The sequence below is a fragment of the Mytilus trossulus genome, chromosome 8, assembly GCF_036588685.1.
Source record: "Mytilus trossulus isolate FHL-02 chromosome 8, PNRI_Mtr1.1.1.hap1, whole genome shotgun sequence".
NCBI classification, from domain to species: Eukaryota; Metazoa; Mollusca; class Bivalvia; order Mytilida; family Mytilidae; genus Mytilus; species Mytilus trossulus.
This window is the reverse complement of record NC_086380.1, coordinates 11,958,327-12,082,865: the sequence shown is the minus strand read 5'-3', so window position 1 is coordinate 12,082,865 and position 124,539 is coordinate 11,958,327. Positions and strand designations below refer to the sequence as shown.

General features: G+C 32.3%; 4 protein-coding genes across 8 annotated transcripts; 1 reads left to right on the top strand and 3 right to left on the bottom strand.

Annotated features, from left to right (window-relative positions):
* Positions 1–10,209: 10,209 nt before the first annotated feature.
* LOC134681652 (cytochrome P450 2J2-like) lies at positions 10,210–15,568 on the bottom strand. Its single transcript, XM_063541305.1, has 4 exons — positions 15,233–15,568; positions 12,970–13,479; positions 11,450–11,887; positions 10,210–10,426 (listed from the first exon to the last, which is right to left on the bottom strand). Exons 1-4 carry the CDS (start codon positions 15,564–15,566, stop codon positions 10,242–10,244), a joined length of 1,467 nt encoding a protein of 488 aa, XP_063397375.1. The 5' UTR covers positions 15,567–15,568; the 3' UTR covers positions 10,210–10,241.
* An 8,592-nt stretch (positions 15,569–24,160) lies between these two features.
* On the bottom strand, positions 24,161–34,703 carry LOC134728299 (serine/threonine-protein phosphatase alpha-2 isoform). The gene is made up of 7 exons (XM_063592865.1): positions 34,405–34,703; positions 29,083–29,214; positions 28,363–28,593; positions 27,541–27,645; positions 26,295–26,518; positions 25,442–25,576; positions 24,161–24,887 (listed from the first exon to the last, which is right to left on the bottom strand). The coding sequence occupies exons 1-7, from the start codon at positions 34,457–34,459 to the stop codon at positions 24,783–24,785; spliced, it is 987 nt and encodes a 328-aa protein (XP_063448935.1). The 5' UTR covers positions 34,460–34,703; the 3' UTR covers positions 24,161–24,782.
* Positions 34,701–62,832, top strand: LOC134728294 (uncharacterized). Of its 2 annotated transcripts, XM_063592850.1 has the most exons (16): positions 34,701–34,992; positions 36,735–37,103; positions 37,596–37,724; positions 38,324–38,478; positions 43,675–43,893; positions 44,570–44,645; positions 46,010–46,153; positions 49,527–49,732; positions 50,466–50,753; positions 51,762–52,386; positions 52,912–53,087; positions 54,359–54,839; positions 55,634–55,949; positions 56,414–56,699; positions 58,510–58,526; positions 60,742–60,947. In XM_063592850.1, exons 1-16 carry the CDS (start codon positions 34,974–34,976, stop codon positions 60,761–60,763), a joined length of 3,528 nt encoding a protein of 1,175 aa, XP_063448920.1. In that variant the 5' UTR covers positions 34,701–34,973; the 3' UTR covers positions 60,764–60,947. The 2 variants fall into 2 exon arrangements, with proteins under 2 accessions (XP_063448920.1, XP_063448919.1); XM_063592849.1 differs by lacking the exon at positions 58,510–58,526 and having other exon boundaries at positions 34,702–34,992; positions 60,742–62,832.
* Positions 62,833–66,937: 4,105 nt separating this feature from the next.
* LOC134728296 (P2X purinoceptor 4-like) lies at positions 66,938–103,582 on the bottom strand. 4 transcript variants are annotated; one of them, XM_063592856.1, is made up of 12 exons: positions 103,421–103,582; positions 102,039–102,195; positions 87,501–87,572; positions 86,566–86,641; positions 85,642–85,726; positions 85,024–85,110; positions 83,871–84,009; positions 82,278–82,408; positions 79,179–79,335; positions 78,615–78,716; positions 77,111–77,230; positions 66,938–69,893 (listed from the first exon to the last, which is right to left on the bottom strand). In XM_063592856.1, exons 1-11 carry the CDS (start codon positions 103,552–103,554, stop codon positions 77,111–77,113), a joined length of 1,260 nt encoding a protein of 419 aa, XP_063448926.1. In that variant the 5' UTR covers positions 103,555–103,582; the 3' UTR covers positions 66,938–69,893. The 4 variants fall into 4 exon arrangements, with proteins under 4 accessions (XP_063448926.1, XP_063448925.1, XP_063448927.1 ...); XM_063592855.1 differs by lacking the exon at positions 83,871–84,009 and adding an exon at positions 83,148–83,295; XM_063592857.1 differs by lacking the exon at positions 83,871–84,009 and adding an exon at positions 83,148–83,295 and having other exon boundaries at positions 77,158–77,230.
* Positions 103,583–124,539: the final 20,957 nt, after the last annotated feature.

Below are 124,539 nucleotides of genomic sequence, written 5' to 3'. Positions count from 1 at the left end.
CATTATAGGACAAACGGATGCTCGGATCACACCGAACAGCAAGTTATAAAGGACTTCAAACAAGGACTAGCGAAAACCAATTTAAACAGGAAAATCAACGGCCTTTTGCAATTTTAGGTATGAAGGTCCACCCAGATGCATTTATTTTATTAGCTAGGTTCGTCACATCCTCTCTTGGATTCATGTTTTCGACGCTTTCCAATTCCGTTTTTAATAAGGTTTTCCAATTGAGTTGAACCGATCCCCTAATGAGTAGTATGTTGGTGGTCAAGTTGATTAAACAGTTCACCTCAAATAATTTCAACAAAAATATGGTGAGCCATGAGAAGCTAGCATTTACCTTTAATTACCGTTAAAACAAAGTAAGAAGATTAGGTATGATTGCTAACGATATTAACTATCTACCTAAAGTTAGAGGAAGGAGGTGTAAACAATTGTGGGCCAGTGTTTGGTCTCAACATTGAGAAAAATTATATTATATAGCGGCTATAACAATCAGTCAAAGAAAAACATTTTTCTTTTTATAGGGCCAAAACAGCTGCCTAAAACTGTGGCTTGTAATAGTCTCATCAAATTATATCCAATTGTGTCCTTTGTATGCTTAATTTTGTGAACTTTGAATAGACTAATTTACTGATGTCTATGTACTATTAAAATTAATTTATTTAGAAGCTAAATTTACCTTTGGTTATTATAGTTTGTCCTCACTGGGAATAGAAACTCTCCATAAAGTCTATTATATGTGACTGACATCAACATATCGACGAAAACTCTCGGCTACAAATGCGTTGCAATTTAGATTAAATTGAGGATGGAAATGGGGACTGTGCAAAGGAGACCAAAGAGCAAACAACAGTCGAATGACACCAATGGGTCTTCAATACAGTGAGAAACTCCCGCCCTTAAAGGTGTTCCTCAGCTGGCCCCCAAACAAAGTGTATACCAGTCCAGTGACAATGGACCTCATAATAAACTTCGACATATACACAATAAACTAAAATTTAAAATCATACAAGACTTACAAAGGCCAGAGGCTCCTCACCTGGAACAGGCGCAACAATGCGGCGGGGTTAAACATGTTTTTTGAGATCTCAACCCCCCCCCCCCCCATAGATGCTTGTTTATATATCTTTATTAATGACCATATATAATATACCGGTAATACAACGGAATCACGGGATTTGTATTTACATACTAGATAATCTTATTGTACAAATTAGTAGTTGCAAGGGTGAGATAGTTGTAGAGTCAAGTTAGAAGTATTGATTGGAATCTTTGTTTTTTTTTTCTTTGATGCTTAGTTTTCTCATTTTATGTTTTATTGTGAATATTTTGTAACAATTGTATTTTTACAAAAGGGGCAAAAGATACCAGAGGACAGTCAAACTCATAGATCGCAAATACCTGACAACGCCATGGCTAAAAAAATTGACAAACAAACAAATAAAAGTACACAAGACACAACACAGAAAACTAACGACTAAGCCACACAACACCACCGAAACCTGATGGGCGATCTCGGGTGCTCCGGAAGGATAAGCAAATCCTGCTCAGTCGTGTGCCTCATGTTATTACAAACCCTGTAAATAGTATAATCCGGTAGGTCAAATTCGTAAAATGGGAACCATTATCTATTGCATATATCATACACATTTTATTGTCAACATAATACATGACAGTACTATCGGACACAAGTTATACAACTAATAATTCCACAATACACAAATATCATTACTTTTTAAAACCCAAAACAATCGGAGTGTTATAAATATATGAATAAGCAAAGAAGGCAAACTTCGACATGTAGATTTTGTTTGTATATGGTCGCACTGCCCACACTAGTAAACAGATGCATCAGTAAACAGGATTGACCGCTATAAGTCGTTATCACCAATGGGATCAAACTTGTAAAGGTCATCAGTCAAAAGTATCTATACGTTTACGAAAGTATGATAATTGTTCTTTGTTCTTTAATGACCTGGTAACATTATATACCAAAAAAAATATATGTGAAATAATTTAATTATGTCAGCTTGCTTTTTAAAATATTAAAGTTATCAATAGTTCTGTATATACTGAATCAAATTGAAACAAATTAAAACACAGTTGTTGCAGTACTAGAGCTACCATACTCTTTTATGTATATCTAAACCAATTCAAAAGATTTTATTTGAATAGGTTTACACTAGTCATTGTGTGGGGTCCTTTATATGTATGGTATGACCCAAGGATCCGTTTTATGACCTATAGATGGAGATTTTGTTCAAGATCTAGAAAATCGCTATAGTGCAGCAGGTTGGTATGTGCTTACCTCTTCTTTTTTTGATTCAGAATTATTCTCCTTATTTTACACTTTGTCGGAGTATCATGATTCATGTATCTTACTATATGACACATCAGCCCATCTGTATGTTGATATGCATTTTTATTTGATTTTCACTATCCTTTTTATTTAAATGTCGTTAAATGTGACAGTTCAGTTTAAAAGAATTATGTAATTGTTCTGAAGAGATTCAGATTAGGGGTACAAAAATATTCTACGAAGGGAAGTAGATCCTTATTCAATATTGCGACTGTGATACGATCATTTTGCTAGAGGAATATGCGCTGTAACCCAATGAATCTCCTTAAGATCTAGTAAATAAGGGTCATGGCATTGTTTCACTGTTCTTTGTTGTTGTTGCACTTCTGTGTTCTGTTATTTAGTTGTTTTCTTCTTACAGTTGATGTGTTTCCATCAGTTTTATTTTGTATCCCGGATTCGTGTCTCTCAATCGATTCATGACTTTTGAACAGCGATATACTGTTGTTGCCTTTATTAGATCTATATGTGGATATTTGCAATTGTACAAATACAAATACTTTTATTCACTAATCACAGTTCCCGTACTAGGGCAGAATAATTACAAATTTCACACAATAATAGAAATATAATAAAGGGGGCAAGCTCTTTAGTCAATTGTTCAATAAAAGTATATCTCATTGTTTTACCCGTTGTTTCAAAAGTTTATTTTTTATATTCATGATGTCTATATCTTCGTTGCTTAACATACAAACAAATTTGTTGCAATAGTGATTGTGATCTAACGTGACACTTATAAGTTATTGTACAGTGAAAGTACAAGGTGTGTACTTGCTGGTGTTGCAAGTCGTGATATTGTGGAAGGGTAAAATCTTCCTTGCAGTGTATTAGTAAAAGTGCACTGTGTTTAACCTTACCAGAATATTCATTGCATGTGATCTCATAGCAGCCTAGTTAATTTAACTAAAAGATCAATGTACCTATAGCTAATTGATATACAGTACTTTCCCGTGCAAATTAGAATATAGACTTGTACAAACAACATGTTTAAAATCCACTCTGATATTTTTGAGGAAAAGATTAATTTTGGGTGAAATATTTGTTTTTTAGAGAAAAAAAATCCTACAAACTGAACAAAAGAAAACTTGTTATTTATGGTTACATTTTCATACAGTAGTTATCAAAGGTACAAGGCTTATAATTCAATACGCCAGACGTGCGTTTCGTCTACATAAGACTCATCAGTGACGCTCAGATCAAAAGAGCTATAAAGCCAAACAAGTACAAAGTTGAAAGCATTGAGAACACAAAATTTCAAAAGGTTGTGCCAACAAATGCTAATGTAATCTGAATTTGTGATAAGAAAATCCTTAGTATTTCAAAAAATTCATACTTTTATAAACAGGAAATTTATAAAGTTGACCATATAATTGATATTCATGTCAACACCAAAGTGCTGACTACTGGGCTGGTGATACCCTCGGGGACGAAACTTCAACCACCAGTGGCATCGACCAAGTGGTGTAAATATTTATCAAAGGTACCAGGCTCTCAATTTAAAACGCACGATATAAATCATGATCTGATGAAAAAAATAAACAAAAGAGGTGTTGCATTTTTAAATCCACGTATTGTTAATGACACTATGCGAGTAAACAGTTTCACAGTATTTCTGAAGACCCATTATCGCTACGGCTAGAATTGTGTGTCAAACTAATGGACAATTATTTAGTCGAAAATATAGATGCACCAGCAATGTACCTTTTTGTGTACGGAATTTTGTGAAGCTTGGGTATCCAATACAAACAATGTAAGTCATCCAATTAGCTTTTAGCTGTTTAATGTCATGTTCATTGGAGCCATGAAGGACTTGTGATTCACCGAACTCACACCCTTATCAATTGATATGTTTTTGTATGTGGGATTATCCGGGTGCTCAAACAGACGAATAATAGTACACAAGACAATACATAGAAAACTAAAGACTAAGCAACACGAACCCCACACAAAACTTGGGGGGGGAGGGGGAGGGAGGGTGGTCTTAGGTGATCCGGAAGGGTAAACATGTGATAACCGTCGTTTTGCTAATGTTATTACAAATCCGGTAAAAAGACTAATTCGGTTGTCACAATAGAGAAAAGGGGAAAATTGTAGTTACGACATAAGGAACATATTCAATATCATCTGTGAAACATCATGATAGGAAAGTCCGGGAATATCGTATCAATTGGGAGATGTATACTCCGTATGCAGGCGCTGCTGGAATGTAGCTACATAGAATTGGAAACTTCACAATTGAGAAGCTGAAATCATCTCTTTTGTCGAAAAGTTTTGTTTTCAGCCGACCCTCATTGTCAATTTCTAGATGTAAGTCAAGATATGAGGCAGTCTTGCCAGGCAATATCGTATCAATTTGGAGATATATACTCCGTATGAAGGCGCTGCTGGAATGTTGCTACATAGTAATGGAAAGTTCACAACTAGGAAGCTGAAATCATCTCTTTTGTCGTAAAGTTTTTTTTCAACCGACCTTCATTGTCAATTTCTAGATGCAAGTCAAGATTTGAGGCAGACTTAACTGTATCTGTAGTATCCTTTATCTCTAGTTCGATGGGATAGAGTCGTTCAATATAGTCACCAAATTTTGTATTATTTAGTGAGAGAACATCATCTATATAGCGGAACGTAAAGTTGAAGGATGGTGCTTACTTCTTATCTTTCTTCCTAAGAAGTTCCTGTATATATGATATTGGATGATAAAAGTTATTGTGTCTTCTCTGTGATATTCACTTAATAATATATCTGCGTATTCCGTTTTCCAAATACAAATGTATAATATTTGTTTTTCTCCATTAACAGTGCGTAATAAAAATAGGATTTTTTTATATATAGATCTTCTTTCTTCTAAATAAAAAATTGTAAACAATTTAGTTTTAAAAGTCAATATCATACTATATTAAAATTATAAAAGTGAGAGGTTTAACGCTATAAAACCAGGTTCAATCCACTATTTTCTACATTTGAAAATGCCTGTACCAAGTCAGGAATATGACAGTTGTTGTCCATTCGTTTGGTGTGTTTTGTTATTTGATTTTGCCATGTGATTAGGGACTTTCCGATTGAATTTTCCTCGGAGTTCAGTATTTTGTGATTTTACTTTTTATGTATATCTGTACAAAACGTATGCCAAATCTTATTTATCAAAAACAAATCTAACGTACTAAACGTGTTTAAACGCAGTTACAGCCTATAATATAAGAAGATGGGATGAGACTAGTGCCAACGAGACAACTCTCCATCCATGTCACAATTTGTAAAAAGTAAACAATTAATATCGGTCAAAGTACGGCCTTCAACACGAAGCCTTTGCCCACACTGACCAGCAAGCTATAACGGGTCCAAAAATAACGAGTGTAAAACCATTCAAACATGGAAACCTTATACATATGAGACAATATCTGAAAAAGTCTAATTTTTGGCAATAAGAAAAAAATCAAAACAAAGTCTTTAGACCTAGTATTTTAATAGCACAAATCGAAGAACACACATTGGGGATCTAGGAACTGTTGTCTGTAATTCAAACAATTGTGAAATGTGGTAACAATTGCAATTTCAAAAATGGTACAAAATAATTCCAGGTTTTTTCTGTTACCAAAATGAATCAATTTTTATAAGTTTCTAATGAGAATAAGGAATAAGTTTAGGACACTATTTGTGGTTTACTAGTATATCCTGCAATAGTTTAGTAAACGCCAATTATTGATTTTAGCATTTGTAATACAAAAGGTTTAGAAATATACTAAAACATAGTCAGAGATGTCGGTAACATGAAAAAATCTTGAGTAACAGGACAACGGTAACAGGACAGAGTTGGTAATAGAAAGGATTTTTTTCTCAAAAAAATGCTTTATTTTATAGTTTAGGAAAAATACATCATTTCCGATTGGTCACAATTGGAAGATAACAGCAAACAATGTCATTTATCCTTTGAAACTGTATTTGCCAGATGAAAAATCTGCCTAGGTAATGAAAAATTCTAAAATAAATTCTGTTACTATCTACTATACTAGAATTGCACAATGTTCTCTGCTGTTATCAAAAGCAAAAAACCTATTTTTTCATTCAATATACTGTATATTACTTTGAAATTTATTTAATATGGTAATGATAACTTATATTAAATGAAATGGTTGACATATAGTAGATTAACTTTTTGATTTATCAGTGGAATTGTCTTGAACATCCTTCCTGTTACTGATTATGGTTATGCAGTTACTTTTTATCAGGTAACATGACAGAACGTAACAGAAAGGAATTACGCAGAATTTTTTGTTCATTTACTCGAATTGTGTAGAAGTTTACTTTCATCTACATATCAATTTGATAAGATACTATAAAAACACATGTACTGTTATAGTGCTGACAATGAAATATTTTCAGAAGGTACACAAAAAGGCTGTAACAGGAGAGAACAATAAAATTATTTTTCTCAAAATTCTGATCTTTGGGGAGTTCAGTTTTTTTAAACTGGCTGCTATTCACCTAAACAAATGGATTCATACATTAAAGAAATGATGCTCTTCACATTACATTACAAAAAATAAATTTTTGGTCTTTCAAACGTGTCCACAGGTGGAAAAAACCAAGCAGTAACAGGAGGGAAAGTACCCCTGGGGACAACATTCAGAAGACCCTTAAAAATGCTAAATTTTCTTACCTGCTTTTTATATGCTCGAGTTAATACTGAAACTTAAAATTTTCCAAAAAGATGCCTGAATAAAAACATAATTGCTGGTGAAAGGCGGGACATGGAAATTAGACTTTTTTCAGATATTGTCTCATATATATATATATAAAAAAAGAGAAAAACACTTACGAGAAACATCAACAAATGACAACAACTGAACAACTTGTTTTGTCGACATGCGGTATTTTTTCTGGGAAAACTAAAGAAACAAACATTATAATTAAGAATTCTCACTAACCATGCGAATTTAGTGAAAGAGAAAATACTTATATGTGTTGAAATTTGGTGACATGTCTTTTTTGGAAATGTTATACCATCCGACCAGCACGCTCAAATTCACCTTCGGTGCATTTATATATTTATCATACGGTATGCAGTACCACTTAAAATCGTTATTAATAGACATATACTGCTCAAACCGATAAAAGGAATAATTCTTAATCATGCAGTGAGGTGAAAATTTGTTTCCGAATTAATGTGTCTACAGGAGAAAAACATCGCTGTTCATTTGCTTTGCATGTTTTTTTTGCTGTGCACATGCTGAGTTTGCGACATAGATGGATAGTCAATATCATTTATGTTCTAGTATATTCTGGTGATATGCTCGCTAAAACATTGTGGAAAAGTAATCAAAGATTTGGTAAACCATAATTTTGTTAATTGAAATTAAGAAAATATGAGTTGTAAAAAACGACTTTTGACTTATATTTGATATAAAAAAAGATGTAGTATTATTGCCAATGAGACTACTATCTATAAGAAACAAAATGACATAGAAATTATCAACAATGGGTTACCGTACGGCCTTCAACAATGAGCAGAGTACATACCGCATAGTCAGCTATAAAAGGCCCGAAATGAAAAGTCTGTTTCTCAGACTTTGTGTAAAGTCAATAGTGTCTGAGCAGATAGTAGATGAACCAGGGAAATGTCAAGGAACGTTTCGTCCATTTTCTAAACAAGTTCATCGGAAGGTACCAAGACATTGTTAGTAAATATTCCGTATCAACTTTACATATAAAACAGGATGGTCTTGACGTATAGATAATGGGTACTGACGTTGTTTATAAACTTAATAACGTGTTATAGTATTCTTTTATTTGTCTTTATGAATATTACTTTTACTGTTTAATCTGTTTTTGGTCATATCAATTAGACGTGACTCTGAACTTATACATCCCGTCATTGTGTTGTTGTACTATGATAATTTGTGTATGCTTGTGCCTCATTTTTGCTAATGTACCTTTTTGTGTTTCATTGATACATATGACGTGGCTCTGTACTTATGCATCCCGTCAATGTGTTATTGTTCTATGATAATTTTTGTATTCTTGTCTTTCATTTTTGCTAATGTCCTTTGTCTATATACCTCGTTTGTTTATACACATGACATAGCTCTGTACTTATACATCTCGGCATTGTGTAATTGTGCTTTTGTAAAACTGTGTATTCTTGACTGTCAGTTATGCTGGTGTGCTTTCTTTGTATACCTTGTTGTGCTTCTTTGTTACATATACTGACGAAATTTTAAAACACAACACCTATTGTTTTTTTTGTTTTTTTTTCATCTAACCTTGGACGTTGAAGAAATTTCATGCGTTAATATGTGTATTTCAAAATGAAAATCTACAAGAATAATCGAGTGTTGCGTTTATGAGGTCTGTCAGTATATGTGTGTGTTTTTATAGTGATTGAGATTATACACATTGTTTACTGCTGTGCCCTATATCTGATATTTTTACCTATTATGTCTAAGTTTGTTTTTTTTGTTCACACGACGTTGTAAATATAATAGTCCAGTCAATCTAGCATAAATTTGACCCTTACCTTGAAGTAATTGCAACAGAAAAATTGTAAGTTTTTAATCGTCATCCTTATACCCCAAATATACACAGAAAAACAGTCCAAAAAAATCTAACTTGAGGAAAACTAACAATCATGATTTTAAAATTCCTATGGAGATTTGCATTGAAATGGGAGATAACTCTGCAAAAAGGCAAAATTATCAATAAAAATTGAATGTATTGATTCTTGATGTTTTAGCCGTCTTTAGAGTATAACAAACAACTCTTAGGTTGTTTTCATATTTTTTATGAAGCTTTGACCTAGATTTCATAATTCACTTGTTGACTATTTATTAGATTTTTCAGTATGTCAAGGTAAAGAATCTCAAATTTACTAAAACTAATTAAGCATATATTCTTCTTTTTGTGGTATAAAGTTTCTTTAAATAAGGTAGATGCTGAACAAATATCATTTACAGATATAACTAATACCAAATATTCACATAATGTTTTCGAAATAGTGAGAAAGCCATAAATTTGCAATTTCTTGAATGAAAAATGTGGAGTCAAAAATTCAAATACCCATTACCCTTCGGTTTGTACATTTCATGAGCAGTAGATTATAAAATATAGTCAAATACGAACCAAAGTATCATACTTTACATGAATTTTAAGAAAATCAACCAAAAACTGACCAAAAAAACCTCATTTTTGCTGATTTTGAGTTTTCCTGAATTAAAATCTCATAGGACTTGTTTCTGTATTTGGGGCTTAATGCTTTAGATTAGAACTAAAACATTTATGTTGCAATTAGTTTGAGGTTCAAACTTAGTTAGACTGGACTATAACGAATTGATGCGACTGTTATACAAGTGAAAGGTTTATCTAGCTATATCAAACTAAGTTTAATCCACCATTTGCTACATAGCAAATTCTTGTATCAAGTCAGGAATATGACAGTTGCTATTCATTCGTTTGGTGGCTTTTAGCTTTTGATTTCGTAATTTGATTAGCGACTTTCCATTTAGAATTTTCCTCGGAGTTCAGTATTTTTGTGATTTTATGTTTACCTCAAAACGAGAAATACATGAATAAAAATATATATATTATATTTAAAAAAAGACAGCATAGCATAACAAATGTTAGAAATATCTCTATTGGTAAACTATAGATAGACATTTTTTCTGGTCTTCCTTTTTCCAATTCAGAGTGTCTGAACATTATGAATTGTTTAATAATATGCTTTTTTAATATGTAACATTTTATTGTACTAGCAGCATGTCTGTTAAATATATCTATATATGCAATAGGTCTTTAACATTTATTGGTTTTTTTTTAAATTTTTTGCCAATAAATTATTTGTAATGCATTGCACTTCGTAACTGTCGTATAAATATTTCATTCAAAATTAGTCTCTATATTTTACAAATCTAACTTTATAGGGAAGAGGTCCATAGGTCACACCAAGTTTACCTACAACCGGTGGAGGTGGTTGACCGTCTGGAGGTAAGATCTTAAAATTCCAAACTAAAGAGGTAAAGAACAGGAACAGTTCATTCCGTGCTAAGGCTTCACCTGGACATACTCTCTTACCTATAAACAAAAAAACAAGATGATATGATTTTATTCAACCAACACGACTATCAACAAACTCATCATAGATACCAGGATTTACAGTATGTACACCAAACATCCCTCAATTTAGCATTCACAGGTGTTTTCTTTTATGAACATTCAGAGCTTTTGGGTTCATATCTCTTCTTCTTTTTAATAAGCTTAGGATTTTCAAATAGTTTGTCCTCAAGCATCCCTGAAGAGACATTGATTGTAGAAATGTGCATCTTGTGCTTAAAAAATTGCTACTGTTCATGTTATAAATGCTTAGGTTTTTAACAGAACAATCAGGATTAATCTTATTAGTTTATCTGAGCCTATTACATTCTATACGCTAAAATGCAGAATTGGTCTGATGAATTTTACAAAAGACACGAGGTTTATCCCTGGCTTATCTATTGTATTACCTTTCGCAAGGACACTTTAGCATGCTTGCGCTTTACTTAATACGCCGGATGGTTGTTACATATGTACATAACATGGCATAGTATGTTACTTTCAAAATCTAATTTGTAAGGAAAATTAAAATGATGATCATTTAAAATGTTATACGTTATTGAGTATAATATAATTGATAATCGTGCTTCGCAAAAAAAGACTTCTCATAGACACCAGGAGTAAAATTTTGATTTTGCGGCAGACGCGCGATTCGTCCAGAAAAAAGCTTATCAGCGACGCTCGAACCAAAAACAACTTGAAAGGTAAAAAAAAATACGAAGTTGAAGAGAATTGAAACCAATGAAATATGAGCAGGGAATGTACAAGACTGACAGAGAATATTAGATTATATTACAGGTGAAGTTCCAGAATAGCATTCTCGTATTAAAATATAACTAAATTCGGCTGGATGTGAAAAAAACGGTAACCATGATTACCCATCAGAAAATCAAAAAATGTAGGGTTTGTCATGAAAACATTGTAGCCGAATTTAGTTATATTTTAATACGTTTCCGTTGCATATTTGTTAGTTTGAAGTTAAAACACCGAATGTGCGTAACTTACCTAATGAAAACGGCAAAAACTTTTCTGGCGCATGGAACTTTCCGTTACTGTCTAGAAATCTCCTAGGATCAAACTTGTGTGAATCAGGAAATACTTTCTCATCATGCATTACAGAATATAAATTCGGAACAACAATAGCTCCCTTAGGAATCCGATAACCATTGACGACGGTATCTTCTGATGTAGTATGGGATATAGACATCGGTAAAATTGGTTCCATTCTCATAACTTCATGGATTACTGCCTCACAGTAAGGAAGAGTATTTCTATCAGATAGAGTAGGAGGTCCGCTGGATACGTTTTTCAGCATTTCAGCTCGAATCTTTTCTTGAATTTCAAGGTGGTTCACAAGACACAAGACCGCCCATCCAATAGTCGACGAAGTAGTTTCAGTTCCGCCGCTAAACAAATCGAGTATTACATATTTAAGGTTTTCCTCTGAAATTATATTAGATATAATAGGCAATATTTATTGATTCCTTCTTTTTTGGCAGACTTTTCATCGGGTTTGTTCTTATATGAACAAGTCTAGGAGCAGGACATGCTTAACCATGTTAACCTTGAAGAGCAACTAAGATTGTCCCGCTGTTTGATGTGTTTCCTATTGTTCAGTCTTTAGTGTTCTATGTTTGTGTTTTATGTACGAGTTATAGTTTCTCTCTTTTTCGTTTTAAGCGTTGTCAGTTTATATTCGACTTAAAGTTTGAATTTCCATTTGGTTTCTTTCGCCTCTTTTTCAAGCCTTATATTTTTAACTATACATCTATCTTTAGGGTGAATTCTATTTCTGTAAATAAGAAAAATTTACACTGGCGCGATACATACTACTTTTATCTAAAGTATGATTTAGAAAAAGATGAGAGGGATTTTTTTTGTTGCTGTTGTTGTTGTTTGGGGTTGGGTTTTTTAAACTTTTTTTAATCAAATAATTATAATCACTTCTGATGTCATGGCCTACTTTTTTTTTACAAATTCTGTCAAATTGGTGAGGAAATTTAGTCTAATCGGTGTAGAGTACACTTAAATACCCTAAGTCTTGGTTAAAGTTTGAACATTTAACAAGAGTGTGTCCATAGTAAACGGATGCCCCACTCGCACTATCATTTTCCATGTTCAGTGGACCTTGAAATTTGGCTTTAAAATTAGAAAGATCATATCGAAGGGAACTTGGGTACTAAGTTTTAAGTGAATGTGACTTATCCCTTCCTCTTCATCAAAAACTACTTTGACCAAAAACTTTAACCAAAACTTTAACCTGACTTCGCACTATCATTTTCTACGTTCAGTGGATCGTGAAATTGGGGTCAAAACTTTTATTTGAAATCAGAAAGAACATGTGTACTTAGTTTCAATTTAATTGGACTTCAACTTCATCAAAAACTTTAACCTGAACCCGGATGGACGGACGGTTGAACGAACAGACGGAGGCACAGACCAGAAAACATAATGCCCCTCTACTATTGTAGGTTGGGCATAAAAACAGCTTACACCTATCCATGTAACCCCTACAAAAAACGAACCTGTAAATTGAGTGTCTGACTCTCTCTTCATCTTCTTAATCTGAACCAAGTAAGCATCAATAAAATCTCTCCAGTGGTCCTCTTTAAGCGTTTCTTTGTGTTCATCTATTTGTTTTTGAAACCATGCTCTAATCAAATTATTTTGTTCAATACAATGATCACATCTGCTTTTCACTTTCGGTATATGAAGTAGTACCGGCAATATGTTAACCTTCGGAGTGTATTCATTAACTACTGTTTCGGTTATTACTTTGACGAATTTATCAAATTCTTTGTCATCGTAACTAAACCGTTTTCCTAAAACAATGGAACAAATAACGTTAGAGACAGCTTTATTAATAACTCCGCTGATCGCAAATTCTTTCCCTTGAGTTTCTGCTAACAGTTCAGTAAACTTTTCACATTCCTCTGTTATAATGGATTCCATTGACCTGGTTCCAAATCCAAATCCTCGTAAGAGATTCAGGGTGAAAGCTCTCTGTTCTTTCCATGGATATCCTGCAGCAAGACCTGTTAATACAAAACAAATCTATAGTAGACTTTAACATCTTTGACTTAAAAATAACCAAACCGATTATATTGCTAACGGTATATTTTACAGTGCTCTTAATCATTTCCGTAGCTGATTTTTAATAAGACTTTTTCTTTCAGGTCAGGAAAAGCTATAGTTATATGATAGTTCGTTTCTGTGTGTGTAACATTTTAATGTTGGATTTCTGTTGTATCGTAGTTAGTTTAAACATATTTTATTTGCGTAAATGTACAAAAGGGATGAGACACAAGTTAATCAAACTTATAAAGTCTTCTCCCAGAATCGTAGTTCTCCTCTTATACTAGTATTTGATGTGTTTCCCTCAGTTTTAGTTTGTAACCTGGATTCGTTTTTTTCTCAATCGATTCATGAATTTCGAACAGCAGTTCACTACTGTCGCTTGTATTTAATCTTAAACTTTAAATACAAAACAAGTCGGTTTTTTTTCTCAATCGATTCATGAATTTTGAACAGCAGTATACTACTGTTGCTTTTATTTAATCTTAAACTTTAAATACAAAACAAATACATACTTTAAATCTTTTGATTCAAAACAACCAAACCGATTTAGTAACTAGTGTGATACATGTTTTTGATACATAGTGCTCTAATTAATGTCCGTAGCTGAATTCTATATAATAGGTACCAGGCTTAGGATGGGGTATTTAACAGACTGTCGGCATTCCAACGGGTACAAATTGTTACCCTCTTCTTGCCGACTTGTTTTGTTATTATTACAAGGCTGACTTCATACATGAATTTCTTAGGAAAAAGACAAGAAGTCAGCAATATCCTTTTAACTCTACTTTCCGCTATATAGATTAAGTCGGCCTCATATCTTGACTTCCATCTAGAAATTGACAATAAGGGTCGGTTGAAAACAAAATTTGAAACAAAAGAGACTATTTCAGCTTTCCAATTGTGCACTTCCATTTCTTAGTAGCAACATTCCAGCAGCATCTGCGTACGGGGTATATATCTCCCAATTGATGCGATATACCCATACTTGCATTTCCTATCATGACACCGAAGTGTTGACTTCTGGTCTGGTGATACCCTCGGAGACGAAACGTATAATAAAGTATAGCTTGCATCAATTATTTTTTTGAATAATTGTTAAGTGTCTACCTTGTAATAATGTAATAATTGTTTAGTGTCTATAAAAATAATAATCATTAGAGATATCGGACTTATGAGTTTGCATGACAGACGCGTGTTACGTCCACAAAAGACTGGTCAGTGGTGCCCCCCCCCCCCCCCTCCATAAAATGGGGTATTTTTTGCAATAAAAAGTTTTAAAAAATATTTAAAAAGTAAATTTAAGATGGCAAGGTTATTGCCACTTATATATTATTGCTCATTTGCTTGATCATTATCGACCCTCTGGAGAGTATCTCACTTAAACAAAACAAAAATTGGGGTAGGTGGGTCCACATTTTTCTGCGTATCAGTTTGAGGCTAACTGTCACTCTGATGTTTTTCATTTAGCCATGGTGTTGTGTGGTTGTTTTTTTTTTTTTTTTTTTTTTTTTATGATTAATATGAATGCCCAATAGGAATTCTACATATGTTTTATACATAAACACATGACGAATATATATGCGGATTTCTTTTCTCGGATAAATGCAGGTTTTAAAAATAACTTTCAAAGTTCTTACAGCAATAAAATTATATGGGACCATTACTCTACTACTATGTCTAAAACTGATCATGAACTAATATACACCTTACCTTTCTTCTTCTTCACTTCTCTTAGGTACCAGACATCCGGTCTATCTGAAAATGTGTTCCCATGTTTGACAAAAACTTCTCTCAGTGCATCGTATCTGTTTATAAACACCATCCAATATGGTCCGATAGACAGGCTAAATATATCACCATACTTCTTTTGTAATGCTGCTGCAACATCTAGTAAACTTTTGCCCCAAATTAATTTGAGGTTACCCAACACGGGAAGTGGTGTGGGTCCGGGTGGCAGATCAGAAGGTCTTCTACATCGCATTAACAAATACGTCACCAGAAATACTATCAATGCCACCAAAATAGTACCGACACCTACTACCATCATTTATGCAAGATTTGTCTAAATTTAGAAAATAAACGGAAATAATATCTATATGACATACTTTATTTACCTGGGGTCATTTTTAGTTTATCATATCTAGACATGGTCAAGTTCAATGTCAATGTGAAGCTTAATGCATGCTCTTGTACTTGAGGGTTTAGTTTATAGTTCAATGTCATTTAATTGTAATTGTAACATAAATTAGATTTTTTCCTTTGATGTTTTTATGAAATAATTTGCTTAAAAAGTGTGGTGAGGGAAAACCATGGTATATTATATGCAAATTAATGTTGTACCATACTTTGCTAATTAAATATGCAACTCAACTAGAATTCAAAGGAAAAAAGGCGGAGCTTCAGCCATGGTATAACATATTCATGTTCATGTTATTCCATGGCTGAAGCTCCACCTTTTTATTTTAAATGTATCCGCCTCTCAAATTTAGGAAACTGTTAAACGTACTAAAAGGTCAAGATCTTCATTTGTTTTCATTTCATAACAAAAAGCAATAAATTATGTGTACCCAAATCTTAAGAAACCTTTTTCAAACTATATAGGATTGTTACGAATTCCCCTAATTTTGGAAACAATTACTAAATGTTTCTTCTTTAAGTTGTGAAAAAAATGAAATGTGAAACTATCATTTCCTTTGCGAAGATCCAATTCAATTTCGATTTAAAAAAGGGGGTACCTATAGAAAAAGGAATAAATATCGGCTACAAATATCTGTGAAAAAACATGATTTTTTTTTTGCGATCAATTAGGGGAACGTACACTATCTACGCTCCCTGGATCCGCTACTGTTTAAATACAGTCTTTTATCATAAAAATTGTGTTTTATTACATAATCTCATAATCGAATTAATAAAATAACAGAAGAAAGCAGTTTGTACGAAAACTAGAAATGTATAAATATGCATTTTTCAATGAGATGAAAATTCTGTATAATATGATTAATTTGTATGATACTTGAAAACAAAAAAACAAAACCAATTCTTACCGTCATTAGAATAATTATTTAATCCTTGTCCGACGTTGTAATCCGACATTTTTGTTTACCTCAGTCTGATGACAGTATGAAGTTACTTGCGCAAACAACCATAGATCTACACGGGGCGCAAAAGTAAATAAAAATCGCGAAATTCTGACATTTTCTTTCCTTTTTGCAAATTCAGGGGTTCTATTACATGAAATACACAAAAGATCATACACGAGGCGCAAAAGTGACTTGCGCGAGCTTCCATTTCATTGGATAAAACTGTAATGTGATCAATTTCCAATATTAGTTGAAGGTCTTGAAGCTGTCAATCATTTTATTTATATTACAAATTTTATATACCATGTGTCTTACTCATTAACATATTTAAACAAACTCATCCTTCGGATTCGTTTGTTTAAATATGTTAACTCGTAGTACTTGTTTACGTCACCCCCTTTAAAAAAAAAGATAACAATAAAAAATCAAGAAGTTGAAGAAACAAATAATTTAAGCAACGTGTAATTCCAAACAAAAAGCTAATCCAGGACGGTCATCAACTAGCGCTCTGATCTAACATGTCTACCAAAGCATGATTTTGTTAAGATACAGAAATGAACGTTTAATTCGACAAGACTTCATTAATTTGTCATTTTTCATTAAAACGAAACTAACGGAAAGCTCAGACGGGGGCCCGCTAAATTCGTAAAGGTGAAAAATAATAAAAGGATCGCCGCTTTTTTCGGTGTGCATACGACACAGTGATATTGTATGTACTTCGTGCTGTTTGCGAAAAATACAAAAAAACGTCGATCTATATCATAAGGTAGCCATCATGCGGCGGTTGAGATCAGACAGCGCTAAGACATGAAAAGGTAAAATCCTCATTGATATGAAATGTTACTGAGGTCGTAGACGTTCGTAACACATACCTACGGATCAGGAATGGTCTGGAGAGGTCGGAAAAAACCTCGACAAGCAGTTGGGTTCGTCTCGTAACATCCAGAGAAATTCGGCCCATGACAGCCTTGACTATGTCGTGACAGATTCTGGTGATTCAGATTATAGTCGTAACAATTTTCTGTGTTTCCTGGATTGTGTCATCTAGAACGTGCATGATCTGAAGATATTTTCCATTGCTGTCTTTTTTTTGTCGATTGAGTCCAGATTGCATCCAGATCTTGCCGAATATGAACCGTTTTTGCCGAAACCGTTCAGGAATAGTTCAGTTATATGATTCGAAGTTCGCCAAAGATATCCACGTCAGAGTCCAGACAATTACAAATCACATTGCGACTGACTCCAAACAAAGACGTTTGCAATGCGGTACAGCAGATTGTGAATGGATTGCGTTCCAACAGAACCTGATCATCCTCAATATGGGGACAGTTTTTAACAGATATCTTCCGTCAGCGTCGGTTCACTGTCTGATCTATGTCAGATCACATTCGGTAAAATCGGGACGCTGTCGGAACAGAATAGAATCAGACAAATACCATGAATACGGTTAGAAACGGCTGAATTTGGACGCTACCTGAACAATATCAGATTTTTATAAGGATTCAATAAATGTTTTAATAAATTTTGATTAAAGTTTGAATTTCATGCAATTTTTTATCTGTGTTTTATATAAATATGCATTGTGTTTACGTTTCACTTAATTTGATCGAGAGAAAATATAGTTAGAGAACGGAAACTAAAAGACAAAGGTAAAACTTACTGTTAGTATTTCAAGATATCTAATAGATAAGATATCACCTTAAATATATAACATATATCCTTTAATATATAATATAACTCATATAATACATCATTTATCTTGCATTAAAGATAAAATATCTCCTTTAATACATAAGATAATCATATCTCATATAAAACTATATAATATCTTATAAAGTTTATGAGATATCTTGAAGAAGTTAGAATGAAAAAAAAACAGCTTGCCATATATACTACCAGCTTCCCATACCCTGACAGGTTGGGGACACAAATTCTTTTTTTGGGGCTAGGTAAGATATCCATTTTTATGCTTTTTGTGGAGGGATGCAGAAAAATATCCAAACTCTTCCGATAAAAAAGGGTCGAAATATACAAAAGGGAAAGTCAAACTCATAAATCTAAAATAAACTGACAACGCCAAGGCTAAAAATGAAACAGACAAACTGACAAATAAGATAAGTGAGATCAGGAATCCGCCGTAAACAATGATTGTGCATTTGTCGCATCATTGTTTTATCCCAAGAAAAAGTTAAGGGATCTACATGATGAGTTAAACAAGCTTAAGTTGAAATTTTACACCACACATGATGCAAATCTTGTGTAAGAATTAACCCATGCATGTGAAAACTAGTTTTTACAGCACATCCTACGTCCAATGCTTCAATCGCAAATCTGAATGTGCGTCAATATTGCTAAACCAGCGAACATACTTCCCACAGATGCTGAAAGGTTGACAAGAGGTTGAAAACAGTTTGCTCTCGGTTTTCTTTGCGGGACCTATGTCAGCAGATTTCCTTCAAGACATTGTTTGTACATGCAAGGACAAAACAGCTTGCAACAAAATTATGTATGCAACCAACATAATTAAGCGTTTACCAATATTTGTGCATGTGAACGATCTGATGGTTGAAGAAATCATTTAACTAATCGAGCAATATTGGAAGAAGATGAATATGAAAACGATGACTGATGTCAGTCATACGAAAATTGGTATGCCCTTGTTTGTAAAATAACCCCTACAACCAACCTTTTTGAGGTTCCATGTGTGCTTTTTGTACAGCATAATAAAATAAAACCACAGAAGTTCAAAGAGCTAGAATATTTGATGAAACTTCAGTCTTTTCTTTCACTCATTTGATTTAATTACCTTGTGAAATATTTGTAGCTGGCAATAAATATATATCAAAGCAAAACCAAATTGACTTCGATTCTTTTTTAAAAAGCCGTAAACTGAAGAAATATGTCTTTGTAAGTCCATCCGATGTAAAAAAAAAAAAAAAAAAAAAAAAACATAATGAAATTGACTTAGGTTGTCGTTCCGTATAATTTGTGTTTTCTTATTGTTGCTAGTCTGAATTTTACTTTAAATGGGCATTTGGTGCTTTTATTGTTTTCAACTTTAGTTAAAAATGAAGTGTTACAGTCTATTTCATTATTAATTTCTCGTTCAGTTACGAGGTGTTTTTTCCTGACTTTTGGTAAACTCTTGTGAAATAAATTAACAGTGAAAACTCATTCACTAACCTTTGGTCTTATTAAAAAAAAAGTAACATATTTCGATTATACGACCACGCAAAAATTAAAGTACAAACATTTCTCTGTCCAAAAAATCCTGATTTAGCCTGCATGAAGGGCGGTCAATTAAAGGTGAACATGAGTTGGATTGGTCACTCCACTACTATGAGTGAAACAGTCTAAAGGAGAGGGATGAAAGATACCAAAGGGTCAGTCAAACTCATAATTCTAAAACAAACTGACTACGCCATGGCCAATAAAGGGCTGCGCTTTAGCGCATGATGAGCCGTTGCTCTTTTAACTTGTCTTTTATGCTTTAAATGAATTTATATGATCAACTAGAAATAGTGTGAGCCCTGTCAAATCCCCCCCTAAAATAATGCACAAAAATATTGGCACTATCAAGGCTACCTCAAATTTAACTATAAAGTTTGTTGTCTTTTAAATTTTTCATAAAAATTCATTACTTAGGAAACGTAAAATCTAAAATTTATAAAAATGGAAAGGGAGCTTATGTCAATAGATATAAACAATTTATCAAAGTTGCATACAATTTTGTGAAAGTGTTAGTTATTGTCCCAAAATTGGAAAATACCCCATTTTTTAAGCATAAAAATTCATAACACGGAAATGTAAAATCTGAAATTTATAAAATTGAAAAGGAGCTTACATCAATGGATATAAACAGTTCACTGAAGTTTCATGGACATTGGTGAAAGCCTTTTTGAGTTATTGTCCGAAGTATTAAAAATCCCCCTTTTTTTATGAATAAAGCCCCATAAATCCAAAACTTAAAATCTGAAATTTATAAAAATTGAAAGGGAGCTTATGTCAATAGATATAAACAATACACCAAAGTTTCATGGACATTGGTGAAAGCCTTTTTGAGTTATTGTCCGAAGTGTTGAAAATCCCCCCTTTTTTATGAATAAAGCCCCATAAATCCAAAACTTAAAATCTGAAATTAAAAAAAAAAACCGAAAGGGAGCTTACGTCAATAGATATAAACAATTCACTTAAGTTTCATGGAAATTGGTGAAAGTGTTTTTGAGTTATTGTCCGAAGTGTGGACGACAGACAGACGGACAGATGGATAGACAACGGTATACCATAATACGTCCCGTCTAAAAGACGGGCATATAAGGACGGACAACTGTATAACATAATACGTCCCATCTAAAAATGAAAAAGGACAAGCAGACAAGCAATAGTACAAATGACACAACATAGAAAACTAAAGAATAGTCAAAATGCAACACGAACCCCACCAAAAACTAGGTGTGACCTCAAGTGCTCTGGAAGGGTAAGCAGATCCTGCTCCATATGTGACACCTGTCGTGTTGCTTCTGTGAAAAATGTTTGGTTTGCTTTTTCGGTGAATCCAGGCATTTTTTTAACTTTGAAAAGAATATTACCATATATGTATGCTATGTCATCAAGTTTCTGTGTGTCATATATAACACCATTGTGCAGAATTTAATTTGGTATACAAGATTTTTGTCATGTATACATGGGTCATCTGACCTCAAACTTGCTTCCATAATTCATTAGTCAATGTCCATTTACTGGATACATCTATATTTTATGTCTTTGCAGTACAAGTGTGAACTGACCTGGATTGCTTTACAAAGGTTATGTCGTTCTCAGAAACTATTAGCAATAGGTCAACTATATTCCGCATATGGATCGATAGAATGCCATACAACATGAACAGCTGTGTTCATCGTACATTAACCTCATTATTATAGTTTATTGGTTAATATTCATTTTTTTCATAAGGTGTTTCTATTCAAGATACCATAAGCACAGCTATTTTCAGTGCATGCATATAACTTCTGTCACAAGAAGAGTGTAACAAGGCAGGCAAGACACTTTAAAATTGTGCACTTCTCAGTCTCGTTACTAAACTAGTTTTGTAGCTTTTCAAGGAAACTTGTGAAATATTGATATCACACAATTGGGGAAATATCTTCACCTCATCATATCTTAAACCTGACTAATCAGACTGTTAGAATATGATACATTTATCCTGACTGATGCCAAGTTTTCTTTTGCAATCTGCCTAAACTTCCTAATATTAACCAATAAATACATGCTTATTAGTAGAAACAGACGGACACAATCTTCAATTTGAATGTCTTAGTTTAGTAACATTAGATGATAGTCCTAATTATCCATGTGAGTGCTTTATTTTCAATACATTCTCAGTTAACTTACATAGATGAACAGACGAGAAATTTGAAGTACATCTTCCCAATTTGTAAATGATTGAATTTCCTGCATAATAGAAACCTGGGGTGTTTATTATCTTAACAACACATTTTTAGACTCTGTGGAATTATATTTAGATTCAAACCATTCATCGAAATGACACAATGAAAGTTACACCTTTGTGGTCTACAAATCATTAACTAGTTCACTATTGGTATTGACTAACTCAACTTAAGGTCCGAAGTTTCGGTTAACGATCAATAACAAGAGTACACTACATTTATATAAAATTTTAGCATTTGACATTCTTCAACAGTTGTGTGCATCCAAACATCTTATTTTTAATGCACCTGCCAAAGCGAGCAGGAGGATTATGTTCCATAAATGATTTCAATATCATACAAGTTGAACCAAAACATGACTTGATCAACAGGACCGAAGTGATCCCATGAAACAATAAACTAGCTTGACACTGAGACAAATTAACAAGCACCTATGATACTTTGATTGACAGTAAGCAAAGGTATTACAACTTCCACCTAATAGTGTGTTGGTACTCAAAATAAAAGACATGTCATTTTTTTTTTACAAAATTTATTTGTATCTATACACAATAGCATCTACATGTACATGACAAAAACTATATTTCATTTAAACAAAGGCAATGACAGGATAGCAAGTTTTTGAAATTAAAACAGGTAACAGTCAGAACACCAAAGATTAAAATCTACACACAATCAATGACCTCAAGTGTAATAAAGTAGGAACCAACAAATAACATTGTTATGCAACAGTCTAAGAATTTAGAAATGCATATTACACCTGAAAGAAAGCAATTTGTAATGAAGGAATACTTTATATCTTAATATAAGCATAGTAAAGTAAATTAAATCACAACTTTCTAATTTATGACGGTCTTGCTGAATTTTTTTAGAAGCAGATGAAATTTTACCACACCAATGCAAGTTTTGACATGCGAAGTAATAAACTGTTTTTCTTCTTTTTAAAGTTCTCCAAGTATAACGTATACTATTCCACAAAAAAAAGGGTGCCATTATGAATTACAGACATTCATTACAGAAGAATCTACCATGACAAACTCTATGAAACACTAAATGAAATAAATCCTGTACTATTTCTTACTATCCACAGATTTCTAATGAGAATTTCCAATGAAAAATAGTACAGGACAACCTCTTAAACTTAAATCGCCTAAATAAAGGGTCGTCTAATGGTAGTTCAAAAATAGTGTTAGGATGAAGCTGAAAATTTGATCAGACAAGAATGTAATAATATTTTAACTTTTTAACATTTAAAATAAACATTATACAGTTATAAGCATTCTTTATACACTCTTAGCACTTGTGTATAGATGATACATGATATTTTTTATAATTCGATATTCCGTTTATTTTTCTCAATTTATTATTTTCAACAAAATTTGATCATCATTATTATGTTTCTTGTACCTGTCATTTACTGTTACCATAGATACATGTACCTTTGCTTGCAAGCAAATTATAAAAAGTATAAAAAGATATTTTCTTGCATACTAATACCATTAAATTATCAAATATTATAAGCCTTTGAAAAATGAGGTGAATAGATATGACTTTACCATTAAATTCAGATTTGTATAGGCAAAATGTAATAAACATTCCAAAGTATTTTAGTTATTCTTTTTAACCCAGTGAATTCATTTCAACATTTCTATTTTTTTTCCATAGTCCTATTTCTATGATGCTACTTTCTTATAAATTAAAGAAAAACCGTCATTAAGATTAAATGCTATTTTATGGTGTGAATTAAGTATGATTATAGTAAACAAATACATATTTAAGTTTAAACAATTGAATTCAGGTTTCAGATTTATTTGATAAGGTCAGGAAGAGCAAAATCAAACCAATAAATTGAATAGGATCAAAAAATAGAAATTATTTTCACAATTTATATTGATAAATTGCAGTTGCTAAATATAGAAGTTTAACAGAAGAAATGTACAAAATTATCATCATTAAGATTGGAGGGGGAAGGATATATTCTACATTTCTTCTGTTTTAATCTCAGAGAAATATATTTACACGTAAAATTATATACACAGGACATGGACACAAAATATTTACATCTTGACGTCTGAAAAATATTGAATTACCTCCCTTTACCCATTTCTTAATCTAGATTATATAAATCTTTAAAACACCTGTTGCTTACCAAAAGTTTACTTACTTTCTAAAAATCAAATTTACAACAATTTTACAGGCATGTTTTTATAACCAAACACTTTTTCTTACAATATATAATTTTAATGTAATTGACACATAATTTCAGAATTTGTAGATTTACAATATATGACATATATTACACTGTACATCTAATGCTTTCAATAAATATTTGGACACAAAAAAGAATGTACAAATCAGATCACAATCACTTCATGAGAATTAACTTTGGGTTACAATTTCCGTAACAAATTTATATGACAAATGAATCGATTACGATATAAGAATTTGTAGCTCAAAGTTACTTTATAACTGCAATTAGAATTGACTGGTTCACCATTGATCACTGTAAATTAAAGTGGCACTCATTCAATATGGAGCTCACACACATACACACAATTTATTTGCCTTTGGCCTAAAGAACTTTAATGTAAATGAGCTTTCACACTCACGAAATATTTAAAAATTTGACCTCTGAAATAATTTCCATCGAGATCTCCAACAAAGTTTCCACTGAATTAAAATGTTCACAGTGATTTAGCACTGTTTTTTATTATCCATATCTTATTGAATGTATTACACTTTCCCTTTACTTTTGACCTGTCCTCTTGGTGGTGTAACTGGACGGCCGGCATTTAATCCACCATATGGAAATTTCTTCTTATCGGCTGGTTTCAAAATCTGAAAAAATTTAGATATTTTCATTTTATTCAATATTCTTAAATAATAAACAGTATCAATGCTGTAGAGAAGAATGCCTTCTAAAGACAAGTAAAGACAATCTTACCAACACGACATTGTTTTTTGTTTAATAATCATTAAAAGTAATTTAAATAAGGAAAGAGCATATCATTTGTATACTCCAGTCAAAAATGTAAGCAGATCATACAATGGATTTATAATTGTAAATCATGTACATAAAGCATTATAGAAGTATAGTGTCTACTCTTAACTTTATGTTTGTTGTGTCAAAGTAGCAATTGTTCAGTGGTTTAGAACCAAAATTTTGCCAGGAAAACTGGGATTCTGGCAATCCTTTTCATTTACAATCCGTCAAACATCTCTCAGAAAAGGATTGAATTATCAACCAATAAGTTTTATTGCTTTTTTTAAAAGATCAAAGGGATATAAACAGGTAAATAGCAAAGTATAAAGATTACGTGACCTCTCAACCTATTGAAGTGAATAAAGTATATCAACACTGAGTGCATACAATATAAATGATTTAACATTACCTGGAATGAGCACATTAGAGTTTCATCAACACTCATCATTGCTCCCGCATTATCAAATTCACCACAATAGTTGGGAGCAGAGAATAAAGTTACAAGCTGTCGTTTGGCAAAGAATTCATATCCATCTTCTACTACCTGTTAACAAACAATTATAAAATGTTAAAGATACGTATCAAATGATTTCTACTCTTGTATAATTCTATGATGAATAAGTTTTGGCCAATTGAATACATTGTGTCAGATTTGAATCGCCATTAAAAATATCACAGTAAGCATCAGTTTATTGCAATGTTTATTCATCTATCCCTTCTGTATTTATTCTATTTGGTAAATTCTATTAAGGAACATTAATTCATGCATCAGGATTTTGTTTAATGTTGGATATATAAGTTGTGACCTATAGTTGATCTGTTGTCCCTTTGATAGTCATACCATCTTTGTTTATTTTATACAGTAAGTAAATTTGCACGTTTGAAAGACATGATAACAAGCATTAACAAGACTTCAGTAATAATTATATTTGGTTGTTAGAATTTAATATACAAGACAAATGTGGATATGTTAAAGTAAAAGCATCTGGTGTAATTCTTGAAAGTGTATAAATTTAGTTTTGTATCCCTTAATGCACTATTTTAACAAAAGATGCACATTTATGAATAACAAGTCTTATATTAAGAGAACTTTGTATTAAAACAATCCAAACGAGGGCTATTCAAAATGCAGGATATGAAAATATTTTTTGGCAAGTGTATCACATTATTACATATAAAAGTGAATTACATCATGAGCCATTTAGGTCTGTTGAAAGAGTTCAGAAAAAAATCCCTTTCAATGAAATATGATTGTGACTTACCTGATGAGCCCTGCATATAAGATCAAGGTCATGTTTATGTAAAAACTTAGCAACAACTTCTGAACCAAATGTGAATGATACACCTCTATCATTTTCTCCCCAGCCCATCGTTTCCTTGTCTGGATCGGACCATAATAAATCACACAATAATCCCTGATCTGGTACATCTGTAGGCCTCATTATTCTTCTGATCTGTTCCATAGATTGTAAATCTGGACTCAGACCTACAAGTAAACCAAAATGAATGATCTAAGTTGATGTTCAACAAAAAAAAATTCTCTTTTGATTAAGGAACCAGTTTTTGTGGTATTTTGTAATGTTGAATATTTTGTACTTTTTATTTGGAATTGCCTAATCACACACATGTGATATACTCAACTTATCAATACAATTGTACATTCTAGAATAAAATAGTTATAGCACAACTGATTGTTGTTTGCTTAAAATAACAATAGCAAATATTTCATTCATCATGTTCAGATTTGACAACCATTGTTATTTTACTCTGAATTTTTTATACAACTGATGTTTATGCTTGTAACTAGTATCAGTCTTCCATTGACTTCAGAAGACACTTACTAAAAGTACGTAACATGTATGCACTTTTTGTATTTCAACAAGTTAATGATCTTTATAATATAATAAATTAGGGCCTCAGATAGACCTGTTTATCTGTGAAGCCATCTCATATTCTAAAACGTGGTTGAATCAAATTCAGCAATATTTTACGTAACTGAAAGGTAATATGTAATTTATATATTTTGAACAAGATTTCTTACAATTACAAATCGAGTTCATGTCAGATATATCACCAAGCCTGCCTAGTGGGTACTCAACACATCTCATGTCATACATGCTTGTTTCAACATCAGATCTCTATTCAATGATAGTGGCGACTAGAAATTTCTGGCATCTCCCAGCACAAGTCAATACGTTTAATCTTCTAACTGCTTATAAAATAAACAATCATCTGTCGTGGTATATAAACAATATTTATGCAGAGATTGTAAAACTTATTTCCACCAACAAGTAAAAAACATCACATATCTCTGTATGATTGTTTTGTTGATGAATTTTACATGAATGTTAGAAATACATTATTTTGCTAATAAGATGGCAACTGTTCTTTACATCCACATACACTCAATGATATTACACAAGAATTTCTTGTCATGGTTCATTTAAATTTTTCTATTTTTGACAACAAATAAAATGACATGCAAATGATGCATTGAAATATTCCTACCTCCATGACAACAAAAGATTTTCTCATCAATAATTGCAGCGATAGGTAAACAGTTGAAACAGTCGGTGAATGTTTTCCACAGCTTTATATTGTATCTTCGTTTACCTAAAATGAACAATACATTATCATTAAAAAATAATCTCTATTCAACAAATCAAAATGTTCATAATATTTTCAATAGATGAACTTTTTTTAGATAATAAAATACTTAAGGACAAATCTTCGTAATAGTAAGACTGTGTTCAGCAGTCTGCACTGTTAGCCACTACTCCGATGCCCCAGACTAGTAAAATTACACTTTGACTAGTAAGTTTTTGTAAAACTTTGTATTTGTATGACCCAATAAGAAAAATGTCTGAATATTGGTCTTCAGACTAGTAGTTGAAAAAGTTTTTGGTGCAGACTGGATCAGAGTGTCCTTCAAACAATATCTTTCCATTAACCACTCCTCTAATATAATACTTTAACAAAATGTTGTGGAAGCTAGGTAGTTTTGTCACTCCTAGTTAACTTTAGTTTATTTTTCATATCCAGAACATTACCAATAATACAAAACATTATGTTTGTCCCTATGTAGTATATTATGCACACCTTAATGTCTAAATGGAAAGTGTGACATGTTTCAGTAAAAGTTATATTCTTCTGAGGATGTTGTTATAATTCCTGCAGCACTTATAATGTACAAGACTAATGTGTGCATTTAAATTTGATTTGTTTGGTGTCTAGAAACAATCAGCTTTCCGAAAAACTTGTCACAGAAATTCTCTCATTATACATTTCAAGTTGAATTCATTTCTAATGAAAAACAATCCTTTCACTTACATTCATCATAAAATCCATAGATTCTGTTTATACTAGCACATTCATGATTGCCTCTGAGTAAGAAGAAATTTTCAGGGTATTTGATTTTATATGCCAGAAGGAGACATATAGTTTCCAGTGACTGTTTTCCTCTGTCCACGTAATCCCCAAGGAAGAGATAGTTACTCTCTGGTGGGAACCCGCCATATTCAAACAATCTTAGTAAATCATAATACTGTCCATGTATATCACCTAAAACAAGAAATTTAATTATTTAAAGAATTGTAAAATAAGTTATATGTACAGCAATACAATACAATAAAATTCAGAATCCTACACAATAAATTAATAACACACAAAATATTCAGAAACATTATAACCAATTGATTATTTCTTCCTAATATATATATGAACATACCATTAAAATACAGCTCAGAAAAATATATCAAACATTTGACAACTATTTACAAGACACTATTTTTTATATATTTAACCAGAAGCAATAATGCAATTGTAGGAAGACTCTTTAAACATGGTTCAGTCTGTGTTTAAATTAAAGAATTGTAACCCTTTTCATGTGAATAAGCGTGGCCCATTGATGAAAGGTTTTTAAATATCAATAACCTTCATTTCAATGCATAATGCATGTTTTCTGCTCTATGGTTGGGTTGTTGTCGCTTTGACACATTCCCCATTTCCTTTCTCAAGTTTATAATAATAAACTCTGATTATTCCACTTACCACATATCTTCAAAGGAGCTTCTAGTTCTAAAAGAATTGGTTGACTTAGAAATATTTCTCTCGACTTGAGACAAAGTCCTCTTATTTCTGATTCTGTCAGTTGTACATTTTTCCCTGGTCTTGATCCTCTCACTATAAAAAAAATATTTTGTTCGATAATTAATACATTGAAAAGTTGGTATTTCAAAATTTCGACATGGTGAATTATAGTAAGCTTACCATGAAGAGGAACACTGTAGGGGATATAAAACTTGTTTTGAGTTAAACAAAATATTAAATGAATTGACTCATATACATGTATGTTAAGGATTTTTTTGCATAGACTTAGAGGTTAGAATAAGCATTCTAAACACAGTTGAAACCTACAAAATTTTTTGTTAGCCACCTTTTATTTATATGGGTAGTAAACCTTCCCATAGATAGAAACAAGTCTCTGTGGTCTGGATACCCGAGATGTGAGAGGACTATCATCCTTCTGATGTACTGATATTTTCAGCACCCAATTCAAAACTGAACTCAGCACTGTAGCAATAGTTGTTATGAACTTGACCAGGGGGTCTCATGGGGCAGTTTTGATCCTAGATCCCGCCAATGTTTTATCAGCTTCCTGTATCTTACTAACACTATGTACAAAAGCAATTCTCATTTTAATGTAAATTCCAGTGTCGCACTTAATTTCATTTCACGTTTTCATGGCACAATAATCAGTACTGCCAAGTTCATGCATTTTCATGCTCATTTACTTTGGCGAAATTTTCCTTGAATCTATACACCTTATCACTATTTGTCCGTCATTGCTGAATATCACACAGGTTCCTGTAAAATGTTGACTTCATAAAACAAAATATGCCAGGATTAGCGATAAGGTGTATTGTTTTATCTTTTAGGTCTTTTCAATCTTTGCCAAATCTCGTGCATTTGCTTTATGAAAACTTAACAGCCCTGCAATAAATTTGACTTCCACTGTCACATTTACAAAAAATTGGCAATCCTGCGTCTCGCTTTGACCCCAATGAGACACACTAGACCACTACCCTCAGAAATTTAATATTTTTAATGTTATGCACCCTGTATAGATATTTGGTTGACCTCCCTACCCAGTACAGTAACATATAAAGAGGGCCTATCATAACAAACAGTTTAACTAGGTCGTACAAACTGTCTTTTTTAAATTTAAGTGATGACTTATGACTCAATATATATATATACCATTGGTTAATGCAGACCTGTGTCAACTCAGGCACAGATAGACTGCTGGTAACACGTGTTCCTCACGCACTGGTCAGCACGGGCTTTTCCGAGCTAAACCAGGACTGAAAACACAAAACAACTTTAACACACCAAGCAGAAAAACAACACACAATATTGAATACTGATCCCACTCACCAGCAAACAGCAACGATTGATATATAGAAAGTGTTCTAAATTCTGGTCAGCACGGGCTCATCCGCGCTATACCAGGACAGAAAACACAAACATCTCTACAATCAATACCAGAAGAGTACAACATCACAATGAATATAATCAACATCATAATACTCATAAGCTTCCTGTACAATATCGGAACAAATTTAACAACCAGTAAAACATGGGAACATCAACAACTACTTACCTGTGTACTAAATAAGAACATGTCAACAACAGGCAGAAGACCAATCACACTACCAACAACACCAACCGTGAAACAACACCTCACACTATTATTACTCATATTAGGAGGCGACATAGAACTAAACCCTGGGCCAAGAGGAAAACAACAGAGCATATACCCATGTGGACTATGCGACCACCCAGTAACATGGAAGTGCGATGGGGTTTGTTGCGATGATTGTGACATATGGCACCATAGATCATGTATTGAACTCTGTACAGTTGACTATGAACTTCTACAAAGATCAAACGTACAATGGCACTGTTGTAAATGCGAAAGTATAAATGTGTCATCTTTTACATTTCACAGCTATGAACTGAACACATCAAACTACTATGAACCACTCACACATGATATATCATTCGAATCTGTGTCATCAAGCATATTTAGTCCACTAAAAACCAGCAGCCCAAGACTAAAAGCTCAATCATCAACAACAAATAATACCAAAAATTGCAGTAACAAAAGTAGAACACAAAGCAGTAATGTATTTAACTTGAACGAGAAAAGGAACTTGAGAATTCTAACCGTCAATTGCCGAAGTATAAAAGACAAGACTTCAGAATTTAAAGCAGCCATTAATTACATAAAACCTGACATCATCTGTGGTACAGAATCCTGGCTCAAAGGAGAAAAACCCGGGAAAACCAGCACAAAAGACGCTATCAAATCAAGCGAAGTATTCCCAGATGACTACAATGCCTACAGGAACGACAGGGGAACACTTGGAGGGGGAGTCTTTATCCTGGTCCATAAAGATATCATATCAGTTGAACAGTCTAGTCTAGTCACCAATTGTGAGATAGAATGGGTAAAAATACACCTTAAAGGCAAAAAAGAACTGCTTATTGGATCATTCTATATGCCACACCGGAACATGAAATGCCTAGATGAACTAGAAAAATCTTTACAAATGATAGCAAATTCAAACACCAACGTCATGCTTACTGGAGATTTTAACTGCCCTGACATAAACTGGGAATCAATGTCAGTACCAAATAACTCAAGTGATAAGGAGATACAAACCAAACTCATGGAAATAACATCATCATTCCAACTCACTCAAATCCATGAACAACCAACAAGAGAAGACAACCTCCTTGACATAGTATTAACCACAAACCCATCACTTGTCAAAACATCCAAAAACACACCTGGCATATCAGACCACGAAATGATTGTTACAGATTGTGACACCAAACCTTATTACCAACGTAGCAAACCCAGGAAGTGCTATATATACTCAAAGGCAAACTGGAACACTATTAAAGAGGAGATTTTAATAACATCAACAAAACTCCGACACATGCAGGATCGTGGAACAAACGTACAAGAAATGAGCGACACCTTTAAGAAAGAACTCTTTCAAAGTATGGACAAACACATCCCATCAAAAGAAATCCGCTCTAAGAACAGCTTGCCCTGGATAAACCACAAAATTAGAAAACTCTTTAAAAAGAAACAGCGGCTATACCAACAAGCCAAGAAAACTAAAAAGTGGTCAAACTATAGACAGTTCCAAAAAGAAGTAAAGCGACAAGTCAGGAAAGCAGAATACACATACATCAATGATACTATCATCAAAGGCCTAGAAACAAACAATACAAAGCCATTCTGGAAGTATATCAAATCCAGGAAAACAGACAACATTGGTGTATCACCTTTAAAAGACAAGGGGAAATTAGTCAGCGACAGCAAAGGAAAGGCAGAAATTTTAATCCAACAATTTAGATCCGTATTCACAATTGACAAATCAACATCAATACCTAAAACAACAAAATACATACTGGAAACAATACCGAATCTACTTATTACCACAAAAGGGCTAGAAAAACTACTCAAAGATGTAAACCCATCGAAAGCATCTGGACCAGATGGTATACCAAACAAAATACTTAAAGAGTGTGCCGCAGAAATAGCACCAGGACTTACTGCCATCTTTCAAACATCAATAGACACTGGCCAACTACCCGAAGACTGGTTAAACGCAAACATCTCGTGTGTATTCAAAAAAGGAGACAAACACGCAGCAGAAAACTATAGACCAGTCTCATTAACATCGGTACCTTGTAAATTATTAGAACATATCATATGCAAGCACATCCTCAAACATCTTGAAAAGCACAGAGTCTTAACATCACTCAACCATGGATTCCGATCTGGCTACTCATGTGAAACACAACTATTAGTCACCTTACATGACTTCATGAAAGCATTTGACGCCGGACTACAAACTGATATCGCAATCCTAGACTTTTCAAAAGCCTTTGATACAGTACCACACAACAAATTATTATCAAAAATGGGAGAATACGGAATTCGAGGACAACTAAACAACTGGCTAAATATGTTTCTGACACAGAGAAAGATGAAAGTAGTAGTAGAGGGAGAACAGTCAGAAGAAGTTAAAGTGGACTCAGGTGTTCCACAGGGAACAGTTCTAGGACCATTACTTTTCCTATGTCATATAAATGACCTCCCGGACACTGTCAAATCATCAGTAAGGCTGTTCGCCGATGACTGTCTATTATACAGAACCATCAAAACAGAGAAAGATCACAAACTGCTACAAGAAGACCTAGCTAGCCTAGAAGATTGGGCAAATAAATGGGGTATGCGATTTAACGCAAAGAAATGCTACATACTAAGCATAAAGAACAAAAGCCAGAGATTCTATACACTCAACGGCCACATACTCCAACAAGTTCAGAGCAACCCATACCTAGGAGTGCAGATATCAGAAGACCTGAAGTGGAGCACGCATATAACAAACGTTGCCAAAAAGGCTAACTCAACACTAGGCTTCCTCAGAAGAAATTTACGATACTGCCCACAGGAATGTAAGAAAACTGCTTACATTTCCTTAGTAAGATCTACAATGGAATATGCAGCAACAGTATGGGACCCCTACAGTATTGCAGACTCAAACAAGTTGGAAAGAGTACAAAGACAAGCAGCACGCTTTATAACAGGCGATTATAGAACTAGAGAAGATGGCTGCATAACAAACATGCTTACAAAATTAAAACTACAGGAATTACAATTGAGACGCACGAGCCAAAAGCTTATATTTATGTACAAGGTGGTTGAGGGGCTGGTACCTGCTATTGATCCAGACGATTTCCTCAAATCAGCGAGACCAAGACGAAACATCACAGCTAAAAAGTTTGACAACTATCAAGCCACGAACATTGTTGAAAAACAAGTGAGGAACAATACCAGGTGTTTTGACATTCCTACTAGTAAAACACCGCAACATTCAAATTCATTCTTTGTGTCCACAATAGTAAATTGGAACCATCTAGAAGACACTATTGTACGCGCAACTAGTGTAGAGAGCTTTAAATCTGCTCTCGCGAAACGTCAATAAATCGACGGCGCCTTCACTCCCGTTGTATAAAAGCCAGAATTGGTAGCTACGACGTACCCATACAGATACAGATACAGAACAGGTGCATTTCTTTGCAAAACTCTTGGACTAAGAATACTTTAGGAACTGTTGGATTTCGTGTCTCAATAACGGGTTAATACTTTATTTCGAAAGTTCAAATTTCACAATTTTCAATTGCAAAATTGTATTGCTAATTCTGTATGAATTATCCAGCGATCATCTCCCCCTAGTCAACGGAGAATCGTAAATATATTGTTTGGGGACGGAAGCTACTACTTACCTTCTAATAATCTTGCTATTATGCTATCTATATTTAATTTATCAGTGTCTGCCATTACAAAGAAGCCTTGTCCTGAGGTCTACGATGTTTTCAAAAATTTAGATGACCCCAACAGCCGGATGATTGCGGATTTTGTTTGATCCCCCTCCAATATTTGAGAAGTATTAAAATGGCGGTCGTCAAGATGCGTATGAAATTATCACGCATTGAGTAGTAATTCGGCTCTTAACTACATTAAATATTAGGGACTATATTTTATATTCACAACAAAATTGTAGAAAATAGCAAACGTTAAATCTTTATTGAGCTAGATTTTATTTAACTTTATGAAAGTGTTAAATGAGAATTTCACATATTTAATAAATTTATTTAAGGTCAAAGAAGTTAATTCTGTCTGGATACAGACCCGTTGCATGATGGGATTTGTAAACTAATGGCGGCGAAGGGCACCAACAATGGGGTGAACATGTTTTGATGATAACTTGTATACAAATGGATACGCAGAATTCCCCCAGTCCTTCGCAGTTTAAATTATACTTTCATGCAGCTCAATTTACTATACTTGGATCATGACTATAAAACGAAAAGGTTAGTTTTGCACCGTACCTAGTAGTATTACTAGCTAATTTAAGTTGTTGACAAAATAACAACAATAAATAAACTGTGAACAACATAATTGACTGCATGCAGTATTAGATTTCATACCATTAAGTAAAAACATGTGATACATATGTTTAATAAGAGTGTTTTCTGATTATTAAATTGTGAAACAAAGCTAGTCATATATTGTAGTAATTGAGGTAACCAAATTAGAATCTTGACCCAATTCTGTGCCTCACAACAGCATGTTCAGCCTTGTTCTTCATCAATTTTTTTTCCCAGATAACTAATATCTCATTTATTGCTGTATATTTATTTATTTCATTTATTTCAAATTTGATGTGTAAAGATCATTGAAGATCAAGTTGTCGTTTTAACTTTTGGTTTTAATAATAATAATATTGAGATTAAAGTGTATTATTTTTGTATATTTTTTTTTAACTCTGCATATTTTCCCTGAATACAACAACAACAATTTTATTATTTGTCAATCAAGACCCCCCAATTACAGTTTGAATTAAAGTGTGATATCACAGATATTTATTTTACAAGGGTCCCGAGTTCAATTTTTGATTTATTATATTTTATTTATCTCATTTATACTTAGTTCCCTATTGAAAAAAAAGTTGTTAAAATTTCATGTACACAACAGCCTGGGTGGATTTTGCTTTTTCCTCAGGCCCACCCATCATGCCCATGTCCACCTATAGCTATAATCTCATTTTTTTGTAAAAAATAATGATTACAAATCTGCTTTTTTCAATTGACTGAACATGTACTTGCCAGTCTTTTGATTAAACAAAAGAAATTGCATGCCCACTCCTATAGGTGGACAGAGTGGACAAGCTAGAAATTTTGCCCACTCCCACTGTTGGTGGGTGGGCAAAGCAAAAATTCACCTGAGCTGTAGTATAAATGTATACTTATACAAATGTACGGTAAATGGACAGAAAGTCACATGAAATAAAGTCGCAAATTTGATAGGATTAAAAGTCACAATTAATTTGTTGACAATTGTTTGAATATATAAACATTTAACACTTATAAGAGAGAGATCTTGAAATATTTTCTTTTCATTACATATTCATTTTTAAGTTAAGGAAATAGTTTATAAGCCTTGATAAATAAAAAGATATCAAATGTTACTCATGCAAAGGATACCTTTTTTGACACAATGGAGCCATTTCAGTAACAAGCCGTGTTCCTGTGACTTTCTGTTCTACATTCATAAACATCATGTACATTGTACATGTTGTACACATGAGTGAGGTTGATGAGTAAGTATAAGATTATTTTGTTTATGTTTAGTTTTCATTTTGTTTTTGAGTATTTTATGACTTGATATGTTCCTTTGATTCATAGTCAGCTGTAAAATGTAAATGATTACATTTGCAATTAGCACCCAATTGAAAAACTCATGTATGGTAATTAGATGGGATATTCATGATATTTTTGTGTCGAATTAAATACCTACTAATCATCATGAATGTAAAGCTGAGATGAAAAATTTAATACATAAAAAACTGAACTGGCCTTTTTGGCTCCACAACTATATCAATGGACATACTATAAGCCATTTGACATTTATTTTATGTTAAAGAAATCCATCTTAGGCATGTTGCCGCAAAATGAGGAAAAGGGCATGGTGCATGAAACGCTTTTAACCAGAATTTATTATGTTGTGGAACAGTTACATGTAATAGTTACAAAAAATATTCTTTAATTTATAGATTTTCAAAAGGCTGCTGCCTTCTTACATGAATTTCTCCTAAAGCTGAATGAGGAATCAGAATGTGCAGAACTCAGGGATGTTCTAAATTTAGCACTGCTACAGTTACAGAAATACTATCGGCAGCTGCAGAATCGATCACAAGACAAAAATGTAACAACTTTATCATTAACTGCAAGAGGATTAAGTCCTATGACACCTTTTGTGGATGCACCAGACAAATTTCAATGGAAATGGCTAAACTTAGACAGTATAAAAAATATAACTGGTGTGAGGACAGACGAAAGTATGAACATAACTGTGTTGCCTCCCCTGATTGATGCTACTAAACAAGGAGATTATCACACTGTAAAAGAGTTAATAGCTGATGGTAAATTAATTTTAATTTTCTATAATGTGTACCAAGGTTTTCATTATCTTTCATGTTGATAGGAACATTCTTATTTGTAGATATAGGTGGTACTTTTCTATATAATTAATGTACATCTCGCAAATGTCTTATAAAAAAAAATGAATCCAGAAAGTACTAATAAGTAGCATAGAAGGGTAAAATTATATTTTTATGAAAAGAAAATGCAACTATTGAAGACAAACAATTAGAAACACTATTAAAACAGTAACTGAGTTATGTTAACAGATCTAGAACTTTAAGATAAAAGAAAATATGACTTATAGAAACACATACAATGTAAGTTAAAAAAGCTCTATGCATATAGCTACAGTATGGGAGATAACTCTTGTTTCCATCTATTTTACCTGTACCAGTTATAATGGTAATGCATACAGATACTTATTTTCTTGTAACTTGTCTAATATAACATGGTGAGCTTATGATTAAAACTGATTAAATATCTAATTTCAGATCCATCACATGTTGAGGAAAGAGATGGCACTGGACGTACACCTTTATATTATGCTATACATTTTAAACACATGGAAATTTTACATCACTTATTGGAAAATAGCTGTGAAGTAAACACTTCAGCACATGGTAAGTAAAACAAAACAATTACAACAGTATTCATGCTATTTTATGAAATGATTAATAGATATGTTATATGTACATCATAATGATCAAAATGCACTCATATATTTACAATACAGAGAGAATTGTAAAGGCATGTTAGGCTGTACTTAATTGCTGTGTTGACCCATTCTAGATAATTTGATCTGGTCACATCAGTGATGTCATAATTTATGTCATAATGAATGGATGTTGATAAGTTTGACCTGGCTTTGCATATCAAATTTGAAGAAAAATCTGTAAGAGGAACATATTCACAAGTTCTATTTAAATGTTGTTATATAAAAAAGAAGATGTGGTATGATTGCCAATGAGACAACTAGCTTTCTGTTTAAGTTTTACCAGAAACTACAGTATTTGAACTTTTTAAAAGAACTTTTTTTTAAATGGAATACATGTACAATGTTTCTGTGTGTTTTTTTGTGTACAACAAATTTTAAGGTGGTTTGTAAATAAATCAATTTTTCATTCAAGAGGTATAAATCAATCACACCATGCTATGCATGTATCAGAGAATTGTGTCATATAAAATATAAGTTAAAATGTAAACTCAAATGTTGTTTCAGATGGATCAACTGCCTTACACCAAGCTTGCCATGATAGTAATCATGTAGGACTTAGTTTGTTGCTACAGTGTGGGGGAGATTTTACTATCCAAGATACACAAGGGAGAGCACCCATACATTGGGCAGTAACTACAAAGACAACAGAATGTCTTAAGGTAAAGTATGATACTAGATTTTATAGCTGACGATGCTGCATGTGCTGTGCTCATTGTTTGAGGTCGTATGTGACCTACATGTATAGTTGTTAATTTCTGTGTCATTTTGGTCTCTTGACAGTACTGGCGAGTTGACATTTGCAATCATATCACATCTTCTTTTTATATATTTGTTGTTAAGTCTTGGACAAAGATAATACAATGTAAGGAATGTCAGGCTTAAATTAAAATATTGTTTGTTTGCCCTTTACCGACCGACCCTATAAATTAGCTCCGACTGAAAATCTTTTATTTGTATATATATATATACCAGCAATATTTTATTTTACTTTTTTTTCGTTCCTACCGAAAATCTTATATTTGTATTTCCCGCTCAAATTTTTTTACCGGAAACCACGGGTTTTATCTTCCCCTTATAATGTTAAGTCAATTTGGTATCACTTGCACGTTTGGCATGAACACAAAGGAGGGAGATACATCATTCGATCAAGTTAAGCGTACAAGGTACATGTATGTAGTACAGAATATCAGTGCAAGTTGAAACTCTTGAAAGTTCCAGGCATATAATTGTTGAAAATATGCTCGAGCCCTATATTTTGAAATTTGAAAACAAATAAAAGTGCATATGAATTAACTCCACATTCTACATGATAATTTTTTGGGATAACTTCCTGGGACTATTCAGAAACTGTAATAAAAGTAAAGATCAGTAAAATTGATCATTCTGAAAACAAAAGCAAATACAGACAAAATTGATATGCAGATATTATATCTATTAAATAAAATATTATACCTACCTGCCTACCCATGACAAAAAATGTACCAAGCCAAGTTATTTTATTGGAAAGAAAAATAAAATATTGTACCTACCTACCTACACTGTTTCAAAAAATAGGGTCGGAAAAGGGCAAACAATCAATATTTTAATTTAGGCCTCATTTCCTGGTTTAATGTGGCAACAATTATCTGTATTGATGGAATCGATGTTTATGGTTTGGGAAAAAATGCTGTAACATTTTATTGTTTTTGTTATTTACTGTTACAGAGAAGGGGGTTCAGAGCAAATCTGTGATCATGAGGCTTCATACTAGATGTGCAAATTTTCTATCTATTTGAAAATGTAAGGGTATTTCTAGACTAAAATCTTCATCAAAGGGCCCCAAGATGAGATGTAGCCAAGAAACTGAGTTAAATACTTGACCTCTTGTTTGTTTATAGCAATTTTGGTAAACTGGGTGGTAAGGAGTCTTTGATTTTCTTTTTATTTAAAAGGCACCTGGCTTGAGATCTTAATAGGTGTCATACCGCCATTTAAACCATTCAGCATCAATAACATATTGATAGTCTAGCTACATGTACTCTGACAAAACATACGGCTTTTGATATTTTTTAGTAACTTTAACAAACAAACAAATGTTCCCCAATGAAACTTTTGCTGAATGGGGTATAAGAATGTAATCACATAAACTTTGTCCAGCTAGCCGTTGGCTGTAAACTGAGATGACATCCATTTTAATCTTTACATGGGTCCTTACATATTTGCATGGCAAGATTTCTGCTAAACATACTCTCTATGCCAAGGAGATAAACCAAATCTAAAGTCCCATATCCTGGTCTACTCACTTTGTAGAACATTATGGATGTATTGTTGAATGTGTTCTTGTCATATCAGAATTGAAGTTCATGAAATATTTGCCATTGGCATCCAATCATAGGATTCATACCAAACATTATTTCAGCAGGCAGTGTTGTTCAGTGGTCTAATTCAAAATTATTTTTGATCAATTCTGTTTCATATGTTGCAAGTATAATATATATCTTTGTACAATGTACATGTGTTTGAAATAAATAAAAATAAAAACTGTTAATTACTACATTTTAAATAAAATGTAAAATCCCAAAACATTTCAAAGGTACAGAAAATAAGTACTTTTTTAAGAAAATGTAATTTAAAACAATCATGCAAAATGCTTGAATAATGCATGTTAATTTTTTCATTCTATAAACAGTAAAATCCTTTGTAAATTTTGTGAAAATGATGTACAAATTATACATGTTCAAATTATATGTGAAGAAGTAAAGTACTTATTAACTTGTCAACATGGTCAAGTAGCTATTGTATGGGAAAAAATGTCACATACGGAAATACTTTCCGTAACAAATAAACAAATCATCTCAAGTATGGAAAACTCTACTTGAAAACCGGTATTTATTCAATTGGCTGAAGATTTAAATCTCTTGTAAAACGCATGTAACGTAAGCCATTAAATACACGTAATGTGATGTAAATACATATGAAAAGAGGTTGAATGTTGTTTATTTGCAAAGTATTACACAAAAGGTACAATTTTCTGTGTAAGGAATCTGAAGGGGCCAACTTGAAAGTCTGAGGATTGTTATGTTGATTTTGTCAAATGTTCAATGACATTTAAAAAGATAAAAGTAAAATTTCAACCAGTTTACCTTTGGAAAATTGCCAGATATATATTGTTTTGGTACTTTCAATCAGAAGTTTTATTAGCTCAATAGGTAAAAGTAAACTTTTCAAAACAAATTCATGTATATGTTAATAGTTTGGAATCTTATCAAAGTTTATAAAACATTACGTTCATCTCAAATGAATTATGAATATCAAGCCAAAACTGTATTTTGCTGGCTACGATATTAGCGCAGGTGTACTGTATTTAAACCTTGAGATAGATATGGTCTTATAATTATGGTATTTAAATGGTACTATTTGTGTCAAGTGTTTAAACCATGTCAATGACCATGTCTTACAATAAGACATTTGTACGGGATATTATCAGACAATGAGCCAATATCTTCATTAAATGATAATCTGTAATCGTTTAACAGGAATATGATGGAGAGAACAATATAATTTTGTTTGCAAAATGAGAGTTTCTATTTATTAAGTATACAACAAAGATGTCGACCTGGAAGATCTTTTTAAAAAAAAGCAAAATTGTTTAGGAGACATCATGGTCCTAGGCAAAACATTTGGTCACCTTTATTATTCTGTTTAATCTTTATTTATTTTATGCATGAATTGTTTTTTCTCAATCTATTTTCTGTTTTAATCTTGTTTGTAGTGTAATGAAATTAGCTGGTACTTCTCTATTATGATTAATTTAAATTATCTAATCTAATCCAATTCACTTATAATATTAGGTGTACATGGTGAATTGTTATTGTTATAGAAAATAATACACCTAACAACCAAACTGTGAATAAAAATCTGATAATAAAGTTTTTAAAAATGAATAATTGAGATTTATTGATTTGAAATTAATGTAATTGTCGTTAAACTGTTGTTTAAAAGACTTCAAACTAAGCCATTGTATTGCTAAATAATGAAGGAGAAAACACATGTACCCCATTGACTATGTTATTCTTGTTCATGTTGTTTGTTGCCTCATTAGAAACTGATGGTGTGATTATTAATTTAAATCCCATTGAAAAGGTGATTTTTTATTGTAACCGACTGTGCTAGAGCTAAATAGCCAGGCAAGGTTGTTAAAAACTCCAATCATCTTTTTTTTGTCACTATTAACACCTTGAAGTTAACTGTTTAAAGGATTTGATGTAATAAAACGACAGACATTTCTTGTATAATTCAAAATGTGGTTAGAAAGTATTAATCTTTATTATTGTAACTTTTAAAGCAAGAAGGAAGATAAAAGCTTTGTTGGTAAAATGAAACATTATAAACAAATTAAAGTTTTAAATTTTATAAACATAATTTATAATGGACTTATCATATAAAGAGTATATAAGAGCATTGCCATTGCAGGTCACAAATAATGAGTATTTTAAGCCCCATTAAATAATATTACAAGCGTAGATTGATAAATCCATGATTAATTAAAAGTTTATTTATCCATGTCACAAGTCTGGATATATTTAATATTGTTATAATAGAAATATTACTGGCCGTATTTTGAATGTTTAAAATTAATCAGTGCCACAGAAATTTGAAATTCAATTTATCATTTTAGATTTTGAATGTAAATAACAACAGCTTATATATAATAATCAATTTTACCCTGTTAAGGTGAAAACTTTATGAATATTCAATACATTCTGGTCACATTACAGATTGTAATTGACTTCGATATATTTAAAACTTTCAAATTTCTTTTTAAACTTGAAATTCTGTAGAACATTTAATTTATGATGGTATTCATATTAACTCTTTTAATTTCCATATTATGGGTTCCTAATCAAAATTGTGTTAAGACAGAAATACACAGTTGAGAAAAGAAAAAAAAAGTAGTCTCAAATTAAAGCAGATCTAGGTTGTGTAGAAATCTCTTAACATATTAGTGATATTAAAATTTCAAATCTCAATTCCTTAGGTTTCATGGCTTTTTCAACCAAAAAATATAATTTGAAACACGAACCATTCAGTCAATTGGATTCAAACAATTGTGTTTGGAGAACAACAATAATAATTTGTTGATCTTCTTATGTATAAGCCAGCTGAAATTTCAGTCTTATTTTATAGTGTATATTCTAGGAAAAGGAAAATTGTAATATCTCAGGTAATATCTGATTAGAAGAAAAAAGAAATAATGTATTATATTTTCTTCAGTCAATCTTTATAGAATATCTAGATAAGGAATTTTGTAGAGTTTTCAACATTTGTTAATCTAATTTTGATTCTTCAATTGCATGATTTGATCTTATAGAAACTGGTCAATTTTATAATATTGAGAGACATCTGAGACATTGTAATATGTGTGATAAACAAGTAATTGAAGATGAATATAATTTTATTTTTTATGTGAAAAGTTCAATTCTAAGAACACTATGACTAATATGAATTTTAGCAAAATGCCCAGTATAATGAACTTTGAAAGAAATTTATCAAACCATAGTATTGGAGAAAACCTTCTTATTTTAAACTCATACAACTGCTATCTGTTCATAATGTAAAGGAACTTAACAATTAAGGGAAGTTTTTATTTCTGGAAAAAAGGCACGTAATTAATTAAATCATTAGAAATGCTTAATATGTGTTATGTTTTATCATACTCTGCTGTACTGTTATATGGGTATACTTACGTATATGATTACTTGGCTAATTGTTTAAATGTAAATATATTTCACCGATGTAATTGATTGAATATTAGTAATATTTATATTTTACAAGTTGTATTGCTTATGATTAAAAGATTATTATTATATTTTCAGTATTTGATAGCCAACCAGGCTGATGTCAATGTACGAGACAAAGATGGATTGACCCCATGTATGTGGGCATGTCGTCTGGATCATATTAAACATTTTGAACTATTGACCTCAGCAAGATCCTTCCGTCCAGAGGAGCATGATGGGATTGAACGAGATAATGGTGGAAGGACTTGGATGCATTGGTCTATTAGAAGAACGGAACCTCTGGAATGTTTACAGGTTTGTCACAACACTGAGTTAAAAATAAGATTGAATGGGGTTCTTTTTATGGTTTAGAGATTAAGAAAAATATACTCGTTATCAGTGCAATATGGTAGCTGTTGAAACAGGTGTTTGAAATCCTAGCAATAACAGGGTAAAAATATGCCAAACTCAACTATCACAGTAGAGCTTCTCTTGCTAGGATTTCAAACTCCTGTGCTGTAGATAACACTTCATCTGTGCATTGAAGAACTAATGAAATTGAAAACACATTAAATTTCTGCTTTGGTATAACTGCCAAGATATTTAAAACAGCATTTTGTGGTAAATCTATGGAAGAAAACATTTTTTTATAATATTGTGAATAATTAAAAAATTAATGTTTTGCTAATTTAAAATTTTCTTGGAAACAAAAATATCTTAAAGTAAGGTTATTTAGGGCAAACTGACATTAAGTTAATTTCAAGGATGTCATATTCACCTTACTGAAATTCACCATCTGACTAGAATTGTGGTGGTGGCATAACAATGCAGAAAGCAAATATAAAAAAATTGAGGAACATTTCCCCCCTCATCATTTTATCATAGGCAATAATCAAACAGTCGATCAAGCAATTAAACATTTTCTTAATATAAGATTGTTGCACTTATTTTTTTCTACTACTGTTTTGCTGACCTAAACTTTTTATTTCAGACTTTACTGACTGCAGAAACAGCCACTATACAAGATGAAGATGGCAAAACAGTATTACTGCTAGCTGCTGAAATGGGTAAGTATATTTGTATATAAAATGTTATATAGAACATTGCTATAGAGTCATATATCTTCATACAATTAATAACTCTTGCCTACTTATCAGTTCTGTTTATTCATTTCTTTCTATAAAACTAGAAAAAATATTCAATGCTTAATTGCATTGGGGCATAAAGGTGTAATTCTGGTCATGGCTGATTTTGGCCTCTAAAAATTCAGGTTCATCTAACGAAAGATTTTGGACACTTTTTAAACTCTGAAGTGTCTATTCGAATTGATTCAATTAGTTAATGTGAAAGATTTTAACTGATTTATTCATAAAAAAACGCTCTGATTCAAGCTGAAATATTAAAAATTCTATCAAATGTGCCAAGAAACATCACTTTTCAGATGATTTTTGTCATAAATGAAAGTGGCTGCATCCGTGTTCATTCTCAAGCTTTATATATGTTATGTATTATCATCAAATACAACTGAAATTTCAATATTATGAATAAAAACAAATGCGGCCACTTTCATTTAAGACAGAAACCGTCTAAAATTTAACTAAAATGCTGAAATTGTGAAGATTTCAGTAATTAAGCATATATGACTTAATGATGCTAGTACACGATATATGTGTATTGTATTGTCAAAATCATACCATATTTATGAAACAGAAGCATTCTTATTTCCAATAAATAGCTAAAGGATTACATTTTCACAATTTTGTAAAAACTGCTATATTTTTGGGCCAAAAAGGGGTATTACTGAACCTACTCCTTTGTTGACTGAAGCACATTTCGTATGTAGCATGGAAGAGCTTCATATTAAAAATGTGTGCATTATCAACAACTTTACAACTCGATAAAAATTTGAAACCATGCAATCAATTCACATCCATAGAAATCAATTCTTTTTTGTTTTATGCTATCAAATACTTAAAACAATTTGACAATAGTTCATGCTTACTATTCATTTTTAAAGAGGTAAATGTCTGTAACATATATATTTTATTTGCTCACTTTTAAAAGTATTTAGTTTTTGTAGGGATCTAAAGATTTTTTTCTTTTTCCGATGAATACCTCATTTGTTGATGCATTCTGCGAAAGTTTTGTGAAAATTTGAATATATATATATACATTGTAGCTATGTTGAAAGACTTGAATATTTTCAGAACATTGAAATACAAATTGTTTTGTCTCTTCAAAAACTTATCAGATTTTAGCTGCTACTTTTGATAAATGGGTACCTTTTATGTTTACATTATTGTAGTATAAACACTAGTGTTTTAGACATTGAAGCCTATAAAGATAGAAGAAGTTGTGAAGTGATTTCATTTATATAGCATTTTGGTCTTTATATTGTCATTATATATGAAATATGTTTTTTTATTTATAGGTTCCCTGTTAGCTTGCAAGATAATAGTTGAGATTGGAGGCTATAATCGTGTGCACGACAGAGATAATCAAGATAGAACTGTGTTACATTTGGCAGCCATTGGTGGTCATGGTGATGTGGTTAATTATCTGTTGGACAAGGGAGGTAATAAATACTGTAGTTACGCATCTGACAAATTAAATGCAGTATTTGTCTTTTTAGTAGCTAAAATATGAAAGAAAATAGAGGAAACTTATCATATTATATTCTGTCTGGAATGTTACACATCTCGTAGTGTAGATCAGTAATATGAATAATTTTGTTTTAGAAATATTCAAATTGTTAGGCAGTTAAGCTGCCTTATGCGAGCACCCTGGATTTGGGTTTCCCCCTGGGAATTGTCGAAAAAGTGCCATTGCTCTGATCTGGCAGGTCTGGTGGATTCTTTATAACTAATTAGACATTTTTTTCACACTTTTTGTTATAAAAAACAATAAATATAAGGAAGATTACCTTAAATGATCGTCGATTTTCCCAAAACAATTGATGTTCCCCATTTGAAAAAGTGCTAATTAAAAAGTTAAGCATAGCTTTTTATCGTCTGTGCTTTTGATGAAGATGTAAGTGAACAATTGTAAGAATAATTTCATCGCCAAAAATGTTTGTAATGAAGGCATTAAAATTTGCCAAATGGCATGAATGGCACATGGATATTATTTCGCGGCTATTACGCCGTTGAATTTTGTGGATTCCATCCTACTTACTGAAGGTAAATATTTAAAAGCATCGTCTTACTTCCTCACTGTGTAAGTCTTGGATTTGTAAGAATACTTGATTATTTTATTTCTACATTTTATGAAGATATGTATTTTATTTAATTATTTAATGCAAGCTGATGTTATTATTTGTCATCGTGTCTCTCCGTACTTGCTATGTATTGTGTAAACCCCCAAACATTATACTCAATCAGGGTCATTGCAATTTCAATTGGGACCTCATTTGAATACGTATTTATAGATTTTGTCGATGTCAATTAAGGTCATTTCAAGATGGTTTCCTTTATCGTGTTTTAGTTAAAAGTTAAATCACAAAAATACTAAACTTAGATGAAGATCTAAAGTTGACATGGTCAATTAGTTGCTTTACACACAAACCTACATGTAAACTCATTCATGTAAGACGATACACCTGTACAATGTGACCTTTCACCTGGAAATATAGTTTCGTATACAAAATTCCTCAAATTCCACTTTTTTCAGGTTTACACTTTCAGTATTAATGGTAACAATTACAATTAAAATATGTTAGGTCTTGATTTATTTAAGTCGATAAATTAAGAGTTAAACACAAAAAGTCGGAATACGAAAATTTGTGATACTTTAATCACACATATTCAAAATAGCGCATCGTGGTTTTAATACTTGTGCACACGTGAATAACATTAAACGAAATAGATCTTGGGAAGATTTCACTAGGTTTTATCTTGATTATAATGGTTTTACCATTGAAGGGTTCATCTTTTATTGATATTCAGGATTCAGGTACACTGTTAAGATGCAATGACACAAATTTTACCAAATCTGAAACAAAGCGGAAATTCGATCAAAGGCTGATTTTTATGCAAATTACTAAGTCAACACTGTTAGATTGTTTATTTTATTTAAAAATAATAACAAAGAGTAGTCAAGAATATTTTTATTTCTGAATAATAAAAAGAGTTGTTTAGAATACATTATAACATTGACAACACATGATGTTTCTGTTTACTTGGCCAAACCTCGTTCAACACATCGTATCCCAACCGTCTGGAAAAAAAATGTCATGAAATCCTATAGTACTGCATAGTGAAGTCCGTACTCTTTCCATCAATTTCATTCCCAGGGTACAAAACCGCGGACTACACACCCCTTTATACGGTATGTAACACATAAACAAACGAAGGGGGGGGGGGGGGGGGGGGGGGTGGGGGGGTGTAACTTCAATATATTTTTGCATCAAAAAACGTACCCATTTTAATATAACATTCACTGAAATTCAGTATCTATAGTTATATAAATATTTAAGAAAGAATGACCTATACTTATATACAATATTTAAAATATAACCCATGCTTATACATGTTATATAAGCACTCACTAACTCCTCGTCACTCATAATTCATTAAATACCAGCTATAAAAATGAAAAAAATCGTGTACAGAAGACTAAGTTTATGATATTTGTATGCATTTGTTCAAGAATTGGAATAACATTGTTTTTCACCGGTCACTCGTTTATTATGACTAAGTTTTTATGTAAATCAATTGTATCTGATTTTATGCCCTTTATGGGCCCTGTAAATTGGGAAATAAAAATATTCTATTCTATTCTATTCTATAGCATATTTATATATGATATGTAGATCATACCCCAAATCAATATACAGTTATCATACGTAAATGTATTTTGATATAGGATGTCATTAAAAAGGAGGGTCATTTTTATATAAAATCTCGCAAAAGTATGACCCATATTTTTGGCACATCCCCGTATACCCAATAATAGGAAGTTACCCCCCCCCCCCCCCCTGTGGTAAAACCATTCAACCTAGAAAACCAAAGGTTTGTTAAAAAAGGACAACTAATGAAAAGTCAATGGTATTTGATAAGCAGTTGTATATTCCTCCATGCAGCTTATAACTATTAGCAAAACCTACATGTATACTGCATAGTTAGCTTTAAAAGACCAGGAACTACAAATGTAAAACAATAAAAACTAATAAAAAATTTAAAATAAATAATTGGACATAACTTTTGAAAGTTGGGGGATTGGATAGTGAAAATTTTAGGGTACAAACATTAATCAATACTTGAGAAATAGCCGAGATAATATTTTCACCAATTTTTCAACAATATTCGTCTTTAACTTCTGCCAAGTTTGCCTCTGTTTTTTTTTATTTAACTGCCTACAGCGCCTTTGGTGCTTTGATTTTTATGAATACTATTATTTAAAAATAAGTATTTTACTGTCATAAGACTTTGTCCATTTTTCGCTGATCATTATATGGAAGGTCTTTATCAATGAGATGAGTGTTCCTGTGATAACTGTTACAAGTTTTAAAAGAGTATTTGCAGGATTATCAGTTATAGAATGTAAATGACAAGTCACATCATTATGTGGATGTGTGAAAATTTATAAAAAACAATAACAGGTTTCCATACAAATATTATAGATAACAAATGGTCAACATAAAATGTCAATTTATTGACATATATTTTAAAACTCGGCCAAAGCTCACATTTCTTTCAGAATGAATTTCGTCTGAAAAAATAATATAAAAAAGAAGATGTGGTATGATTGCCAATGAAACAACTCTCCACAAGAGACCAAAATGACACAGATATTAACAACTATTGGTCACCGTATTGCCTTCAACAATGATCAAAGCCCATGTTTGCTTCAATGAAAGAAGAGAATTACAATGCTACTATTCACTTAAAATTTGACCTTTCAGTTTGCTGCATTATTAATTTAATAAAATTGTTAATGTCTTGTTTCAGCTGAACTGGAGGCGAGGGATAAGTTCAACATTTCGCCATGGGACTACGCCAAGAATAAACAGTTACATTATTGTCAGTTGATTATAATGTCACATCAGAGACAGAGATTAAAAAGTAATCCCACAAGTCCTCTACCTAATGGCCTCGGTCTGAGTCTTGGCAGTTTAAACGGGTACATGAACGGTGATGATTATGATCACATGATTGTAAGTTAACATGCTAGTACATGTAATATGCATACATTTTATACCTTTGTTTAATGAATACTGTAGAAACATTAATTTTTCGGGGGGGTTAAAATTTCATGGTTTTGTCTCTTTGTAAGATTTCATTGGGATTTAATTAAGTAATTTCCTTAAATGTAAGTGATATTATATGAAGGTTAAATTTTCGTGGAGGTTTTAATTTCGTCCAAAATTTCTGCTTTTACAGTATACTGTGGATTCATTTGTTTTTAGAGGGTACCATTATTCGTTGTTGGAGGAAAACTTGCATATTTGTAGTTATTCAATTTTGTGGCTTTGGAAAAGTCTGCATACATTCCTTTACAAAATTTATAATTTGTTGAACATTAAAAATTTGTGGTTCTTCTGTACCAACGAAATCCATGAACATTGGTATCAGACAAATTATAATGAATTCTCAGTAGTTGAAAAATTTGAAGGTTAAATCCTTTTGGCATCTATTGCAGACACAGAAGATTTATGTTGGCAACTGAATATATTATATCCAATATATAAGCAAAGATGTGTCTTATAGACATATGATTTCTGGGAATGGTAAGCTAAGAGAAAACATACTTTAATCAGTGATGTATTTGTGCCATGGTATTTGTTTAAATAAAAGTGTATGCAAAGGGTATCATTAAGAAAATACATGTTGGAAAACAAGTCAGTTCATTATGAAGCTTATTTTAAAATGAAGTTTATATTTTTTCAGAATACTCAAGACAGTTTTGATAATATGCCAATTACTCCACCTCATCCTCCCAAACGACCAAGGACAGGGAGACATCCAATCAGAAGATCCCATAGTTTGACTTCTCCTGACAGAGGGCGCTCTTACATTCCAGCAGACCAAGAAAGACTTATTATAAGTGCTGGTGGAGATCTCCAACAAGGGAGATCATCCTTAACAAGTGACAGACCTAACTCCTATTCTAATAGAGAACAGTATACAAGAAGGGAACCAGGGAGAGAAACAGGGAGAACAAATGAAAGAATAGAGGTTTGTTATCAAAATTTACAGTAGTTGAATGGACCATTAAGGTGGTATCTAACGCTTTCACAAAAATTAATTTGGCTCGTTTAATTTTCATAAAATTTTGTGAAAATATTTACTTTGACCCTTTAACAAAAAAATAAAAATTTCAAAAATTTTGAACCAACCATTTTATCATAAAAATTACACTGGTTATATAGCAATTTAGCAAACACCACTTTGATCATTGAGAAGCTTAATATTCCCTTTACAACACAACGTAATTAAAATGTTTAGCTGATTTTACAGAGTTATCTCCCTGTAGTGTTAGGTACTACCTTATCAGTTGGTTTCTTAGGTTAAACATATTTAGTTATAGTGGATTGGGAAACAAGTTACTGCAACTTATATTAATCCCTTTCCACTTTGCGGGTGTGAGTGCTGTCTTGTAGCTGCATTAGCCTGCTCTTTTCCGAAATCTACAAGGGTGTCTGTAACGTGCAAGAGATATGTCTCTCTCTTAACATGGGTCAGCCATTTATCATTCTGACAGACTTGTTGGTTTCTTGTTGCCTTAGTAACCCACATTATGTTCATGTCTCATTTTAAGCTCTATCTCTTAGTTATACTTTAATGGCTTGATTCTTTGCATAGTTCAAATGTTTGTAATTTCTTTATCAGGTATGGTATGTCAAATAAAACTTTATACAATCTGAATAGATGTAACCCATTTGCATAATTTACTAGTACATAATGAGACATATTTTGTTTTAGGTATGCACATCTGAGTTCAAATGATTTCTTTGCTTTAAAAGTACAATGTTTTATAATCAGGAAAGCGTATGTTTTAAAAGTACAATGATTTAAAATCAGGGAAGCGTAAAAACAATTTAAAAAGGGGTTTTCAACTGCAAAGAACATGTAGAAGTGCCGGATTTATCAAGTTTATGTATGTATTAAATTTTGCTGCAAAGTATGTATTTCTGTGTACGCAGTTGTATTTTATCTCAAAACTTTATATAATTATTTTTGCAGGTTTCATTAAATCCCAGGCAAACCTCTGCAGATGGCAGAATACCTAGTGAACATAGAAGGAGAGATGATAACAGATTTGACCATCCAAATGGTCATAGGCGGTCAGATGATAATAGATTTGACCATCCCAATGATCATAGACGGACAGAAGATAACAGATTTGACCATTCAAATGATCATAGGCGGCAGGAAGATAATAGATTTGCCCATCCAAATGATCATAGGCAGACAGAAGATAATAGATTTGACCAACCAAATGATCATAGGCGGCAAGAGGATAATAGATTTGACCAACCAAATGATCATAGGCGGCAGGATGATAATAGATTTGACCATCCAAATGATCATAGGCGGACAGAAGACAATAGATTTGATTCTCGGAGTGATGATCGATTACACCATTCAAACAATAGATTTGAATCTTCTAGAGACAATAGGTTTAATTCTGAAGAAGGATTAGACTCAGCAGATGGTCGTTTTAATTCAACTGTTGATAGTGGATTTCATTCGAACGTTAATAGACGATTAAATTCCACTGGGGATGGACATGACGACAGGAGATTTAATTCTGAATATGAAGTGCTAGACCGACCCAATGATGTTGATATGGAAGATGATATTAGATGTAAGTTATTCAAGGTTTAAGGAATAATTTAATAAAGAAATTTAAGTTAATACCAAAAAAAGCAATGGGGAGTTTAGAAGTCTACTAGGTTGTTTGCCTGAAACCCAGAGTATATTATAATGATTAAATTGTCTTTGATTATCTATTTGTGTAAGACTACAAAGCATTTTATAATAGCAGTTACTCATTTAATTGTATTTTGGGACATCATTGTCTTAGTTATCAAGACAAGACAATTTGCTGGAAAAGTTGTTTACATTCTTGACTGATGTTCTTGGTTGGATATTTGTCTCACTGGCAATCACATTTTATTCTCATATACAGGTGTATCTGAAATGTAAAAAAAGAAATATAATATTTTGCATGACTTAATCTCTTAGTCATGTTCTAGATTTCATTTTGTTTTACCTGCCAATGTCATTTCTTTTCGACAAGCCTTTTACAACATTTGTTTTTTTAAATAACAAAATACTTATACTTCAAATGTTTTAGAAATATTTCCATAATGAACATGACTATTTTTAGCCAATCCAGATGATGACATTGATAATGTCAGTGTTGGTGGAATGGATGTATCAGATATCGAGGACGATGAGAGAGGTCCTCCCATGACATCACGGAGGTCAGATACAAGTGGGTCAGTGCACCATCCTCGACCACCACCTAGAAAAAATCAACAGAAATCCTATGCACAGCCTTTGGTATGTTGTAATTTAGCATTCTTATGTTTTACTTTAACCAACTAATTTTTGTGAGCATTTTTTTAATTTATTTGGAAAGAGGAAGTATTTTGAATATAAATCCTCATGTATACTCACTGAACTTCAAGTAAATTTGAGAATTGGGAAATTAAATCGTCACAAAATTAGCTAGAAAAAATTAACTCTTAATAAAGTCTCTATGAAGGTACCGGTAAGTTGTTTTTTAGTCTTTATGAATTTTTATTAAGGCTACTCAGTTTGAACATTTGTAATGCAAATGAACTTTTACAAAAAATGTAATTCCAAATAAACAATGAATTACTAACTTAAGATAAAAACAAATGTTGATGACTAAGAATGAATGATGTTTATACACTCACTTTTGAGAGTAGAAATTATTTTTGGAGGTTGAAATGTATGCAAAGACATTTATGACTAAGGGCTATTCCAGAAAAAAATGTATGGAGGGGTTGGAAGGCAGTTTTTGTCAGCACCCACCACCCAGACAATTGTAATTATACCCCATGCAACGAGTTGCGGAGGGTTTAATGTTTTTGACCCGTCTGTCCGTCCATCAGTCCGTCAGTCTGTCAGTCCGTCCGTCCGTCCGTCAGTCCTGTTTCTTGTCATCGCAACTCCTCTCAAACCACACAACAGAATTTCACGAAACCTTTTCAGATAGTAAGGACATACTATGTAGTTGTGCATATCGACGGGAAATTGCGATTCAATTTTTTTCTAGGAGTTGCACCCTAAACTTATTTGCTTCAATGTACTTCTGCAACAGTTTGTCATCTCAACTCCTCTGAAACCACACAACAGAATTTCATGAAATTTTGTAGATAATAAGGACATACTATTTAGATGTGCATATTGGCTGGAAATTAATTTTTCTTATACAATTTTTTTTGCTTTCACTTATTTAATTTCTCCAATGACAATGTGGGGACGTGGGGTATGTGAGCGTGCTCACTAAGGTTTTTTAATTAAGAACTATAGTGCATTATAGTGTGAAAAGTCCTCTGATACCCATGTATTATTAATACAATGTGCCTTCCAACCCCCCATACATTTTTTTCTGGAATAGCCCTAAAATAAAAGTCTATTCCTTGTATAGATGACATTAATTTCAGTAACTTTGGAGGCTAAACTGTAGAAAATTTTATTTTAAGAGGTAAACAATTTTTCAATCAAGATACATATTGTACTTCTAAGAATAAATATTTAGTAGAGTTGTTTTTATGTTTGTTAATACAATGCTTTTTTTATAGGAGCCTCCATACAGACAGCAAAGCTCATCACAAGATTATAATGAGTACCCAGATGATAGAAGGGATAATTTCCGTCAAAATGATGTTTTAAGTCGTTCTGATGGATTCTCAAATAGCCGACAGGATAATTTTCCTAAAAATAGATCAATGGAGTTCCCTGGCAACAAATCTATGCAACCAAAGCCTCCTTCAAAATTTAACCAAAGAGTTATTTCCCCTAATTTCAATCCTCCATCAAACAGTAATACTGACAACTTTCCGCCAGGAAAGCCTAGGCCAGCACCAAGGCAACCAAGTATGCCTAAGCCACGCCCACCTCCACGAAGAACACCGTCCCCCACACAGCCTGGATCTAGAGATCAGATATACAGTCCACCACTGTCCAGTCAGAGCAATCATGGCAATGATTTACCTATACAGAAACCATCCCCTCCACCTCCAATAGATTCAAACAGACCAGATTCTGGCTCTAAACCTCCAGGTTTGTTGTTTACATATACTGGTTGTTTACACATACTGTGGATTCATTTATTTTCGTGGGTACCAATTTTTGTGGAATGCTGAAAACTTGCATATTTGTGCATATTTTATTTTGTGGTTTTGCAAATCTCTGTATACAAGGCCTATTGATAATATGTTATTTGTTGAACATTTGTATTTTCGTGGTTCACCTTTTCTCACTAAACCCAGGGAAATTGGTATCCAACGAATATTAATGAATCCACAGTATTGGTTGTTTACACATACATGTATTGGTTATCATGAGGATTCTAATCAATTAAATTTGTATGCATGACAAGGTTAAATAAAATGTGCATTCTGACACCCACATACACACCTGCTGGAACAATTAATCGTAATTCTGATTTTTACATGTTTGTAATTAGAAAGCATCATTTAAGAACTAACAAATAAGTGTACAAATAATAATGCAATGCCAAGTTTAAATATTATATTCTAATAAAAAGAAATGATAATTACTCTCAATAAACAGCAATCCAACACTTAGAGGAGACATGCATAGAGCTAACTGTGCTCTTCAAAGATTAAAGAAATGTGTCCATACTTTATGCCAATCAAATCTCTTAAGATGACTTGTGAACAAATATAAAAAACACTACCAAAGACCTGTCTTCAACAACAAGGAGACGGATTTATGAAAGTTTTTTCCAAACTTTGATCTGAATTTCATATTTAAATTTCATGTAACATTGTACTAATTTATGTTATTATTTTTCATTAACAACTTCTAACAATGGATTATTTGTATTTTAGGTGTTGTGGAAGGAAGACGTATACCACCACCTATGTTAATGCCATTAGAAAACGCACCAAAACCTCCAATGCTAAGTATCCTCGATAGAAAGTCAGAAAAGAGGAAGAAGAGAAGAAAAAAGAAAGAAAGGGATCAAGAAAGAGAGAGGGAACGAGATATGGATCTGAAGTCTCCTCCAATGGATATTGAACCTCCCAGGGGATATGCTGCCCCACTCCATCCACCCCCCTCAGCAACATCCCGACCTCCAAGGGCACAGTCTGGTGTTCCTGCTCCAAAGTTTTCCAAACAACCACCTCAGAGGCATGAACAAAGGTTAGATAAAAAAAAGGTTATAAGAAAAAATAGTATGAAAAGAAAAACAATGACCTCTATAAATTCAACTTAGGATACAATATTGAATAAGTTATTTACAATTCAAGTGATATGGCCCTAAATTGATAAAAAAGATTTTTTTTTTCTACTACGTTTAGTTAATTCTGATTTAACATACTTCCATATACCATAATCTATACAGTGATGGTGCTTTTATGAATTTGCCGTTACTGATTAAAAGCAATGACCCTTCTGTGCTTAGAATTTTGACTTCTTTTTAGTCACAGAATCTAGACACATTGACTAATATATAGTATGAGATCTCTATTTTGTGTACATTTTCTATTCAATAGTTATCAATGGTTATCCTGGAGTGCAGGACTACCTTTAATCCTTACAGCTCCTAATTCTAATTTTATCCAGAAGCCTATAATGATTTATGCAAATATTCCTTTGATTTGTAGATTGGTTTATGAGAGCATGGATGAAGAAATAAAAGATGATTTTGAACCACCAAAAATAAATGGCCATGCTGTTCCAATAAAAGAAGGTCCTCCAAAATCTGGAAAGCCAGTCCACCGGACACAGTCATTGGAGAGTGAAGATTTAGAAATGGAATTAATTGGCCAGTCATATGATACAATAAATGAAGAAGATGATCAAGCTGGGCCATTGATACCTCCACCTAAAGGATTTGGAACTCCATCTAAATCTCCATCGGGCAGACCACTCTCACATTCTATTCCACAGGTAGGTGATTCAAGGTGTAAGAAATAACATCAATACTCCTGAAATATAGTTGATTAACCATCCCTTGATCCAAAGGAACTGCCACTATGGTCTAGTGGTTTGCTCACCGTGAGTTTGGAAGATTGCTGGTTCCATCTCAGGTCAGGTCAATTTTAAGATTTTTAGAATGGCTAATGTTGCCTCTCTGCTAAAGAAATATGTAAGAAATTAAAACAATGACTTGACCGCTCAGAGTCCAAATAATGTGTCCAGGTATGTTGACATTGTAAACTAGCATTTTAAATATGTTCAGTGTGCTAGTATAAATCAGGTTCATATTCATATTGCATTGATTTGTTTTTATCTGCATTTGAATTTGACTCTGGACATTAAAAGCTATCCAACATCATTGTTTATTCAAAGATTATTACAGTATAAGTCTATTCAAATGTTTAACATTGATTATTAATTTATCACATAAAAATATATATAAGCAATTTGCAATTAGTCAGTGACTTAAAACTTTAGGCAGAACCAAGATTTTATGCAAAAAAAAGTTTTAATATTCAAACGTTTGCATCAGGGCTTCCAAAACTGTCACATATTCCAGACATTTGTATAATGTCCGGTAAAAGTCCGGCTGGGAAAAGCATGAACGGTCATATACTTTTTAGTTCAAGGCTTTTTCGGTCATTTAAACATAATTCACGATCTTTTTGATCCAACCTATTGCCTTTAACATCCACACATTTCGGGTCATAAAAGTGACATGATGATTAATTACTATCAAAACAACCCCTAATTCAATACTTCGTAATTTTAATCAAGGCTAATTAGTTGCTGGACAGCTGAAATCTACCTGTTCAGGTGACAGGTAAACTATTTTCAGTTCCGGACATCGTATAATTGATTGGTCTATTCACAATTGTTTTCTTACGTTTCAGTGGTTTGTTTCCAATTGATTAGTCCAAAAGATTAAAATCATAAGAAATTAGTTAATCAACATTATTTGATGACAAATTTAAAAAGGATTTAAATGGAAAATCGTCAGAACTACGTTGTTTAAACTAGAACATGTGTGCGCATGTGCACAGGTGGGAAATTTAATTATGCATCCTTCATTTCTTCAAAAATGCTAAAATTATCATTGATACCTGTATCTAACGTTCATTTCAAGCATGTTGTTGAAGAAATGACATAGAAAGAGCTGTTTCACTCAAGTCATGCTTTGTAACGTACACAGATTTTACGTATCTGGTTATGGTCCATGTTTTACCATCTTTAAGTCAACTTCCTGTTTTAGAAAAATGAGAAGTAAAGATTTTGACAATGTCATTTTGCACAAATAAAGAGCCTAAGGCAGATATGAGCTTGCTGATGTGCACACTTGGAATGATGTACTGCCAATTTAACAGTTTACATCAGAACATCATATTATAACAAAGTAAAGTTAAAAATCGATTTTTTTTTATCTAATGTCAATCATTGGAATGGCCATCTGATTACCATATTTGCCTTTTGTGACTTAGTCTTAAGGGATTAAAATCGGGATGGGATAGAAAATGTCCGGCTGGCTCAAATATTTTTTGGAAGCCTTGGTTTGCATCCAAACATTTTACAAGGTATAAGATCTTTAAAAACTAATAAAATGATCAGAAGTAACAACTTAATTATGAGAAGATTGGTCATGTTGCAATAATACTTAAAATATTTCTAATTGAAATAAATGCATGAAATAAAACAAATATATTTTTTTCGATATAAATACATGAAGATCTGTAATAATGAAAATGTAGTCGGCTTAGTTGACTCAGTATATAATTTTAAACAGGATTCTGATATTTCTCCGTAAGTAGTAAAAACATTGCATGGTTAGGGGTTAAGACAAAGAGCAAGTAATATATGTATTTGGTTTTATAATGTTGTATCGCCTCTTTAAAGGAGCTTTTTCTTTTATTTCTTCTGTAAAGGTTATTGGTTTAATCACATTAATTAGCATAGAAAATACTATTGTACATGTACAAGTTTGGTTTGCATGCCATATTCAATCGTAATTTATCTATTTGAAAATTAATGAAATGCAATTTGAAAATACTAAAATACTGTTGTAACCAGAGTATAGTTTTGTATCATAAAATAAGTGACAAAATAGTTACGTAATACAATGTACTGACTTGAAAAGGAATTTAGCAATGTTATGATTGATTCAGTGATTGCACTGCAGTTTAACATGATGAACAAAATGCCTTTAAAATAGACAGACATAATTACTTTGAATTGTGATAGCAAACCTTTGCTTAAGTGATTTTATTCATATTTGAATGTAAGACAGTTGGTTTCTTTCAATGGCAGAACTTCCTGGATTTATGAAACTTTGACATTTGGTCAACTAAGAAATGAATGGTAAAAAATTATGCTCATCTCTTTCTTGAATGGAGGTTAGCTTCTTTCTTTTCTATTCATGAACTGTTCAGTTGTTCTACGTCCATGCTATCTTTGTTTCTTGTATATTCTGTTTTTATGCTAACATATACTTATTTTTTTTTAAATAATAATAGACCTTTGCTCAGTAAACATGGTAAAAGGGGTGTTTACTGGTTAACCTTGTTCAACAATAGGTATGGACTTCAACAATGAGTAAAACTGTACGGCATAGCATGCTAAAAAGGGCCCTTCATATCGAAATGTGAAAAAAAAACTCAGATGAGAAAAGCAACCGCCTGATTTCTGTACAAAACTACTAATGAAGAACTAATTAAAAAGATATAGTTACAAACAATAGATCTGAAACTACAAGTTTCTGACTGCTCAGAAACTACAAATCAAAACTTCATGAAATTTGGTAAAAAAGCTTTGCGAAACATGCTTTACTGTGATGCACTTTTCCATTCATCTCATATCAACTGCCTGTTTACCAAATTATTATCGAGGTTGTATCATAAATGATCATTAAACATTTACTTATATTTTAGCAGATAAGCATATAGTGTTTAGATTTGATGCCATATTCATTGAAATTTGAAGTTTTGGGGGAAAAAAGTATTGAGATTGCATGTGAAGGATATTTTTTAACTTAAAGTTATGACAGAGAAACTGTTTTAATTAGAGAATGATTGGCACTAACTTTGATTTTAACCCATGATCATTGTAATGTATTGAAATTCCAATGAAATAATCAAAACTATTCATATAAATCAAATTTTACTCTAATCTAACCTAAAAATTGCACTGGATATACATTCACATTGAAAGACTTTTCATTTATATTTCACCAAAAATTTATTTTTCAGACCAAATTTTATACTTATATTCCTCTACACTTTTTTGATAGAAAAATACATAATTTTTGGTTTAGAAAAGTTAAAAACAACTGTCAATCATTTCAAACTCACTTATTTAATCCATCTTTAGTGTATTTATTTTTGAAAATTGTCAGGCCAGCATGGGATACTTTTAAATGTATTAACCAAGCATAAGTGTTCTACTTCAAAATATAGTATTAACAATGTCCTAGATATATTGATGTATTAAACTCTTGGTTAACTTCAATTGCTAGCCTCTAGACTGTTCATAATCAAAGTTTTCAGTTGTTGGTGTTTCTGCATGAGCTTACACATGATGCTTTTAAAGTGTATTATGATGAGTATGAAATGAAGTCTTATAAATGTATCAAAATCAATTTTAAAGAGGAAATAGATAAATAGAAACATTATATTATCCTTGTTGAGAATTGTTCATGAAAATCATTTCATCACAAAAATTGAAAATGAAAATTGTCTATACTTTTACATGTCAATGGCCAGCTGGTTGATATATAAATTTTAACATAGTCAACAGAAACCAGTGAATTTGATGCTTGAAGTTGAATGTAGAATTTACCATGTAAAATATGACAAATACAGAACCATTTTGCACTAATCATTGTGTTATCTGTCCAAAGATTAAAATGTTATTTGGTTTGTATACCAGTATATTGTTCTTCATACTGTTTCAAAGTGCGTTTGTGGTCATGACAAAATCATGCATTTAATAACTCCTAATTTAAACCCTTTTTAAATTGTAGGACAACAGAACAGCAAGAATGACTCCTACAAGTGCTAAACCTCCACTTCCGCAGTCTGGTAGATCCAGTGGACAGTCAGGCCGTACCAGTGCATCGTACCGAAGGAAAAGTCCTTCACCTCATCGGAGATCACGCCCACCTACAGGGGGACGTTCTAGCAGTACTTCATCATAGTTTTATAATTAGTTTTTATATTCCGTCCATATTACAATGACTAGTCTGTATATGTTATTTATTTATTTGTGTATTACAGAATATTGGAATTTCCTATTGAAATTCTTAAAAAAACTTATTTATTTAGTTAGCATTTTCTTCTCAAAGTTTAATATGTTGTTTTAAATCTACATTCAGTTGTAACTAACCCATGGTTCCACTAGAACTTAGAAAAGAAATTAAGAAAATGTGAAACCAATTAAGGTTTCTTTTTTAAAGAAATAACTGGATTGTTTCCCTTTAGATTAATGGAATTAGATGGTAGTTGCATCATCAAAATGATGATAGAAAATAGGAGTTTTAAAATGAAAGGATTGTTTGTCCCTCTGTTTCAAAATAACAATCTTTTTTTAAAGACTATAATGAATTGAGAGTTTGTAGATAACAAATTTAAAAAGAAAATATGTCCTTGTTTTTGAGATATAATTCTGGGCACATTTAGTCTTTCAAAAAGTAAGAAAAAAAAGCCAGGGGGTTATTACATTTTTGGGGGGGATATGACCTTTATTGGGACTCTGGGATCAGGTGTTTTTAAGCTCGGGATTTCGGAATTGACCTTTTCGGGATCTGTGAATTCTATTTTTCGATTTTTCGGGACCTCAGGATTTCATATTCTAAAGCCTGGGATTTCAGGATTTTTGGATTTTAAGCCCAGTATTCAGGATCAGGGCCCCTCCTAACCCCCCTCATTTTTTTTAAAACTACAGCTAGGATTCTGAATCTGTTTCAAATCGTTTAAAACAAGAGTAGCGAACAACCCTAAATAAAATTAATTGATAAAACAATTATTTCATAACTTAAAAAATATGATTAGTGTGAATTTTGAACTAAAATATTGAATATAGTTTGGAGAAACAGTAGAATCAGCAAATTGCCAATGTAAATTTATGGTTTGTAAATGTGCTTTAAATGTTAGAACATTTATATTTTTATACTTTGTTAAACTGTTAAAATATGTTTAAGATTTATATGTTATTTATTTACAACCCAATCTTTGTTAAAAGAGGATATATATATATATACACACAATTACACACATACACTAATATATATGTACATATAGATAATTATTTTTACTTTAATTTTCTTGAAGGAATTGTCATACAGTTTTAAGAAGAAAAGTTGTATTTTTTAGTAGATAGTGATTGTAACTTGAAAAAAAATCTAGCTTGTAAATTTAACTCTAAAAAAATACTATTTATTTTACTCTTTTTAAAACAAAAAACAGAAGCTTTGGTTTTCAAGCTTTGTAATTATGAATGGCTTTCTCTGGCTACCATGTATGTTTTAATAAAGTCCCTTATAAAGTATTAAAAAAGATATTTATGAATTTTTCAGACACACTTTTACATAAAGAATATTTATAAAAACCTTGATCATGTCTAGGTTTTTTTTAAACCTGATATTTTTATTTAATGTGATATAGCACTGTATATAGAAGAGCACATTTTCATCTCAATCATCATGTGCCAAATACAATTTTAAAGAGAATTTTTTAATCTTATTTAAATGCTTTTTTTTAGTACTGTTTTAATGAATCAAGAAATGTGTCAATTTTTTAATGCCTTAAATATCAAGAAAAAGCTAAAAGTGAGAGAGAAAAAACTGTTTAGCCAACAGTGTACAGTCCTTTGTTCAGCAACACAAAATCGTTTTGTTTTAATCTATGATAGAAATAGAACTGTACAATGCAAATTAACATAGAACTACTTGATATATTCCATAATGATTGGAACTATTTCCATGGAAAGTTTTATGAAAAATAACATTACAATTGGTAGGTAGTTATGAAAATTTTGCAAGGAACAAAAGTTCTTTTAACATTATAGCTCTTAATGAGATAACATATATTAAAATAGAAAAGATATTTTCATGCAAGGGAGAATTTAATTTAGAATTCAGATTAGAAGACTTCAGTGTTATATGGAATAATAAATTATCCGTCCATTCACATTTAAAATAGGGCACTATAACAAATATTTGTATTTACAAAATCTCAAAATAAAAATTGAATCTATAATTACCTTAAATTTTATTTACATAAAGTAAAGGCTTAATTGAAATCTATATATATTAGGAGAACTGCCATATCATGCTCCCATGGCACAGCTGTTTATATGTGTATAAAATGTTGATATGTTATCTTTAGTCTATGCTTTGTTGTTATACCTATAACTGTGATACTTTGACCGTCCATTTTGTTGTTATTTATATACTAATGTATATTCTATTTAATACATAAAACATATCAGTTATTATACTCAAAGGAAGTAAGGGCTATTACAGGAAAAAATAATATGAGAGGTTTGGACACCACAGAATATCTTTTTAATGGGTAATGGGAGTAGTTGGGAATGAAAAAAAGAAATGCTGTCCAAACCCCCAATCTATTTTTTCCTTTAGTAGTCCTTAATCGTATATAATGTATTCGAGAATCACTTGTATATTTTATAAACTTTGATGAACTCCAAATATCTTATATTGGATGAAAATAAACAAAACAAACTGTTGGTGAGTTAAATTATTTCAAACTTGTGTCTACATAAATTTACTTTATTCAACTGTTAACCTATACTTCCATTTTATTTCTGCTTCAGCAAGTTTTCAAAATCAAATATTTGGGACTTTGAATCATGTGAAAACTTTTGTTGCCTTAAATTTTGTGATGTTTCTTCTTGTTAATCTTTATTGTGCCTTGTACAGAAATCTTTTTTATGTAATTTTTTATGAATTAATACTTGCAAGATGTTACCATCTCATTTGCATATATTGTATTATATACACACTTCATTAGTCTGGCACATGTTATGTATTATCAGTCACCTCAGGTTTAACTAACTCTACTCATAGACTGTGATATCTTTGTGTCATGTCATGTGATCACTAAAGGATTTCTTGTAATATGTCATGTGATCACAGAATGATTCTTGTGATATGTCATGTTATCACTGAATGATTCGTGTGATTAATGTGATTTGTCATGTGATCACTGAATGATTCTTGTGATTAATGTGATTTGTCATGTGATCACTGAATGATTATTGTGATTAATGTGATTTGTCATGTGATCACTGAATGCTTCTTGTGATTCTTGTGATATGTCATGTGATCACTGAATGATTCTTGCCATTGTGAGGGGTAGGTAATAATGTAATGGTTTTAGGAAGAGTTAACTCCCTTAATCAAATATTACAACCCATGCATTTTGGCCTACCAGACACAAGGGCAAACACTACTTGCTGATCAGCTGATGTATTTGTTTGAAACTGTATTAGTGTGTTTACTAATGGTTTCATTTAACATTTTTAATTTAGTTTCTTTCTTCCAAGAAAGGAAATGAGTCATTTACTGTTCTAAGTTTATATATCACAAGTTTTTTGACATTGTCAATTTGTGAAATAGCCACAAGCCAATAATGTCAGTTTTAAAGTTTTCATTAGAATTTTCACATTTGTTTTGGTTAGAATTATGATTATACAAGTTTTTTTGTTGTTTTTTTAATTGTTACCACAAATGTGTATTTTGTTATTTGGTTATACACAGTAGTTGCTGAATGTCACCATTGTTTTATCATCAGGCATTTGTTCTCGGAAAATATTTTAAGATTTTAAAAAAATCAGAATTTGTAAAACAAAACATTTGTGATAATTTATAAGTTATTTCTTTGGACTTTATAAGAAGGAGACTTGTTCCAAGAGAAAAATGTTTATTGCATTATCTTGAAGTTCAGTTTACGTTAAAGTGGCCATTTTCATTTGTTGTGATTTTCTGTTTAACATTGTTATGTATTGAAACATCTTTTTTTTTCATTTAATTGCAGCTACTTTTATAGTATGACAGTTAGAAAATAAAATATATATATAAAATGTTTTTGTTTTATTATAAGTCCCCTCTAGGAGTGGTTGCTGTCTTGCATTTGCCTTTTACCCTTGTATGCTCATTCAAAAAATATTTTTTAAAAAGAGTTGCACTTTTCTGATGTCCTACATTAAGTTCAGAAATTAATTCGAGCTTTTTGTTATTGCGAAAATGCAACTGAGTTGAAAACGCAATAATTTAAACTCACATTTTGAAATATTTTATGAGTTTAAATTTTTTTTCTCAAAATCATAAAAATTAAAATCGCATTTAAGTCTAAAATTAAAAAATCGCAATAATAAATGCACGCAATATTTTCTGAATTTACAATACTTACAATACTTAACAGAATGACCTCATATTGGTCAGTAGCTTCATAATCAGTTGTTATGAGATAGCCCTTATGGAAGTTATCTAATCTATCAGACACATACCTTCTGTTTGCTGATACTTTGAATTTGTCAATATGTTGAATAGCGAAAAACAAATACATTATAATTGACAAGGATTGTCAGTTTTCCTCTCCACGCACTTGGACTTCTTCCATCAATAAAATCTGGTCACCAGTAAAAAGCCAATAGTGCAGAAAGCAGCATTAAACAAGTGCCAATCATCAAACCAAACGTTTGGAGAGCCTGTTTCACAACACCGGAGAGGGGGGAAAAATATAATCAATAGGATATTTTCCCAGTCATTTGATAATTGTAGTATATTTCACCAATTTGCTCATTTATAATTTGGATTTATTTGAATATGAATAAGTAGATGTGGGTATACAATGCAAACATCAAAGAGATAGTAAACAAGAGTACACATCCTGAAATGTCTCGCCTTCCTTACTAATCATTGATATTATGTTGATAGTCTCAAGTATAAAGCTTTATTACAACTGTCACATAAACTTAACATTAACCAAGATAACTAAAAGAAGACCAATGAACCATGAAAATGAGGTCAAGGTCAAATGAACCATGCCAGGCAGACATGTAGAGCTAACAATGCTTTCACACAACAAATATAGTTGACCGTGAAAATGAGGTCAAGGTCAAATAAAACCTGTGCCACTGTTATATAGATCATAAAATATTTCCATTCACCAAATATAGTTGACCTATGGCATATAGCATTAGATAAAAAGACCAAAACTCAAAACTTAGCTTTGACCACTGAACCCGCTAGACATGTACACCTTACAATCATTCAATACAACAAATATAGTAAACCTATTGCATAAAGAATAAGAAAAAAAGACCAAAACACAAAAACTTAACTATGACCACTGAACCATGAAAATGAGGTCAAGGTCAGATGACACCTGCCAGTTGGACATGTACACCTTACAGTCCTTCCATATACTGCATATACTAGCCCTATTGCTTATAGTATCTGAGATATGGACTTGACCACCAAAACTTAACCTTGTTCACTGATCAATGAAATGAGGTCGAGGTCAAATGAAAATAGTCTGACAGGCATGAGGACCTTGCAAGGTACGCACATACCAAATATAGTTATCCTATTACTTATAATAAGAGAGAATTCAATATTACAAAAAATCTGAACTTTTTTTTCAAGTGGTCACTGAACCATGAAAATGAGGTCAAGGACATTGGACATGTGACTGCCGGAAACTTCGTAACATGAGGCATCTATATACAAAGTAAGAAGCATCCAGGTCTTCCACCTTCTAAAATATAAAGCTTTTAAGAAGTTAGCTAATGCCGCCGTCGCTGCCGGATCACTATCCCTATGTCGAGCTTTCTGCAACTTTTAGTTGCAGGCTCGACAAAAACCAAAAGACATGGAGATCAACATGCTATTTTAACAAAAGACAGGTAAACCTCAAAACCAATGATAAATAAACTGCAAGGAGTAAAGAACAAAAAGTAAAGAGAAAAAAAATCATAGAACACAACACAAAACGGAACTCTGAAACTGGTTACTACGCTACATTGATTTTATGATAGTTTATTGAAGCAATGTAACCACTGTTAGGAGTTTTAACACAAAACATGTCATACACATATTATCCAACTTCAACAATTTCCTAATAGACTTTTCAATTCTTAGTGATGTTACCAGGCACAATTACCGATAAAGTTTAATGGCAGCAAAGAAGTCTCAATGATTGTAATCACGATTTTATTGTCAAAGTGAACTGACATGAAATACAAACAATATTTACAATAGTAAATATACAAACATTTTACATATAACAGACGTTAACAAATTATGGATACATATCAAAATATTATATAAAATTACAAATCACAGATATCTTTGATGGAATATTAATGATATGATCTTTTGAATCCCACTTATAAAATGCTATTAAAGTAAATATAATGATATACATTTTGTTAATGTCTAATAAGGCTGAAGAAACATACAGTGAGTCCCATGTTTTTCATACTAATTTTTGTACTAACAGCCTGACTAGTATATTACTTTTGAGTTATGTAAACTTTAGGCCTTTTTTTAACTATAAAGTGTAACATAAAATATTGTCCTCCATGAAATATTGTCGGTTGGACAAAATTTCATATGAAATATTGTCTTAAGACACCATTTCATAATTATAACCAAATTCCACTATGAAAATTTGTCCATCTCAAGACATAATTTTATAGGTGAGGACAGAATTTCATAGTACATAGTCATGATATATTGTCTTGTTGGACAATATTTCATACCTAGGACATTATTTTGCTTTACAAAAGCAGCTAAATACAATTTGAGACACTAATATTCCATAAGTTATATAAAAGTAAAAGTTCAAGTAAGCCTTTTCACACCATTTATTTTTAAGAATCACATATTTAAACAAATGCCCTTCTGATTAAGAGTATTATTTCAAATTCGTTATTTTTTTATTCACCTGACTATATCCTTAAGAATTTATTATACCGATATAATATAAAATCTGATATAAGTTGTATAGTATGGGGTAAATAGTCCAGTACTCCATAAAATTTTGTTAAGTGATAGGCCTTTGAACACCTGTTCTATCTAAGCTTTAATCAAATTCAAAAGACTAGTAAATTTAAAATTCTAATTTACAAAAAAACATTCTGAAAAGTTTTAAATAAAATGGACAGAAACAAGCAAGAGTAACAATATCTCATCTGAATATTTGGGACATAAATTATGCATTTTAAGATTAAACATACCAACATATACAAATTACAATTGACTGAATAATATATCATGAATCCACACTCATTAGAAATGATTATGTAAATGACAACAACATAATGGATGCTTGAAGGGGCATTAGGTGACCATTTTGACAAAAGCGCTGATACAATTCTTCTTGTTTCAAGTATTTATAAAAGTGGAATTTTGAGGTAGCATTTCTTCATAAGCAGTTTGTTGACATGTTATTTTAAAATAAACTCAAAAACATTGGTGATATATTATTGATTTGCAAGTGAATAAATCAACCGTATCTATATTTATGTTTATATTGGGTGATATGACTGTCTTCATAGGTTATTTTCGTGGTTAATTAGATGGCTTCTGGACTAAAATATACACAAAATAATGATGCATTTTATCAAGTCCATGCATTCCTTATTGCTTTTCTGTAATTAATTTGAATTGTGTTTTAGAATGTTATAAGGGAAATGTAAGAATTTTTGTCAAATCAGTGAACATGCATTTATCAGCTTATGCCCCTTTGAAATTTAATACCATATTTGATTTATTTCAGCTTTTCTTCTGTACCATGTACTACTACTTAAGCATTTGTGTGAACATAAGCTACCATTTTATTAAGTGATAATTTTGGTTAATTAGATGGCTTCTGGACTAAAATATACACAAAATAATGATGCATTTTATCAAGTCCATGCATTGCTTATTGCTTTTCTGTAATTAATTTGAATTGTGTTTTAGTATGTTATAAGGGAAATGTAAGAATTTTTGTCAAATCAGTGAACATGTATTTATCAGCTAATGCCCCTTTGAAATTTAATACCATATTTGATTTATTTCAGCTTTCCTTCTCTACCATGTACTATTTCTTAAGCATTTGTGTGAACATAAGCTACTAATTTATTAAATTACAATTTTAAACAAGAGTCCCATTATGTTTTAATTTGATTTATCACACAATAAGTAACTATACAACATACAAAAGTATTTCTGAAACTCAATTTGACATGAACATTACTTATATTTTGTTTGATGTAACAGTATACTTCTATTTGAATTTCGTAAGTACCAGAGATCGAAACCAAATCAAATATGGTAGATGCAGGATTTCTCCTTGATCATATTTAAATTTTTAAATAATTAGAATATATGTTTTTTGTGATCTTAGTATTATAAAAAAATATTTTAATTATTTAAGGAACTGTAATATTTTTTCTGTCTATGAAGAAATAACATAAAAAATGAGGTGCACATTGTAAATACTGGTAAGGAATGTAAGAGAGAACGTATAGGCTCAAAGGAGTCTATTGCTCACCTGTATATATACATTATAATAATTTTGATTGCTGTTTTTGTAAGATTAAAAAAGTAATGCTTAGGAAACTTAAACTCTTTAAAATGCATTTTAACATCTCCTTTGAAAATTCCATATAAAATTTATAAATATACATTTTTCTTTTTGTGACATGTTCGTATAAAAATATCAATGTGAGGACCAAATTGACAGAGTATATTCAATATCATACTGCTGTGGGTTCATTTATTTCCGTGGGTATCAATTTCCGTGGATTGCAGAAAACTTGCATATTCATGGGTATTAACTATTTAATTTTGTGGTTTTGCCAATCTCTGTATACAAGCCAATTGAAAATATGTTTTTTTTTTAAATGTAGACTTGTAGTTCACCTGTACCCATGAAACCCACGAAAATTGGTATCAAACGAATAATAATGAATCCACAGTTTGTTGGATTTTATTGCACTAGGCACTAATCCATGCAGAATTCTTTGACTTTTTTCTCCAGTAATCTACCAAAATGTTGAAAATAATATGGCACTATTTATATGCGAAGTTAATATCCTTTCTTCACCAATGGAATGTAAAGTTCATTCAGATTTGTCCTCTTCATTTTGGCCGTCCAGTTGCTGAAAAATAAAATAAAACTCAAGTGTTTGTTTATCTTTAAGTAAATGATGAAATATGATAAAATAGGTTTATTTATATAGGCAATATAGGAAAGGTGTACTGACATAAGTAGTCTCTAAACACATTAGCTCCATGGAGCTTTCGTTAGTAGAAGCCATATTAACTATGTGTATCAGTGAGAAAAATGTAAAAGCATAAAAATATAGTATATACCAATACACATAATTAACAGCGCCTGGTGATGTTTGATAGCCTGACCGGTTTCGGTCCATAAAGGACCTTCATCAGAGGCAGAATGGTGGATTAATGTTTGCACCCTATTTATATAGATATGGTAACCGGCGGTTGAGTTAACCGGCGGTTGGGTTAACCGGCGGTTGCGTTAACCGGCGGTTGGGTTAACCGGCGGTTGCGTTAACCGGCGGTTGCGTTAACCGGCGGTTGCGTTAACCAGCGGTTGAGTTAACCGGCGGTTGAGTTAACCGGCGGTTGAGTTAACAGGCGGTTGAGTTAACCGGCGGTTGAGTTTACCGGCGGTTGTGTTAACCGGTGAAAAATCCCAGTGGGATTTTCCATGGTTACAATTATCTATATTTAGCTAATGGTCATGTTACAGTAAACTTTTTGACATGTTACGGTAAACATTTTTACACTATACGGTAAACATGTGACCTGATGATATAACCATATTTGGGCTTTAGCATTGGATAAAGGGTGTTTTAATAATTTAAGAAGTACATAGTAATCATTTAGTCTTGATCTTTGGCTTATGATCCACCTAAATATCAAGTCTTGGAATAGTATTTCATGGTAGTTATGTGATCTTAATATTTGGCTTATGATACACCTAAATATCAAGTCTTGAAATAGTACTTCCTAGCAGTCATGCAGTCTTGACCTCAGGCTTATGATACACCTGTATATCAAGTCTTGAAATAGTAATTCATGGTAGTCATGCAGTCTTGATCTTTGGCTTATGATACACCTAAATATCAAGTCTAATAATAGTATTTCATGGTAGTCATGCAGTCTTGACGTTTTAGCTTGTGATACACCAAAACATCAAGTCAAAACTATTACCCCCCCTAACCAAACAAAATTTGGTTTAGGGGGGGGGGGGGGGTTCTTATTGAGAATGCTTCATTTAAGCCTTTAGTACTCCTTTCAAGATCAAAGGTAGATGAATAATAATCCTCAGTGTTAGAAAGTTTTCAACACCTTAAGTTTGTAATGTAGGTATTACATATATACATCAATTTCAGGTAATCGCTAGGCTTACGCTTAGAGGTCCTATGCCAGTGAAAAATCAATAGGCAATATAGGAAAGGTGTACTGACATAAGTAGTCTCTAAACACATTAGCTCCATGGAGCTTTCGTTAGTAGAAGCCATATTAACTATGTGTATCAGTGAGAAAAATGTAAAAGCATAAAAATATAGTATATACCAATACACATAATTAACAGCGCCTGGTGATGTTTGATAGCCTGACCGGTCTCGGTCCATAAAGGACCTTCATCAGAGGCAGAATGGTGGATTAATGTTTGCACCCTATTTATATAGATATGGTAACCGGCGGTTGAGTTAACCAGCGGTTGGGTTAACCGGCGGTTGCGTTAACCGGCGGTTGCGTTAACCGGCGGTTGCGTTAACCGGCGGTTGAGTTAACCGGCGGTTGAGTTAACAGGCAGTTGAGTTAACCGGCGGTTGAGTTTACCGGCGGTTGAGTTAACCGGTGAAAAATCCCAGTGGGATTTTCCATGGTTACAATTATCTATATTTAGCTAATGTTCATGTTACAGTAAACTTTTTGACATGTTACGGTAAACATTTTTACACTATACGGTAAACATGTGACCTGATGATATAACCATATTTGGGCTTTAGCATTGGATAAAGGGTGTTTTAATAATTTTAAGAAGTACATAGTAATCATTTAGTCTTGATCTTTGGCTTATGATCCACCTAAATATCAAGTCTTGGAATAGTATTTCATGGTAGTTATGTGATCTTAATATTTGGCTTATGATACACCTAAATATCAAGTCTTGAAATAGTACTTCCTAGTAGTCATGCAGTCTTGACCTCAGGCTTATGATACACCTGTATATCAAGTCTTGAAATAGTAATTCATGGTAGTCATGCAGTCTTGATCTTTGGCTTATGATACACCTAGATATCAAGTCTAATAATAGTATTTCATGGTAGTCATGCAGTCTTGACGTTTTAGCTTGTGATACACCAAAACATCAAGTCAAAACTATTACCCCCCCCTAACCAAACAAAATTTGGTTTAGGGGGGGGGGGTTCTTATTGAGAATGCTTCATTTAAGCCTTTAGTACTCCTTTCAAGATCAAAGGTAGATGAATATTAATCCTCAGTGTTAGAAAGTTTTCAACACCTTAAGTTTGTAATGTAGGTATTACATATATACATCAATTTCAGGCGCTGTTAATTATGTGTATTGGTATATACTATATTTTTATGCTTTTACATTTTTCTCACTGATACACATAGTTAATATGGCTTCTACTAACGAAAGCTCCATGGAGCTAATGTGTTTAGAGACTACTTATGTCAGTACACCTTTCCTATATTGCCTATTGATTTTTCACTGGCATAGGACCTCTAAGCGTAAGCCTAGCGATTACCTGAAATTGATGTATATATGTAATACCTACATTACAAACTTAAGGTGTTGAAAACTTTCTAACACTGAGGATTATTATTCATCTACCTTTGATCTTGAAAGGAGTACTAAAGGCTTAAATGAAGCATTCTCAATAAGAACCCCCCCCCCCCCCCCCCTAAACCAAATTTTGTTTGGTTAGGGGGGGTAATAGTTTTGACTTGATGTTTTGGTGTATCACAAGCTAAAACGTCAAGACTGCATGACTACCATGAAATACTATTATTAGACTTGATATTTAGGTGTATCATAAGCCAAAGATCAAGACTGCATGACTACCATGAATTACTATTTCAAGACTTGATATACAGGTGTATCATAAGCCTGAGGTCAAGACTGCATGACTGCTAGGAAGTACTATTTCAAGACTTGATATTTAGGTGTATCATAAGCCAAATATTAAGATCACATAACTACCATGAAATACTATTCCAAGACTTGATATTTAGGTGGATCATAAGCCAAAGATCAAGACTAAATGATTACTATGTACTTCTTAAATTATTAAAACACCCTTTATCCAATGCTAAAGCCCAAATATGGTTATATCATCAGGTCACATGTTTACCGTATAGTGTAAAAATGTTTACCGTAACATGTCAAAAAGTTTACTGTAACATGACCATTAGCTAAATATAGATAATTGTAACCATGGAAAATCCCACTGGGATTTTTCACCGGTTAACACAACCGCCGGTAAACTCAACCGCCGGTTAACTCAACCGCCTGTTAACTCAACCGCCGGTTAACTCAACCGCCGGTTAACTCAACCGCTGGTTAACGCAACCGCCGGTTAACGCAACCGCCGGTTAACGCAACCGCCGGTTAACCCAACTGCCGGTTAACTCAACCGCCGGTTACCATATCTATATAAATAGGGTGCAAACATTAATCCACCATTCTGCCTCTGATGAAGGTCCTTTATGGACCGAAACCGGTCAGGCTATCAAACATCACCAGGCGCTGTTAATTATGTGTATTGGTATATACTATATTTTTATGCTTTTACATTTTTCTCACTGATACACATAGTTAATATGGCTTCTACTAACGAAAGCTCCATGGAGCTAATGTGTTTAGAGACTACTTATGTCAGTACACCTTTCCTATATTGCCTATTGATTTTTCACTGGCATAGGACCTCTAAGCGTAAGCCTAGCGATTACCTGAAATTGATGTATATATGTAATACCTACATTACAAACTTAAGGTGTTGAAAACTTTCTAACACTGAGGATTAATATTCATCTACCTTTGATCTTGAAAGGAGTACTAAAGGCTTAAATGAAGCATTCTCAATAAGAACCCCCCCCCCCCCCCCTAAACCAAATTTTGTTTGGTTAGGGGGGGGTAATAGTTTTGACTTGATGTTTTGGTGTATCACAAGCTAAAACGTCAAGACTGCATGACTACCATGAAATACTATTATTAGACTTGATATTTAGGTGTATCATAAGCCAAAGATCAAGACTGCATGACTACCATGAATTACTATTTCAAGACTTGATATACAGGTGTATCATAAGCCTGAGGTCAAGACTGCATGACTACTAGGAAGTACTATTTCAAGACTTGATATTTAGGTGTATCATAAGCCAAATATTAAGATCACATAACTACCATGAAATACTATTCCAAGACTTGATATTTAGGTGGATCATAAGCCAAAGATCAAGACTAAATGATTACTATGTACTTCTTAAATTATTAAAACACCCTTTATCCAATGCTAAAGCCCAAATATGGTTATATCATCAGGTCACATGTTTACCGTAACATGTCAAAAAGTTTACTGTAACATGAACATTAGCTAAATATAGATAATTGTAACCATGGAAAATCCCACTGGGATTTTTCATCGGTTAACTCAACCGCCGGTAAACTCAACCGCCGGTTAACTCAACCGCCGGTTAACTCAACCGCCGGTTAACGCAACCGCCGGTTAACGCAACCGCCGGTTAACCCAACCGCCGGTTACCATATCTATATAAATAGGGTGCAAACATTAATCCACCATTCTGCCTCTGATGAAGGTCCTTTATGGACCGAAACCGGTCAGGCTATCAAACATCACCAGGCGCTGTTAATTATGTGTATTGGTATATACTATATTTTTATAGGTTTATTTATATAATTTGTGAAGTCAAATTATTATATACTATGTGTAAATTATATTACATTCTAAAACTTTCTACAGTTCTATAAAAGCAAATATACATGGATGTGTCCATCAGATACCCCAGCCTCTCATGAAATCTTGTTGATATGATAGTGAACATGTCATATTTGTTAAGTCATGGTCTTTTAAAGTTGACTTAAAATGGTATGGTTGTTCTCATTGTTCAAGGCCTATAATTGCTTACATTGACTTCATTTGAACTGTGGTAGATAGATGTCTGATTGGCAATCATATCCCATCTACTAATGTTTATGAATCATGAATCTATGGTCCTTAAAAAAAATTTCATAAGTAATCAAAGAAGTAATGAATTGATAATACCAGTAAGCGATAAAAATGTTATTTTGCACTCAATAATATCCGCAACAGACATTTGCAGAAATTTCTGTGGAAATTTTTACCAGTATGACCTGTCAAGGTCACAATCGACGTAAAAATCAATATTAATTTGCACAATACTTTTTTTAATTCCAAATAATGACAAGTTAGTTTTATATATGCATTGCATTACAAATTGAATCCTTGCTTTAATATCTTTTATTGCTTTTAATTACATGATACACATTTCCTAAATAGACCATCTATCTTACCAAGTGGTATATTTTGTATGATTTGCAAAACAGAAAGTGTATATGAGGACTAAGGACAGAAATGCAGGATTGTGCCAGCGATACATTTTCAAATTTCTCATGAATGGAAAAAAAATCATATCTTTTTAATTGTCCATATCAAGTTTTTATTAAGCATACAACACATGTTATATGATTCAATACACAGATTGAGATGTTTTTTCATTACAAAGCTGAAATCAAAGCACTATTGATGTTGAAAGCCAGCCAGTGATCCGACATGATGACAAAGAATGGTATTTCAGTACGTCTTGTAATTCATTTACTATTTAAAAGTAATTTCTATTATTCAAAAAGTTTTATTCAAAGCCCTTGTTTGAAGCTCGCTTTCTTGTATTGAAAGGGGTGTAAATCAATTTACCTAAAATTTTAAAGAATAGCTAGCAGAATTTTGTTTAAATTTAAATCTTGAACTTTTATTTTACCGCAAATCATGAAAATTACAAAAATGTAATAATTTATAAATTTAATTCACATTTGTATTAAGAACTGTATGAAAATGTTTGATTTAATTTAATCAATTGGCTTCACTTAAAAAACGTTACCAGCGTATGCCAAACTAGTATACAATATCAGTGAAAGAATGCTCAACGGTAAAACATTTCTGAAGTATAATGTCAGATTTTCTTGTATATATAAATCATCATATACCGTATTTATAGCAAATAGTCCAAAGCTTTGCATGTGCTGATGTGATGTGGATAGGAGCAGAGGAGTGTAGCCATACAGATGAAAATATAATCACTATCCACTAATATGGGGTAAAATTATTAGTATTACTATGTGGTCTGTCATTGTGTATTGAAGCTTCACTCTGAGATATGGAAAGAAGGGGAGGAGTGTTGTATCAACCCACAACACTCTCAAGTGGTCTATATTTGGTATTAATGTAACTGTAAACCACATATTTTCATGAATATATTGTTTCACGTTTTTCCCTTTCTAATCCACTTTGCAACTATCTAATTTCACGATTTTCTGATTAACTGGATGTAGAATTATAAGGAAAGATACAAGTTTGACACATTCGCGACGATTTAATTTTGCGTTATTTTTCTACTCGCTAAAGTCCTGAAAATAAGTTAATTTACAGTATTAGTATTACTATGTGGTCTGTTATTGTGTATTGAAATTCCTCTTTAATGTGACATCGAAAGGAGGGGAGGAGTGTAGCCAAAACGGGGGAGGACAAACATAATCCCTATCTAGTGATCTATATTGGGTCAAGTTATCAATATAACTATGTGTTCTGTCATTGTGTATTGAAATTCCACTTTCACGTGACATGGAAAGGAGGGGAGGAGTGTAGCCACAACAGAGGGAGGACAAACATAATCCCTATCTAGTGATCTATATTGGGTAAAGTTATCAATATCTTACTATGTGGTCTGTGATTGTGTATTGAAATTACACTCTGATGTGATATGGAAAGGCGGGGAGGAATGCAGCTACAATTGAGGGAGGGGTGAGTGGATGGGGGGTGGGGATGGGTGTGGTAAACAACCTAAAACACTATCCAGTGATCTATATTTGGTAAAGTTGTTAGTCCAATGTAGTATTACTAGGTGGTGTGTCATTGTGTATTAAAGCTTCAATCTGATTTGATATGGAAATGATAGGATGAGGAACAAACCTATTCACTATCCATTGTGTATTGTAGCTCCACTCTAATGTGAGTTGGATAAGAGGGGAGGAGTGTAATGCCAAGGGGGAACAAACCTAATCACTATCCAGTGATCTATATTTGGTAAAGTTATTAGTATTACTATGTGGTGTATCATTGTATGTTGGAGCTCTAATCTCTTCCGCTAGTATTGGACTTCGATCAGTTACAATTGGCTGAATTGGATTGAAAACATGTAAAGATGACTAATTAATGTAAAGCAACTATAAGTGACTAATTAGAATAAAACAATTATCAGTGGCTAATTAGAATAAAACAATTATCAGTGGCTAATTAGAATAAAACAAGTATCAGTGGTTTAAATAAGGTCAATAAATGTTAGTCAATGCAAAAGTTATATTTTCAAGTCAAGGTATAAAACAACTATTTAGTGAACTGCATAATTTTTGCTTTTAACAATTATCCTAAAATAAATCTGAATATGTATGTCACATAATCAAACAACATCTTCTTATTTTTACATCTATAGATGTTTTCATAAAAATATCGGTAGACACTAATCATAACTTTTAAATTCTTCTTTTAATTTTTTCTTTTAAATATTTCACATTAAATAATTTTTTCAATTGCTCACATTTAATAAATAGCCTTTAAACACCCCTGAAGTTGTTGTAGTAGCATGAAATTGATATAAAATAACTGGGTTTTGATAGTAAGCATTAATCAAATTTTCACAGCACTCACTACAAACTAAAAACATTTCCCTAAGCAATGAGTTAAAATGCATTACCAGTTGATCAGTTTGTAGAAGTGTTTCAAACTGAAAAAGGGTAATATTGTTTTTGCAATTGGTATTGTAACAGGATTAAGCACAGCAAACATCAAACTACATTTTTGTGGCTGTCTCAAGTCAGGAGCCTCAGGCCTGTGTTAGTCTTGTATGATTTTTTAATTTTAGTTTCTTTTTTATATTTCAGAGTTTAGAATGACGTCTGTTCTCAATGAACTAGTATACATTTTTTTTAGGGGCCAGGTGAAGGACGCCTCCAGGTGCAGAATTTTCATGCTGTATTGAAGCCCTATTGGTGGCCTTCGGCTGTTATCTGCTCTAGTTCTCTTATGATTTTTATCCTTCCTTTTTAAAAATTTGAGGAAAGTTGCGTACTTTTGACGTGACGTCATCAGACAGGGTCGCCTTTTTTCATGATGTCACAATAAAAAAAATCAGAAGAAAACAAGAAAATTTAACGTCAGAATTAAATTTCATCCAATCATTTGCTGAGCACAGATTTTTCACTAGTGAGGAAAAATATTTTTCTCACACCGGTCAGGAAATGTGAAAATAGCACAAAAAATAGAGAAATATCAATCTGAAAACACATATTGTAAAGCATGTTCATATGAAGTTTGAAGTCAAATTTCAGGAATCTATATCTATAAAAAAAGTTTAGATGATAATATATCAAACACTTTTAAAAACTGCTGATATAAACCTGAAGTCAAAGCTTCACAATCTAGGTCAGAGTGACTTACTTTGTCTAAATTCTTATCTGATGTGAAAAAAAAGCTGTAACTTGTTGTAGAGAAATATTAAAATACCTTATAAGCATCATCTCCAACCACTTGTAAGTATTTCTTATCTTTGTAAAGATTTCTAGCCTTCAGGAAATATAATACCACTATATCACAAACAACTGTAGCCTAAAAAAAAATTTAAAAAAAATATAATAAAACCCCATGGAAATGATATATGCCAATGCTATTACATCTGCATACCAAATATCATTAACTTACCATTAAAAGTTCCCCTTAAACTGACTTAATCACAACTTACAAATGTAATCTACCGTAAGCATAATTTTTGAAGTCAATAGACCGAATTTCCACAAATAATGAAGTCCATATCTTTAAGAAAAGGTCCTTTTGGCTCATCTCTTTTGACTTTAGATAATAAAATCACACGACAATGATACCATTGCAAGCACTTATCTTTAATCTGAGTTTTAATAGTAGATATATGGCCATATTTTCAGCTAGACTTCTAACTTTTAAACCATTGAGATAAACTTTGCACTTCTAAAAAGTGCTGTACTTGAATTTTGCGGTGGATAGTTATTAGATTGGTCTTCAATGATTTGTAATAATACAGTTTTAAATACTTACTATACTCAGCAAAGCCAATCCACTACCAACATTGATCATAAAAGGCTCAAAATTGAATTTACCAGCTTCTCCGGTCACAGACAGGATGAATTTAATACCATAGGCTTTAAATAATGTCCTGAACTCTACATCATTTTCCTTATAATATTTAGCATATCTGTAAATAGATAAAGAATACAACAGACTAAGGCAGAGTTGTGAAGATACTTGACACTTTGCAATACACAGGTTTAAATATAAAAAATAACTGAGATAAAATCTAAAGGTAAGGTTCATCCACCAGAAGGACATATTCAAACTCATAAGTCGAAAAATAATCTAACAACGCCCTTGCTAAAAAAATTACAAGACCAATAGACAAGCAATATTTCACAAAACACAATATAGAAAACTAAAGAAAGAGCAACATGAAACTAACCAGGTGATTCTGAAAGTAAGCAGATCCTGCTCCATATATATATGTGGCCCCCTTCGGATTGTTCATTTTCAATTGCTAGATGTAAGTGAAGATTTGGGGCAGACTTAAGGTGGCTATGAAGAGTGATAGTCTACTAACTTACTTGGTAAATTTTTTAATTGGCCTTACCAGGATGATCATTTTTGGTATTTGAAGTTTTTATTCATTCTATCTATTATAGTTTTATCAAATGAGATAAAATTCAAAAATAATGTAAAAATCATTATTACAGACTAATAACTCTAATATGGAGTTTTCAGAAAATGTCTTCATATTGTCTTAAATGTAGATCTTGTCTTGCTGATCATTTTTGCTAATTTAAGTTTGTATCTATCTCTTATATTATTTAAAAAATAAGGCAAACAAGAACACAGTTGATAAAAAAATTGTCATGAAAGGGCAATAACTCTAATAAGGAGTTAACTTGATGATTTCAATAATACATCCTTATTCTTAGACCTTGTCTTGCTGATCATTGTTGCAACTTGAAGTTTGTCTCCATAATTATATATTTATTAGTGTTGTCAACGGTTAACCGGTTAACCGGTTAATCGGTCGAACAATCGAATACCGAATACCAAAAACGCTAACCGGTTAACCGGACTTTTTTCAATTTTGATAGATTTGATATATGTTTGTATTGAAATCATTAAATAGTTATGGTTTATTCAAAAATTATCGTCGTGGTAATTAATATTACAGATCAATTGTCCAGTCTATTGATTGCTTTTGTTAATCCAAAAATCACAAAATTAATTAATACTTGTCTCTCAGCTCGGGGCAAGATCTTAAGGAAACATAATTAGTATACATGTTTTTTTAACAGTAATACGATTAAATTTTACGATTTTCTTCATTATTTCATTTTTGATCTAATATTGTGTAGACCTACATCTACACTGTCGTGCAGGGCTTAGTCATACTTTAAACTAAATGCTAACTAAAAAATTGTGAAATGCAAACCAATGTGAATGTACTGCATGTATACGTAATAGTACGTGTAACATGCTTAATCATTTCAAATTGAAACACTCCACATTGTTTTCGGAGACAACAAGAGAAAAGAAAAGAATAATCGGTTTCAGACATATTCAATTCTTTGAGATCGAGAAGTTTTTCTTTATTTTTCAATCTTGGTACAAACGTCATAGTTGATACGGTGTATTTAATTATTTAAAGTCAAACTCCGGAAGGATTTCTTACAGACCAGCCGTATAATACCAAAGGACAATTAAAAAAAAACGTAAATTTATGACTTTGATGGAAGTTGTCACATTTACACTCATACCACATCTTATATCTATGTATAGGGTACTATAGAAAAGACTTTAAAAAAACGAACTTAAACTACCGGTTAACTGGTTAATCGGTCGAACGATTCTCCGAGTAACCGGTTAGGCAAAAGTGAACAATTTGACAACACTAATATTTATACAAGATAACAGGCAAAAATGGTAATTTAAGGGCAATAACTCCTATAAGAAGTCCCTTGACAGTTTTGACATCAATGAACAATTTGTAGTGCTCATCATTTTTTACATTTTTGCCCTGTTAGTATTTCTCTATTTATAACAGTTTTGAAATATTTCACAAAACTTGCATTTAACCCCATTTTAATGTCAGTCATCTTGTTTGGTTAGCAGACTCATCAGACACGTTTAAAATAAAAAAAAATACTTTGCATTTACATTTTATCATAGATCAAATTTATTCTTTCAGTGTGTGTTCATTTGTGTTACTATGTCTTTTGATTGAGTTCAGCTATTCCAATCATTATTTTATATTGTGTTTTTTTATGTTGTGGTATTACATTATTGTTTCAGATATGGGTGAATGTTTGGTACCATTAAAACGTGTAAACCTGCTGCATTTGTTTGCACCTGTCCTAAATTAGGAATATGATGTTCAGTAGCTGTCGTTTGTTGATGTGGTTCATGGGTGTTTCTTGTTTCTCATTTTTTTTTATATAGATGAGACTGTTGGTTTTCCCATTTGAATGGTTTTACACTAGTAATTTTTTAGGCCCTTTATAGATTGCTATACAGTGTAAGCCAAGGCTTCTTGTTGAAGACCATACCTTTCCCTATAATGGTTTACTTTTATCAATTTTGACTTGGTTGTAGAGTTATCTTATAGGCACTCATACCACGTCTTCCTATACTATAGATACCCCAATAAAGATTGTTTGGGTAAACTTGGCCAGTTGTTTCAGAGGGGAAGACTTTTGTAAAAGTTAAAGGACAACGACGTCGAACAATGATAATGGACGAATGACCCCAATTGAAGAAAAAAGTTCACTTGGCAAGTGCCTGAAAATTATAAAAAGAATACATTTGTATGAGAAGAAATATGGTGTGCCTCAACATTTACATTTATAGAAGAAGAGTTCAGTTCCTATTGTCACCTATCACATAACAGTACCATTTTTCTAATTACTGTAGATTCATAAATTTTTGTTGGTACCAAATTTCATGGATTCAAAGAATTCATTCTTTTCTTTGTGTATTTGATTACATTGTTTACAAGTTTGTATACCAGCCTATGGAAAACTTGTACTTGCTTGAACTTTACACCAAAGAAATTCACACAAAAAATGGTATCCTACAATTAATTATAAATCCACAGTATAAACAATATAGTACCTGAAGTTATATCCTTTAGATATTTTATAATCAGAGCTATCAAGACGTCTGAACATGTATTTCGGGACACATTCAGAAACACTGAGATCTAAGTTACAGTTCCACTGTATCTGAATTTCTATAACGCCACCCTAAAATGAAAGGATAAATTGGCAAATCATAAATTGACAGCAGTATAAATGTAATTAATAGTGTATCAATAGCCTAAAAAATCATTTATGATAAAAAAAAAATATTTGCAAGTCGTAAACATTTCAGTATGTCATAAAATCACTTTGAGTTGTCAGTGTCCTTTTTTACAATATTGATATTTGTTCCTTTTTTTCTATCAACTGTATGTAGATATTTTAGAAAGTTTTGTAATTTTCATGTTAATGGCATCTTTTAACTTTTTCCTATGTCTACTTCTTTCTGATCAATTCTCCATAAATCTTGTTCCATGGCTAAAATTTACATTTTTATATGCCTCTGTGTGCTGGATTTTCAGGCTATGTTGATGACCCTCTGGTGACCTTCGGCTTTTTGCTCTTTGGTCAGGTTGTTGTTGTCTGTTTGACACATTCCCCATTTTCAATCTCAATTTTGTGAAGGGATTTATGACTGTCCTCAGTTGTAAGAATTTGGTTTTATCTATAATTGTGATATCCATGCTAAATAGCCATTTAAATCACCAACAATTACTTTGAAAGGCCAGTATTGATGTATCATTCATCCTTAGTTAAGTAACAACTGACCATTTACAGATTTTTTTTAAAGAATCATTTATCCAATTTTCTCTTTTGAGATTCAATAACAGCCATGTTTATTGACAGTTTTTGTTAGGGGAAAATAAAGTTAAAAAAAGTATAATGTATTGAAATAAATCATTACCAAGAGTGCCATTTCTTTGTAGCTACTTCCTGTTAGAGAAACAATATCATTCAGTATGAAAATTGGACAATACTGATCAGCTGGGTGGTTGAGATTAAATCGACAACTTGCCAACATTGAATCATTAAAGAAATCTAAAAGGTTTCTCCTGAAAAGACATGAATCAATTAATAAAACTGAGCAGGCATAATTTTTTTTAAATTTCACAATAATTTAAAAACTCTCCCTGGAGCAAATTTGAAGAAGGATCTAAACAAAGAATCATTTATTATCAGAAATTAGACCATGTACAAAACATCCGTAACAAATAAATAGAGCATGCTTAGAAATGGCTATTCTTAGTAATGTTTTATCTGCAAAATGTTAATAAGTGTACTTTAAAAAAGATAAAATGTGTGTGTATAGGGATACACAAGTACAAAGCCACACCACTCAAGCAAAATAATAGAATAATAACAAGACTGCACTGTGGACTTTTTAGGCTGAAGTTAAATATATATGTGGTTCCTGTTAGATGCACAGAAAATAAATTAGTTCAGGAAATGAGTTTCTTTTTCTTTCTTAAAAAAATCTAGACAAGATTTATACCATTACAGGTGCTTTTTCAAAAACTCAAATAAATTTCTTTAAGTAAAAAAACAAATATAAAAATGGGTCAGTAACCACAAGTATATTTTATTTTGGCCTATATGTCCCATGATCCTTTGCTTCAGACATGTCTACCTCTTTAGCCATAGCTGCATAATTTTCTCCAGCTTCCTTAACAATGGTTTCTAAACATAATATAGGACAATCTTTAGAATTGGAACCATAGTTACAAGTCTGGAAAAACTCGTCCGAAGCATTGTCTGGTAAATTTCTCCTGTTGATATGTAAAACTTATATTGTTAAGTATTTGTGGACTTCAGTTTCTAAAAGTTTGTATAAACTTATTATCTAACAAATAGTTAATATTCTAAATCAAAAGACAAAACAATTGAGAAGAAGTTATAGGATGAATTAATAATAAAAAGTAGCATTTAAAACTCACTAAATGATACACCCCTTCTCTTGTATTCTTCATAACATACAGACCTTTACATTGCAGTCAAATATTTCCACCTAATTCACACTACACTCTCAAACAAGTATCATTAAGTTCCTTTAATGTATTCAAAAATAGGACTAGCATGTGCAGTATTCCTTATATTTAAACTATCCACTATGACAGTGTTGGGCAATAACACTATCAATCATTCACACCAATTCATCATTTCCTCTTTTAAAGATCAGTCATATTTATGTTTTTAACAAGCAATATATATACATGATATATCACCATGGCAAAAATATAAATGTGTTCAGTATCCATGCCAAAAAAAATAATCAGAAACCTAGAGTGTGCTATAGGTGTTCCATTTCTGTTTTCAATGAACCAAATTCCTATCTTTAGTCATCACTTTTTTTTTTTATCTCTAACTGCAAAGTTGCCAAAGTGTCCCTGACCTCTTAAACTGACAATGATCATGCAAGATGCATAAATATAAGACAATGCTAGTTTGCTTTAGATATATAAACAGTTCAAAAATCTAATGAACAAAGTTTATAGTTTGCTCTTTCATGTAAAAGGTTTTTTTGTTCATTATTTTGTACAAAATAAGGCTGTTAGTTTTCTATTTTAAATTCTTTTACATTTGTCATTTCACGACCTTTTAGAGCTGACTATACAGTATTGGCTTTTGCTCATTTTAGAAGTCTGTATAGTGAACTACAGTTGTTAGTTTCTGTGTTTCTTGTGAAGGGTTGTCTCATTAGCAAACACACCACATCTTCTTTACATTAGCTGGCATTACTTTAAGATCTAATTGCATATTTTATCATTAGAAAGTAGTCTTACCTTTTTACTTTAAACTTGGGAAATTGTATATTGTTTTTAATAAACACTGTAAAATCTTTTGATCCTAGAAGTGCTGGTGGGTCAGGTCTGAAATAAATCAAACAAGAAATTCATTATCAAGAACATAAAAGTGTATACAACTTACATTGTTCATACATATATATATATCCATTTAACAGATGCCTTGTTGGTTTGGTTATAGTATACTGGCCTAAAGAACAGATTAGAAATTGTTGGTTGGTCGGTTGGGCTGCCAAACAGTTACTTGCAAAACCTTTGAAGAAATCTTTTCAAATATAATACGTTGTTTCATGTGACTGGATTTATTCTCATGCAAAGTACTTGTGACACATCATTTTATGATAAAAATTGAATAACTTATCTTATATTTCATTGATGAATTTCTGAAAATGTTTATGTATAGAATGTTTAGCATGTTATGATCAATGTACTATATATTTTGTGTTAAAAACTAGGGTATTAAAACTAGAGATATAGATATAAAGTATTATTCATGCAATCTTTACCTAAAAACCTCTCAATTATTTCTGAATTTACAATAATTAACTGCACCTCCTTTTCCTATTGAGTGTGGAGCAAAAAATAAAGCTGACTTACGCTTTTGCAGCACCATTTTCTACAGGACACCATGCTCGTATAAAACAAAGCCCAGCTGTTGTATTACATTCTCCTGTTAATAAACCTGTTACAAAAACATAAATTTGAAGGTAATTAGTTTTGTGTTATCAATCCTGTATATAGAGCATTATTGCACTATTTTTACATTGTACATTTGCTTTGTCAACAATACCATAACATAAGGTAGGTCATGGAACAAAAGCCAATTACAATTGCAGTTAGTAGTGATCATTTGTTTTTTTAATTTGCGTTTTTAATTCTTGAGTCTTTAACTTTATGAATGTATGAGAAAATGTGACGATTGACAGCCTGTTACAAATGCTTATAACATAGAGATCACATAGATAGAAAAGATATCACAGATTTAAGCCACGATTCTTCCAGTTTTGAATATGTGAGGAAACCTGACATACTTTCAGACAGTTTGTTCACAATAACTTTGCATGCCATCCCAGCTGAGAAAATATTTTTCAAAGTGTGCAACTGTCAATGACTGTTAACAGTTCGTGATGCTGCTTTTGAGTGTTAAATTTGATATTTTTTATTATTAAAGAGATCTTGCTACTGTTAATTAAATATTGGGTTTCTTTTTTCAGATTTTAGCATAAACATGATCATTATTTTAGTAAGTAAGGACCAATCATAATCAGAAAGGTATAATAATTCCGCAAAAATGACGATAAAATAATTGGCAATATAAACGTAGTTCTTATTTGAAATTTTTCCAAAGCGAGACTTTATATATTCCAGTTTTGTGAATAGTTTCACCATATAAAGACCTAAAAAAAAAATTATCCACTTTAGGTCACAGCACTTTTCCTTCATAAAAATTGTTTTCATAGACTTTTCCTGGTGGACACTATCTAGAAGCATCCCAATTGGAACCTTATACCTTTAACTTACCATTTCCAGCTGGGAGAACTTTTCCTGCCGGACATTGACTGGATGTTGTACAGTTTGAACCTAACACCTTAGGATCCTAGAATATATTAATAGGAAAAACTAAAATGGGTCCACTATCTCTATTTGTATCAGTAAATACATTAAACATTTTGGTCTGTATTAAAATGATCAATGTTTTGATGATTTTTTTTTTAAATTGTATAGAATCTCTTCTTGATATGCAAACTATTTATATCATAAGTATTTTTGACTTAAGACAACAATACATTCCAGAATATATCTAAAATATTAGTCTGCCAGAAGGCCTTATTATATTATCTTATATGATGGTACTATGTTAAATCAGAACTTGAATGTAAAATTGCGAATGAATCAATGAATCATAGTACCGGGTATATAATAGGTCATAGTCACAAAGTATTTCTATAAGACTGTTTATATCAAGCTCAGACACAATATTTATTATCAACGATGAAGTTTGAAAACTTAACAAAGTGATGAGAGAATATTTAAATCAGTATGACCTTTAGATCTATCCTCTTGTAATATAATTGATGTACATGTATGCTCGGTTGCATTCCAAAATGATTTGAATGATATTCAAAGGTTTCTGTGGACTGGCTGGGGCAAAACAGATACCCATGGGCTCATACATCTTTGCTAGCCAAAGGTTATGATCCACTCCCCTTCTTTCCACCCTTGGCGGATTGAGATAGAATTTCGGAGACAAAAGGTAAAGATTTTCATTTGTTACAGTCGTAACTGGATGCATCCAATCAAAACACGCCCATAATATGATCATGCGTGTAAATCTGCCAAGGGGGGAGAGGAGGGGAGTAGATCGTAACCCTTGGCTAGTGAAGATGGCGCACAAAGGTTACTCCAAATTTCCCTGTTTACTTTGTTTATATGAACAACATGCAGTAGTAACTTACCTCAATACAAATACCAATTGTCTGTTTAGGTGTTTCTATCAAATTTGTTATCACAAAAAATGCATTATTCTCCTGAAAATACAAAATGAATTGAATAATATCATGAATAAAAGATTTTTTTAAAGCACGTTTACATTTAAGGAAGCTGGCTTGTCATGTTTTAGAGCTTTGTCAGATTTTCAGAATCCTCTGGTTTTATCCATTTGAATGCCTTTAAAACATTTGCCGGGTGACCCCCATTTTTCTTTTTATAAATCTTTTACATGTATAATGATAAGCCATCTGTAAAAGTCTTATAACATTTTAATTACTTTTTAACAGTTTTTGAGAACTTCAACTTGTCAATAATAAAGCTATGAAAAGTCAAGAGAGAATATTTTCCCGCCATAATTTCAATGGCTAATATCTGGCAAACAAGCACGGTGACCTATATATTTTTTTGCTCTTTGGACTCCTTTATTAAGCCCCTATCTATATAAACTAGTGTTTTGAAAAAATAATTACTTTGAAACTGAGAAGCGAACTCCCTTAACAATGGTCAATATATTTTTTTTTATCTACAGTGGTCATCTTCAAACTAATTTATTTATCATGCTGTCTAGATTTATTGAATGTGCCCAGTTTGATGAAATTCAGACATTGTGAAAACCTTTTTTTAAACATATTAAGGAATGTGTAAGGTATAAATATTAACATTAAACAAAGTTCTATGACCTCAGCATAACCCTTTTAAAACGTTTTAACTGACCCTCACTCAAAGTGTGCATGATGTGAAAATATGCTGTATGTTATTCAGGTATCAGACATGGTATATAATGTGACATTCCCAGCTTAGAGTTTATATTCCCTGAGCCAAAGTTATGTTTGACTTTACCTAAAACAATGCAGACTAAACACTTATTTATGTTTGACTTTACCTAAAACAATGCAGACTAAACACTTATTTATGTAGAATGTTATATATATATGTCCAAATGTGAAACTTGCCATACTATGCATACTGACCAAATAAACAATGAAATGAGATCAAGGTCAATGTAACAGTGCCAGACAAACATGAAAACTGTACAATCATTACCATCATGACCAATACACCAAATAAGATAGACTTAACTGCTTTACTAGGTATGATAAACAGATCAAACCACAATAACTTTACATTGAACAATTGAACCATGAAAATAAGTTAAATTAAAACCTGCTTGATCAGTTTATGTATACATAATGAATACAATAATTCCACACACCAAATATGATTTCCCTACTGCTTAAAATGTCTAGAAATAAAAACTTAACCACATTATACTTAACCATTATCACTTATCCATGAAAAGAGGTTGAGTTCATATTGACACTGCCTAAGCTAGCTAGCTTGCTGACATAATAATTGTTATCATTTTATTCATAATCAGTAAGAAATTTACATGAAAAAAGACCATTCTGTATGATTTTGAGATGAAAAACAGCAATAAAAGTGCTGTTCCTTTGCTTTTTGAGTGATTTTTGTTGTTGTTGTTGTGATGTGCATGTATTGATTTTGTATCATGGATGGATACCCAATATCATTTGTTTTTCTATTATACGTACAGCTTTGTTTTCAGTCATTGAATCATCAAAATAAGGTCATTTTAGTACAATGGACATATCACAGACTGTGCAGATTTAAACCTATATCGTCATGTCATATGCTTTGGTATGTCATATGTTTTAGTATCAACTATATTTCATCAGTTTTGATTGCACATGCACGCATATTTTGTGACATGTTTTTGGTTTCTATATTTGGAACAATAACAACACTTCATCTTATCTAATGTCAAAGATATACATCACTAGAATAGTTGTTGAGTAAAATTCTGAAGGGTTGCATGAAGTACAGCCATGTTGTTTGCCTGTCAGACACTGGATCTTCAAGACATGTGACTGTCATGTGTTCTTTTGTTGTTTATATTACAAACCAGGAAATGGTTGCTCAAACTCCATTCATTCATTATTCTATTGACAATTCTTTTTATTCATCCTTAATACATAAAGATGAAAACAGTCTTAGAGTTTACAGTTACATTTAATTGCAAACCTTGAAAACTGCATTTTAAATTCAAAATAATAAAGACTTTTGTAGAAAACTAATGTGCCAATTTTCTGACCAAAAAAATCATGCTACAATTTTAGCACATGAAACATCAACCAAAAACTATTTACTAGTTTGTTTTAGTACTTAAAAGAATCAAATAACTTTTTTTACGATTCAAGCAGTAACCTTAGAACAATGTCTTTAGAAAATGTGTATTTCCAGATTTTAAGTCATTTCCAGTACACATGGCACATGTCTGTGTACTGATTTAGTTTTAACTTCATAAGAAAACATATGACATCGTTTTTTGACATACGAAAATCACAAAATAATCGGACACAGTATTAAAGGGCTGCGCTTTAGCGCATGATACGCCCGTTGCTCTTTTAACTTGTCTTTTAATGAATTCATATGATCAACTAGAAATAGTGTGAGCCCTGTCAAATACCCCCTCCCCCCAAATAATAAATAAAAATGCACAAGAAAATTGGCACTATTAAGGCTACCTCAAATTTAACTAAGTTTGTTGTCTCAATTTTTCATCCATACATTCTATCTTGTTCACAACACACTTTCTGAGTACCAAGTACCTTTTATATTTATGAAATGGAAAGGGAGCTTATGTGAGTTATTGTCTGAAGTGTGGACGACGGACGGACAGACAGACAATGGTATACCATAATACGTCCTGTCTGAAAGACGACGGGCGTACAAAAATGGCAAAAAAGACTACAATGACAATGAGGAGCAGCAAGAAGATAACAGGGAAAGTGAAGATGGTGAAAGTGACTCTACTGAAAGTTATGATCTAAATGAGGAAGCAGTTGATGAAAGTAAGGATTTCATTGATGATGAAGATACAGATTACATTGATGATGGAGATGAGGATTTCATTGATGATAAGGATGAGGATTTCATTGATGATGAGGAGGCCTCTTCTGAGAATGAAAATGAGGATTTTTCTGATGATGAGGACAGTGATTACAGTGAAGAAGACACTGATGATTTAACCTAGTTCAGCTTTTCAATATTTAGCATAAAAAACAAATATCATTAACATTGGCATATAACATAGAAGTCTTCAATGCAATATAAGGAAAGTGATAAATGATTATGGGTTTTAGTAATTATATGGCTGATTTCCAAATTTTATAGTAGTTTGAAAGAAGGTAATTTTCTTGGGGTATATTGATTGAACCTTTTTATTGTTTAGAATATTCACAAGATGATCATATTGATAAATGTTTAGGAGACTTGATTTCCTTATTATTTTCATAAAATGACACCCTTTAACATTTAAGGAATATTAAGTCACATGTTAGGACTATTATGTTGTCACTTGTTCACTTATTATGTGCTATTGTAGACTAGTATGTTTTTATATGTTGTGATGTTATGCTATTGTTTCAGAAAAAGGGAGAAGGTTTGGGCCCATTAAAACGTTTAATCCCGCTGCAAATGTTTGCACCTGTCCTAAGTCAGGAATCTGATGTACAGTAGTTGTTGTTTGTTTATGTAATATATACGTGTTTCTTGTTTCTCGTTTTGTTTATATAGATTAGACCGTTGGTTTTCCCGTTTGAATGGTTTTACACTAGTAATTTTGGGCGCCCTTTATAGCTTGTTGTTCGGTGTGAGCCAAGGCTCCGTGTTGAAGGCCGTACTTTAACCTATAATGGTTTAATTTTTAAATTGTTATTTGGATGGAGAGTTGTCTCATTGGCACTCACACCACATCTTCCTATATCTAGTTATGTTTTTTTTATATAAAAAAAAATATTGCACTCAACCCTTCCACCTAAACCTAACTCTATAAATAAGCTGCAATGCTAAGGTATCATTTGTGATTTCAATTGCAACCAATTTTAACAAGAGTAAAACATCCTATATGCAAAAACAGTATTTGATTTTTATCCATAGCTTAGATAGTTAAAATGTTATCATAAAATGATATATGCCTCAGGGAACAGTTAGTATCTCAGGGACTGCTAATGTGCTTTCATCCTTGCAACCATTCAATAATAGTACAAACGTATGACATTCATGGAACCTATTTTTTACAAGAAACTTCATGCAGGAACTTCTTAGGAAGAAAGATAAGAAGTTAGCAATATCCTTTAACTCTACTTTCCGCTACAATTAGATGACGTTCTTTCACTAAACAATTCAAAATTTGGTGACTATGTGGATCGCATCTATCCCATCGAATTGGAGATAAAGGATACTACAGATACAGTTAAGTCGGCTTCATATCTTGACTTACATCTAGAAATTGACAATGAGGGTCGGTTGAAGACAAAACTTTACGACAAAAGAGATGATTTCAGCTTTCCAATTGTGAACTTTCCATTTCTAAGTAGCAACATTCCAGCAGCACCTGCATACAGGGTATATATCTCCCAATTGATACCATATTCCCGTGCTTGCATTTCCTATCATGATTTTCTTGATAGAGGGTTACTGCTCACAAGGAAGCTATTAAACCAAGAGTTCCAAATGGTGAAGTTGAAATCATCCCTTCGTAAATTTTACGGACGCCATCGCGAGTTGGTTGACCGTTATGGGATAACCGTTTCACAAATGATATCGGATATGTTCCTTACGTCGTAACTACAATCCCCTTCTCTTTCATGAATTTGACCTACCGAATTAGACTATTTACCGGATTTGTAATCACATAAGCAACACGACGGGTGCCGCATGTGGAGCAGGATCTGCTTACACTTCCGGAGCACCTGAGATCACCCCTAGTTTTTGGTGGGGTTCGTGTTGTTTATTCTTTAGTTTTCTATGTTGTGTCATGTGTACTATTGTTTTTCTGTTTGTCATTTTCATTTTTAGCCATGGCATTGTCAGTTTGTTTTAGATTTACGAGTTTGACTGTTCCTTTGGTATCTTTCGTCCCTTTTTTAATGTTTTAAATTGAACTAAAGATTTTACAAATTTTATGTTTTCATCAGACTTTATTAAGTATTATTTGTTACATCAATAGATATAAACAATTCACCAAAGTTTCATGGACATTGGTGAAAGGCTTTTTGAGTTATTGTCCGAAGTGTAAAAAATCCCCCTTTTTTATGAATAAAGCCCCATAAATCCAAAACTTAAAGTCTGAAATTAAAAAACTAAAGGCTATAAAGAGCCTGTGTCGCTCACCTTGGTCTATGTGAATATTATACAAAGGACGCATTTGAATTCATGACACAATTGTGTTTTGGTGATGGTGATGTGTTTGTACATCTTACTTTACTGAACGTTCTACGCTTACAATTATTTCTATCTATATTGAACTTGGCCTAGTAGTTTCAGTGGAAAATGTTAGTTAAAATTTACAAATTTCATGAAAATTGTTAAAAATTGCCTATAAAGGGCAATAACTCCTAAAGGGGTCATCTGACCATTTTGGTTGTGTTGACTTATTTTTAGGTCGTACTTTGTTGTACATTGTTGCTGTTTACAGTTTATCTCTATCTATTATATTATTCAAGATAATAACAAAAAAAGGCAAAATTTACTTAAAATGACCAATTCAGGGGCAGCAACCCAACAACGGGTTGTCCGATTCACCTGAAAATTTCAGGGCAGATAGATCTTGACCTGATAAACAATTTTACTCCATGTCAGATTTGCTCTAAATTCTTTGTTTTTGAGTTATAAGCCAAAAACTGCATTTTACCCCTATGTTCTATTTTTAGCCATGGCGGCCATCTTGGTTGCTTGGCCGGGTAATGCCACATATTTTTAAACTAGATACTCCAATGATGATTGTGGCCAAGTTTTGTTTAATTTGGCCCAGTAGTTTCAGAGGAGAAGATTTTTGTAAAAGATTACTAAGATTTATGAAAAATGGTTAAAAATTGACTATAAAGGGCAATAACTCCTAAAGGGGTCATCTGACCATTTTGGTTGTGCAGACTTATTTGTAGATCTTACTTTGCTGAACATTATTGCTGTTTACAGTTTATCTCTACCTATAATAATATTCAAGATAGTAACCAAAACCAGCAAAATTTCCCTAAAATTACCAATTCAGGGGCAGCAACCCAACAATGGGTTGTCGGATTCATCTGAAAATTTCAGGGCAGATAGATCTTGACTTGATAACCAATTTTACCCCATGCCAGATTTGCTCTTAAAGCTTTGGATTTTGAGTTATAAGCCAAAAACTGCATTTTACCCCTATGGTCTATTTTTAGCCATGGCGGCCATCTTGGTTGGTTGGGGGGTCACGCCACACATTTTTTAAACTAGATACCCAAATGATGATTGTGGCCAAGTTTGGTTTAGTTTGGCCTGGTAGTTTCAGAGGAGAAGATTTTTGTAAAAGTTAACGACGACGACAACGGACCAAAACCAGCAAAATTTCCTTAAAATTACCAATTCAGGGGCAGCAACCCAACAATGGGTTGTCGGATTTATCTGAAAATTTCATCGATAGATATAAACAATTCACCAAAGTTTCATGGACACTGGTGAAAGCCTTTTTGAGTTATTGTTTGAAGTGTTGAAAATCCCCCCTTTTTTATGAATAAAGCCCCATAAATCCAAAACTTTAATTCTGAAATTAAAAAAAAACGAAAGGGAGCTTACTTCAAAAGATATAAACAATTCACTTAAGTTTCATGGAAATTGGTGAAAGTGTTTTTGAGTTATTGTCCGAAGTGTGGACGACGGACGGACGGACAGACGACTGGACAGACAGACAGACAGACGGACGAACGGACAACAGTATACCATAATACGTCCCGTCCCGGGCGTATAAAAAATCGTATAAAGCCTTGAAAAAAACTTTTAAATACCTAAAAATATTCGACAGAGCATGCTTTAAAAACTTAAGTACACATGTGAATAAAACCTCAACAGTGAAAACCATTAGCAGTGAAAATTATTATTATGAAAACACATAACAGGAGGATACCTATAAAAGGTATTATGAAAGCATTTGTGTAAGTATGAACAATAAGATTTTTTTCTCAAACTTGAAGAGATATATAAAGTAATACCGATTAAGCTTGGTTTGATAAAGCCTTTTTAACCTTGACTGATATTGATGATGTGACGATATGACATCATACAGATTAAGGATTTGATAAACTTTTTGTAACTTTAACTGATATCATTATCATCATAATTACACATACTATTTACATGACTAATTTACAACAGAGTATACAATAAAGCAAACTACTTATTCAATATTTTGCAAAAAAATCTTTCTAAAATATGTTAAAATTTAATCTTAGAGGAAAAAAACAATCCAATGTGCATGCACTTTTTAAATATCCACTTTATATAATTGTTGATATTTTCTGCTGCGCCTGCTTCATGAAAATTCCACCTTGTAAAGTTTCCCTCTGAAAGTTTTCAGAAAAGGTAATGAACCTGTACATCCTATATATAGATGTCCTGATGTAGACAGAGCTAGAGAATGTGGATAATAGATCCCAATATCTTTCAAACTGTAATATAAAATGAATTCTCCATCATGATTCAAAATATGGATGAGGTGGTTCTCCCAATCTGTAACTAGAATATTATCTGACGGTGTAACAAGTATACCTTGAGGCGTAAATGGTTTGTCTTTAGAATTGACATCACCATGACCTGCATAAATCCCTTTGACTTTTCCTGCCTGCCCTAATACAACCACTCTCCCTCTTAAGTCTTTATCTAAAGTATCAACTACACATATATTTCCATTACTGGTGCTTGCTACCCGAACAGGAAGTGTAAATAATGGTTTGATGTAACTTCTGTAATCAAATTCAAATTGTTCAATGACTCTTTTTCCTGGTTGATTTACAAGAACAACACTTCGTCCTTTGGTGGAGAATGGATTTCCTGGAGATCTGGCTGTTATTATGACTTTCTCATCTCTCGTGATATGAACATCCCTTGCTATCCATGGAGCAGTATTATAATAAGAATCCAATATATCTCTTGATCCCTTATCTATCCTTTTTAATATTGTTTCTTCTGTTGACAAAAGAATGCAACTAGATACGTCAACTAATCCAAAAACTTTACTATTAAAACTTGATAAGACCTTTACATCATCTGTTTTAAGTTTAATATGTTGCAACACACCATTTACATTGTCTGCTATCCACAGGCTGCTGTCTAGACACCTTACAATTGAATGGATATTCCTTAGGTCTGTGGTCCATTGATTTGTAACTTTAAATTGAACATGAGGAAGGTTTCCCTCTAGTGTTCCAAAATTAAGCGATGTAAATTCAGCTGGAACAAAAATTGACAAAGAAGAAATATTGCTGGTGTCTTGAAGCACATTTTCATTTAAGGAAACATACAGTTTATCAAAATCGCTGAAAAACTTCATGAAATCCTTTGATGTGATGATACCTTCTAAGGCCTCATTCTTTGCATGCATATTTTGAATCTCTTTATCAATTTTTGTTTCCTCTTCCTGTTTCAGGGTACCAAAGTGTTGATTGGCATCTTGAACAAGATTGTCAGCATATTGTTCCACTTCCTTGATCAAGTTTTTCTTATGATCCAGAATGTTCTGCTTAATCTGAAGTAGTTTTGGATTTTCAGCTTCTTCAGGCACCATCATCTTACCTTTTCTACAGATTAATTTGCTTAATTTGCTCTGGACCTTCTTCTGTCCATCTTGTAGTACCTCTTTTTTATCGCAAAATTCCTCCTCATCCACAAAGTCATGTCCGTTATGAACTTTTACAATACATTTCAGACAAATAACACTATTGCAGGTTTTACAATAAAGACTGCAGGGTTGGTTGGGATGATCTTGGCAAATCAATTCACTGAAGGCAAAACTGTCCCAGGCGTCTTCATGTTCTCCTATCTCCTTAATGTTAAAGAGTTTATGATCCTTTGCAATTCTAAAATGAACTCCATCTTTACATCCATCACACATAAACAGGTTACATTCACAACATTTCCATTCTATCTTATTCCCATTTTCACACAGCTGACACCCAAGTGGGATCTGCTCCTTAGGGAAGGACTCTGAATACGCCATTTATAAAATCTACGTGAAGTAAGTGGTAGACCTTTATACTTAATTGTTTATCAAGGGGTACATGTATATCTTTCCTCTATAACGTTATCAGAAATAATTTTAGATAGCGCTGTAAAACAACTTTTGCTGATTCATCTGAACTCTAAATCGTATAACAATGAATAAATGAATAGAGTTACTGCCCTACATTTGTTTTGGTAATACCAAACTTTTATTGAGACATGGCATGCATAGATGTCCCTGTTCCTCCCTTATCCTTAATGTATCAGAGAATTCCTATGGGGTACTTGGGATATGGGTTTAACATTTAACAAATATTAACAAGGATATTTACATAGTCTGATATTATCGAAGGCAGGCTACGCATAATTAAAGTGTGATAAATGTTTATAAATACAGAATAGAACAGTGAGTTTTAAAAGTAAAAATATGTATCAGCTGAATACAAGAATACAAGATAACCAAAAATATTTATCAATTATGAACTTTTGACGAGGTCAATATGTGATATGTACCGATTATCAGGTTATCTGCATGTTGATATCTTAAATATCAGCTGTGAGACATAATATGAAGCTTTTTGTCGAGTGAGCGTAGCGAACGAGATCAAAAAGCCTTCATATAATGCCAAGCAGCTGATATTTTACAATATCATTATGCAGATAATCTGATAATCGATTTATCGGGCTATATTTGCTTGTTTCAGAAGTGTTTTCTTTGTTTCACCAGCACACAAATGATGACTTGATAAGTTCGGGTCAAAGTTATAAACGTCGGGTCAAACATTATGACGTCGCTGATATGTCCGGGTCAAAGTTATTAAGGCCAGGTCAACGTATTTGACGTCACAAAGACATGATATGGAATAATATTAAGAGCTGAACAGAGTGATATAGACCGTGGGACGACCGATAAATGGACATTTTCAGATTATATTGACAGAGGACAGGTCCATTATAACATATCATATAGACTGAGTGGAAGTCCTTAATTATATACATTTTGTACATGTACTAAATTATACATGCAAATTGAATGTATTAAGAAAATAAACTTCAATGGACTTTCTGTGTATTTTTATATTATATTTTGAAAAATTTAAACATGCTATTGAAAATATCAATAAATAAGATGTTCTTGTTCTAATTGCAAACAAAAGCACAACATATTTTTGAACAAATATGAATTCAAATGGAACCCATTCAAACAGTCTACTTGCAAATTTTCCAACATGTAAGTGTAATTGGAAAGGCTTATTTCCAGATCTAAATTTAGCAAGAGTTTAAGAAAAGAAATAAGACTACAGATACATGAAATAATATGTGAAGCATCATGAGAGCAGTGGTGTAGTTGTTAGCACATAGGACAACTAACACAAAGTTTCCTGTTAAATGGTTAAAATCCCAGTTCCAGGGAGAAAATTTCAGGGACTGAATTTTCAGCTCTCCTTCGAATTAAACCATTTGTGAGTTTGGTCTTGAGAAACAATGATAGTCAATGGGAAGGGGACGATAAATGGCTGACCCATGTTATGAGAGAGCCATATTTCTTGCATGTAAAAGACACCCTTGTAGATTTCAGTAAAGAGGAGGCTAATCCTAGCACTTGCACCTGCACAATGGGAAGGGATTAATATAATGTTGCGAAGTAACCCCCCTCTCCTCCATCCCCTTCCCCCTCAAACACACACACACACACACACTAAAAAAACCTTTTTGTTTTACCCCAACCCCCCTTTTTTTTTGCAAAAAACAATAATATTTGAAGAATGTAACTTCAACAAAAAAATTGCTAAGACAATACAACATTTTTTAATACGTAATTTTACAGCAATGTCAGGGAGGTAATTCAAAATGAAATTGTGTTTGAATTACTTTCCTTACACTGCTTATAAATTATGTTTTGTACTTAAGTTATTGTCCATTAACCAGGAAACCCTTGTTTTTCCCCCTTTTTGCCCAAATTCATAAATAGTTTGAGCCATAAGTAATTCTTCACAATCCCTTTGTGGTATGGAAACTTGTGGTATAATTTCAGAGAGATCAATACACCATTCCACAGGTTGTCTGGAAACTAGAAAAATGCTTATTTGGGTCCCTTTTTCCTAAACTGCATGTTTGGACCATTAACCACAAAATCAATCCCAACCTTCCTTTTGTAGTCATAAATCTTGTGTTTAAATTTCATAGATTTCTATTTACTTATACTAATTTAATTGTGCAAAAAACAAACTTCTTTGAAAGAAGCTGACAACAACATGATACTAATAATATTACTGCCGTCGTATGAAGACTATAGCTTTAACAATGTTTTAATAAGCATTGTGTATAAGTTTCATAACATTTGGTTGAGGCAAACTGAAGTTAAGTTAGAGAATGAGCTAAAAATTTAGCAATTTTTACAGTTGTAAATTAGCATAAATCTAGAACAGTATAAGAAACTCCACCAAAATTCAAACTTGATCTGTATTTTGTGGTAATAAACATTGTGTATAAATTTCATAACATTTGGTATAAACAAACTAAAGTTAGCAAACAGAAAGCAAATTTGGAATTTACTTACAGACAGACAAGGATAAAACCTTAATGCCCCCTCCTATACCATTGTATACTGCCGGGGCATAAAAACCCATCATGTTAGAGAGGATATCTAGCTAGGGTATGTTTGTGTGAGAGTCATAATGGTATGATGACTCTTGGGGTCCCGGTTAGGGAAGTGTGACGTGATTACTCCCGTCACTAAATGTGGTAGACACTTAGCAGTTAGACAGGGGCAGTACTTTTTTTAGATCAGTCAGTAAACATGCTGCCTTGTAACACAGAGGTCCTTGGTTCAAGTCCCTGTAGAGTCAAAGTTTATTTTGTATGTTGAATCATGTTCTCTGGTTACATATGTACAAAAGCATAAGAAGCTGAAAATATTCTTCTACAATTTTGATCAATTGCTTAAACATGTTAAATTTGAGTTAAAAAGGAACTATAGAACTGTTGAAAACCATACCTTGACCTATTATGGTTTACTTTTATAAATTGTTACCAGTACTCGAATGGAGAATTGTCTCATTAGCAATCATACCAGATCTTCCTATATCTATATAGTATATATGTTTTACATCTTCTGACATCAGACTCGGACTTCTCTTGAACTGAATTTTAATGTGCGTATTGTTATGCGTTTACTTTTCTACATTGGTTAGAGGTATAGGGGGAGGGGGGAGATCTCACAAACATGTTTAACCCCGCCGCATTTTTGCGCCTGTCCCAAGTCAGGAGCCTCTGGCCTTTGTCAGTTTTGTATTATTTTAATTTTAGTTTCTTGTGTACAATTTGGAAATTAGTATGGCGTTCATTATCACTGAACTAGTATATATTTGTTTAGGGGCCAGCTGAAGGACGCCTCCGGGTGTGGGAATTTCTCGCTTCATTGAAGACCTGTTGGTGAACTTCTGCTGTTGTTTTTTTATTTGGTCGGGTTGTTGTCTCTTTGACACATTCCCCATTTCCATTCTCAATTTTATTTAAATAGCTGTTCAAACACTATTTTTTAATTCAACAGCAATTGACAAAAAGTTGATAGCAAAAAAATGAAATGTGTACTTTCTGCAAGTCTGACATTCCACATCAATGGTTTCATTGAGTAGGTCTTCAATTCTCAAAATTATGCACCATTTAAAATTATAAATTCTATGGCAATTTCATAGACCCCATATTGCTGGATGAAAAATAAACATTTATAGAGTTTACGGGAGCTTAGCTATAATCTGACAACCCTTAATTCCGACAGTCCAGTAGTCTGACAGTCCAATATTCCCACAGTCAATTAATCCGACAGTCAGATGGTCTGACATGAATCTCTTCTGCTGAGGGGAGGGGGGCTTGATATTCTGCTGCAAAAGATATGGATATCGTCCTATATAAATTGAATACATTTTTGTAACTTCATTGGGGTGTAAAAGTGTTGACCAAGTACATTTTGTATGAAGCGCAGATTCTTCACTCTCACCCCATATATCTTGTATTAGGTCACTAACACACCATGTAACTAATAATATTGAAGGAGAGACACTATTATATGGATGTTTTGACGATCTAGACTGCCTATACAACTCATGCACGGTCGGTTAAATGCTTTTACTTATATTTGAAGTTCTAATCTGCCTTTGTTTGGCTATACAGTCCATTTAAGGGCCGCTTCCAATGTTCAAAAAGTGGAAGTTTTTACTGACCTTGACATTCTATGTAGTATGATATTAGATTATAATAAAAAATAAAGATAAATAAGTAAAGGATGTATTATAACTGATTATAGATGAAATAAATCATTTTCAAATATTTTTATTTGTTAATTGTTCTGAGGTAGAAAAATAGTGAAATATTATTATGCCCCATATATGGTTTTCTGGTCTGTGCGTCTGTTTGTCTGTCTGTTCCTCCGTCTGTTTGTCTGTCCGTCTGTTCATCTGTCCCGCTTCAAGTTAAAGGTTTTGGTCAAAAGTTTAGTTGAGGTAGTTTTTGATGAAGATGAAATCCAATCAGCTTGAAACTTAGGAAACATGTTCTTTAAGAAAGCCTATTAGGATATTTCTAAATTTAATGCCAAATTAGATATTTTACCCTATCAGTCTGAAGGCTTTAAATCTAGTGAAATCGGGTCATTTTCAGAATCCCTGGGTTATTTATTTTTTTCAGGTTAAACCCGCAGGATACGGGTCAGTTATCAGGTATGAAGACGTCTTACTGATCGATTTGACAAATATTTTTTTTGCCTTAAAAAAAACAAGTGAAACTGCGAGCTACTTACTGCTCACTGATGATACCTCCCCCGCAAGTGGATAATATAAATAGTGTAAAAGTATGCAAAAGTTCGGTAAACAGGAAGTTGTCGAGTGATGAATCTGAAAACGCATCAAACAGTATAAATGTAGCTGACTTATATAAATCCTGAAACCAAATTTCAGAAATCCTTGTATTGTAGTTCCTGAGAAAAATGTGACGAAAATTTTCAACTTGGCTATCATGTGTAAAATCATACAAGTGTTCGGTAAACAGGAAGTTGTCAAGTGATCAATTTGAAAACGCATCACACGGTATAGCTGACTTAGATAAACCCTGAAACCAAATTTCAGAAATCCTTGTATTGTAGTTCCTGAGAAATATGCGATGAAAAATATTCATGGGACGGACTGACTGACTGACGGACTGACGGAAGGACAGACAGAGGTAAAACAGTATACCCCCCTTTTTTAAAAGCTGGGGTATAATAAATTACAATTGTTCCATGTCTTTATACTAGGATCTTCATATGCATGTTTTTCAGAGACAAGCGACTGTGAGTTGGACTATCAGGCTGTCGGATTAAAGGACTGTGGGACCACAGTACTGTCGGATTATGGGACTGTCGGATTATGGGTCTGACCCCGAGTTTACACATCAGTCTGCTTATTTTGTTTTTAACTTACCTGTGGAGGGACAACATATTCAGCAACATCCCAAACAGATGTTGTTATATCTGGATACTGTGATTGATTGACATAGACCACACCCTTCAACTTTGTTGTGACAGCACTCTGCACTGCATCATTCTCCTGGTAACCTTTTTTATACACTATAGCATATCTGAAAACAAATACATCCTATGTTGATGATGTTATACATGATAAACAGTTTAACTTGTTTTGTTGAAATTGGACAATCCATTTACATGTATGAGTAGGATATCTTAATGTTCTATTTAAAAAAAGTCCTCTGTTAAGATTGAATCTTGCTAGTATAGTGGGCAACCAAAAAATTAACTACACAATTTTTATCGTAAATATATACAAGTTTAACATAACTTAAAGTAGATGTATTTTGTATATGAAAGACCAAAATCATGAAAATAAGTGTGATTTATTTGATGTAAGTATAGATTATTGGATTTTCTACACATTGATATTGTAAAATATCAACCACAAGGCACAATGTGCATGATGTGCACCTTTTTGGCGAGTGAGCTTAGCGAACAATCAAAAAAGCTTCACATTGTCAAGCAGCTGTTATTTTACGATATCTATTTCGAAGAAAACCCGATTATCTGAACTTCGTTCTACCATGGTCGTTTCAACTTCCCTTAGACAATTTAACCCTTGACAAAAGCAAGCATGGTAACATCTCCTCTCACATTGTGACATCCCTGATAACTTAACCTCTCACATCGTGACATCACTGATAACTTAACCTCTCACATTGTGACATCACTGATAACTTAACCTCTCACATTGTGACATCACTGATAACTTTACCTCTCACATTGTGACATCGCTTATAACTTCTCCTCTCACATTGTGACATCTGTTAATGCCTACTCTCATCTGAAAGCCGTTATACGAGAATTATGGAGCTACTGAGTAGGGCGATATGTGCATAAGGAAAGACTAAAAAGTGTTTTATAATGGCTTGTGAACATGGATACTTTTTGATGCTGATTTTTCGTATGGGAGTGGATAGTTAGCAACACATTGACAGCAACAAGTGTCTGCATCCCATGGTGGTATAAAAACAAGTTCCTGTGTTACAACACCTGGTATATTATAGACTGTTCACTGTTTTACATATATATTCTGATGTATAATTACAATCCAGAAATAGCTAGAATATAATTATATTTTACCTATTAGTCCAAGATATAATTTACTTATATATACATGTAATGCATCACATGTCTTTTGCTGTTTTTGGCACAGGCACTATACGTTGATAGTGGGTCAAAACTCTTCCCATGGATAGATTAGAAACAAGTGCCTGTGGTTTTTGGGATTGGTGTGTTGTAAATTTTAATTTTTAACTTTTGTAGAATTCTTACCCAATAACATATCCAATAATTATTAACTGAAGCAGGCGATTTATCACGCCGACTTTTTTGCTACGAATATGAACTATTCTCGGCGTGTCATACTCGAAAAATACACCAACAGCCTTATTGCAAATACTGCCCATAGTTCCTACTTTCAGTTTCCACCGGTATCACATGACTTGTCGTTCGGAGCTTCTTTTGAATCTTCTGTCAAAATTTGGCGGTAAAAAGTTTTTATTTAAATAACTTCACTGTGTTTTAACAAGGACGTATACCTCCTTGGTTTTAAATAGTATTTATATTTAATTATTATTCTTAAATTTTAATTCCAGTTAGATATATAATTTAATCAGAGACGGTCAAATAGCAAATTTGCTATTTTGCCGGTGTCGGTCAAATAGCCACTGTCAAAATGAAATCCCGAGGTCCCTAATTAAAAAGAAATAAATCCCGACATCCCGGAAAAGGTCCTTCCCCCTATATGAGGGGGGATAGGACCTTTATCGGGACGCCGGTATCGGGAGTTTTTAGGCTCGGGATTTCTGGATTGATCCTTTCGGGATCCGTGATTTTTTTTTGTAATTTCGGGATGTCGGATTTAAGGTTCAAGTCAGGAATATGACCGTTGATATCCACTCGTTCCGTTGGTTAATAATTTTAATTTTGTTAGTTTCAATTGACCTCTCTTAAGGATTTGTATAGTAAGAAACTATACAAATCTTTGGTTATATTATTCTTTGATTATTATACTTTTCTTGTTTCTATTTTTCAAAAAGATTGCAAATTCTTTCACAGAAAAAGTACTAATGGAAAGTTTTCAATTAGCTATACATCCTTGTCGAAGTTTCGTAACAATCTGTTAATAGAATGTGCTTATCACATATCCGTATATTACTATTGATAATTGAAATGCACTCATTTAATAGTTCATATGTACTACTAATCAAAACGAAAATAAGAAATAAAAGGTTGGTTAATGATAATACATTTTCGATAAATTTAGTATGACATGATGTTCCTCGGGAATATAAGTCTTTCCATATGCTGACAAATTAACATAATTATACTCCCACGCATAATCAGTCTTAAAGTTAATAAGTCGGTTGATCTTCACTAAATTCTCGTTAACGAGTGTTAGTACACAGTACTCAAACTGGAAAATGGAAAGTGTAGTAACATATGAGGGAACTGTAACTTGGGTGTTATCTATTACTTGCATGATATTTGCAATTGATACACGATTAAAGACATTATTCTCACATTAAATTGTTGCATTTTAGTGGTATTTTTAACATTCTTTTTAGTCTATACTGTTCCGCCTATATCAGACGATATTGCCATTACATTTAGCGCGAGGTTTGGGTAGCCACGAAACCAGTTCAATCCCTCATTATTTTTTAAAAAGTCATGTATCAAGTCAGGAAATTGACCCAGTTGTTATTTAATATCTTGTTTCTTGTATGTTGCATTGGCATCTGTTATTGTTGCACTTCTGTGTGTCTGATGTTCCGTTGAACATTTTCCTCTTATAGTTGATGAGTTTCCCTTGGTTTTAGTTTGTCACCCGGATTTGTTTTCTCTCAATAGATCTTTGACTTTTGAACAGCGGTATACTAGTGTTGCCTTCATTTCAGACGCTAGTGGGGAAATTTAGAATTTGAATTCAGAATGAGACAGTTGACAGTTGCTATAGTAAGTATTATAATTTGGACACACAGTTGTCTGATCAGCCAGTAGCAGTGACTGCATATAATATGTAGAAATTTAAAAAAAAAATAATCGTACAAAACGTTTTCAAACCAACAACCCCAATAATATAAGATATATTTAAATGAATTCTTCAATATGTCGCGACGAGAATATAGCCATATAGTTTCCAAACTATGAAAACAAAATTAATCGCTTTTTTTCTATTGTTTATATATATATGAGAATTAATAAGCTAGATAATAGTTTGTACACTACCAATAATTTACCCATACTTTTTTGGTACATTTCTACCCTCGTGCATATCAGTACTGTTCGGGAAGACTGAAAACTTATAATGTTATACTTTCAATGAAATCAGTACTGATTTTGTCAGTACTGTTTCAGTACTGATTTTGTCAGTACTGTTTTAGTACTGATTTTGACAGTACTGTTTTAGTACTGATTTTGACAGTACTGTCTCAGTACTGATTTTGACAGTACTGTTTTAGTACTGATTTTGACAGTACTGTTTCAGTACTGATTTTATCAGTACTGTTTCAGTACTGATTTTGACAGTACTGTTTCGGTACTAATTTTGTCAGTACTGTTTCAGTACTGATTTTGTCAATACTGTTTCAGTACTGATATTGACAGTACTATTTCGGTATTGTTATTTTCAGTACTGTTTCAGTAGATTTGGTGTTGTTAATCTTTTTAACTTGAATGTGTATTGTTTCAAAAAATACTTGGAAGTGAAAACTTTTAAACTCGGTAAGTATAGTATGCTATATAATAATTTGTGGCATATTTTGTATCTTTTGTAGATATCTCTGATTAAGTGTTTATCATTAGAGAAGTTTTTACAATGTGCATCTCAGTACAATTGGTATCCAAATATAGGTTTGATAGTTCTGTGACAATATTATTATTATCCTTTTTTAGCTGGTTACATTTTTCTCTTAGACTATATCACCCTGCTGCGCAGATTTTTTTTAGCGACGTGAACATGACCAAGGAAAATTATCAAGCTTACTCTCGTCTATCGAAATACTATTGAAGCGAAGGAGAAAACAATAGAAATGAAGCAAGATAAGCAGTTTATCGGATTTTACCCATTAGGAGCACCTGAATTCACTCCCGGTTTTTAATGGAGTTCGTGTTGTCTTTTATATATTTTTCAAAGTGTTGTTATAAATTTTATGCCCTTTTGTGTTGTGATTCTCTGCTTACTTCTTGATTTTGGTTGTGACTGTCTTTCAGTGTTTATACGCATTAGGAGCACCTGAATTCACTCCCGGTTTTTAATGGAGTTCGTGTTGTTTTTATATATGTATTTTTCAATGTGTTGTTGTAAATGCCCTGTCGTTTTGTGATTCTTTGCTTACTTCTTGATTTTGATTGTGACTGTCTTTCAGTGTTTAAATCAGTACTAAAACAGTACTGTCAAAATCAGTACTAAAACAGTACTGTCAAAATCAGTACTGAAACAGTACTGTCAAAATCAGTACTAAAACAGTACTGTAAAAATCAGTACTGAAACAGTACTGACAAAATCAGTACTAAAACAGTACTGTCAAAATCAGTATTAAAACAGTACTGTCAAAATCAGTACTGAAACAGTACTGACAAAATCAGTACTGATTTCATTGAAAGTATAACATTATAAGTTTTCAGTCTTTCCTTACAGTACTGATATGCACGAGGGTAGAAATGTACCAAAAAAGTGTGGGTAAATTATTGGTAGTGTAGAGGAATTGTGAATAGGTGGTTGAGTTATTTTTGCTCATCATGACTAGATAGAGTTGTGAAGTGATACATAATAAGCACATGCAAGTCATGTGATAAATAATATAAATACAATGGGATATGAGACAGCAAATTTCAGATGATAGTTATATATAGTAGAAAGTAAAATCACAAAAATACTGAACTTAGAGGAAAATCATTTCGGAACGTCTATAATGACATGGTAAAATTAGAGCATTTATGTTTTTGAAGGAAACACAAGCTGATAATTAGCATTTGAAAGTAGAAGGAGGCGATGGTTTGCTGTCATTTTAGGATAGAAGGTTAATACATATTTATATATTACTTGTTTCTATTGATGAAAGTAGTGTTTGTTGATTATATTTAACATTGTCTATATTGAGTAAATATCTTGTATTGATAATTTTTAGAATATGCCAAAAGTCACAGAATCTGAATCTCGTATCAATTTGCTTTCCTTTTACTTTGATATTTAAAAAAAAAAGTAAGTTGTGATAATTTCATCATTATATTTTTATCGTATCAATGAGCTTGTTAGTGTTCTATTGTTTATGTATCTGTATGGTTCATGGAAAACCAATGTTCTGTTGTACCTGAGCAAAGATTTCGCTACTCTGAAACAACTTATATATACATGTAAACATTTTTCTAATTGGAAGGGATTAATTGAAACCACCAACTTTGATTGTGAATCAGTCATCTTAGGAAGTGCACAGATATAAGAAACATGAGGTTATCTGCAAATATATTTTTTTTTTATTTTTTATCTAAGTTCGACTTTAGGTCAGGCTTTTGGCACTGTGTATCTGATGTTATATTCGCCAAGCTTAACCAACAATAAATTTTTTTAAGTCAAAACAACTCAATTCAGTGCTCCTAGTGAAAGTACTAAAATTTTATACTTTATTTTTGATACAAATCACAAAATAAAAAATATAAATGAAAAATTCATAGTTCATAAATAAGATAAAAAAAAAAACTAACGACTACTGCAAAAAACAGTACTTTAAAATTCTTTCGTGTCCAATGTAAACAAAAAAGATAAATAAAGGCAACAGTAGTATACCGCTGTTCAAACTTCATAAATTGATAGAGAAAAAAACAATCTGGGTTACAAAATAAAACTGAGGGAAGCGTATCAAATATAAGAGAACAACTACGACACAATAGACACACAACAGCGAAAATTCTAAACGTGAACGATCGAACAAAAACCAACATAATGTACCACCCCTCATTTTTACAGAAATGAAAGAAGATTAGTCATAAACCCTACCACAATACTCAATGATGGTAACAAAAAACGCTACCAGCTGTACTGCATCAGATATGCATTTGACAATCAATATTCTTTGTTAATGATGTTCGAGGCAAAATGTTTGAAAATATAGAACATTAATTCAAACGTGGAAGAACTGATATAACTGAACCGGAGATTTATGTATACGGAAAATAAATTCCTTAATTTGCAAAATCGTTTAGAAATTTAATAACACCAAATTAGAAACAAATTATCTGTATTTGTACCGGCAGATAATATATTCGGGGACTGACAATCCATACATAGCCACAGCGGTAGTTAAGACATTTATGGTACCAATTTAATTGCACCAGTTGCGCGTTTCGATGATTGATGTCTAAAAATACGCCACAAAAAAAGGGAAAAAAGGAAATGAATTTGACAAGTAAGATCACTTTTTTTTTTTAATATTTGTAATTGCTGCATACTTTAATAATAATTTTTAAAAAACATGATGGTACACTTAATATGTAATATCACCGAAATTTTTTGAGTGTCTTCTAGATCTAGTTAAAGTCAATATCTGTTTTATCGAAATATGTACCTCCTTTCATCTTTCTTTCAAATATATATATAATATATAAAAACGTACAATTTGAATATCGATAAAAGAAAATTTACGACAAACGATTATTTGGCCTTTGAGATTAAAACACTATTTCATCAATATACGTTGTCGCAAATCATATATTAAGATATGAAAATGTTTGTTCAGACATAGTTTTGTTTGTATTATGTCTTGTAAAGCATAAAATATTGACATTGGTATTAAACTTTGACAGATAAGGTGAATATTCGGTTAGAGTGGGCTTTATCTAACAAGAATTATCATATGAATCTTTAAAGATTCTTCCAAACGTTTTGGAAAGAGTAATAGCATATTCTTGCTAACTTTGCTGTAAACAATTTTACATGAATGGACATGGACCCTTAAACAATTACAAACTACATAGATATTTCATAATCTCCATCGTTATCTATAGGGAAGTTAGATATTTTGCAGCAGTTCTTATAGGATAACTGAATTCTAGTATTTTAATGATTTCGTTTACAGACGCAATGGTCGCCATTTGAAATCACCGTTTTGCTTTTACAATTTTTGGTCTATTCTAGCATTATGACTCATTGTCTAAGGGAACTTTGTTTAAGAGATTTAATCTTTAGAGTGATTGTATCACTCATGTGTAGTTGACCAAAATTTATCACCATTTTATTTGGGAAAGATTTGTAGAAGTAATGTGACTTGATCATTTGTTACCCGGTTTGGCTGAAAAAAGAAAAAAAGCATCATGCAAAGTTCTTTTTCCCCCAATTTATTCACTTATTCATATCGTGTCACTTAATAACCCACATACCAGTGAATTCTGCGATCGCATTTACTTTATTTATTCTAGTGCACCTGCCATTCGGGAAATTATGGAAACTAATATAATATGATATCTTGTTTTTCTTCATGATACCGACGCAGATTTCCATTTCTTTGCAGTACCATACATTATGTCACAGCGTATGGTGTTTGCAAATCTAAATTAATACATTACGCTCGCATATCTTCGGAATATACGAACTTTATATAAAAAGGGTGTTCGTGAAAAATAATTTCGTGGAAGATTTTCTGGAGTTCATGCGATTCCCTGAATTTGATTAACATTGATTTGTATCTTTTGAGAGTTGAACGTTTGTAAACTACTGTTGTCTCCTTAATATAGCATATTATTGACTACATTTTACTTAGTCTTTTTTAAATAAAACAAAGTTGTCATCCATTCGTTTTATGTGTTTAAGATAATGATTTTGCCATTTTATTAGGGACTTTACTCGTATAACTTCCTCGAAGTTCGGTATTTTTGGGATTTTACTATTTTTGTATATCATAGTGATACTTACTATTTGAAAATAAACCAATATGTATTCATTTCACATAGTACCAGTTCTAATCTGAATCAATTCACAATGTTTAATTTTGACTTATTGAGGGTCACAGTGATGTGTTTGGTTATTCATTCTTACTACTGACATTGTCTTCCGGCTAATCGGTTCTCCTTTCATCGTAACTTTAAACCAAACCCACTAATCCTGAATTTGTATCTTCAAATTACTATCTATTTAATGTTTCCTTTTATAAAAATACCAGGCATTATATAATATTTGTTTTGAGAAAACTTTATCTAAAAATCATTAGACTGTACAAAAGATCAGGAAATATTAACATTTATCATAGCATATTTTTGATAATTCAAGTACTTTTAAATATAGGAGCGGGTCAAACCGTTTATCTATAGTATTATGTACTGTTTTAAGCAATTTTAACATGGCGTACACTGGCTTAAGTAACACGCAAACAATAGACCACTTTCGAGTTCATCCGTCACCGGAAAAAACTCGTCAATTATACGCGCCTTTATCACCGTCATTTGTGCGTTTAGGGGCGTCGTCACTTTCTTCCAATGTTGAGCGAGTGGTTGGAAAACTATAATTCTATATTGTACGAATTACTCGGCAAATTGAATTCTCAAAATTGACAATCAACACTGCTGTCATTAGGGAATTGTCAGTAAGTACCTACAGAGCAACCATTATTTCTAGTTTATCCTGCACAAAGACGATCACCAAGATTCTTGATGAACGTAAATAGTGCAGGGATACAGGCGAGCCCCTATATCTGGTAAATGACGTCATAAAGGCGTGCATAATTGACGAGTTTTTGCCGGTGACGGATGAACTCGAAAGTGGTCTATTGTATTACAATGTTGTCTGTATCCAGATACTACTTACTTCACATAGATGTCTTAACGGATTTATAGAATTTGCCCACCATAACTATGGGGCATTATTTAATATTTGTTTTGATAAAACTCTATATGAACATCATTAGACTGTATAAAAAACAGGAAATATTTACATTTATCTTAATATATTTTTAACAATGCAAGTACTGATATAGGAGCAGGTCAAACCGTTTATCTATAGTATTATGTACTGTTTTAAGCCCTTTTAACATGGCGTACGATGGCTTACATAACACACAAACGATTGTATTACAATGTTGTATGTATCCAGATACTACTTACTTCACAGTGCAGCTGTGCGGATTTCCTCAGTAAAAACAATTCAGATTAGATTAAAGAACCCTCGTGATCCTATGAAAACAATTCTGTAACATGCTCGATTGATTCATGGGATATATTTCCTTTTTGAAATTTTTTTGGACCTACATTGTATGCTTGGAGACCATCCTAGATATAGATATCTTAACGGATTTATAAAATTTGCTACGATTGCATTTATGAAAGTTCAAATAATCCCAGACTCTTTGTTGATCATTAAAGTCTATAGGTAAAGCATCAGCCTGTTTACAAGAACAATAGCGCATTTTTTTTTAGCGTAGGCATTTAAAAGTAAGGGTCAATAAGGCGACAATTTGGTCAAAAGTTTAATGTATTTTAAAAAATAACAATACCTAATTATACATAATCTTAGATTTGCCTTAATATGACTAAGAGAAAATGTGTTTGGGAAATAAAAACGAAATTCCTCTTTCCAAGATTTTCAAAAGCAACAAACCATGACAAAATTTGTATACCGGTATTATGTAAAATCTCTATTTGTGTAAACTTTGGGTTTGTGCAAACGATAAGTTTATAGATCAATCTGTTAAACAATGAAAATGTGATCAAATTGCGTAAATCTGTGTATGCAAGAAAAAACATTATAAGCAGAGTGCAGACACGACATTCGAAATGATTGGATGATTTATAGTTGTTAGCTTTAAAGGGCATCTATTAAACTTGTGGTATATTATTGAACATATTTTGTCCTTTTTAGCTTAATGATATATCCATTTCACAAAGTATCAGTTATAAGCCGAATCACTTCACAATGTTTAATTTTGACTTGTTTTAGGTTGATGTGCTTGGTAATTCAGTCTTACTACTGAAATTGTCTCCTGACTATTTGGTCCCCTCATCATCGTAGTTTTAAACCAAACTAAGCCTTGTTTTCTGGCTTTTGATCCTGGGAAATTTCATACTTATATCTTTCTTTAATTCCCTTTTATGACTATGGGACATTATATAATTTTTGTTTTGAGAAAAACTTTATCTAAAAATCATTAGACTTTAAAAAGAAAACAGGAAATATTTACATTTATCATAACATATCTTTGACAATGCAAGTACTGATATCGAAGCAGGTCAAACTGTTTATTTATAGAATTATGTACTGTTTCAAACCCTTTTCATATTTCGTACAATGGCTTACATAATACATAAACAATTAAAAACAATGTTGTCTGTATCTAGATACCACTTAGTCCACTGTTAAGCTGTGGGGATTTCCTTAGTTAAAACAATTCAGATTAGACTAAATAACCCTCGTGATCATATGTAAACAATTCTATAATATGCTCGATTGATTCATGGGATATCTTTCCTTTTTTATTTTTTTTGGACCTACATTGTATACTTGGAGACCATCCTAGATATAGATATCTTAAAGGATTTATAGAATTTGCTACGACTGCATTTATGAAAGTTCCAATACGCATCGGAATTCCATACTCTTTGTTAATCATTAAAGTCTTTAGATAAAGCCTCAGCCTGTTTACAAGAACAATAGCGCATTTTTGTTTATGCGGATGCATTTAAAGGTCAGGGGAAATAAGGCAAACATTGGGCCAAACGTTTAAATGAATTTTTAAAAGTAACAATACATGAATAGACATAAATTAAATTTGCCTTAATATGACTGAGGGAAAATAGGTTTGGATAATAAGAAATTCCTCCTTCAAAGAGTTACAAAAGCAACAAACCATGACAAAATTTGTATTTAATGTAAAATGTCTATTTTCCTTGTTTTGTATAAACTTTGAGTTTGTGCAAACCATTAGTTAATAAATCAATTAACCAATCTGTTGAACAATGAAAATGTTACCAAATTGCGTAAATCTGTGTTTACAAGAAAAAACATTATGAGCAGAGTGCAGACATGACATTCGAAATAATTGGATGATTTAAAGTTAGCTTTAAAAGTAATCTATTAAACCTGAAGTATATCATTGAACATGTTTTGTACTTTTTAGCATAATGATACTTACTTCTGGATAATAAACCAATATTATTATATATCCATTTCATATAGTAACAGTTATAAGCCGAATCAGTTCAAAATGTTTAATTTTGACTTGTTTCAGGTTGATGTCCTTGGTTGTTCACTCTTACTACTGAAACTGTCTTCTGACTAATTGGCTCTCCTATAATAATAGCATTAAACCCAAAACCAACTAAGAATATTTGTTCTTACTTTTAATCCTGATTTTTTTACTTCAAACTTATATCTCTATTCAATTTTCTATTATGACTATATATGGGTCATTATATAATATTTGTTTTGATAAAACTTTATCTAAAAATCATTAGACTGTATAAAAAACAGGAAATATTTACATTTATCATAATATATTTTTGACAATGCAAGTACTGGTATAGGAGCAGGTCAACCCGTTTATCTATAGTATTATGTACTGTTTCAAACCGTTTTAATATGGCGTACAATGGCTTACATAATACATAAACAATTGAATAACAATGTTGTCTGTATCTAGATACCACTTACTTCACAGTGCAGCTGTGTGGATTTCCTTAGTTAAACCAATACAGATTCGACTTAAGAACCCTCTTGATCATATGTAAACAATTCTATAACATGCTCGATTGTTTCATGGGTTATTTTTTTCTTTTTGAATTTTTTGTGACCTGCATTGTATACTTGAAGACCATTCTAACTATAGATGTCGTAACGGATTTATAGAAATTGCTAAGATTGTATTTATGGAAGGTTCAATACTCATCGGAATCTGGAATTCCGTTTTCATTATAAAAATCCTCAGTCAAAGCCTCACCGTGTTCTATAAAGAAATCGCGTTTTTCGGAAAATTAATTTAAAGAGTTACCTTAGCAACAAATAATGAAAACAATTGTAGATAATATTATACCTTAATTTCAATTGTATTTCGGTTGATTAATGTGTGATTTCTTCTCGTTTGTAGTCCAAATAATTATAGAATTGCCTTTCAATACCAACATTGTCATGCACATCGTTTGGACTGTTATTGTGAATATAATTATATAAAGTTCGAGATTGCATGTTTGTTAAGTAAGTGCTTTACTGCTGGTGATGTACTGTGGTGTCTGACGTTGATGGAAGATGTTAATTTTTTATCTGCAGTTTGCATGTTTTTTGTCGACTATTATATTATTTGTATGCCCGTTTCTCTGTGAGGAGTTTTATTGCTGAGTTTGTGCTTTTTTTGTCTCGTAGTGTTGTTATTTTATCGATATTTTTAAACATTGTTATACAAGCTGCAGGTTTGGCAAGCCATAAACCCATGCTCAACCCACCCCTTTTTTTAAATGTTCCGTACCCGGACAAGAATATGGCAGTTTGTATCAAATAGTTCGCTTGTTTGTATTTCAGCCTTTATTTTTGTTGCACTTCAGTATTTCTGTTTTCCTTTCTTTTCCTTGAATAGTTGATGTGTTTCCCATGATCGTAGTTTGTATCCTGGATTTGTTTTTCCAAAACGATTTTTGACTATTGAACACCGGTTTACTACTGTTGTTTATATTTTGCGTCAATTTTTAGTATGTGTAAACCGTAAATCTATAAAACATTAAACCAATCTAACCATCTTGTTGCGATTCAATCGAGTAAAATTATGTTTGAAAGAAAACAAAAGCGATCATAGGGCACTCATTCCACTCAAAATGATTGTATGATAACAAATATTGCATGGAAGGTGATACATGCTAGTGATATTTATCAATCATGGCTTAAATATATTACTTCCTAATAGTTGAAAAAAAACTCTCACATGCAATGTACGTTCAAGATTCTACGCGTTTCATTATACACAACTCTGTAAATCGGTCTTTAGTTTGACGATTTATTTTGAACTGTATATGTTGTTGAATTACCTGAAATTAATATAGTCAATTACCTATCATCAAAGAATTATTATTCGCAAATTATTACAAATTACCTTATTTGCAGATTGTTTTCGACTTTAGTATAATCTTTATTCCCCATTTCACTGTAATGAACTCTGTAAATCTGTTGCCTATATTAGCTACAGATGTCAGATATTTTGTAAGGTGTATTATGTAGTCCCATATTGAACAATTATATAGATAGAGCAATGATTGTATACTGACAAATAATTAGACATCTAAATATGAGGTAGGTGTTTTTATGTACGTATTTTCAATTAATGCATTAATGACACTGATGACCAACGACAAATAAACAACAATTTTACCAGAGCACAAAACTTTGAGGTCAATCACTTGTAGCGACGTTTATATAAGCACCATGTATATTATGTATATGTCTAACATTGTTCTTGAAAAATTGATCAATCCCAAAATAAATAAGGATTGTCAACAAGATAATTTATAACATTTTATAGACGATTTCAGGCTTCAAATAATGAGAAGTTGCTATATAGGTTCTAGGTTAAGAGCAATAAAGAATTTAAGCAAAATGACGAAACAATATTAAGGACAAATATCAACGTTACAATAAACGTTTTGATTATATTCGTTAGCATGTTTGCCAGTTGTGTTGGGTGGGTAAGGGTTGGTGCACAGTGCGCAGTCTTTATGTTTCTATGTAAAGTTTTTTATAGACTTTTTTGTTTTTTCATCGTATTTCATTTCCCCCAATGCATTGTCAGTTAATCTTCGACATACGAGTTCTGAGTGTCCCCTAAGTATCTTCCGACCATTTTTTTCAACAAGTTTTCAAGTCCATATCAATTATAATGAATGCATGCATTCATTATAATTGATATTATAATGACAGAATTTAAAAAGAAGATAAAAAGTGTATTGAACTATTGAAGTTCAAATTTATCAGCATGAATGAAGTACTATTGTTAAGTTATCATAAGTTTAAGGATAACTTACATCTAATGTATTTAAATACGTTTGAAAGTAACGAAAGAGAACATTTAATCACGTGACAATACAAGACAGTTGTTTCATTTTACCAAATAGTGTCTTGTTCATTGAAATTGAATTGCATTCATTTACAATATTCAAACATGACTCATTCAGACCATCATACGGTCATCGTACGGTGACCTATAGTTGTTAATGTCTGTGTCATTTTAGTCTTTTGTGGATAGTTGTCTCATTGGCAATCATACCACATCTTCTTTTTTATATACTAGTGACAATAGGTAGAGTACACATATAAAACCACAATGCACGCGACATTCTTTACCAGCATCTTAATCAGCCTTATCATTCCATCGTTTATATGGCAGTTCGCATAAAAATACTCATCTTGCAACGCCTCTACGTAGACAAAAACGGACTACTGGAGTCGACATTTAGGAACTGCGACACAATATGGTTGCCATGACAAAATTGAAGGTATAGTTATTTTATATAGTCCTTCCTGTAGCTCGGTAGATGTGATGAATACTTTCAACTCTACTCCTCGACGTAGACGAAGTCATAGTCATTCTTATTATACATCACCTACTGTGCATGATGTCTTTATTAATGACTTGCTGCCATTTATAAAAAAAAACGTTATGTATTCATCATATTTGCACGCAGCTTTAATCGATTCCCCTTTTAAAACTTCATTTTATGTTCAATTTATGTTTTGAAACCACTGCTATCATCCCTCTTTCAAACCAATCCAAACTTACAGCTATCATTTCTGATATTGCAAGTCACAGACTTTTCAAACAAATGTGTCGATGGCATCAACTTGGGCAATATCCTTCATCACAAATTAGTTCAATTGAAAATACCTCCTAATTTAAATGACCAGTCTGTACTAATCATTTCTTAAGCCTATACTAAACCAATTTCAAGTATTTTTTAATTACAAACACGTTTTCCAGAATCACAATATTGACGGCTTCGAGTCTAGGCCCCCTGATTTTACCTGTGCAAGTTATTAATTCACATATAATCCGGTTGGCCACTTTCTTACCGGTGACCCCAACATTGCTAATAACCCTTCCCTGCGAAATGTGCTATTGAAGGTCCAAAATATCGTTATCCTAAATCCATCAATTGAAAAACAATTTCAAAATACTGATTCAATTGAGGGTTATGCCAGGCAATGGGTCAAACGCGAGAAAGAAGACGTAGATACTCTTTCCGAAAGGATTACATGTATGCAGTGAGGATGTTGATACAAGTTAGAATACAGCCATTGAATGGGTCTATCAATACCCATTCTAAGTCAATCTTTAAAAACACAAATGTTTCAAAACACTTATCCTACCTCCATGACAAATAAGATGTTGCGCCGGCAGATTCAGTCCCAAACAACATCGTGTAAAAGTAGTTAAACATTTTACTTTTCTACACTTTACACAAGTATTCCTCACTTCAAACTAAAAGACAAATTGAAAGAGTTAGTATTGCCTTGTTTCATAAAAAGGAATGACAAACGTAGATACAAGTATATTGTCGTGGGGAGGGATAAATCCTACTTTGTAGTAATCACCCTGATTCAAACAAAACGTTCTCTGATATTGACATTATCAAGATGTTTGATTTCTTGATTGACAACATTTTTTTTACGTTTGAAGGACGTGTTTTTCAACAGACTGTCAGTTTTCCCATGAGAACCAGTGGTCTCTCCTTGCTGACTTGAGCTTGTTCCTTTGTTATTATAAGGCTGACTTCATACAGGAACTTCTAAGGAAGGAAAATGAAAAGTTAATCGTTTAAATTTACTTTTCTCTATATAGTTGATGTTCTCTCACTAAATAATTCAAAATTTTGTGACTATGTTGAACTCATATATACCATCGAATTAGACCATAAGGATACAATAGATACAGTTAAGTCTGACTCATATCTTGACTTACATCTATAAATTGACAACGAGGGTCGATGGAAAACAAAACTTTCCAACACAAAAAAATGATTTCAGTTTCCCTATAGTGAACTTTTCATTTCTATGTAGCAACATTCAAGCGCCTGCATACGGAGTATATATATCCCAATTGATACGTTATTCCCTAGCTTGTATTTCTTATCATTATTTCTTCGATAGAGGATTGCTGCTCACAAGGAAGCTATTATACCAAGAGTTCCAAATGGTTTAGTTGAAATACTCCCTTCCTATATTTTACGAACGACATCAAGAGTTGGTTGACCGTTATGGAATATCCGTTTCACAGATGATATCAGATATGTTTCTTAGTCGTAAATACAATCCCGTTCCCTTTTCGTAAATGTGACCTACCAAATTAGACTACCAAATTAGACTGTCTGTAATAACGTAAGCAACATCACTGGTGCCACATGTGGTGCAGAATCTGCTTACCCTTCTGGAGCACGTGATATCACCCCAAGTTTTTGTTTTGGTTCGTGTTGCTTAGTCTTTAGTTTTCTTTGTCGTGTCTTGTGTACCATTATTTTTCTCTTTTTTTTAATTTTTTTTTGCCATTGCGTTGTCATTTTTTGATTTCGATCTATGAGTTTGACTGTCCCTTTGGTAACTTTCGTCCCTCTTTTACATATGTATGACGCTTAAGTTTGGTTAACTTTTAATTGAGGTTCCCTTTTAAAAGTGTAATTTACGTTTGAAAGTTTGGATAATGGTAACCGAAACTGATGTCATGTTACCCCTTCGAAAATATATGGTTGATCACCAACACGAATACTTATCCCATGCATGTGTAACAGATTTCTGTAGACTCAATTTGCTATGGTTGTTTCGCAGACTGATTTTGAAAGATAAATTTTCATTGGTCTCTTGTATATGCGAAAAGTGCTGCATAGATAAGAATATTGAAATACCTTTCCGAATGACTCCTGCTTTTACGTTAGAATGTATGTTGCCATGTTATCTGTTGTGTTTAGGAAATAACTGTGTAGCATTTTTGTCTCCGACGGCACCAATTGATGATTTGATGGTAGCAAATTTAGTTTACTAACGACGCATTAGCGGAGCCAGAAAACAGGAAACGGGTATTTGCGATCATTAAATACCATATTGATTCAATCGGAGTTTAGAATACAATATTGTTTTCTCCAATCTAACGATAACAACGTCAAATCATACATTCATTATCACTGAACTCGTATATATTTGTTTAGGGGCCAGCTGAAGGACGCCACCGGGTGCGGGAATTTCTCGCTACATTGAAGACCTGTTGGTGACCTTCTGTTGTTGTTTTTTCTATGGTCGGGTTGTTGTCTCTTTTACACATTCCCCATTTCCATTCTCAATTTTATTTAAATTCTGCTGTTCGTCGTATGTGAATTGATACCATGAAAATTAGTGACACTATCCAATCAAAATGAACTTTACAAACGATAATACATTATAATATTCGTTGGATGTATGATTAACTGTAAACATTTCATATTGCTGCTGTTTTGCCTACTCGAGAATGATTATGTTACAGTTTGATTCAATTCCGACGTTCTACTAAACCAATGCCAGATAAAATAATCTTAATACCATTTTTAAAAATATAAAGCTTATTTAATTAAGGACATTCTAGATATACTATCAACATCGAACCTCCAAATGACAATGATCATTAAAGTATGACAAAAATTCAAAATAAATCCAGAAAAACGATTGTAACAAGTATAATAACTCAGATATGATACAAAAAACTTAACTTGTAACTGATTTATATAGTGGCGTTGCACCAGCGTCCACTGTTAGGGTAGTGTTGAGCGGTCAGAAAGATGTTGACCCCACATATTCAGTGTGTGTTTGTTCCAAAACTTGAACCTGGGATTCAGAGGTTTTTTCTTTGTTCATTCTGGTCATATTTATTTTTCGTATTGTTATAGGTGATACAATCATTTTTCTAGTTTGAATTGTTGCAAATTTTCAAGTCGGGACTTTGTATTGCTGAATATATGGTAAAGTTTGTTTTCTAATTGCTGTATGGTAATCTAAATTTACTTATATTCACGTCATTTTTAAATTCTAGTTAATAGTTGTCAAGCATGCATACCACATCTCTTTATTCTTATATGGCTAATACTACAGTATCATGGAATTTTCTGTGTTACTGAAAGCAACTGAAAGTATTAATAACCTGTTAAATTGTAATAAAAAATAGCCTGCCACAAAATGACTTAAAGAGTAATGAAACTTAATATAAGGATTTTATTTCCAGCAGACATCGATATATGTACATATAATACACATGTATACACATTTGTATGTTTATTTCGAATAAAATTCAGCCAAACAATGTTAGATCAGCAGTAACATAATTTTGTTCTTCCATCATTAAGATTTAAATAAATGATTTAGTTGCATCGTATAAACAACAGCTACTCTGTGTCCAACTATAGATCATTATATATATCACTATACCAGCTAGGCTAAGGCCGTTAGACTGTTAGTTTTCTTGTTTGAATTGTTTTAATTTGTGGTTACGGGGCCTTTTGTAGCTGACTATGCGGTGTTGGTTTTGTTCATTGTTGAAGCCGTACAGTGTCCTGTTGTTGTTAATTTCTGTTGCAACTGGTGTTTTGTGTGTGTGTGGCGGGGGGGGGGGGGGTGTGGTCTCATTGGAATTCACACCACATCATCTTTTTGATAAATAATAGCTTTTATAAGTCAAGTATTGCATTCATTTTTGTGTTTATCAGAACTAAGAACAGTAGAAAATTATGTTTCGATGTTTAATTTCCTGACAGCAGCTGACGCCCTTATAACACATTTAGTTCTTTTAAAACCAGATACTTTATTCATAAAGAAAGCTTAGTCAAGGTTTTACATACCTTATTGTTTTGTCCGATATCAAATCTTACTGGTGTTTTAAGTACAGCCATGGTAAGTGGTTGCCATGGTAACGGACACACTATTTTTGGGTTGTTACGTGTGGTGAAATCTTTTAAAAATCACCTAAATCACCACAATTCAGAGCCAGATGATGAATAAAATCATGCATTTTTCATTAATAAAATTAAGAAAGGAAATGGTGAATATGTCAAAGCGACAACTACCCGACCATAGAGCAGACAACAGCCGAAGGCAACCAATGAGTCTTCAATGTAGCGAGAATTCCCGCACCCGTAGGTGTCCTTCAGCTGGCCCCTAAAAATATGCATTAAAGTTCAGTGATAATGGACGTCATACTAAACTCCGAATTATACACAAGAAACTAAAATTCAAAATCATACAAGACTAACAAAGGCCAGAGGCTCCTGACTTGGGACAGGCGCAAAATTGCGGCGGGGTTAAACATGTTTATGAGATCTCAACCCTCCCCCTATACCTCTAGCCAATGTAGAAAAGTAAACGCATAACAATACGCACATTAAAATTCAGTTCAAGAGAAGCCCGAGTCCGATATCAAAAGATGTAACAAAAGAAAATAAATAAAATGACAATAATACATAAATAACAACAGACTACTAGCAGTTAACTGACATGCCAGCTCCAGACCTCAATTAAACTGATTGAAAGATTATGTCTTCATCATATGAATATCAGGCACAATCCCTCCCGTTAGGGGTTTAGTATCATACTATTTTAAAATATATGAGAAGAACATAACCCGTGTCATGTCAACAACTGTTTTTTAGAAATAAATGTGTTTAGTTCCGATGCAAAGACTCTATAAGTGAATCAATATTAAAGCCAAAACATGCAATCTTTAATGACCTGACAACAGTATCGTAACAATATCCCTTTTTAATAAGTCTATTTAAAGGTTTTGTTAGTTTCTGAGGAGAATACTGACATTTTTGTGCTTTATAAAGAATATTTCAATAAAAAAATTGAATGTGAAATACCTGAACGTATAAGATGTTGCATGTTGACTTATATTTACGAATTATTTCCTTATTATATACCGGTGATAAAATTTAGTAAATGTTTTTGTTCATATATTGTCTAATATCAATTGTAAATATGCAGACATTCCATGCGGAAAACGTTGTTTTCGGCAACGAAAAATTAAGAAAATACTAACTTTAAAACTTATTGTTCAAATATGAACAACAATTGAGTCTAAATATACATTGAGAAGTTAGTTAGAAGCTAAAGTTTATGTCCGTGTATAATTTGAAGTGCTGTGTTTTTCTTATATACATAAATAAACAATGTGATATTTTTAAAATATCAATGTGATACTTTTAAAATATCATAGCAGTGTTTTTCTAATATCAATATTAGTACCGATTGGTATTAATATTAGACTTATATCCATATTTTGACAATTTTACCTATTATGTCTGTTTTGTTCACGCATCGTTGTAACTATGACAGAATTTGATGAGACTGTCATACACGTGAGAGGTTAAGCGAAAAATATAATATTGCATATTTCAGAAAGGTTCTCCTAAGATCAAATGGTCACTTTAAGAAATTTCTTTAGTTAACCAGGTCATTTTATGCAAATTATACAGTTAACAGTGATACCAACAAAAACTTGATCTCTGGTTTGTGGTAATAAGCATTTTGTATACATGTTTCAAAAGATTTGGTTGAGGCAAACTAAAATTAGAAAATGGAAACCAACTTTGTGACGACTAACGTATTGACGGACATGGGTTAAACCGACTACAAAAAATCGATGAATTCGTAATTGAATGACATCAGCATGACTTAAACACAGATCGCAATGAGAACCCCAAAATTGAACTGAGATGTAAATAACCGTACGCTTGCAACAGAGCCAGGTGACCAGAAGACTATATAGTCTTGTATAGTTTGTCATATAAATATGTGTATAAGTTTGCATCACAGTGCAATTAATGAAAATAATTACTGTATATATGCGTTTCGAATATAAATAGTATTTTGTTGATGATGACCTTTCTTACGAATATTTTTATGACTATTCAGTGTTAATTTTTTCTCATTGTTGAAGGTCGTACGGTTGCCTATAATTGCATTCATCAACGTCATTCGAACTTTTGTGAACAGGAAAAAAAATAGATTCAAGTTTAATATTTAGAGGAAAATGAAGATTTCTCTTATCTTAGCGGTTGTATCTGTTTCTTGATTTTGTTTTAAGTTCAAGTTTCAAATGCCTTTAATATAATCGAAACTAATAATGTATTAATATGTGTATAACTGTTCTGTTATTTAAGCATGCTTTCAATTTTTATACTTGTCTTTATCTTTCGAACTATTTTGATGTTAGCGTCACTGATGAGTTTTATGTAGACGAAATGCTCGTCGGCGTATCACATTATAAGCCTGGTACCCTAACTATACCAGACTAGCTATAACTATATAAATACCATATTTATAAATCGTTAACATAACATGCTTTTTCGTATTAATCATGTGTCTTTTTTTTTTCTTCACTAAGTGGCCTAATTTTTTGTCTTTTTTTTTTCATTTTTCTTCCTATGCGTTATATAACGCAAACCTTTGTTATATCTTATTTCTTATTTAAGATTCAAAGGAAACAGTAGTTATTATTGGAGGAGGCTGTATATATTAAAATTTATCACCTTTGTAGTCATTGCAAAGTAAAAATGCTTGAATAATTATATCATATCCGTGAATGACTAATAATGAGCAGAATAATATAAGAAGGTGTGGTATGAGTGCCAATAAGAAAACTCTCCATCTAAGTCACTATTCGTAAAAGTAAACCATCATAGGCCGAATTACGGTCTTCAACACGGAGCATTAGCTCACACAAAACAACAAACTATAAAGGTCCCCCAAAACGACATGTTACTACTAGTATATATATTACAAAGAAAATTGAGTAAATTGAGGGTTATTATACCTAAGAAAAAAATCAACCCTGCTAATATAGCTATAACCGAATATAAATATACTTCCAAAGTAAGCTCTCGTTTGAGAAATGTATAAAGTAGGTTAGATTCCAACAAGCTACCCTTTGGCAATAAATGTATAGAATGAAGATGTTTTATTAATAAAATTATGTTTTCTCTATTCACATTGCTACCCAAACATCTTAAAAATACTACATTATATTGAAATGAAAATTCAATGATCATATTCTGAGATTTAAAAAAAATGTTTCCTTATTCTAAAATAATTCATTTTAAAGCAGAAAGATCATTTTGTCTATTTGACTTGGAGGTTTCACAATTGTATGACATTATTTTTTATCTTTCAATTTAAATATGACTATATACTAAACTATATCTATTACTTGTTAAATTAAATACTTTTCTGATGCTCAAATCAGTTTTAATTTATGTATAATTGCACTTCAAGTATTCCATTATTCCTATGGATATTTATCATAATGATTTGGCCTTGTATGTATGTTTCTTTTTTTTTTATCTACTAGTAAATCACATCCGAAATGAATGACTGACGGACATATACAAAACTTAACGAATAATTGAAATCGAAATGTTTGCGT

Bases quoted from the DNA above. Each gene is read 5' to 3' on its own strand.
- LOC134681652 (XM_063541305.1), bottom strand. From the start codon at position 15,566: ATGGTAGTAGGTGTCGGTACTATTTTGGTGGCATTGATAGTATTTCTG. The intron at 13,480-15,232 runs GTAAGGTGTATA...TTGTATTAACAG, and splicing joins AGAAGTGAAGAAGAAGAAAG to GTCTTGCTGCAGGATATCCA. The intron at 10,427-11,449 runs GTAAGTTACGCA...TTTTGTTTATAG, and splicing joins GTTTTTGCCGTTTTCATTAG to GTAAGAGAGTATGTCCAGGT.
- LOC134728299 (XM_063592865.1), bottom strand. From the start codon at position 34,459: ATGGCAGACACTGATAAATTAAATATAGATAGCATAATAGCAAGATTA. The intron at 27,646-28,362 runs GTAAGTGAAAGG...TGTTCATTTTAG, and splicing joins CTATGGATTTTATGATGAAT to GTAAACGAAGATACAATATA. The intron at 24,888-25,441 runs GTAATGTTAAAT...AAATTTTTTCAG, and splicing joins CTCTAATGTGCTCATTCCAG to ATTTTGAAACCAGCCGATAA.
- LOC134728294 (XM_063592849.1), top strand. The intron at 37,725-38,323 runs GTAAGTAAAACA...ATGTTGTTTCAG, and splicing joins AGTAAACACTTCAGCACATG to ATGGATCAACTGCCTTACAC. The intron at 54,840-55,633 runs GTTTGTTGTTTA...TTTGTATTTTAG, and splicing joins TTCTGGCTCTAAACCTCCAG to GTGTTGTGGAAGGAAGACGT.
- LOC134728296 (XM_063592855.1), bottom strand. From the start codon at position 103,554: ATGGGCAGTATTTGCAATAAGGCTGTTGGTGTATTTTTCGAGTATGAC. The intron at 85,727-86,565 runs GTAAGTTAAAGG...TTTTTGTAACAG, and splicing joins AGTTCTCCCAGCTGGAAATG to GTTTATTAACAGGAGAATGT. The intron at 85,111-85,641 runs GTAAGTCAGCTT...GATTTATTTCAG, and splicing joins GAAAATGGTGCTGCAAAAGC to ACCTGACCCACCAGCACTTC.